The following is a 144,179-nucleotide window of genomic DNA, read 5'->3' as shown; positions in this document are numbered from 1 at the left end:
GTTCTGGCGGACTCACTAAACACAAATGCATATTTTGTAAATAATGTCTGAGTGTTGGAGTTTGCCCATGGCTAAAAACAAGAACATGGTGCCGACTTTTACTCAAGTAAAATTTTACAAGGTAACTTTCACTTTTACTTAATTAACTTTCTATACTTTTACTCAAGTATGATGATTGGGTACTTTTTCCAACACTGCTGATTGTCTGTAAACAGGGGTATTCAAATCTTACCCTGCAAGATCTGAAGTATTGCTGTTTTTCTGTTCTACCTGATAATTAGTTGGCCGCACCCGGTGTCCCAGGTCTAAATCAGTCCTGGATTAGAGGGGAACAATGAAGAAGAAGAACAAAACAGTGGAACTGGCTTCCAGGTCCAGATTTGAATTTAAGAATGATTTGTCAGACTCATGGCTAGCTTACCTCAGAAAACACCATGACGTAGGGAAACAGAAATCACAAGAACTAAAGGCAGAGTTTCTAGACAACCTCTTCACTCCTCAGGCCTCACAATAATTGCATGTCTGTGACCCATTTATAAATCTTTCTCAGTCAGTGGTGGCTGGTGCCACTTTAAATTGAAGGACGGGCTCATAGTAATGGCTGGAATGGAATGGTATTACACTTGTTTCTAATGGTTAAATACTGTTCCATCTATTCCATTCCAGCCATGACTTTGAACCATCCTCTCCTCACCAGCCTCCACTGTTCCCAGTGAATAGGCTAGGAAGCCCAGCGAGAAAAGGGTCCATTTCTACAGCTTGGGTTTTTCCAGTGGAGATGACGGACGCATCTTTCGTACTCTTTGTCGTCTTGCACGACCTCTTCTTTTCTGTTTCGTACTCTTGCCGGCCAGTCATAAGCAGTTATCAGGGATACATTTGTTCTCCTCTTCCAGTGAGGGGCAGACTACCCCATTGTTTGCTGGTTGTAGGTGGATGTAGCGAGTTCTGTGGCGCACGCCTGAGTCTCCGCATTTGCCTTTGCACAGGCCCCAGGGTGACCATGCAGACACCTCACAGTCTAGAGGGGTGGAATCTAGTGGGAAGGACACCAGATATATTCTGTTAGCAATATGCATTAAGACATTATTTTCGCAATCCATAGAACACTTGAAGCAGGTGTGTGTGTGTGTGTGTGTGTGTGTGTGTGTGTGTGTGTGTGTGTGTGTGTGTGTGTGTGTGTGTGTGTGTGTGTGTGTGTGTGTGTGTGTGTGTGTGTGTGTGTGTGTGTGTGTGTGTGTGTGTGTGTGTGTGTGTGTGTGTGTGTTTTGTGTGTGTGTGTGTGTGTGTGTGTGGTGGTCTGCTGGAGTTATAACATGCCACACAAGGATAAGCCTTCAGGCATAGATTAAAATGACTGATTTAGCTAATCCACCCAACACCATTTCATACGAAAGGGGAAGACTTGATTTATTAACTGATACTAAACTTTTAGTTACTTTGCTCAATCAGAAAAAAATGTTATAGAATATTTCCAAGTGCTATGTCAAATATAGATGTAATACTGTAGGAAACAGGACTTTTTTGATTGTATAGAATATACAGGGATACCAAATGTAGTTTGTATGTATGCCAAAGTAAATCCCAAAAAAAGGAAACTCTTTAAAATATATGCTTTTATATATCCTAACCTTGTAGCTGTACATCCCTGGCTATGGTTGCTAAACCTGGATGAACTTTAATTTAATAATTAAATTACAGTAACTTGACTTTGTATTTTTTATAAAATCATGTGGTTTGCCAAGCCCCCCCCCCCCTCACATGTTATGAGCCAGTAAAATGTTGATATCTATCACAGATTGAGGTTATTTTTTGGGAGCATTAGAGAAGCAGGAGGATGTAACGTGGAAATAAAAGCAAGGCTGGACTACTTGACATCAGTGCTGAGAGGCAGGAAATGTCCAATGCCTTTGACCTCCTTTATCCTGTGTGTTGCCTGGTTGCCATGGGCACAGAGGAACAGCTCTTGCTGACTCCAACTCAATGCTGGCGCACAACGGATCCGATTACCGCAAGGCTTTACTTTACTCTTTATGTTTTGCCAGATGGCCAGTGCCAATTCTTTGCTCTCTTCTTTCATTTTAATGGGGTGAAATTGAATACATCTTGGTTCATAAGATGATGATTAAGTTAAAAACCTAATTGATCAAGTTTTTTTCTATCAGAGAGGTAGGATTGCAGGATAGCAAGCGATAAATATTAATTCACTGTATTTGTTTCTTAAATGTTTCTTGCTTACTTGTGAGAGAGTCCTCAATCTCATTGCCAATCTCATTGCCAGTCTGGTTGAACTGGGTGGGCTCCATGGGTATGCTGAAGATCTGGTTGTTCTTGGTCTTTGTGAGGGTGACCTTGCCCATGGGTGGCAGATTCTTCAGACGGGGATAATAGAAAGAGTTGGCAGGATGGCTTGGAGATGATGACGTTATCTGGAAAGGACAAAATCAAGTTGTGTTGTCAACAGCACTTCTGGTATTGATTACCAAAGTTGATATAGCATCATCAGTTACCTACAGTATGGACATGATGATGAACCATGGGCTCTTTTAGATTTACCTGTGTGACTTTGTCCTGAGGAATGGTCTCAAAGTTGGGAGAAGAGAAGGTGAAGCCACTGTCAGTGCCTGCGTCGTAGGGGTACAGCTCCAGTGTGACGCTCTCCTTCCACTGGTCTCCCTCACACAGGTCAAAGCTGTCCACTCCCAGGAACCAGTCTGGGCTGGGAACTATCCGCACTATGAAGGATAGCTGTAGAGAGAGGGGGGGGGAGTAGGATGGGTTATGTGTGGATGTTTCTAGGTGTCCGTCTAACAGTAAACTCAAATTTAGTGCAGACACTCAAAGGATCAGTGGTCTTAATCTGCTCTTCATTATTCCGTACTCTCATCTTTCCAGAGCTTTCCTCAACTACAGTTCCAACAGTAAGAGTGATTTTTTGCTGACATCTTTTATTGGATACCCCGAGGCCAATAATAAGAAACTGATCCCAAATGCAGACTCTGAATATTGTGTAAAAACATATATGTACAATGCCGTTCAAAAGTTTGGGGTCACATAGAAATGTTCTTGTTTTGGGGGAAAAACTATTTTTTGGTCCATTAAAATAACATCAAATTTATTAGAAAAACAGTGTAGACATTGTTAATGTTGTAAATTACTATTGTAGCTGGAAACGGCAGATTTTAAAAAATTGAATATCTACATAGGTGTACAGAGGTCCATTATCAGCAACCATCACTCCTGTGTTCCAATGGCTTGTTGTGTTAGCTAATCCAAGAATAGACTGACGAGTTTCAGAAGAAAGTTATTTGTTTTTGGCCATTTTGAGCCTGTAATCGAACCCACAAATGCTGATGCTCCAGATACTCAACTCGTCTAAAGAAGGCCAGTTTTATTGCTTATTTAATCAGAACAACAGTTTTCAGCTGTGCTAACATAATTGCAACAGGGTTTTCTAATAATCAAGTAGCCTTTTAAAATGATAAACTTGGATTAGCTAACACAACTTGCCATTGGAATACAGGAGTGATGGTTTCTGATAATGGGCCTCTGTACACCAAGGTAGATATTCCATAAAAAATCTGCCGTTTCCAGCTACAATAGTCATTTACAACATGAACGATGTCTACACTGTATTTCTGATCAGGTTGATGTTATTTTAATGGACAAAAATGTAATTTTCTTTCAAAAACAAGGAAATTGCTAAGTGACCCCAAACTTTTGAACGGTGTTGTGTGTATATATACAGTGGGGCAAAAAAGTATTTAGTCAGCCACCAATTGTGCAAGTTCTCCCACTTAAAAGGATGAGAGAGGCCTGTAATTTTCATCACAGGTACACTTCAACTATGACAGACAAAATGAGAAAACAAATCCAGAAAATCACATTGTAGGATTTTTAATGAATTTATTTGCAAATTATGGTGGAAAATAAGTATTTGGTCAACTACAAACAAGCAAGATTTCTGGCTCTCACAGACCTGTAACTTCTTCTTTAAGAGGCTCCTCTGTCCTCCACTCGTTACCTGTTTTAATGGCACCTGTTTGAACTTGTTATCAGTATAAAAGACACCTGTCCACAACCTCAAACAGTCACACTCCAAACTCCACTATGGCCAAGACCAATAGCTGTCAAAGGACACCAGAAACAAAATTGTAGACCTGCACCAGGCTGGGAAGACTGAATCTGCAATAGGTAAGCAGCTTGGTTTGAAGAAATCAGCTGTGGGAGCAATTATTAGGAAATGGAAGACATACAAGACCACTGATAATCTCCCTCGATCTGGGGCTCCACGCAAGATCTCACCCTGTGGGGTCAAAATGATCACAAGAACGGTGAGCAAAAATCCTAGAACCACACGGGGGGACCTAGTGAATGACCTGCAGAGAGCTGGGACCAAAGTAACAAAGCCTACCATCAGTAACACATTACGCCGCCAGGGACTCAAATCCTGCAGTGCCAGACGTGTCCCCCTGCTTAAGCCAGGACATGTCCAGGCCCATCTGAAGTTTGCTAGAGAGCATTTGGATGATCCAGAAGAAGATTGGGAGAATGTCATATGGTCAGATGAAACCAAAATATAACTTTTTGGTAAAAACTCAACTCGTCGTGTTTGGAGGACAAAGAATGCTGAGTTGCATCCAAAGAACACCATACCTACTGTGAAGCATGGGGGTGGAAACGTCATGCTTTGGGGCTGTTTTTCTGCAATGGGACCAGGACGACTGATCCGTGTAAAGGAAAGAATGAATGGGGCCATGTATCGTGAGATTTTGAGTGAAAACTTCCTTCCATTAGCAAGGGCATTGAAGATGAAATGTGGCTGGGTCTTTCAGCATGACAATGATCCCAAACACACCGCCCGGGCAACGACGGGTGGCTTCGTAAGAAGCATTTCAAGGTCCTGGAGTGGCCTAGCCAGTCTCCAGATCTCAACCCCATAGAAAATCTTTGGAGGGAGTTGAGAGTCCGTGTTGCCCAGCAACAGCCCCAAAACATCACTGCTCTAGAGGAGATCTGCATGGAGGAATGGGCCAAAATACCAACAACAGTGTGTGAAAACCTTGTGAAGACTTACAGAAAACGTTTGACCTCTGTCATTGCCAACAAAGGGTATATAACAAAGTATTGAGATAAACTTTTGTTATTGACCAAATACTTATTTTCCACCATAATTTGCAAATAAATTCATAAAAAATCCTACAATGTGCTTTTCTGGATTTCTTTTCCTCATTTTGTCGGTCATAGTTGAAGTGTACCTATGATGAAAATTACAGGCCTCTCTCATCTTTTTAAGTGGGAGAACTTGCACAATTGGTGGCTGACTAAATACTTTTTTGCCCCACTGTATATATATATATATATATATATATATATTATTTTTTTACGGTTGTTAGGTTTGGGCCATATAAATGAGAGTTGGCAACTGAATAGCAAATATATGAATCTACTAATCTATACCTACTGGGATACTCATAAAAACCTTTTATGTTAAAAGTTGGTACAAGGTTTAGAATATGTGGTGTAGGTTTTACATAGTTATCTCTCCATGACAATATACTTGATTTCTGGCGTAGTCTCAAAAAGACATACCTTTTAGAAAGGCTCTTCAAGTAAATAGGTGCACATTCATAAGATAGATGGACATTCAGAGAGGTATATAAGATAGACATATATTGAGATATGTATTTTTGATATTGAATGCTCTGTGAAGATTGAGAAACTTACGAAAGAGTGCCTTGCAAAGACCTCAAACTCTGAGGTCATCTGACCCGTTCCCCCAACCAAGGCTGGAGCAGAGAACAGCCCGTAGACACTCTGGATACGTTCCCCAGCCGCCTCCACCTCCTTCATCAGAGTCCAGGCCTCGCCCTTCTCAGAGAACTCCCTCACCCCGTTGCTTGCAAACTCATTCCGCTGCCAGATATGATAGTCTGAACTGTGGGTCACCCCTGGAATGGAAGGATTACATGGATTGTTTCCCCCAGTTTGTGTAGCTCTTAACTAGCAGCTCAGAATGTATTTAAAATGTCTGCTTTTCAGGCACACCGTAAACTAATAGGAATGGATTGGATGCATATACCGCTTTTCCAGCTGCTCAAAGAGTTTTTAATTATAGGGAAAATGTGGAAATCTTCAATGCATGGCTACATATACATATACCAGATGTCTATAGTATTTACCTGATGTCTATGTTTTATTCATGAATATAGGAATCTACAGTATATGTTTACTATTACAGTATAAACAAAGGGAGTCAGATCACAGGCTAATAACAGTACATTTTATTTTATGTTTTTTTGTCATTCAGCAGACGCTTTTATCCAAAGTGACTTAAAATATCAATTAGGGTTAAATGCTTTACTCAAGGGCACATTGACAGATTTCTCACCTAGTCAGCTCGAGGATTTGAACCAGCGACCTTTCGGTTACTAGTCCAACGCTCTTAACTGCTAGGTTGCCTTCCGCCCAAAAAGTATTTCACTTACCAATGAGAGGGGACCACTGGGCAGGGGGGCGGTAGATTGGGTACTGCTTAGGGAAGGAGGTTTGGCTCCACATCCCTGTAAATGTCAGGCTGTACTTGGCAGTGGTGTCTGCCGTGCACACCGGGTCTATGGTCACAGGCATGGGGTGGACACTCCCAAGCAGGGTTAGGGTCAGGCTGGCTAGCCAGTGCACCACACTGCTAGTGCTGCTCACGTTCATGTCTCTTTCCATGCTTGTTACTGAGCTGGAAAAGAGATAGGGGAATGAGGGGCATTTCTGGTTCTGCGCCACTTGACTGAGCAACCAACCACATTCCTTCTGTGTTGGTTTAAAGTACATGGTCCATATGACTGAGGAGGAAAGAATTTTGGCCTTAAAACATTTCCACAGTTCCAAACTCGAACACTCGCTTAGCCTAAACACAGTGCAACAATGAGTGTGAAAGTGAAATGGGAAACAGAAGCAGGTCAGATGCAGGCTTAAAATCAACGTAGATGTTTATATTAATATCTGCACTGATAGAATTCCAAGGTGTTTACAGTCTATACACGACAATATGTCTTCATTCATTATTATTGCGTTTGAAATGTACCTGTAGGCATTAGGCTACATGAGTATGAAGATTCACAGCTAACCTACTGACAATGAAAGCCTAGGAATGTAACAGCAGCGACATTAAGTCTGACAATTCACGTGTACGCATTCATGAATATAAATAAGCTTATGCCATTAGGAACATCATGCATTCATAGAACACTTGTTCACAACATTTAGATGAGTGACAAATAGCTTTTGCTTTCCACACAAAACGACTACAGTACTCATTGCACTCATGCTTGTCAGATCCGCTCTACACAAAGGTCCACTTGACATTCATTAAGGCAGGGCTTGAGGTGACAGAGGAGTGGGTACTTACTGAGTTTGCAGATACAGATGTGGTTATCGTTGAAGTTGAGGAGTGAAACCTGTGCCTGGGCTGTCTTGAGGAGGGACTGCGAGACCTGAACGCTTCCCTCAGCTATTTATGCCTTCCAGAGGTCTCCTCAGTTAAGCAATATCAATAACCCCTGCCCTGACCCCTCCCAGCTTCACTGATGCATGCTCCACATTAACACTCTCTCCTTCCCTCCTTTTTTCCTTCCTTCCTTCCTTCCCTCCCTCTCTCCTAGTCCTCCCAGGGTGAGTTAATAGATCATCGTTGGAAACAAGGGCTTATAGTTTTTTCCTAAAAGGGTCTAGTCTACAGTGTGAGTGGAGCTGGAGGAGGGACCACGCCTGCCTGTGCAGGGCCTCTTGATTTTTAGGCCAGCAGAGTTGTGGGGAAGTGGCTTGGCCGGCGGACAACTTGGCGATGGGATAGGGATGGAGAGACAGCCTGAGCCGGCACCCCTTCTAGCCCACATTCAGGCTAACAGCTCCATCCAGCCTGCTGCTGTAATTGCTTTCACATGCTCATGTTTCACCTCCACTGCTCCTTCTGCCGCTGCTGCAGCCGCTGCTGGCCGCCCACTCCCACTCCTTGCTCTTTAACGCCGAGACTCGGGTTATTTGTGAGATTATGTTGATTAAGTTCCAGAAGTTCAATCAGTAGTGCACATGCAGTATACATTCTGTCGTAAAATCTTGCAAGCAAGCAATTTATTTCACATCAATGTGAGTGAGGTAAGTTAATTGATTATCAATTATCTAATGTAACTGATTATCAATATTCAATGTGTTGATATTTGATTGTACCATATGCACACTGTATTTAATGATGGTAAGGGCTCAAGGTAATGTGCATTGTCTGCTAAAACTCTGCAAAACTGATGAAACATATGTAACCTTATTAAGTTAGGACGTAATAAATACCAGTCAAAACATGGCATGACTGCAGGTGTAGGTCAGGAGTGGCCGAGGCACATGAAATGTCTACTGAAAGAAAGGAGAGGATACAAACAAAGTGCTGTTGCAGCCATAAACACGGTGCCATGGCCCTCTGACTGTGAGAGCGGTGGAGAAGCGTTTAGAGGGGTCTCCCCACAACCACACCTGGACAAAATATTGGCTGACTTCTCTGGCACTTTTCTCATTTTCTCTACGGCACCAAACATTGCCCTTAGCGCTTGTTAGGCAATAATCACCTCCAATTTCCGAGTGTAATTTCCTTGTTATGTCACTTCCATCAAAATATCAAACCATAGCTTGACGGTAATGGAAGCTGCAGACAGGCAGCAGGTGGGATATATGCCAATGTGGGGATATGCTCTCCATGTTGGACCCTTTTATCGGAGACATCTGCCAAAGTTGTAAAATCTTATACAACTTGCTTAATGAGACTCTCGACGTCTGTGAAAGCTCTACTGTGCCTACACATATTCTTTTCAATCTATGTTTGAATAAGCATCTGTTCCAGTGTTGCTCTGTGTATTTAGAACAGCAGTTATAAGATCAAGTTTGTCATTAAGTTTCTTCAAGCTTTTTGCATTAATTGAGCCAATGTCAAAGATTTATTAGGGTTAGGGATATAAAAGGGTTAGGGGAAGGGTTAGATAACATGCTAAGTAGTTGCAAAGTAGTAAGTAGTTGAAAATGTGCTAATTAGCTAATATACTAAAGTTGGTCCTGATGAGATTCGACCTATGGGTTGCTAGATGTTTGCATTATACACCTACCCTTCTACCCCGACCAACTACCCTCCTTGCAATTTGCCTTAAGTAAACCTTCTGTCTTATGTAACCATACCAAACCTAACATATCATACTAATTTGAGTGTACTGGATTGATGTTAACTATGTTATGTCTAGTCTACGAGACCAGGCTGGAGAGAGACATGCATCATGGGAGGACGAGAGGGAATTCTCACAGACGTACAAGTGGGAGAAGAATTGGAGATACATAGAGACAGGTCTGATATTCTGATTTTCATGCACCAACACATTTAATTTAGGAATAGAAATTAAGGTTATAATAATGTAGGATACTGAATACATAGCTAGATCAGTGCCAAAACTCAATTAACTATTTAACCCAACACCTAACCTTAATCCTAAACGCTAGCCTAGCTAACGTTAGCCAGCTAGCTAATCTTAGCATTAGTCACCTAGCTAACGTTAGCCACAACAAATTGGAATTCGTAACATATCGTACATTTTGCAAATTCGTAAAATATTGTACATTTTGAAAATCCGCACGAAATGGAGTGGAATTATGCAAAATGCTCTGAGACCAGGTTGCTCTCTCAGGCTCTGTTTCTCCCGTTGAACACAGGTTCTCCTCTATTGACCCACTAAGTGAGAGCCCGCTGGTATTTCAATCATCCACCTCTCCCACCGTGGGAGTCGTATGACTTCGGCCGGAGGTATAAAGAACATGATTTACAGGACCTCTCCAAAATAAGAGAGATTTGTTTTCCAGCATGGGTAGCGCTTTTTACAGGGAACTTCACCCTCTCAAATGTTAGTTTGATATATAGGCCTTTGGCACTGACACAATGCGGTTAAATTTCATTTTGTAAAAGTGCAAAATCCATTTCCTCAGCAGGATTTGAAAACAGTAAACCCTATTTGGCGTAGTCACCTGTGTTTTGTTTACAGGCCACTACCCAGATGGACCTGGACAATCTACAGAACCAGACATCAAGATGGTATGATCACATGTGGGAACCACATGCACCAAGCATGAAGTATGACTCAATGTAAAGGTACTGTAGTATTATAGACAGTAGTGAGATAGAATGTGATGCAGGCTAACATAGTCCTGTGGTGCTCAGATAACTCAGCTGATTACATTAGTGCTGTGACCTGGATTCAGTTAATAGATGCCTATCAGCTAGGGGGCCATGCAGAAAGAAGGTAACAGTGGTTCCTTGCCAGACACATCCCCATGTCTGTTATACATTCACTCAATTTGAGTGAGAGTTGCACTTACAGTGCATTCGGAAAATATTCAGACCCCTTGAATTATTCCAGAATTTGTTACGTTACAGCCTTATTCTAAAATTAATGAAATCATTTTGTTCCATCATCAATCTACACACAATACGTCACAATGACAAAGAAAAACAGATGTTTGCTAATTTATTTTAAAAATATATAAACTGAAATATTACATTTCCTTAAGTATTCAGACCCTTTACTCAGTACATTGTTGAAGCACGGACTCTGGCTGGGCCACTCAAGGACATTCAGAGACTTGTCTTGAAGCAACTGCTGCGTTGTCCTGTTGGGACGTGAACCTTCACCCCAGTCTGAGGTCCTGAGCACTCTGGAGCAGGTTTTCATCAAGGATCTCGCTGTACTTTGCTCCGTTTATCTTTCCCTTGATCCTGACTAGTCTCCCAGTCCCTGTCGCTGAAAAACATCCCCACAGCATGATGCTGTCACCGTCATGCTTTACCGTAGGGATGGTGCCAGGTTTCCTCCAGACGTGACACTTGGCAGTCAGGACAAAGAGTTCAATCTTTTTCCCCCCCTTTTTCTCCCCAATTTCGTGGTATCCAATTGGTAGTAGTTACTGTTTTGTCTCATCGCTGCAACTCCCTTACGGACAAGGGAGAGGCGAAGGTCGAGAGCCATGCGTCCCCCGAAACACAACCCGACTTCTTGAGACAACGCACATCCAGCCCGGAAGCCAGCCGCACGAATGTGTCGGAGGAAACACCGTACACCTAGCGACCTGGTCAGCGTGCACTGCGCCCGGCCCGCCACAGGAGTCGCTAGTGAACAATGAGACAAGGATATCCCTGCCAGCCTAACCCGGACGACGCTGGGCCAATTGTGCGCCTCCCCACGGGCCTCCCGGTCGCGGCCGGCTGCGACAGCCTGGGCTCGAATCCAGAATCTCTAGTGGCACAACTAGCACTGCGATGCAGTGCCTTAGACCACTGCACCACCCGGGAGGCCACTAAAGATTTCAATCTTGGTTCCATCAGACCAGAGAATCTGGTTTCTCATGGTCTGCGAGTCTTTAGGTGTCACACCCTGACCATAGTTTTCTTTGTATGTTTCTATGTTTTGTTTGGTCAGGGTGTGATCTGAGTGGACATTCTATGTTGGATGTCTTGTTTGTCTATTTCTATGTCTGGCCTGATATGGTTCTCAATCAGAGGCAGGTGTTAGTCATTGTCTCTGATTGGGAACCATATTTAGGTAGCCTGTTTGGTGTTGGGTTTTGTGGGTGATTGTTCCTGTCTCTGTGTTTGCACCAGATAGGGCTGTTTTGGTTTTTCACATTTCTTGTTTTGTTAGTTTATTCATGTATAGTGTCTTTATTAAAGTACCATGAATAACAACCACGCTGCGATTTGGTCCGCCTCTCCTTCACCGCAAGAAAACTGTTACATTAGGTGCCTTTTGGCAAACTCCAAGCGGGCTGTCATGTGCCTTTTACTGAGGAGTGGCTTCTGTCTGGCCAATCTACCATAAAGGCTTAATTGTTGGAATGCTGTGGAGATGGTTGTCCTTCTGGAAGGTTCTCCTATCTCCACAGAGGAACTGTAGAGCTCTGTCAGAGTGACCATCGGGTTCTTGGTCACCTCCCTGACCAAGGCCCTTCTCCCCGACTGATGGAATGATGGAGGCCACTGTGTTCTTGGGGACCTTCAATGCTGCAGAAATGTTTTGGTACCCTTCCCCAAATCTGTGCCTTGACACAATCCTGTCTCGGAGCTCTACGGGCAATTACTTTCGACCTCATGGCTTGGTTTTTGCTCTGTCGTGCACTGTCAACTGTGGGACCTTATATAGACAGGTGTGTGCCTTTCCAAATCATGTCCAATCAATTGAATTTACCACAGGTGGACGCCAATCAAGTTGTAGAAACATCTCAAGGATAATCAATGGAAACAGGATGCACCTGAGATCAATTTCGAGTCTCATAGCAAAGGGTCTTATGAACTTATGTAAAGGTATTTCTGTTTTTAATTTTTAATACGTTTGCAAAAATACATTGTAAAAACCTATTTTCGCTTTGTCATTATTTGGTATTGTGTGTAGATTGCTGCGTATTTAAAATTAAAATAAAAAAGAACAAGGCTGTAGCGTAACAAAATGTGGAAAAAGTAATGGGGTCTGAATACTTTCCGAATGCACTGTATGTGTTCTGATAGGTAATTGTGATTTTTGGCTGGCCCTCTAAGCCTGTTAGTTAAATCTCTGTCGACCGGCCTCCATAATGAAATACTCACATTGATACAGATGAGTTCATAGCCGTATGGAGAATGAGAGGTGGAAATTAAATGATGTAACAATATTTGGATAGTAAGATCTTCACGTGCCGCCGCGTTTCAGTCACATCCCACTTGGCTTATAATGGGAACCACTAAATTACATAGTGCCTGGTTAATGTGGGATTTACTTTCTACTGACTCTCCTCCCTGATTGGGTATAGTAATGGATGAGCCGATTTTCCAAGATATTAATGGTTTGTTGACTGTTGGTCCTCCAGCAACCTGATGTTTCCCCGAATGTGTTTCTACCTGTCCTTGCCTCCAGGTGTACAGATGTACACTGTCCTTAAGTCCAAAACTATTAGATAACAGGATACGGAGTCTATGGGATCTGTCTGTGTCGTTGTGTTCAGCATGATGGTGCTGGAGTTTGGTGTTGGGGTATTTCAGGAAGAAGGCTCTGGCACATTTCTCATCACACACCTTTAGAAGAATTACAGAGATGTATCTTTGTCCCCAAAAAATCTATTTTCCAATCTATAAAATTAAAACGTTCCCGTACATTTCGGAAATAATATTGGTTTTAAGAGAAAGGTTGACCTGGTTCACAAGCATACAGTATACCATTCACTAGCTAAACAAATACATTATACCATTCACTAGCTAAACAAATACATTATACCATTCACTAGCTAAACAAATACATTATACCATTCACTAGCTAAACACAAATTATACCATTCACTAGCTAAACAAATACATTATACCATTCACTAGCTAAACAAATACATTATACCATTCACTAGCTAAACACAAATTATACCATTCACTAGCTAAACAAATACATTATACCATTCACTAGCTAAACACATACATTATACCATTCATTAGCTAAACACAAATTATACCATTCACTAGCTAAACAAATACATTATACCATTCATTAGCTAAACACAAATTATACCATTCACTAGCTAAACACAAATTATACCATTCACTAGCTAAACAAATACATTATACCATTCACTAGCTAAACAAATACATTATACCATTCACTAGCTAAACACATACATTATACCATTCACTAGCTAAACAAATACATTATACCATTCACTAGCTAAACACATAAATTATACCATTCACTAGCTAAACACATAAATTATACCATTCACTAGCTAAACACAAATTATACCATTCACTAGCTAAACACATACATTATACCATTCACTAGCTAAACAAATACATTATACCATTCACTAGCTAAACACATACATTATATCATTCACTAGCTAAACACATACATTATACCATTCACTAGCTAAAGCTAAACACATACATTATACCATTCACTAGCTAAACAAAACATTATTCCTTTCATACATTATACCATTCACTAGCTAAACAAATACATTATACCATTCACTAGCTAAACACAAATTATACCATTCACTAGCTAAACACAAATTATACCATTCACTAGCTAAACAAAAATTATACCATTCACTAGCTAAACAAATACATTATACCATTCACTAGCTAAACAAATACATTACACCATTCACTAGCTAAACAAATACATTATACCATTCACTAGCTAAACAAATACATTATACCATTCACTAGCTAAACACAAATTATACCATTCACTAGCTAAACAAATACATTATACCATTCACTAGCTAAACAAATACATTACACCATTCACTAGCTAAACAAATACATTATACCATTCACTAGCTAAACAAATACATTATACCATTCACTAGCTAAACACAAATTATACCTTTCACTAGCTAAACAAATACATTATACCATTCACTAGCTAAACAAATACATTATACCATTCACTAGCTAAACACAAATTATACCTTTCACTAGCTAAACAAATACATTATACCATTCACTAGCTAAACACAAATTATACCATTCACTAGCTAAACAGATACATTATACCATTCACTAGCTAAACAAATACATTATACAATTCACTAGCTAAACACAAATTATACCTTTCACTAGCTAAACGAATACATTATACCATTCACTAGCTAAACACAAATTATACCATTCACTAGCTAAACACATAAATTATACCATTCACTAGCTAAACAAATACATTTGTTATGCAGGTGAATGAGGACCCAAAAGCGACTTGGCGAAAACAGAGTCTTTAATCCAGTCAAGGAAATATGCAATACTCCTAGACAAATCGGAGCGGTAAATAAAGCATAAAAAACAATTCCACTCGTAATGACGAGAACAGACTGGAGACTCGATCATAAACTGTAGGTTGCCTCGGGAAGGCACTTGACCGTAGCAGACTCAGACACCTGCTCACCACGCAGCATCTGAGGGAAACACGACACGACAGGGCGATACAAAGACACAGCACGGTGAACAATATACAAGGATCCGACAGGACAGAAACGGAAAACAAGGGGAGAAATAGGGACTCTAATCAGGGGAAAAGATAGGGAACAGGAGTGGAAAGACTAATGATTGATTAGGGGAATAGGAACAGCTGGGAGCAGGAACGGAACGATAGAGAGAAGAGAGAGAGGGAGGGAGAGAGAAAAAAGGGAACGAACCTAAAAAGACCAGCAGGGGGAAAACGAACAGAAGGAAAAGCAAAATGACAAGACAATATAAGACAAAACATGACAACATTATACCATTCACTAGCTAAACACAAATTATACCATTCACTAGCTAAACGAATACATTATACCATTCACTAGCTAAACACAAATTATACCATTCACTAGCTAAACAAATACATTATACCATTCACTAGCTAAACACAAATTATACCATTCACTAGCTAAACGAATACATTATACCATTCACTAGCTAAACACAAATTATACCATTCACTAGCTAAACAAATACATTATACCATTCACTAGCTAAACACATACATTATACCATTCACTAGCTAAACAAATACATTATACCATTCACTAGCTAAACAAATACATTATACCATTCACTAGCTAAACAAATACATTATACCATTCCCTAGCTAAACACATACATTATACCATTCACTAGCTAAACGAATACATTATACCATTCACTAGCTAAACAAATACATTATGCCATTCACTGGCTAAACACATACAGTATACCATTCACTAGGTAAACACATACAGTATACCATTCACTAGCTAAACACATACATTATACCATTCACTAGCTAAACAAATACATTATACCATTCACTAGCTAAACACAAACATCATACCATTCACTAGCTAAACACATACATTATACCATTCACTAGCTAAACAAATACATTATACCATTCACTAGCTAAACAAATACATTATACCATTCACTAGCTAAACGAATACATTATACCATTCACTAGCTAAACAAATACATTATGCCATTCACTGGCTAAACACATACATTATACCATTCACTAGCTAAACAAATACATTATGCCATTCACTAGCTAAACAAATACATTATACCATTCACTAGCTAAACACTTACATTATACCATTCACTAGCTAAACACATACAGTATACCATTCACTAGGTAAACACGTACATTTTACCATTCACTAGGTAAACACATACATTTTACCATTCACTAGGTAAACACATACATTATACCATTCACTAGGTAAACACATACATTATACCATTCACTAGGTAAACACATACATTATACTATTCACGAGGTAAACACATACATTATACCATTCACGAGGTAAACACAGACAGTATACCATTCACTCGGTAAACACATACAGTATACCATTCCTCTGTAAACACATACATTATACCATTCACTCGGTAAACACAGACAGTATACCATTCACTCGGTAAACACATACAGTATACTATTCCTCTGTAAACACATACATTATACCATTCACTTGGTAAACACAGACAGTATACCATTCACTCGGTAAACACAGACAGTATACCATTCCTCTGTAAACACATACATTATACCATTAACTCGGTAAACACAGACAGTATACCATTCACTCGGTAAACACAGACAGTATACCATTCACTCGGTAAACACAGACAGTATACCATTCCTCTGTAAACACATACATTATACCATTCACTCGGTAAACACAGACAGTATACCATTCCTCTGTAAACACATACATTATACCATTCACTCGGTAAACACAGACAGTATACCATTCACTCGGTAAACACAGACAGTATACCATTCCTCTGTAAACACATACATTATACCATTCACTCGGTAAACACAGACAGTATACCATTCCTCTGTAAACACATACATTATACCATTCACTCGGTAAACACATACATTATACCATTCCTCTGTAAACACATACAGTATACCATTCACTCGGTAAACACATACAGTATACCATTCCTCTGTAAACACATACAGTATACCATTCACTCGGTAAACACATACAGTATACCATTCCTCTGTAAACACATACATTATACCATTCACTCGGTAAACACATACATTATAACATTCACTCGGTAAACACATACATTATACCATTCACTCGGTAAACACATACATTATACCATTCACTCGGTAAACACATACATTATACCATTCCTCTGTAAACACATACATTATACCATTCACTCGGTAAACACATACATTATACCATTCACTAGCTAAACACATACAGTATACCATTCACTAGCTAAACACATACAGTATACCATTCACTAGGTAAACACGTACATTTTACCATTCACTAGGTAAACACATACATTATACCATTCACTAGGTAAACACATACATTATACCATTCACTAGGTAAACACATACAGTATACCATTCACTAGGTAAACACATACATTTTACCATTCACTAGGTAAACACATACATTTTACCATTCACTAGGTAAACACATACATTATACCATTCACTAGGTAAACACATACATTATACCATTCACTAGGTAAACACATACATTATACTATTCATGAGGTAAACACATACATTATACCATTCACTCGGTAAACACAGACAGTATACCATTCCTCTGTAAACACATACATTATACCATTCACTCGGTAAACACATACATTATACCATTCCTCTGTAAACACATACATTATACCATTCACTAGGTAAACACATACATTATACCATTCACTAGGTAAACACATACAGTATACTATTCCTCTGTAAACACATACATTATACCATTCACTCGGTAAACACAGACAGTATACCATTCACTCGGTAAACACAGACAGTATACCATTCCTCTGTAAACACATACATTATACCATTCACTCGGTAAACACATACATTATACCATTCACTCGGTAAACACAGACAGTATACCATTCACTCGGTAAACACATACATTATACTATTCACTCGGTAAACACAGACAGTATACCATTCCTCTGTAAACACATACAGTATACCATTCACTCGGTAAACACATACATTATACCATTCCTCTGTAAACACATACATTATACCATTCACTCGGTAAACACATACATTATACCATTCACTCTGTAAACACATACATTATACCATTCACTCGGTAAACACATACAGTATACAATTCACTCGGTAAACACATACAGTATACCATTCCTCTGTAAACACATACAGTATACCATTCACTCGGTAAACACATACAGTATACCATTCCTCTGTAAACACATACAGTATACCATTCACTCGGTAAACACATACAGTATACCATTCCTCTGTAAACACATACAGTATACCATTCCTCTGTAAACACATACAGTATACCATTCACTCGGTAAACACAGACAGTATACCATTCACTCGGTAAACACAGACAGTACACCATTCCTCTGTAAACACATACAGTATACCATTCACTCGGTAAACACATACAGTATACCATTCCTCGGTAAACACATACAGTATACCATTCACTCGGTAAACACATACAGTATACCATTCCTCTGTAAACACATACAGTATACCATTCCTCTGTAAACACATACAGTATACCATTCCTCGGTAAACACATACAGTATACCATTCCTCTGTAAACACATACAGTTTACCATTCACTCGGTAAACACATACAGTATACCATTCACTCGGTAAACACATACAGTATACCATTCCTCTGTAAACACAGACAGTATACCATTCCTCTGTAAACACATACAGTATACCATTCCTCTGTAAACACATACATTATATAAATTATACATTATACCATTATACCACTTTTGGTGTGGTCTTTCAATGTCAGGTCCTTAAAGTCATTGCTCAAAACCCAAAGCTAGCTCTCTTCAAGGATCTTTGAAGCACTCTGTTTTTAGAGGGTAACTCTAAACTCTAGTGGGTAACTCTAAAAGGGGTTCATTTTGTTTTGACAGGTGCCAGCGTTTTACGAAACACTCTCAATGGACTACAATGACTTGCTTTCTCACAGGTTATTACAATAGAGACAATTTCTCATTTGTTGACAGTGGAAGGGGCTTAGATGGTTGAGAAAGATGACTCTTGGTGGTTTCCGTGCTGTCAGTGCATTCGCTGGCATTCTCAGGACTAAATATTTATGAGAACAGATGGAAAGATTATCATAGAGACAGTTTCATTGCCTTCCCTCATCGAGGCCAATCAACTAACAGTCTACAAAAGATGTTGAAATACATCCTTATATAGGATGTTATTAAAGTATTGCAAATGATTTTAAACCTTAATTTGAAACTGTTTGCCCTGAGCTTTGTGTGTGTAAACAAATGCCAATGAAATTAACAAACAATTCAGTTTGAGTTATAGCAGAGACATATTTCATCCTCAGGTCACTAGAAAATAATGTTTTGTTTATGTTTAAAAAGTCTATCTACTGTAATATACGCAATAATAAAGGTAAGCCTGGTGTTTCCAATAGCATTACTGCATTTCCATTGGACTTACAGAGGATTTGAAGTCAATTTGACTGAAGTGTAAAGGTCAATGGACTGGGAAGGAACATGTTGGGAAGGAGAACAATCGACTGACCATTGGTTGATGCCAAAGATTTCCACTCCACTTTGGTCATTAATGTTCATTTGTAAATGATGAAAGCAGCCACGTTGGGAATGGACAGCGAAGGCCCTGGTGGACTAGGGGGAACCTAGCTGTCATATTGAATCAAGACAGGTCCAAGTATGGACGGGAAAACTTTACTTATGTCAGAGTGGCAATGCATTGCTTTAGCATGTTTTCTGAAAGGCAAGGAAGGATGTGGTTAAGCATCACTTCCCTTAGAGATCAAGCAGAATAATCTGAGGATGCCCAGATTGTGTCTTAAGAAATACACTTGATGTTGGTGTCAATGTGAGCCCAATTGCAGGATTCAAAAAATCTTCTTCTGGTCAGGGGAGTCACTGCAAACACAGCTGCCCTCCACTCTGGATGTCATATGCAGTCATGGAAGTGATGAAAGTCCTGGCCAAAATCCCCTTGGACCAAATAGTCGGAAAAATATCTGACATTAATATGTTTATGATGGATTAAAGCAAGTACCATCTGAATTTATTCTTTTGTTATTGCTTGAAACTACTTTGATTTTCTCAAACAACACTGCTCTCCAGATGTTTGAATAGGTTCTTGGAATCATGAGTCAATTTTAAGGGGAAATAATGGTGGTTTTGCTTTGGAAAAGCATGGGAATTGCATCTAGCCTACATGGGAATCAAAACAGTTAATTTAATACAAAAGGCATGATTCACATGTAGTCTAGGTGCAAGCCCATCGGTGCTGACAAGTCATCATTCAGATTATAGCAAAGAAAATAAATCTAAATTGAGTATTGTGAGGGCTAGAACTAAAAGAAAGGATGTTAGCAGGCATTTAAACTCTTCCGTCAATAAAAGACCCGTGTGTCTTTCTGAGGGAATCTCTCAAACCATTTCTGTCGATAAGCTCGTAAAGGTACCACCGAGGTCCTATTAGCCAAAATGTTGATGGAAACCACATGGCACACAAAAGCTCCCATTCAAATCACAGGTGGACAACAGAAAGTGGGTCAATCTCCTCTCACAGTCTCGTTTCTCAAAACGTGACCGTTAACGATGAAAAAGAAAACGGCCTAAATGTTTGCATAGCCAAACCGGACTGTTCTTAATCGACACATAAAAATCCTTCCTCTGTTTTAGTAGTCTTTTAAAATCACATTTTATTGGTCACATACACATATTTAGCAGATGTTATTGTGGGTGTAGCGAAATGCTTGTGTTCCTAGCTCTAACAGTACAGTAGTAACCAACCATTTTTAGGCCCCATTCCCCTCCTTTCCAATGTTCAAGTTGAACACTCTTTGACCAATTGTCTGTTTACCTTACATTCCAACGGTTGCTCAGTATTATATGGGTTTACAAAAACAATTGCACATAAAGTAATGATTGATGTAAGTGTTATAGAGCGAATTACCCAGTTATAGGCTTGTCTTGGTTAAAAAAATATCAAAGCACTCAACCTTTTTAAGTTTAATTTAGTTAAAATGTAGACAATTGACTTCTGTATACATTTTTGCTGTGTAGGTGTTGAAACTAGGTTTAAGACAGCACCCTTCCTTTCAACGTGGAGCACAGTGGTTTTATTGTGAGCTGAGAGGCGGCATCCAAGTTGCCAAGGGTGTAATGCACCCAAAATATCTGAGGGGGCACAAAGTAGGTTGGTAGGGTCTAAGTTCTAAGTATATTTAAAACCAGGTACTTTTACACTTTTACTCAAGTAGAATTTTACCCGGTGACTGTTACTTTAGTCATTTTCAAAGTTATCTTTACTTTTACTGGTACAGTGGTAGATAAAGTACTCAAATGTCATAATGTTATTTGAGTATAAGTAAAAATTAAATTCTATACATCAAATTCCTTATATTCCTTATATTACCAGATGGCACGATTGGGAAACCGGGAGCAGGCATAACAGTACCCCCCCCCCCCCCCCCCCCAGCGTCCCACCTGGGTGAGCCTGACGGGCCGGCCGAGGCATGGGAGCTGGTCAAGCTGGCTGGGGAGTAGAAGCACGACGAACCGGCAGAGACGTGGGAACCCGACAAACCAGCTGTGGCGTGGGAGCCTGATGGGCCAGCTGAAGCAGGACGTGGGGTGGGCACCTGCCGAACCCACTGAGGCAAGACGATCTCTCAAGCCAGCTAAGGCGTGGATGCCCGACAAGCTAGCTGAAGCACCCCCCTGTTCCCTCGGTGACGGCACCTGGACCCTACGTCACCAACCAAAACTCCCTGATGCTTCTTTTAGTGGTGTCAGCATTCTGTAAGGATCGACGCTGGTAGACGAGAAGCAGGTATAAGGAGTGAACATAGCAACGGACATGGAACAGGTCAGGACAGCATCTGGACATGAACACATAATGACATTAATGCTGACACAGGGAACAAACGGGAGCAGACAGTTATAGATGGGGCAATCAACAAAGGGAATGAATCCAGGTGAGTCCAATGAGTTCTGCTGCGTGTAATGATGGTGACAGGTGTGCGTAATGAAGGACAGGAAAAATGTAGGGATTAAAAAGTACATATTTTATTTAGGAATGTAGTAAAGTAAAATGTGTCAGTAAAATATAAATAGGAAAGTAAAGTACCCCCCAAAACTACTTAAATATTACTTTAAAGTATTTTTTACTTAAGTACTTTACACCACTGTCCATAAGTTGGATCATTTTTCATTTTTCAAACACCTGAAAGACTTTATTCCTGCAGCCTAAAAACATAGTCGTTGTGCTTAATTCTAAGTAAAAAAAAATGTTTATTTTTCTGCCTATCTAAGCATACCTCTGACCGATGTTTCTTCTTATTTTTTAAGAAACTAAATATGCTTCTCTGCAGCTCTGTTAAAATCTGGGTCAAAATTGAAAGGAATGTGAGTCTTACTCAGTACATTTAGATATTGCTTGCTTTTCAAAGCCTACCAACCTTACCATTAGCCATGCCAGCTAAGACAGTTAGACAAGCTAGCTACTCTAACTTTATTGATAGCCTGAAATGGCTTCTTGGTATATGTGTAAATATTTATATGAACATAACAAGATTCAACAACTGAGACATAAACTGAACAAGTTCCACAGACATGCGACTAACAGAAATGGAATAATGTGTCCCTGAACAAAGGGGGAGTCAAAATCAAAGTAGCAGTCAGTATCTCCTGTGGCCACCAAGTACTGCAGTGCATCTCCCCCTCATGGACTGCACCAGATTTGCCAGTTCTTGCTGTGAGATGTTACCCCACTCTTCTACCAAGGCACCTGCAAGTTCCCGGACATTACTGGGGGGGAATGACCCTTGCCCTCACCCTCCGATCCAACAGGTCCCAGACATGCTCAATGGGATCTTCGCTGGCCATGGCAGAACACTGACATGTACAGAACGAGCAATATGGCTGGTGGCATTATCATGCTGGAGTGTCATGTCAGAATGAGCCTGCAAGAAGTGTACCACATGAGGGATGAGCATGTCTTCCCTGTAATGCACAGCGTTGAGATTGCCTGCAATGACAACAAGCTCAGTTCTGATGATGCTGTGACACACCGCCCCAGACCATGACTTGATGCTGACTTGTTGCACCATCTACAACTACTGTGATTAATATTATTTGACCATGCTGGTCATTTATGAACATTTGAACATCTTGGCCATGTTCTGTTATAATCTCCACCTGGCACAGCCAGAAGAGGACTAGCCACCCCTCTAGCCTGGTTCCTCTCTAGGTTTCTTCCTAGGTTTTGGCCTTTCTAGGGAGTTTTTCCTAGCCACCGTGCTTCTACGCCTGTATTGCTTCCTGTTTGGGGTTTTAGGCTGGGTTTCTGTACAGCACTTTGATATATAAGCTGATGTAAGAAGGGCTATATAAATACATTTGATTTGATTTGATGACTGACCACCTCCCAATCGATCCCGCTCCAGAGTACAGGCCTCGGTGTAACACTCATTCCTTTGACGATAAACGTGAATCCGACCATCACCCCTGGTGAGACAAAACCGCAACTCGTCAGTGAATAGCACTTTTTGCCAGTCCTGTCTGGTCCAGCGACGATGGGTTAGTGCCATTTAACATTTAACATTTAAGTCATTTAGCAGACGCTCTTATCCAGAGCGACTTACAAATTGGTGCATTCACCTTATGACATCCAGTGGAACAGTCACTTTACAATAGTGCATCTAAATCTTAAAGCGGGGGGGGGGGGGTGAGAGGGATTACTTATCCTATCCTAGGTATTCCTTAAAGAGGTGGGGTTTCAGGTGTCTCCGGAAGGTGGTGATTGACTCCGCTGTCCTGGCGTCGTGAGGGAGTTTGTTCCACCATTGGGGGGGCCAGAGCAGCGAACAGTTTTGACTGGGCTGAGCGGGAGCTGGACTTCCTCAGTGGTAGGGAGGCGAGCAGGCCAGAGGTGGATGAACGCAGTGCCCTTGTTTGGGTGTAGGGCCTGATCAGAGCCTAGAGGTACTGAGGTGCCGTTCCCCTCACAGCTCCGTAGGCAAGCACCACATGGTCTTGTAGCGGATGCGAGCTTCAACTGGAAGCCAGTGGAGAGAACGGAGGAGCGGGGTGACGTGAGAGAACTTGGGAAGGTTGAACACCAGACGGGCTGCGGCGTTCTGGATGAGTTGAAGGGGTTTAATGGCACAGGCAGGGAGCCCAGCCAACAGCGAGTTGCAGTAATCCAGACGGGAGATGACAAGTGCCTGGATTAGGACCTGCGCCGCTTCCTGTGTGAGGCAGGGTCGTACTCTGCGAATGTTGCCGCCTTGATGTTGGTTGAGAACGACAGGGTGTTGTCCAGGATCACGCCAAGGTTCTTAGCGCTCTGGGAGGAGGACACAATGGAGTTGTCAACCGTGATGGCGAGATCATGGAACGGGCAGTCCTTCCCCGGGAGGAAGAGCAGCTCCGTCTTGCCGAGGTTCAGCTTGAGGTGGTGATCCGTCATCCACACTGATATGTCTGCCAGACATGCAGAGATGCGATTCGCCACCTGGTCATCAGAAGGGGGAAAGGAGAAGATTAATTGTGTGTCGTCTGCATAGCAATGATAGGAGAGACCATGTGAGGTTATGACAGAGCCAAGTGACTTGGTGTATAGCGAGAATAGGAGAGGGCCTAGAACAGAGCCCTGGGGGGACACCAGTGGTGAGAGCGCATGGTGAGGAGACAGATTCTCGCCACGCCACCTGGTAGGAGCGACCTGTCAGGTAGGACGCAATCCAAGCGTGGGCCGCGCCGGAGATGCCCAACTCGGAGTGTCATGTTTTGTCTTATATTGTCTTGTCATTTTGCTTTTCCTTCTGTTCGTTTTCCCCCTGCTGGTCTTTTTAGGTTCGTTCCCTTTTTTCTCTCTCCCTCTCTCTCTCTCTTCTCTCTATCGTTCCGTTCCTGCTCCCAGCTGTTCCTATTCCCCTAATCAATCATTTAGTCTTCCCACACCTGTTCCCTATCTTTTCCCCTGATTAGAGTCCCTATTTCTCCCCTTGTTTTCCGTTTCTGTCCTGTCGGATCCTTGTATACTGTTCACCGTGCTGTGTCTTTGTATCGCCCTGTCGTGTCGTGTTTCCCTCAGATGCTGCGTGGTGAGCAGGTGTCTGAGTCTGCTACGGTCAAGTGCCTTCCCGAGGCAACCTGCAGTTCATTATCGAGTCTCCAGTCAGTTCTCGTGATTACGAGTGAAATTGTTTCTTATGCTTTATTTACCGCTCCGATTTGTCTAGGACACATATGTCAGAGTCAAGGCCCGCGGGCCACATCCGGCCCGCGAGAAGGTTTTTTTACGGCCCCTGGGATGATCTTGATTTATTATTAGAACCGGCCCGCAGACCGCAGCAAGCCGGCAGCCCGCAGATCTTTTACACGCACCAATACTACATTTCCCACAATGCAACGGTGACGCACCGAGCAGTAGGCTGCTTCATTTCAATATTTATTGGCACAGCAGTTGTCAGCATCACAGTAAAATTAACTTTCAGATACCCATCAAAAATGGCAAAACGGAAGGTGGACACTGAGAACCGGGGTTTCAAACAAGGTGGGAGTCGGAGTATTTGTTCACGGAGGTAGCTGGAAAACCTGTGTGTCTTCTGTGTGGAGAAAGTGTGGCGGTACTGAAAGAGTATAATCTGAGACGACATTATGAAACGAAACACGCGGACAAAAACAAGAATATGGACATGGAACAAAGGCTACAAAAGGCAGAGGAATTAAAACGAGGCCTCAAATCTCGACAGGCTCTGTTCAAAAAAGCCAAATCACAAGGCCAGGCTGCTGTCAAGGCCAGTTTTATTTTGGCAGAAGAGATCGCTAAATCAGCCCGGCCATTTACGGAGGGGATTTCATCAAAAACTGCATGATTAAAGTTTGTGACGAAGTTTGCCCAGAAAAAAGGCAACTCTTTTTAAATGTGAGTCTGAGCAGAAACACCATTGCCGAGAGAGTAGACCAGTTGTCCATCAATCTAAAAGAGCAGCTTGTGAAAAAGGGAAAAGATTTCATTGCATATTCCTTGGCTGTGGATGAGAGCACCGACATTTCTGACATTGCCCAGTTGTCAATTTTCATCCGCGGAGTGGACTCCAGCCTAAGCGTGACAGAGGAGTTTTTGGCTTTACGTCCTATGCATGGCACAAATACGGGGCATGATTTGTATGAAGAGGTGTCAAGATGTGTAAATGAGATGGAGCTGCCTTGGGAAAAACTTGTGGGTTTGACAACCGACGGAGCACCTGCGATGTGTGGACACAGGAGCGGACTGGTTGAGATGATACGGGAAAAGATGCAAGAGGAAAACGCGACAGGTGAGCTGACAGCTTATCATTGTATCATACACCAGGAAGCGTTGTGCGGTAAAGCCTTGAAAATGGAGCATGTAATGAGCATCATCACGCGCACAGTTAACTTTATCAGAGCCAAAGGTTTGAATCACCGCCAGTTCAAGGCATTTCTGACGGAGTTAGAAACGGAGCATGGTGATTTGCCTTATCACACAGAGGTGCGATGGCTAAGCCAGGGAAAGGTGCTTCAAAGATGTTTCGAGCTTCGTGAGGAGATTTGTCTGTTCTTGGACAGCAAAGGGAAAGACACAACACAACTCCGAGACGAAATGTTTCTGTGTGAAATGGCTTTTCTGTGTGACATTACGAGTCATCTGAATGCAATGAACTTGCAGCTGCAGGGTCGGGATCGTGTCATCTCTGATATGTACAGTACAGTGAAGGCATTTAAAACCAAACTGACTCTGTGGGAGACGCAGATGCGGAAAGAAAATTTGAGCCACTTTCCCAGCTGCCAGACCATGAAAGAGAAGCTCTCTACCAGTGCGTTCCCGAGCGCACAGTTGGCTGATAAAATAGGTATGCTTGCCGCTGACTTTCGACGCCGATTTGCTGACTTTGAAGCACAAAAAAGCAGGTTGGAACTGCTCGGTAACCCATTTGCTGTTGACGTGGAAAGCTCACCACCAAACCTCCAAATGGAGTTGATTGACCTCCAATGCAATGATGCACTGAGGGCAAAATATGCGGCAGTGGGTGCTGCGGAGTTCGCCCGTTTCCTCCCCGACACAATGCCCCAGCTGCGCATCCAGGCTGCTCAAACGTTGTCTATGTTTGGCAGCACATACCTGTGTGAACAACTGTTTTCTTTGATGAACTTGAACAAAACATCACACAGAAGTCGACTTACTGCTGAACACCTCCACTCAATTCTGAGGATTTCCTCAGCTCAGAGCCTTACCCCGAACATTGATGAACTTGTGGAAAAGATGGGACACCACCAAGTATCACCCTCAACCTCAAACAAGTGAACATTACTGTGCAATCACATATTTAGAGTTTTTACTCAGTTCAAGTTTAAAAGTTAAAGTTTAATATTTGTTTTCACTGCATGTTACTTCTCCTTAAACAAAGTGTTGTTTTTGATTAATAGATTTTTGCACTTTATTTTATTGTATTTCAATCCAATTATATTTTAAAAATATTTCAGTTGAGTGGATGATAGAAAATTGCTATTATTGTTTTTTTCTTTGAAGTAAATTTAGCCCACTTTTGCTAAAATAGAAAATATAGGCTACTGATGGTGCCTTGAATACCGGTTTCTTTCATTTAATGTTCATGTTATGGGGATTTTTATATAAAGGAAATTTGTCTTTTGTGTCTGTTGAAAATTAAAGATTACTGACAGAGCCATAAGAAAATATTGCTTTATTTATCTGATCATATTGGAATATATTTGTTAGGTTTTCAGTAGGTTCAATTAGGTTCACTAGACTATATGCGTCATTTAAAAATTTTTCAATGAACATTCGAACAGTCCGGCCCTCGGCTTGTAGCTAAATTTTTTATTTGGCCCTCCGTCCATTTGACTTTGACACCCCTGGTCTAGGAGTATTGCTATTTCCTTAAACTGGATTAAAGACTCTGTTTTCGCCAAGTCGCTTTTGGGTCCTCATTCACCTGCATAACAGAAGGATCCGACCAAAGAATGGACCCAGCGACTACAGACGCTCGTAACACTGCCGTCGAGATCCAAGGAGCCATGCTCGGCAGACACGAGCAGGAATTGTCTGCTGCTCGTCATGCCATGGAGAACCTGGCCGCTCAGGTTTCCGACCTCTCTGGACAGTTCCAGAGTCTTCGTCTCGTGCCACCTGTTACTTCCTGGTCTGCCGAGCCTCCGGAACCTAGGGTTAATAACCCACCTTGCTACTCCGGGCAGCCCAAGGAGTGCCGCTCCTTTCTCACCCAGTGTGATATTGTGTTCTCTCTCCAACCCAACACATACTCTAGAGAGAGAGCTCGGGTTGCTTACGTCATTTCACTCCTTACTGGCCGGGCTCGAGAGTGGGGCACAGCTATCTGGGAGGCAAGGGCTGATTGTTCAAACAATTACCAGAACTTTAAAGAGGAGATGATTCGGGTTTTTGACCGTTCAGTTTTTGGTAGGGAGGCTTCTAGGGCCCTGGCTTCCCTATGCCAAGGTGATCGATCCATAACGGATTACTCTATAGAGTTTCGCACTCTTGCTGCCTCTAGTGACTGGAACGAGCCGGCGCTGCTCGCTCGTTTTCTGGAGGGACTCCACGCAGTGGTTAAAGATGAGATTCTCTCCCGGGAGGTTCCTTCCAGTGTGGACTCTTTGATTGCTCTCGCCATCCGCATAGAACGACGGGTAGATCTTCGTCACCAAGCTCGTGGTAGAGAGCTCGCGTCAACGGTGTTTCCCTGCTCCGCATCGCAACCATCTCCCTCCTCTGGCTCAGAGACTGAGCCCATGCAGCTGGGAGGTATTCGCATCTCGACTAAGGAGAGGGAACGGAGGATCACCAACCGCCTGTGCCTCTATTGCGGATTTGATGGACATTTTGTCAATTCATGTCCAGTAAAAGCCAGAGCTCATCAGTAAGCGGAGGGCTACTGGTGAGCGCTACTACTCAGGTCTCTCCATCTAGATCCTGTACTACTATGTCGGTCCATCTACGCTGGACCGGTTCGGGTGCTACATGCAGTGCCTTGATAGACTCTGGGGCTGAGGGTTGTTTCATGGACGAAGCATGGGCTCGGAAACATGACATTCCTTTCAGACAGTTAGACAAGCCTACGCCCATGTTCGCCTTAGATGGTAGTCATCTTCCCAGTATCAGATTTGAGACACTACCTTTAACCCTCACAGTATCTGGTAACCACAGTGAGACTATTTCTTTTTTGATTTTTCGTTCACCTTTTACACCTGTTGTTTTGGGTCATCCCTGGCTAGTATGTCATAATCCTTCTATTAATTGGTCTAGTAATTCTATCCTATCCTGGAACGTTTCTTGTCATGTGAAGTGTTTAATGTCTGCCATCCCTCCCATTTCTTCTGTCCCCACTTCTCAGGAGGAACCTGGCGATTTGACAGGAGTGCCGGAGGAATATCATGATCTGCGCACGGTCTTCAGTCGGTCCCGAGCCAACTCCCTTCCTCCTCACCGGTCGTATGATTGTAGTATTGATCTCCTTCCGGGGACCACTCCTCCTCGGGGTAGACTATACTCTCTGTCGGCTCCCGAACGTAAGGCTCTCGAGGATTATTTGTCTGTGTCTCTTGACGCCGGTACCATAGTGCCTTCTTCCTCTCCGGCCGGGGCGGGGTTTTTTTGTTAAGAAAAAGGACGGTACTCTACGCCCCTGCGTGGATTATCGAGGGCTGAATGACATAACGGTTAAGAATCGTTATCCGCTTCCCCTTATGTCATCAGCCTTCGAGATTCTGCAGGGAGCCAGGTGCTTTACTAAGTTGGACCTTCGTAACGCTTACCATCTCGTGCGCATCAGAGAGGGGGACGAGTGGAAAACGGCGTTTAACACTCCGTTAGGGCATTTTGAGTACCGGGTTCTGCCGTTTGGTCTCGCCAATGCGCCAGCTGTTTTTCAGGCATTAGTTAATGATGTTCTGAGAGACATGCTGAACATCTTTGTTTTTGTCTACCTTGACGATATCCTGATTTTTTCACAGTCACTCGAGATTCATGTTCAGCACGTTCAACGTGTTCTCCAGCGCCTTTTAGAGAATTGTCTCTACGTGAAGGCTGAGAAGTGCTCTTTTCATGTCTCCTCCGTTACTTTTCTCGGTTCCGTTATTTCCGCTGAAGGCATTCAGATGGATTCCGCTAAGGTCCAAGCTGTCAGTGAGTGGCCCGTTCCAAGGTCACGTGTCGAGTTGCAGCGCTTTCTAGGTTTCGCTAATTTCTATCGGCGTTTCATTCGTAATTTCGGTCAAGTTGCTGCCCCTCTCACAGCTCTTACTTCTGTCAAGACGTGTTTTAAGTGGTCCGGTTCCGCCCAGGGAGCTTTTGATCTTCTAAAAGAACGTTTTACGTCCGCTCCTATCCTCGTTACTCCTGACGTCACTAGACAATTCATTGTCGAGGTTGACGCTTCAGAGGTAGGCGTGGGAGCCATTCTATCCCAGCGCTTCCAGTCTGACGATAAGGTTCATCCTTGCGCTTATTTTTCTCATCGCCTGTCGCCATCTGAGCGCAACTATGATGTGGGTAACCGTGAACTGCTCGCCATCCGCTTAGCCCTAGGCGAATGGCGACAGTGGTTGGAGGGGCGACCGTTCCTTTTGTCGTTTGGACAGACCATAAGAACCTTGAGTACATCCGTTCTGCCAAACGACTTAATGCCCGTCAAGCTCGTTGGGCGTTGTTTTTCGCTCGTTTCGAGTTTGTGATTTCTTACCGTCCGGGTAGCAAGAACACCAAGCCTGATGCCTTATCCCGTCTGTTTAGTTCTTCTGTGGCTTCTACTGATCTCGAGGGGATTCTTCCTTATGGGCGTGTTGTCGGGTTGACAGTCTGGGGAATTGAAAGACAGGTTAAGCAAGCACTCACGCACACTGCGTCGCCGCCGCGCTTGTCCTAGTAACCTCCTTTTCGTTCCTGTTTCCACTCGTCTGGCTGTTCTTCAGTGGGCTCACTCTGCCAAGTTAGCTGGTCATCCCGGTGTTCGAGGCACTCTTGCGTCTATTCGCCAGCGCTTTTGGTGGCCGACTCAGGAGCGTGACACGCGCCGTTTCGTGGCTGCGTGTTCAGACTGCGCGCAGAAGAAGTCTGGTAATTTTTTTCTGCTTCTGCTCCTGGTCTTGCTGGGTCTCAGTCTGTTCCCTGCCATCGCATCTCTCCTGTTCTTGTCCCTGCCCTTGCTGTGTCTCAGTCTGTCCCTAGTTCTCATTTTTTTTTTAGAGTAGTACCCTAGTTTCCCTTTTTATCGTTTTTCGTTACGGTCCTGAGGAGAGGAGTTGGGTTCTTTCTCGGGACGTGCTGGACCGTTTGATCTATGATTTCCTCCGTTGCTGCCAGTGTTCCTCCTCGAGAGCGCCAGGAGGCGCTCGGTGAGTGGGGGGGTACTGTCATGTTTGTCATTTATTATCATGTCTTGTCCCTGTGCTCCCCATGCTATTCGTTTCCCTCTGCTGGTCTTATTTGGTTCTTTCCCTCCTATCCCTCTCTCTCCCCCTCCCTCTCTCACTCTCTCGCTCTCTCTTCTCTCTGTCGTTCCGTTCCTGCTCCCAGCTGTTCCTATTCCCCTAATCATCATTTAGTCTTCCCACACCTGTTCCCGATCCTTTCCCCTGATTAGATTCCCTATTTATTCCTTTGTGATCCGTTCCTGTTCCGTCGGTTCCTTGTTTTGTATTCCATGCTGTAATTGCGTTTCGCCCTGTCCTGTCGTGTTTTTGCCGTGATTGTGTATCACCCTGTCCTGTCGTGTTTTGTGCCTTCTTCAGACGCTGCGTGTGAGCAGGTGTCTCAGTTGACTACGGCCTGCGCCTACCCGAAGCGACCTGCAGTCTGTGGCCGCTTCTCCAGTTGTTTTCCCCTCTACTATCTAGAGGATTTCAGTTATTCGGTTTTGAGCATTAATAAACTCTGTTTCTGTTAAGTCGCGTTTGGGTCCTCCTTCACCTGCATAACAGTATCGAAGGCAGCCGATAGATCTAGAAGGATGAGAGCAGAGGAGAGAGAGTTAGCTTTAGCAGTGCGGAGCGCCTCCGTGATACAGAGGAGAGCAGTCTCAGTTGAATGACTAGTCTTGAAACCTGACTGATTTGGATCAAGAAGGTCATTCAGAGAGAGATAGCGGGAGAGCTGGCCAAGGACGGCACGTTCAAGAGTTTTGGAGAGAAAAGAAAGAAGGGATACTGGTCTGTAATTGTTTACATCGGAGGGATCGAGTGTAGGTTTTTTCAGAAGGGGTGCAACTCTCTCTCTCTTGAAGACGGAAGGGACGTAGCCAGCGGTCAGGGATGAGTTGATGAGCGAGGTGAGGTAAGGGAGAAGGTCTCCGGAAATGGTCTGGAGAAGAGGGGAGGGGATAGGGTCAAGCGGGCAGGTTGTTGGGCGGCCGGCCGTCACAAGACGCAAGATTTCATCTGGAGAGAGAGGGGAGAAAGAGGTCAGAGCACAGGGTAGGGCAGTGTGAGCAGAACCAGCGGTGTCGTTTGACTTAGCAAACGAGGATCGGATGTCGTCGACCTTCTTTTCAAAATGGTTGACGAAGTCGTCTGCAGAGAGGGATGAGGGGGGGGGGAGGAGGATTCAGGAGGGAGGAGAAGGTGGCAAAGAGCTTCCTAGGGTTGGAGGCAGATGCTTGGAATTTAGCGTGGTAGAAAGTGGCTTTAGCAGCAGAGACAGAGGAGGAAAATGTAGAGAGGAGGGAGTGAAAGGATGCCAGGTCCGCAGGGAGGCGATTTTCCTCCATTTCCGCTCGGCTGCCCGGAGCCCTGTTCTGTGAGCTCGCAATGAGTCATCGAGCCACGGAGCGGGAGGGGAGGACCGAGCCGGCCTGGAGGATAGGGGACATAGAGAGTCAAAGGATGCAGAGAGGGTGGAGAGGAGGGTTGAGGAGGCAGAATCAGGAGATAGGTTGGAGAAGGTTTGAGCGGAGGGAAGAGATGATAGGATGGAAGAGGAGAGAGTAGCGGGGGAGAGAGAGCGAAGGTTGGGACGGCGCGATACCATCCGAGTAGGGGCAGTGTGGGAGGTGTTGGATGAGAGCGAGAGGGAAAAGGATACAAGGTAGTGGTCAGAGACTTGGAGGGGAGTTGCAATGAGGTTAGTGGAAGAACAGCATCTAGTAAAGATGAGGTCGAGCGTATTGCCTGCCTTGTGAGTAGGGGGGGAAGGTGAGAGGGTGAGGTCAAAAGAGGAGAGGAGTGGAAAGAAGGAGGCAGAGAGGAATGAGTCAAAGGTAGACGTGGGGAGGTTAAAGTCGCCCAGAACTGTGAGAGGTGAGCCGTCCTCAGGAAAGGAGCTTATCAAGGCATCAAGCTCATTGATGAACTCTCCGAGGGAACCTGGAGGGCGATAAATGATAAGGATGTTAAGCTTGAAAGGGCTGGTAACTGTGACAGCATGGAATTCAAAGGAGGCGATAGACAGATGGGTAAGGGGAGAAAGAGAGAATGACCACTTGGGAGAGATGAGGATCCCGGTGCCACCACCCCGCTGACCAGAAGCTCTCGGGGTGTGCGAGAACACGTGGGCGGACGAAGAGAGAGCAGTAGGAGTAGCAGTGTTGTCTGTGGTGATCCATGTTTCCGTTAGTGCCAAGAAGTCGAGGGACTGGAGGGAGGCATAGGCTGAGATGAACTCTGCCTTGTTGACCGCAGATCGGCAGTTCCAGAGGCTACCGGAGACCTGGAACTCCACGTGGGTCGTGCGCGCTGGGACCACCAGATTAGGGTGGCCGCGGCCACGCGGTGTGGAGCGTTTGTATGGTCTGTGCAGAGAGGAGAGAACAGGGATAAACAGACACATAGTTGACAGGCTACAGAAGAGGCTACGCTAATGCAAAGGAGATTGGAATGACAAGTGGACTACACGTCTCGAATGTTCAGAAAGTTAAGCTACGTAGCAAGAATCTTATTGACTAAAATGATTAAAAATGATACAGTACTGCTGAAGTAGGCTAGCTGGCAGTGGGTGCGTTGTTGACACTACACTAATCAAGTCGTTCCGTTGAGTGTAATAGTTTCTGCAGTGCTGCTATTCGGGGGCTAGCTGGCTAGCTAGTAGTGTTGTTTACGTTACGTTGCGTTAAAAGAACGACAATAGCTGGCTAGCTAACCTAGAAAATCGCTCTAGACTACACAATTATCTTTGATACAAAGACGGCTATGTAGCTAGCTATGTAGCTAGCTACGATCAAACAAATCAAACCATTGTACTGTAATGAAATGAAAATGTGATACTACCTGTGAATGCGACCGGGTTGTTGAGTTCTATTCAGTAGACGTTGGCTAGCGTTGGCTAGCTGTTGGCTAGCTAGCAGAGTCCCCTACGTTAAGGACGACAAATAGCTGGCTAGCTAACCTCGGTAAATTAAGATAGTCACTCTAAGACTACACACTCTAAACCTAAACAACACAATTATCTTGGATACGAAGGTACGAAGACAGCAAAGACAGCAAAGACAGCTATGTAGCTAGCTAACACTACACTAATCAAGTCGTTCAGTTGAGTGTAATAGTTTTTCCAGTGCAGCTAATCAGTGGACGTTAGCTAGCTGGCTAGTGAAGACTACGTTAGTACGGCGAAATACGATAATTACGCAATTATCTTTGATACAAAGACGGCTATGTAGCTAGCTGAGAAGAAATTGCTAAGATTAGACAAATCAAACCGTTGTGCTATAATGAAATATAAAGAAATGTAATGAAAAAGTTATACTACCTGCGGGAGCGAAGTGGGATGCGACCACTCGCTCCAAACCGGAAGCTGTACAAGTGCCCATAGGCGATGTTGTTGCCAGTGATGTCTGGTGAAGACCTGCCTTACAACAGGCCTACAAGCCCTCAGTCTAGCCTCTCTCAGCCTATTCCGGACAGTCTAAGCACTGATGGAGGGATTGTGCGTTCCTGGTGTAACTCGGGCAGTTGTTGTTGCCATCCTGTACCTGTCCCGCAGGTGTGATGTTTGTATGTACCGATCCTGCGCAGGTGTTACACGTGGTCTGCCACTGCGATGACGATCAGCTGTCCGTCCTGTCTCCCTGTAGCGTGTCTTAGGCGTCTCACAGTACGGACATTGTAATTTATTGCCCTAGCCACATCTGCAGTCCTCATGCCTCCTTGCAGCATGTCAAAGGCATGTTCACACAGATGAGCAGGGACCCTGGGCATCTTTCTTTTGGTGTCTTTCAGAGTCAGTAGAAAGGCCTCTTTAGTGTCCTAAGTTTTCATAACTGTGATCTTAATTTCCTTCCGTCTGTAAACTGTTAGTGTCTTAACGACCGTTCCACAGGTGCATGTTCATTAATTGTTTATGGTTCATTGAACAAGCATGAGAAACCGTGTTTAAACCCTTTAGAATGAAGATCTGTTAAGTTATTTGGAGTTTTACGAATTATCTTTGAAAGACAGGGTCCAGAAATAGGGACGTTTTGTTGAGTTTAGTTGTGAGATTGGGAACCTATCTGGGCTGCTAAGGCCAACTTCATCAATTTGATAAGTGGACAACAAAAAAACCAAAGACATTTCTTTGGAAAAATGTTTACTGGACCAGTCTGAGGAGGCACGTGCCTCTGTTCCCCCTATGGGCTTGACGCCTCTGCAAGTGAGCATATTCTCCTGCTCCTGTACAATGTGCCGGCTAAACTAAACCACTTCTCACAATACTTTTGGTTATACTTGTAGTAATGCCAAACCCACTTTGGCATACGAAAACCAACACTGCATATGGATCTATAACCCAGTGTGGAGAGAACACTTTCCATTTAATGTCTTGTATATTTCTCTTTCTCTCTGCCCCAACTAAACCAATTGCAGCTCTGCCCCAACTCAACCAACTGCAGCTCTGTTCAGAGAGAGCTGGGAGGAATGTTGGGAATCCTGTCAGGCAGCGTCTCAGTCACTGCTGAATCCATCTGTGAAGGCTGGGCCTGTCACGGTTTTCATGTGGTGAAGGAGAGTCGGACCAAACTGCAGCGTGTATATTGCGATCCATGTTTAATCAAACAACGTAAACACGAATAAACACAAACACTACAAAACAATAAACAAAACGAAAACAGCCTATACATGTGTCAACTAACACAGCACAAGGACATCAAGACACTCAGGACAATCACCCACAATACAACCAAAGAATATGGATGCCTAAATATGGTTCCCAATCAGAGACAACGATAAACACCTGTCTCTGATTGAGAACCACTTCAGACAGCCATAGACTCTCCTAAAACACCCCACTAAGCTACAATCCCACTAAGCTACACACCACATACAAAAACCCATGTCACACCCTGGCCTGACCAAATACATGAAGAAAAACACAAAATACTTCGACCAGGGCGTGACAGAACCCCCCTAAGGTGCGGACTCCCGAACGCACCTCAAATCAATAGGGAGGGTCCGGGTGGGCGTCCGACCATGGTGGCGGCTCCGGCGCGGGACGTGGACCCCACTCAGTAAATGTCTTAGTCCCCTCTCCTTGCGTCCCTAGATAGTCCACACTCGCCGCCAACCGTGGCCTAGTATTCCTCACCCAGAACTCCACTCGACTGAGGAGCAGATCGGGACTGAGGTGAAGCTCGGGACTGAGGTGAAGCTCGGGACTGAGGGGAAGCTCGGGACTGAGGGGAAGCTCAAGAGTGAAAGGAAGCTCAGGAGTGAAAGGAAGCTCAGGAGTGAAAAGAAGCTCAGGAGTGAAAAGAAGCTCAGGAGTGAAAAGAAGCTCAGGAGTGAAAAGAAGTTCAGGAGTGAAAAGAAGCTCAGGAGTGAGGGGCTCTGGCGCCTCTGGGCTGAGGAGCAGCAGCGCCGGACAAGCGGGAGACTCCGGCAGCAGCGTCGGACAGGCGGGAGACTCCGGCAGCAGCGCCGGACAGGCGGGACCACCTGCAGGGAGGAGACGGAGAGACAGCCTGGTGCGTGGGGCTGCCACAGAAACCACCAGGCTGGGGAGACCTTCAGGAGGCTTGGTGTTAGGAGGGGCCTGAAGGACCGGACTAGTCTTCTGTATAGCCAGCTAACAGGTTGTATCACATTTTCCATTTTCATTACAGTGGGGGAGCACTGGAGCTCTGGTGTGCTACCTTGGCACCACTTCCCCAGGCTGGACAACTACTCTAGCCCGGACCCTCCAGAGCGCAGGCACAGGTTGAACCGGGCTGTGGGTAAGCACGGGAGATCTAGTGCTTACTACACGCACCTCTCCCTTAGGCTCCACTCTCACATTTGCCCGGCACGAGCGGAGCGCAGGCAGAGGGCGCACTGCACCCTCCCAGCGCCCCCGGAGACACAGCACGCAGAGCCGGCGCAGGATAACCTGGACCAAAACTGCGTACCGGCGACCAGACCCGCTGAGCAGGCACCATACACCCTGGCTCAATGCCCACACTCGCATGGCACTTTCGGGGGGCTGCCCTATAGCACACTGGGCTATGGGCACGCACTGGCGACACTGTGCGCTTAACCGCATAACACGGTGCCTGACCAGTAATGCGCTTGCTTATAATAAGCACGAGGCGTGAGCTCAGGTCTGCTACCTGGCTTAGTACCACACCTCGTCTGCCTCCCCCCAAAAAATTTTGGGGGCTGCCTCTCGTACCTGTCGCACTGCCGTGCTGGCTTCGCCAACATCATTCTCCTGTAGCCCTCCTTGCACTGCTCCATCGAATCCCAGGCGGGATCCGGCACTCTCCCTGGGTCGACCGCCCACCTGTCTATCTCCTCCCAAGTTGTGTAGTCCAGATTCTGCTCCCATGTCCATTCCTCCTGTGATGCTGGCCGCTGTTGTTGCTGCTGCTGCTGTCGTCGCTGCTGTTTACCACGCCGCTTGGTCCGAGTTGGGTGGGTGATTCTGTCACGGTTTTCATGTGGTGAAGGAGAGTCGGACCAAACTGCAGCGTGTATATTGCGATCCATGTTTAATCAAACAACGTAAACACGAATAAACACTACAAAACAATAAACAAACCGAAAACAGCCTATACATGTGTCACCTAACACAGCACAAGGACATCAAGACACTCAGGACAATCACCCACAATACAACCAAAGAATATGGCTGCCTAAATATGGTTCCCAATCAGAGACAACGATAAACACCTGCCTCTGATTGAGAACCACTTCAGAGAGCCATAGACTCTCCTAGAACACCCCACTAAGCTACAATCCCACTAAGCTACACACCACATACAAAAACCCATGTCACACCCTGGCCTGACCAAATACATGAAGAAAAACACAAAATACTTCGACCAGGGCGTGACAGGGCCTACCACGCAGGCAGCTTCTCAGTCACTGCTGAATCCATCTCTGAAGGCTGGGCCTACCACGCAGGCAGCGTCTCAGTCACCGCTGAACTCATCTGTGAAGGCTGGACCTACCACGCAGGCAGCTTCTGAGTCACTGCTGAATCCATCTGTGAAGGCTGGGCCTACCACGCAGGCAGCGTCTCAGTCACCGCTGAACTCATCTGTGAAGGCTGGACCTACCACGCAGGCAGCTTCTCAGTCACTGCTGAATCCATCTGTGAAGGCTGGACCTACCACGCAGGCAGCTTCTCAGTCACCGCTGAACTCATCTGTGAAGGCTGGGCCTACCACGCAGGCAGCGTCTCAGTCACCGCTGAACTCATCTGTGAAGGCTGGGCCTACCACGCAGGCAGCGAACACATCCATATGTTACAAGCACCATATAAATAACAAATTGTGATTTAAGTGTTGAGAGGAGCCAAATGTTTGTTGGACGGCTTGACATTAAAGAGGAAGAACGTCAAGGTAGGAAACCAATCAAGCCTGGACTCCATCTGCTTTTAATGCTCTGAGTGAAACATCTTCCAGCTGCTCTTCAGCCTTTTCCAGGGATTGTAATTTAGAGTGAAAAAAACACACAGCTCTTTCCGTTGTCCATGCCAGCAGCCCAACCCAAGTCTGTTGGGGGAGGGGGGGAATAATATAACTGGCATAATATAACTGGGGATAATATAACTAGATAATATAACTGGCAACTGTTGCCATGTCTTACAGAATATACCATCATTGTTAGTAGTGTAAATTGTTAGACATAAGTGAGAAATTTGTCAAATTTCTTTGTAATTTATATTGACATTCACATAGATTTTCTTTGAGGCAACACTAATTATAACAACTGAGTTGATTGAGTATGCTACTCAACATGCCTCTTATACACTGAACAAAAATCTAACAACTGAGTTGATTGAGTATGCTACTCAACATGCCTCTTATACACTGAACAAAAATCGAACAACTGAATTGATTGAGTATGCTACTCAACATGCCTCTTATACACTGAACAAAAATCTAACAACTGAGTTGATTGAGTATGCTACTCAACATGCCTCTTATACACTGAACAAAAATCTAACAACTGAATTGATTGAGTATGCTGCTCAACATGCCTCTTATACACTGAACAAAAATCTAACAACTGAATTGATTGAGTATGCTGCTCAACATGCCTCTTATACACTGAACAAATATCTAACAACATGTAAACTGTTGGTGCCATGTTTCATGAGCTAAAATAAAAGATCCCAGAATGTTTACACACAAAAATATGATTTCTCTAAAAGGTTGTGCACAAATGTGTTTCCATCCCTGCTAGTGATCACTTATCTTTTGCTAAGATGATCCATCCACATGACAGGTGTGGCATATCAAGAAGCTGAATAAACAGCATAATCATTACACAAGTGCAACTTGTGCTGCGGAGCAATAAAAGGCCACTCTAAAATGTTCAGTTTTGTCAAAACACAATGCCACAGATGTCTTAAGTTTTGAGGGAGTGTGCAATTGGCATGCTGACTGCAGGAATGTCCATCAGAACTTAATTTGAATTTCTCTACCATAAACTGTCTTCGTCATTTTAGAAAAATGTGCAGTCTGTCTAAACCAGCCTCACAACTGCAGACCATGTATATGGCGTTGTGTGGGCTAGAAGTTTGCTAATGTCAATGTTGTGAGCAGAGTGCCCCATGGTGGGGGTGTGGTTATGGTATGGGCTGTCATAAGCTACGGACAACGAAACTTAATTGCATTTTATTGATTGCATTTTGAATGAACAGAGATCCTGAGTCCCATTGTCGTGCCATTCACCCGCCGCCATCATGTTTCAGCATGATAATGCACAGCCCCAAGTCGCCAGTGGTGGAAAAAGTATGCAATTGTCATACTTCAGTAAAAATAAAGATACCTTCACATAAAATGACTCAAGGAGAAGTGAGTCCCACAGTAGTCCAGTAAAATACTACTGTGGTAAAGGCCTAAAATAATTTAGTTTTAAATATACTTAATTAAGTATCAAAAGTAAATGTAATTCCTAAAATATATTTAATTATCAAAAGTAAAAGTATAAATCATTTCAAATTCCTTATATTAAGCAAAGCAGACAGCACCATTTTCTTGTTTTTGTTCATTTACAGATAGCCAGGGGCACTCCAACATTTAGACATCATTTACAGATAGCCAGGGGCACTCCAGCATTTAGACATCATTTACAGATAGCCAGGGGCACTCCAACATTTAGACATCATTTACAGATAGCCAGGGGCACTCCAACATTTAGACATCATTTACAGATAGCCAGGGGCACTCCAACATTTAGACATCATTTACAGATAGCCAGGGGCACTCCAGCATTTAGACATCATTTACAGATAGACATCCAGGGGCACTCCAACATTTAGACATCATTTACAGATAGCCAGGGGCACTCCAACATTTAGACATCATTTACAGATAGCCAGGGGCACTCCAACATTTAGACATCATTTACAGATAGCCAGGGGCACTCCAACATTTAGACATCATTTACAGATAGCCAGGGGCACTCCAACATTTAGACATCATTTACAGATAGCCAGGGGCACTCCAACATTTAGACATCATTTACAGATAGCCAGGGACACTCCAACATTTAGACATCATTTACAGATAGCCAGGGGCACTCCAACATTTAGACATCATTTACAGATAGCCAGGGGCACTCCAACATTTAGACATCATTTACAGATAGCCAGGGGCACTCCAGCATTTAGACATCATTTACAGATAGACAGGGGCACTCCAACATTTAGACATCATTTACAGATAGCCAGGGGCACTCCAACATTTAGACATCATTTACAGATAGCCAGGGGCACTCCAACATTTAGACATCATTTACAGATAGCCAGGGGCACTCCAGCATTTAGACATCATTTACAGATAGCCAGGGGCACTCCAACATTTAGACATCATTTACAGATAGCCAGGGGCACTCCAGCATTTAGACATCATTTACAGATAGCCAGGGGCACTCCAACATTTAGACATCATTTACAGATAGCCAGGGCACTCCAGCATTTAGACATCATTTACAGATAGCCAGGGGCACTCCAACATTTAGACATCATTTACAGATAGCCAGGGGCACTCCAGCATTTAGACATCATTTACAGATAGCCAGGGGCACTCCAACATTTAGACATCATTTACAGATAGCCAGGGGCACTCCAACATTTAGACATCATTTACAGATAGCCAGGGGCACTCCAACATTTAGACATCATTTACAGATAGCCAGGGGCACTCCAACATTTAGACATCATTTACAGATAGCCAGGGGCACTCCAACATTTAGACATCATTTACAGATAGCCAGGGGCACTCCAGCATTTAGACATCATTTACAGATAGCCAGGGGCACTCCAACATTTAGACATCATTTACAGATAGCCAGGGGCACTCCAACATTTAGACATCATTTACAGATAGCCAGGGGCACTCCAGCATTTAGACATCATTTACAGATAGCCAGGGGCACTCCAACATTTAGACATCATTTACAGATAGCCAGGGGCACTCCAACATTTAGACATCATTTACAGATAGCCAGGGGCACTCCAACATTTAGACATCATTTACAGATAGCCAGGGGCACTCCAACATTTAGACATCATTTACAGATAGCCAGGGGCACTCCAACATTTAGACATCATTTACAGATAGCCAGGGGCACTCCAACATTTAGACATCATTTACAGATAGCCAGGGGCACTCCAGCATTTAGACATCATTTACAGATAGCCAGGGGCACTCCAACATTTAGACATCATTTACAGATAGCCAGGGGCACTCCAACATTTAGACATCATTTACAGATAGCCAGGGGCACTCCAACATTTAGACATCATTTACAGATAGCCAGGGGCACTCCAGCATTTAGACATCATTTACAGATAGCCAGGGGCACTCCAACATTTAGACATCATTTACAGATAGCCAGGGGCACTCCAACATTTAGACATCATTTACAGATAGCCAGGGGCACTCCAGCATTTAGACATCATTTACAGATAGCCAGGGGCACTCCAGCATTTAGACATCATTTACGGATAGCCAGGGGCACTCCAACATTTAGACATCATTTACAGATAGCCAGGGGCACTCCAACATTTAGACATCATTTACAGATAGCCAGGGGCACTCCAACATTTAGACATCATTTACAGATAGCCAGGGGCACTCCAACATTTAGACATCATTTACAGATAGCCAGGGGCACTCCAACATTTAGACATCATTTACAGATAGCCAGGGGCACTCCAACATTTAGACATCATTTACAAATGAGGCATTTATGTTTAGTGAGTCCGCTAGATCAGAGGCAGAAGGGATGACCAGAGATGCTCTCTTGATTAGTGTGTGAATTGGACCCTTTTCCTATCCTGCTAAGCATTCAAAATGTAGCGAGTACTTTTGAGTGTCACAGAAATGTATGAAGTAAAAAAGTACATTATTTTCCTTAGGAATGTAGTGAAGTAAAAGTAAAAGTTGTCAAAAATATTAATAGTAAAGTATAGATTACAAAAAAACTACTTAAGTAACAATACTTTAAAGTACTACTTAAGTACTTTACACCACTGCAAGTCGCAAGAATCTGTACACAATTCCTGGAAGCTGAAAATGTCTCAGTTCTTCCATGGCCTGCATACTGCATACCAGACATGTCACCCATTGAGCAAGTTTGGGATGCTCTGGATCAACTTGTACAACAGCTTGTTCCAGTTCCGGTCAATATCCAGCAACTTCGCACAGCCATTGAAGAGGAGTGGGACAACATTCCACAGACCACAATCAACAGCCTGATCAACTCTATGCCAAGGAGCTGTGGCGTGCCGCAACGAGGCAAATGGTGGTCACACCCCTACCTTTTTTTATGGTGTCTGTGACCAACAGATGCATATCTGTATTCCCAGTCATGTGAAATCAATAGATTAGCACCTAATGAATGTATTTAAATTGACTGATTTCCAGATATGAACTATAACTCAGTAAAGTCTTTGAAATTGTTGCGTTTCTATTTTTGTTCAATATAATTCAGTGCATATCTTTCTACGATCCAACAGATACACATGGAATTAATCAAGATCAGAGGTGTTCATGCAACATGGCTTTTTAAACAAGATGAATATGATTTTATTTCTCTATCCTTGAGACCAAATATGTTTTTTGAAAATCATAAGAATAAATCCAGTGGAAATTCAGACAGTTACAATGACCTTGAACCTTGCATCTATTGTCCCATCTAGTGGAGGTATTTGGTAATGCATCCATTTTCCTCCTATTTGAAAAAGCCTGTCATATCTCATTTTAGTAATCTAATCACACTGTATAGGAGAGCCTAGAAGCCTGGCACACAAGACTAATCATATCAGAACTTGGACAGGATGCCAACGGACAAAGACATCAAATTTGACCTTTCAACAGGGACTTTTATTTATTTTTAAAATAATTCATACAAATGCATACAGTCACAAACATCTCTTTTTGGATATTGATTAACCAAAAATAATGATATTTTGTAATATATAGTATGTATACTGTATATTGCTAACCTACTACTTCACCAGAAGAGAGGCAATGTATGTCTGCTACTAATTGTGCAGCTGGGAGCTGCTTCTCTTCTCAGACACGTTACAATCAAGTCACACTGACACAGGCAAGCAGTACGTCAGGTATGCACAAGACAGGGGGGTCTTCTCTCCCAAAATGCACAGTTTTAACATTTATACAGAGGCTGAAGACTACAGAACAACATGCCCCTTAAACTGAAAGAACAAATGGAACTTAAAGTAATTTTGCTAATATAGAGCAGAGGCAGGCGGGTAGAAAAACAAAGCACTATGTGGTGTAGAAGAAAAAGAACTAGGGAAACTCCATTTCCTGAGAACCTGTGCAAAAGCTGCCTCTTTTGGGGCTTGTTGGGAAACATATAAAACAAATATTCTATTGTCTTTTTAAAACCGGTTGGTTAGTTTTCACCCTTGTTTTTCTTTTAGACTGCACTACAAATATTTTTTTTCATATTTCTAAAAACTGTACACAAACAGTTACAATCATGTTATGATCAACTACTTCTGCTTTAACAAGAACCCATAGGACACAAACAGACATTCGCCCACGTTACTTGGACAAACTATAGTCTAAACAGTAGGATTGGCTTTAAAGGATATTTTTCTCTTTTCGAATCCACAATATTATTCTGTTTTTTTTTCTACACAAAAAAAAGTTTCAAAAAGACGACCGACTCCACTATGGTTGAACCAGATGAACTGTAATGGACCTCTGTGAGTCTGTCTGTTTCATGGCAGCTGTTTAGAACCCATGATGCATCAGTTCCATTCCTCTTTGGGGTGATGAAGACCAGGAGAGTTCTATGGTTGGACAGAGAGCTCTGTGGGGCGGGGCTACAACTGGTCATTGGGGTGCTGATCCCTGTCCAACTCTGATTTGCCTGGCTGGCCCGGCGAGGGGGCGCGAGGGGGGTGGGCGGCGCTGGACAGGCTGTGTGTGATGGGCACGGCACTGGGAACGATCCCCTCTACAGGCGGAGGGAGCCCCCCAGAGGCCAAACTCACAACACCAGGAGGGTATCTGGGAGGAGAGGATGCCCAGAAAATGAGTCACCAGCATCAACAAATAACACCCAACATTTTATTTTGGCCTGTGGCAAAATATGCATACAGTGCCTGTATCTACATGCTATTCTGTATCAACAGTGGATGTATCACCTGTATGCCCCATTGACCTCAGGGTGACTGACAGCAGGGGTCATACTGGCCCAATGACTAGTCTGGCTTAGGAACTCTTTATTCACACAGTTCTTCAGGCTGTCTGGAATACGACCTGGAAGCAGGAAACAGTCACTGATGAAGCACAATGTGCTTATTGGGGAGTTGCTATTGTGGCTTTGCTGTTGTTTATTAGTGAGAGGGGAGCCTGACAAGAATCCACCCGAGAATACCCATGCTTAGTGTAATGGTGTTACCTGAAATGGCTCGGCGGATCTCCCTGGCTGCCTCCTCTCTCATCTCAATAGAAGCCTGTTCACTGTACCAGGCAGCGTGGGGAGTACAGATGAGGTTCGGAGCATCTTTCAGAGGGCCCTGGTTGAAACTGAGACAGAAGGAACATGGGAATTTATTGTTAACATCACTTCAACACAGTATCATATAAATATCAGTAGAATGAAGACAGTAGAAGAATTTAAAGTTAGCTCACCCGAAGGGCTCTGTCTCGTGGACGTCCAGGGCCGCTCCTCGGATCCTCCCCTCTTTCAGGGCCTGTGCCAGGGCTTTCTCCTCCACCAGCCCCCCTCGGGCCGTGTTAACCAGGAACGCACCCTGGCGCATCTACAACACACCATATAAAATATGTAGACCGTGCAGAACACAACTGCAAAGGGCATGCTACATTGGTCTTCTTAGTAGATTTAAATCCCCCAGTGCAGTGACATGGATCTAGTAGGCTTCTGTGCGTGAGTGTCTATATATTTCTGTCTGTGTACGTGCATGTGCGTGTCACGGCCCCGACCTGTTTGATGGTAAAGTCGTTGATGAGGTGGTGGTTGTGCTCGTTGAGGCTGCAGTGGAGGGTGACACAGTCGCTGTGGAAGAGCAGGTCCTGGAGGGTGTTGACGCGCTGCAGGCCCAGGGCTCGCTCCACCCCGTCAGACAGGTACGGGTCGTAGAATATCACATTAAACCCAAAGGCTTTGGCTCTCAGTGCTACAGCCTGGCCAACACGACCTGAGAACAGACAACAACATGGACATTTGAGTAATACCCAGACAAGTAAATAGTTACAGCAAAGAGATACAATAAAGATGAATTCCTTACACATTCACTATGCCTGTTTTGTAACACATCACAGCTCAAAATGGTATACAGAAAAGCCATCGAACTCTACTAAACAAGCCCATATTTAAAGAACCAATTTCCTATTCATTATACCGACCATGTTATCTTCAGCTAACAGCCAGTTGGGCAGTGTAATACAATGTACAGGTGCAGGATCTTAATTTGAGCCAGTTTAATACAGCAGGAAAATAATCCTGCAGCAACAAGAAATGTGAATTATTATGTGGATTATAATTAATGGAAATGTTTGTAGGGGTTGATACATTTTTTGTAAGGGAAAATCAAGTCTGAAATGTCAACATGGAAAGCCTTTTTAAACCTCAAATACACCTCAAGTTTTAAATGTCCTGCATTGGAAGAAAAATATTCTGCAACAGGGTGATCAAATGAAGATCCTACATCTATAATATAACATTGTACTGTAATATCTCACACTAACCGAGGCCAATGATGCCAAGTGTCTCCCCACGGATCCGCGCCGCCCCAGACGCCACCTCCCTGATCTGCTCCACGCTCTGGACCCGGGTGCCTTCGCGCAGCGCCTGATGGAGCCACGTGGTCCGTCTGTACAGGTTAAGGATGTGACACAGTGTAGAGTCCGCTGTCTCCTCCACCGATGCTGCTGGCATGTTACACACTGCTATCCCTATTGGAGGACAGGACGAATGTAAATAGCTACAGTACCAGTCAAAAGTTACAACACACCTACTCATTCAAGTGTTTTTCTTTATTTTTACTAGTTTCTACACAGTATAATAATAGTGAAGATATCAAAACTATGTAATAGCACATATGGAATCATGTAGTAACCCAAAAAGTTTTTAAACAAATCAAAATATATTTATTTTATAAAGGGATTATAAAGAGCCACCCTTTGCCTTGATGACAGCTTTGCACTCTTGGCATTCTCTCAACCAGCAACACCTGGAATGCTTTTTCAACAGTCTTAAAGGAGTTCCCACATATGCTGAAAACTTGTTGGCTGCTTTTCCTTCACTCTGTGGTCCAACTCCTCCCAAACCATCTCAATTGGGTTGAGGTCGGGTGATTGGGGAAGCCAAGTCATCTGATGCAGCACTCCATCACGGTAAATAGCCCTTACACAGCCTGAAGAGCAAACCAGCCGGGATGGCGTATCGCTGCAGAATGCTGTTGTAGCCATGCTGGTTAAGTGTGCCTTGAATTAATTCTAAACAAATCAGACAGTGTCACCAGCAAAGCACCATCACACCTCCTCCTCCATGCTTCACGGTGGGAACCACACATGCAGAGATCATCCGTTCACCTACTCTGCGTCTCACAAAAACACGGGGGTTGGAACCAAAAACTATAATTTGGACTCATCAGACCAAAAGGACACATTTCCACCGGTTTAATGTCCATTGCTCGTGTTTCTTGGTCCAAGCAAGTCTTCTTCTTATTGATGTCCTTTAGTAGTTGTTTATTTTCAGTAATTCAACCATGAAGGCCTGATTCACACAGTCTCCTCTGAGCAGTTAATGTTGAGATGTGTCTGTTACTTGAACTCTGTGAAGCATTTATTTGGGCTGCAATTTCTGAGGCTGGTAGCTAATGAACTTATTACATAACTCTGGGTCTTCCTGTCCTGTGGCGGTCCTCATGAGAGCCAGTTTCATCATAGCGCTTGATGGTTTTTGCAACTGAACTTGAAGCAACTTTCAAAGTACTCGAAATTTTCCGGATTTACTGATCTTCATGCTGTTTCTCATTGCTTATTTGAGCTGTTCTTGCCATAATCTTCTGTATACCACCACTACCTTGTCACAACACAACTGATTGGCTCAAACGCATTAAGAAGGATAGAAATGACACAAATACACTTTTAAAAAGGCACACCTGTTAACTGAAATCCATTCCAGGTGACTACCTCATGAAGCTGGTTGAGAGAATGCCAAGCATTTGCAAAGCTGTCATCAAGGCAGCTTCAATCTTTTTTGGTTACTACATGATTTCATGTGTTATTTCATAGTTTTGATGTCTTCACTATTATTCTACAATGTAGAAACTACTAAAAATAAAGAAAAACCCTTGAATGAGTATGTGTGTCCAAACTTTTGACTGGTACTGTATCAACAAAAAATGTATTATGCAGATCTGAGCAATTGCACTTTGTTTAAATGCATCCATGACTGGAAAGCCATTTAAAATATCATAGGTCATCTTCATGGATGTTTTTGAAAAGCCGCCAGGAGCAGACGATCGCCTTTCATAGAAAATTAGTCGTGTTATTTCATAGTTTTGATGTCTTCACTATTATTCTACAATGTAGAAACTAATAAAAATGAAGAAAAACCCTTGAATGAGTATGTGTCCAAACTTTTGACTGGTACTTTTTATTATGCAGATCTGAGCAATTGCACTTGATTTAAATGGAATATCATAACTTGAAGAAAATAATAGAAGATTTCACCTAGTGATCAGTTCACAGCCTGTAAGTCTTTAGGTGGACATCCATAGTTGAGAGAGAGCACAGCAGGATCTCACCTAAATCTCCAGCCGACTTGATATCGATGTTGTCGAAGCCGCTGCCTATGCGGACAATGATCCGCAGTGCCTTGAATTTGTCAAGGTCCTCCCTCATTAGTGTGATGGTGTGGTACACCAGAGCTCCTACAGCCTCGTTCAGTACCTGCCAACACAACGCTCTCAGGTTTAGTACATCAGAGCTCCTACAGCCTCGTTCAGTACCTGCCAACACAACGCTATGAGGTTTAGTACATCAGAGCTCCTACAGCCTCGTTCAGTACCTGCCAACACAACGCTCTCAGGTTTAGTACATCAGAGCTCCTACAGCCTCGTTCAGTACCTGCCAACACAACGCTATGAGGTTTAGTACGTCAGAGCTCCTACAGCCTCGTTCAGTACCTGCCAACACAACGCTCTCAGGTTTAGTACGTCAGAGCTCCTACAGCCTCGTTCAGTACCTGCCAACACAACGCTATGAGGTTTAGTACGTCAGAGCTCCTACAGCCTCGTTCAGTACCTGCCAACACAACGCTCTCAGGTTTAGTACGTCAGAGCTCCTACAGCCTCGTTCAGTACCTGCCAACACAACGCTATGAGGTTTAGTACGTCAGAGCTCCTACAGCCTCGTTCAGTACCTGCCAACACAACGCTATGAGGTTTAGTACGTCAGAGCTCCTACAGCCTCGTTCAGTACCTGCCAACACAACGCTATGAGGTTTAGTACGTCAGGGCTCCTACAGCCTCGTTCAGTACCTGCCAACACAACGCTATGAGGTTTAGTACGTCAGAGCTCCTACAGCCTCGTTCAGTACCTGCCAACACAACGCTATGAGGTTTAGTACGTCAGAGCTCCTACAGCCTCGTTCAGTACCTGCCAACACAACGCTATGAGGTTTAGTACGTCAGGGCTCCTACAGCCTCGTTCAGTACCTGCCAACACAACGCTATGAGGTTTAGTACGTCAGAGCTCCTACAGCCTCGTTCAGTACCTGCCAATACAACGCTCTCAGGTTTAGTACGTCAGAGCTCCTACAGCCTCGTTCAGTACCTGCCAACACAACGCTCTCAGGTTTAGTACATCAGAGCTCCTACAGCCTCGTTCAGTACCTGCCAACACAACGCTCTCAGGTTTAGTACGTCAGAGCTCCTACAGCCTCGTTCAGTACCTGCCAACACAACGCTCTCAGGTTTAGTACATCAGAGCTCCTACAGCCTCGTTCAGTACCTGCCAACACAACGCTATGAGGTTTAGTACATCAGAGCTCCTACAGCCTCGTTCAGTACCTGCCAACACAACGCTATGAGGTTTAGTACATCAGAGCTCCTACAGCCTCGTTCAGTACCTGCCAACACAACGCTATGAGGTTTAGTACGTCAGAGCTCCTACAGCCTCGTTCAGTACCTGCCAACACAACGCTCTCAGGTTTAGTACATCAGAGCTCCTACAGCCTCGTTCAGTACCTGCCAACACAACGCTATGAGGTTTAGTACGTCAGAGCTCCTACAGCCTCGTTCACTACCTGCCAACACAACGCTCTCAGGTTTAGTACGTCAGAGCTCCTACAGCCTCGTTCAGTACCTGCCAACACAACGCTCTCAGGTTTAGTACGTCAGAGCTCCTACAGCCTCGTTCAGTACCTGCCAACACAACGCTCTCAGGTTTAGTACGTCAGAGCTCCTACAGCCTCGTTCAGTACCTGCCAACACAACGCTATGAGGTTTAGTACGTCAGAGCTCCTACAGCCTCGTTCAGTACCTGCCAACACAACGCTATGAGGTTTAGTACGTCAGGGCTCCTACAGCCTCGTTCAGTACCTGCCAACACAACGCTATGAGGTTTAGTACGTCAGAGCTCCTACAGCCTCGTTCAGTACCTGCCAATACAACGCTCTCAGGTTTAGTACGTCAGAGCTCCTACAGCCTCGTTCAGTACCTGCCAACACAACGCTCTCAGGTTTAGTACATCAGAGCTCCTACAGCCTCGTTCAGTACCTGCCAACACAACGCTATGAGGTTTAGTACATCAGAGCTCCTACAGCCTCGTTCAGTACCTGCCAACACAACGCTATGAGGTTTAGTACATCAGAGCTCCTACAGCCTCGTTCAGTACCTGCCAACACAACGCTATGAGGTTTAGTACGTCAGAGCTCCTACAGCCTCGTTCAGTACCTGCCAACACAACGCTCTCAGGTTTAGTACATCAGAGCTCCTACAGCCTCGTTCAGTACCTGCCAACACAACGCTATGAGGTTTAGTACGTCAGAGCTCCTACAGCCTCGTTCAGTACCTGCCAACACAACGCTATGAGGTTTAGTACATCAGAGCTCCTACAGCCTCGTTCAGTACCTGCCAACACAACGCTATGAGGTTTAGTACATCAGAGCTCCTACAGCCTCGTTCAGTACCTGCCAACACAACGCTCTGAGGTTTAGTACGTCAGAGCTCCTACAGCCTCGTTCAGTACCTGCCAACACAACGCTCTCAGGTTTAGTACATCAGAGCTCCTACAGCCTCGTTCAGTACCTGCCAACACAACGCTATGAGGTTTAGTACGTCAGAGCTCCTACAGCCTCGTTCACTACCTGCCAACACAACGCTCTCAGGTTTAGTACGTCAGAGCTCCTACAGCCTCGTTCAGTACCTGCCAACACAACGCTCTCAGGTTTAGTACATCAGAGGACTGTTATACAGCACCCTTCAATAAGAGAAATAAAACTAAAGTAATGTGTCATCCGAATGCATAGCAATTCATTAACCATAGCGGTGTTGTTCCATAGGCCCTGACAGGCCCTACTATTATTTGACCATGCTGGTCATTTATGAACATCTTGTCCATGTTCTGTTATAATATCCACCCGGAACAGCCAGAAGAAGACTGGCCATCCCTCATAGCCTGGTTCCTCTCTAGGTTTCTTCCTAGGTTTTGGCCTTCCTAGGGAGTTTCCAGGCCACCGTGCTTGTACACCTGCATTGCTTGCCGTTTAGGGGTTTAGGCTGGTTTTCTGTACAGCACTTTGATATATCAGCTGATGTAAGAAGGGCTATATAAATACATTTGACTTGATTTGACATGGGCTCTCCATTGGGCTCTTGTAGTGGTAGCCCATCTATTCTCACCACGTTTGATGTTCCATTTCATGATCAGCCCAACTGCAGCTAGCACCATACGCTCTGCCACTTCTCCCTTTATACGCTGTGTAAAGCCACCATGTAGCTCAATTAAACTGAAAGGGGATATTTTAATTAGGCAAGGAGCTGGGTGGTTATGGGCCTGTGAAAGGGAATGAGGAGAGAATGTGGGTGCCATCTGTTTCTGCAGGGCCAGGGAGAGCTCAAAGATTCAGCCTGCCATACATTCAGAACCAGAGCAGGAGAAAACACACACTGGGAATCAGTACTACAGGAAGTATAGAGGGCCAGTTTTCCTCTGATGTTTAATTTAGCTTTGTTGCACTGTGGGAAAAACACTGGATATAATCAAGTCTTATTATATTACTATTATGTTTCACCTTTATTTCTCTAGGCAAGTCAATTAAGAACAAATTCTTATTTACAAATGGCTGCCTACCAAAAGGCAACATAAATTCAAATAAAAAATATAAAGTATATTGTACTGTTCTGTTAATTAGGAAGATTCAATTTATTTTAACTGAAAATGTATACATGTCAGGCTTATTCCTGTCATTGTAAATGAGTTGTTTATGTCATTGTTTTTAGGACATTGTTGATTACGGTGTTTGAACAAACTTGTTTAACAGCACAGGGTCTTGCATATAATATGGTAAACAAATACTGTTTTTAGGCCAGGGTGTCTTTTTTAAATTAAGTCCAATTAACTTGAAACTGGTAGCATGTAAATGAGGCTGAGCAGACAGACAACATGTAGAGCATGGCAGGACCTTCTCATGGATCTCCTGGGTGGACTGGGCATCACAGAAGGCCACAGTGGCCACGTCTTTCAGGATGGGCATCTCTATGGTGCAGTCACGCCCATCCAGCAGGGCCACCAGGGGCCGGGGGTGCATGGGCCCATTCATAATTGGGGGCCGGATGCCTGTAGACAGAGAGGATGGGTAAACAAACTATATTTGACATCATAGTCTACTGTAAAGGACCACTCACAGACAGTATGTCTGGAAAGAGGTATGTCTACAGTATGGGTTGTGATATGACATGGCAGTGTGGGAAAATTGCAGCTGTGTTTATGATCTTGCTTACTATTTTCCACCTAAAACCACAACAAATCCAGTAGTCAGTTGGTATGTTAATGATTCACATGCGAGTAAACAAAAATCCCAAAAGGGGTCTCATACTTTGTGTTTCAGAATTATTTGCGGTTTTTAATAAGTCAATATTGCATTCATGACTGGAAAGCCATTTAAAATGTCATAGGTCATCTTCATGCATGTTTTTGAAAAGCAGCTAGGAGCAGACGATCGCCTTTCATAGAAAATTAGTCACTAAATGAGAAACACCCCCTGATGGTGCAATTCATCAAATTAGCCATTCAAACTATGGTGAGAGTGGTAACTAAACTTTACATGACATTTAACCAACTGCCATGCTCGTATCAACTATAAAATTACTAAACCACTTCAGTGTGAAACCAATATAAAAGAGCAACTGTGTGGGTCAATTGCACTACGGTTCACGCACAGAATAATGCAACAGGAAATCCTCTGTGCATCAAATTGTTAGAATGTCACATTTTCTACACTGATGCTACTCATTGTCCCAAATAATCAGTGTTTTAACTGTACATCCACTTGTTTTGGAAGATAACAGTAACAAGGGGACTTGTTACTCTCCTACACAATTCATTCTTCTGGATTAACACGGGTGTTAGTCCCAATATGAGCACCAGTTCTACATGTTATTCCACCTGCTCTAATGAGGGATTCATGTGAACACATCAACGGGGAGAAATAGATCCCCATCATCACTTCACTGACACATTTACAGACTCCGTTCTAACTGGAAGGAAATATCTTTCATTCCACTGGAGGATATGACCTTGTGAGAATCAGGAGGAACGACCCTTGGGTCCAATATTCTAAACAGTGTCTCTCGTGGACCTAAGGGTTATCCCTCCTTCGTCTGCTACAGTGAACTGTCATCTATGCTCATACAGTCAAAGCTACTTCCTGAAAATAAGGCCAGCACCTCAGAAAGCCCCAGTTGTGTTCCACAAGGATATCAGAGCTGTCCTCTAACATGCACATGTGAAATGTTTCAAACATAGCTCGATTTTATTTGACAATTTTTTTAGTGAGCATGCCAGGAATCAACCCATTCGATTTCAATACAGCATAATAAAATCTATATTTGCATTCATATTAAATGTAGCATTGTAACTGTAACCATCATAGGGAGAGGGAAAATAGTGCACCTGTGAGCAGCTCGAGCTGTGTGATTTATGATCAGAGCCAATCTGGCACAAACATGGCGTGACCGTCTCTACCCACTGTTGTTCCCACAGGAGATCTCCCTCCCAGATGAGCCAGGGGAGTGTAGACACACCCCTCTCCTTCAGCTCACTCCCTCATCAGCTACCACACACACACACACACACACACACACACACACACACACCACCCACGCACACCTGCTCATACACCGATGCGCACGTGTGCGTACACACACACAGGCAAACTCTATCACACAAGCACTCTCTCACGTACACAGATCACTAAGCCCCGTCTGGTTGGTCTACAACACATTTTTCAGTCATGTTCTTCAAAGATGACAAAAATACCCCCCCACCCCCACCCCAAAATGCATGTTTTATCACCACTATCATGATGACAATCCATGGCCACAATGATATGTGAGCTTTGTATTGTGGTAATTCGGCCAATTTGAGCACCCCAGGGGTGAATTGGTGTGTCAATTTTAATGAGATAAGACACGATCCTTTGATCACAGAATCAGAGACCCCTACGAGCTCGGACATGAATAATCATACAAAGATCAATCATGAAGATCAAACAATACCTCCAATGTAGACAATATGCTGCTGTTGTGAATACAAGTAAACAAAATGTCCAAGTAACAGACACCAGTATGAAAACATGGAAGTATTCACAATAGCAGCATCAGTACTAAGCACCTACAAAGCTGTTTTCTGTACTTCCTGAACCTGAAGTATTCCCCTAGTAGACTGTTCTAGAATCAAAGTTTCTTTCTCCCCTGAAAGGAGAATGAGGAAGCAAGTCAAGGCCGGAACTGGAAATACCGTTCCCCACTGCACAATGAACAGGAAATATGTGCTGTGTGTGTCCTTGCCTCACATTTTTAGAGGGAAATAGTACTGTCCTTCATCCCACAGGAGGCTAATCGTTCCCTGGATCAACACAGAAAGGCTCTAACCCCTCACACACATCTCCTCTGACCAGGTCCAAAACAGCTAAACAGAAACATATTCGGGAGTGGAAAGCAAGTTATTACAGCATTGTAAGTGGCCGAATGGGAGAGATGAAAGATAATGGAGAGAGAAAGAGAGAGAGAGGGGAGGAGGGAAAGAAGAGGGGGAGGGGAAGGTAGAATACTGTACAGCACACTGAACACACAGATCTGTGTCCACACCACACAACGCAATCACAGTTAACATTTGGTCCCATGCACAAAAGGAAAGGTAAATGTTTACCTAAAGGCAAGCCTTTGTTCAGCAAATGCGAGCTTCCCATCTTTTTCCCCAAAAAAGGACATTCACTTCAGCAAGACATCATAAATCCACAGCATATGGCGGATACTTGAATGTTCTTCTTCCTTTTCCCCCTCAGTGACAAACATACATATGCTCCCCCTTTTTTTAAACTTCCCTTATGCTCCCTCACTCTCCCTTCCTTCCTCACTTTCTATTTCGACTACCACTCTCTGTCACACGCCCGTGCACACAGAATGCAAGTGTCACTGCATTTATGGGAGTGGGAGATCGAGAGAGAGAGAGAGAGAAAGCAGCCGCGTGAGTGAGGTGGCTGAAAGAAAATGAGAAAAGAAATGGGGTGGAGCTAAGGCCACACGAAATGTATCTTTTGTTTTCCGAAAGAAGGCCAAATGTAAAGTGTTATGCAATAACAGAAGATAGGCTATAGGCAACAGAAGAAAAACAAACACCATCAAATAAAACGTATCACATTTTAAGTTACACATGATAACTTTGCTGAGTTTCAGTTTACAGTGATTGGTGTACATTTGCTGCCTATCAACACAAAAATGTGTAATAACATGATTGACTTGTTTGTCTTTCAGATTTAAAACAAGTATTATAAAACCTACACATCTTTAATTATCAATTGTGATTACATATTTGAAATATGTTACCATATGGTTTCTTAGTAAATATGATTAAAACCATATAAATCTTGACTCACTGTTAATGACTCTACTGTGTGTACAGTACATGGTGTACCTAAGGTGTCATTGTAATTCATGCTCCTGAGATGGTCAGTAACTACATGTGATAAACACAAAAAACTCTTATTTAAATGACAGCTCGTGTGTCACCGGTTAATATCCAGAGCCACAAAAGTCTGAGTCTTTATGGTAAAAATAATGAGGTAAATACTTTTGGATTTTTGAAAAAAAAAACACAAGGTTAATTTGATAGCACATTCTATTATCAAACTAATCCCAAGGCTCTCTATGCTGGTTCACACCCTGGCCAGTGATAGTTCTTATGTTGCCATTTTTAAAGAACTATTCACCTGGCCACTGCAAAGCAAGTGTTTTTTTCTGCACAACTTCTTACAAGCGAATGCTGGAAGGTAAACAGATCTCCACTTGTGCTTGAGTGGAAAATACTTAAGTGGGGGACTTTTGTTTTGCGACTTCATTCCAGCAGATCTAGCACAGCATGTACTCTAACATGTGTCCCATCCTGGCTACATCGCTGTATCATAGGGATAGATAACTCATATGAGCTGAATTCAAATATGCCAGAAATGCTTCATACGCACAAATAGCTTATTTCTCTCAAAAGGTTGTGCACAGATTTGTTTACATCCCTGTCAGTAAGCAGTTCTCATTTGCCAAGATAATCCATCCACCTGACAGGTGTGGCATATCAAAAAGCTGAATAAACAGGTTGATCATTACACAGTTGCAACTTGTGCTCGGGACAATAAAAAGGCCACTCTAAAATGGGCAGTTGTGTTTCACAACACAATGCCACAGATGTCTCAAGTTTAGAGGGACTGCAGGAATGTCCACCAGAGCTGCTGCCAGTAATTGAATGTTAATTTCTCTACCATATGCCGCCTCCAACGTTGTTTTAGAGAATTTGGCAGTAGGTCCTATGGGCCTCACAAACGCAGAGCCCATGTAACCATGCCAGCCCAGGACCTCCACTTCCGGCTACTTCAGTTGCAGGATCGTCTGATACCAGCCACCCTGATGAAACTGATGGGTTTGCTGATGAAACTATAGGTTTGCACAACCAGTCTCTGGGAAGTTCTTCTTCGTGCTCGCCGTATGGTATCTGGGACCAACAGATGCATATCTGTATTCCCAGTCATGTGAAAAATGTACTAATTTCCTCATATGAACTGTAACTCAGTAAAGTCTTTGTAATTGTTGTGTTTCTATTTTAGTTCAGTGTACGGGCATGTTGGCACATTGCATCTGCCAATTAAAAAGCCCCAGATACAAATATTCCTTTGTGGATCATTTAGCAAAGTAACATCTAAACACGAGCAGAGCTGGGAGAGAATGGAACAACAACTGACTATAAACACAGAGTGTGATACAATCTGGAACCGCCACATAACACATGAAACAGTGATTCATTGAACACGGAACACAGGAAACACAAATATCTTGAATGACAATATGGCATCCACTGTTATATCACAGAACTGTACATGAAATAAGACATGCAGTAGAGGGGAGAGAAGAAGATGTGAAGGGTAAAGAGAGAAGGACAGAGGAAAGGAGGGGAGAGGAAGATGCCCCAGAGAAAGATTACGCTGTCTGAGCCAATGGACTGAGCACAGACTGCAGCCATCTCCTCAGCACTCACTGCAGCGTAGCTAATGGTTTTGCTCCTTCACATCGGATTCCACCAACAACCAGAGAGATGCACAGGCCAAACAAAGCACTGGCCACATTTAGTGTGATGACTGACAGCAAGTCTAATGTCGTCTTTTAAGTTGCAACGGACGTATGTGAATGTTATACTGTAAATAGCAGATGCTGGTTATATTTGTGGAACTAGCCAAATGTATAATTGGATTGGTTATGCTTTTCTGAGAGAGAGAGTCAATAAAGCCCTTTGAATTGGGGGGGAGGTCCAACAGACCTTTCTTTTCGATTAGGAGAATTTAAAGGTGTGTGGAAAATCAGAAACCTGTGGTGTAGGACTCAGTGTTGATTGCTTCAAAATTATTTGCTCCTTGTTCTTGAAAAAGCACAGGCGTCTCACTGTAAAATGCACTACTGACTCCTAGTAATAACACAGATAAATTTCCCACACACACACACATTATCTCTCAGTAAAGAGGGCTGGGAATGGCACCACAATACAGTTCACGGTATTAGACCACTGATAAACACACAAAAACACCATACTACAGTATCTACAACTTCTCATCTCCATACTTCCCCCCTATGCCCCTCCCCTCTCCGTGCCACTCAGCATACTCCCCCTCGCTGAGTGAACACAACGCTGCCCTGTATCCTGACCTAGTGACCTACACACGGCACAAAGGAACCACAACATGGGGGTGGACGATCACAAACCTTGCATCACCCTCTTCTGTGTCTCAAATCCAGACTGTGCTTGAGCTTGCTAAAACATGCGGCAGAGCATTGGCCAATCATAGGCGCTATGTGACAGCCAATCAAGGTTGACTGCCTCTGGATAGTAGCCAATCACAATATGGCTCATTACTCAAATAGACAGGCTTGGGGAGGGCTCCTACAGGAAAATAAATCTGAGCATGCAGTGGAGAGAGGGGGAGGGGGAAAGAGAAAAGGGAGAGGGTGTATGGGGAACAAGAGTCAGTAATGGCTGAGTGAAATATTTTTCAAATGGCACGTTGGATCAGACAATAGAATCTTCTGCAGAAAGGAATTCTTCATGTTTTATGCATATTCAAAATATAGATCATATACATAAAGAGGTGGTCTACTGTTAATTCTTATATCTTTAGACATTGACAGTGCACTGCTTAAAGTAATGTGTATCTCTGTAGATTTGCCATTGAAACCAATTACATATACTTACATGTTCAGGTAGATTTTGTCTTCTTTTTAGCTCTGGAAAATAAATAATTTCTGATCATCAGCATCTGTTGCCATTGTCATGTGATTGTATCACTGTGAAAGAATGGCATAGTAAAAACAAACTGAGTCTGAGTGGATTGTGATCATCATTGATAATAGGTTCTGAGAAGGACAGCTTGGAAAAATTGTCAAAAACTTCAGCCACCCAAGCCATAGACTGTTCCCTCTGCTCCCGCATGGCAAGCGGTACCAGTGCACCAAGTCTGCAACCAACAGGACCCTATTCAGTTTCTACCCCCAAGCCATAAGACTAAATAGCTAATCAAATGGCCACTCTGGCCTACCTGCATTGACCCTTTTTAACACTAACTTTCATGCACATACACTACATTGGACTCTACCCACACATACTTACAGTGCATTCAGAAAGTATTCAGACCGCTTGACTTTTTCCACATTTTGTTATGTTACAGCCTTATTCTAAAATTGGTTGTTTCTTCCCCCTTCATCAATCTACACACAAGACCCCATAATGACAAAGAAAAAATAGTTTTGGGGGGCAAATGTATAAAAAAAAGAAAAAGAACTGAAATATTGCATTTACATACATTTTCAGACCCTTTACTCAGTACTTTGTTGAAGCACCTTCGGCAGCGATTACAGCCTCGAGTCTTCCTGGGTATGACGCTACAATCTTGGCACACCTGTATTTGGGGAGATTCTCCCATTCTTCTCTGCAGATCCTCTCAAACTCTGTCAGGTTGGATAGGAAGCGGCGCTGCACAGCTATTTTCAGGTCTCTCCAGATATGTTCAATCGGGTTCAAGTCCGGGCTCTGTCTGGGCCACTCAAGGACATTCAGACACTTCTCCCCAAAGCCACTTCTGCATTGTCTTGGCTGTGTGCTTAAGGTCGTTGTCCTGTTGGAAAGTGAACCTTCACCCCAGCCGGAGGTCCTGAAGGCACTGGAGCAGGTTTTCATCAAGGATCTTGCTCTACTTTGCTCCATTCATCTTTCCCTCAAACCTGACTAGTCTCTCAGTTCCTGCCACTGAAAAACATTCCCACAGCATGATGCTGCCACCACCATGCTTCACCATAGGGATGGTGCCAGGTTTCCTCCAGACATGACGCTTGGCATTCAGGCCAAAGAGTTCAGTCTTGATTTCATCAAACCAGAGAATCTTGCTTCTTGTGGTCTGAAAGTCCTCTAGGTGCCTTTTGGCAAACTCCAAGCAAGCCTTTTACTGAGGAGTGGCTTTCATCTGGCCACTCTACCATAAAGGCCTGATTGGTGGTGCTGCAGAGATAGTTGTCCTTCTGGAATGTTCTCCCATCTCCACAGAGGAACTCTGGAGCTCTGTCAGAGTGACCATTGGTTATTTTGTGTGTTTTTTTAACCTTTTTTTTTTTACCTTTATTTAACTAGGCAAGTCAGTTAATTAAGAACAAATTCTTATTTTCAATGACGGCCTTGGAACAGTGGGTTAACTGCCTGTTCAGGGTCACCTCCCTGACCAAGGCCTTTCTCCCCCGATTGCTCGGTTTGGCTGTGTGGCCAGCTCTAGGAAGAGTCTTGGTGGTTCCAAACTTAATCTGTTTTGTACTCTTCCCCTGATCTGTGGCTCCACACAATCCTGTCTCGGTGCTCTACGGACATGGCTTGTTTTTTTCTCTGACATGCACTGTCAACTGTGGGACCTTATATAGACAGGTGTGAGACTTTCCAAATCATGTCCAAACAATTGAATTTACCACAGATGGACTACAATCAAGTTGTAGAAACATCTCAAGGATGATCAACGGAAACAGGATGCACCTGAGCTCAATTTCGAGTCTCATAGCAAAGAGTCTGAATACTTATGTAAATAAGGTATTTCTGTTTTTTATTTTTAACTCTGCATTGTTGGAAAAGGACCTGTAAGTAAACATTTCACTGTTAGTCTACACCTGTTGTTTACAAAGAATTTAAACTTTAGACAAATAACATTTGAGCTTCAGGTCATGACTTACAGGTCATGTAAAGTCCATTATTCAATAAAAAGATGACTTCACTTACTTAATACATCTTGAGCAACTTTAAAGGCATTTTTAAATGACCATTTAACATCAAGATATCTTACAGATTGTACCTACTAAGGCTTGTGTTTTGTCAACAGTGTCATTCCTGTATGCCGCCAACAGCTAGCTCTCTCACCTCTCGCTGACCTCTGGTTGTTCGTAAAACCCCTGCCGCATGTACAACCACGTATTCGAAAATACGTTTTAAAAAAGAAGCTTGCTTGGGCCCAATTTCATTAAACAGACTTTTTTGGATAGTATCACCCTCTATCAAACATTTTTCTACATACTATCCCCCCCAAAAAATATGATTACTGACGACACCAGCACACTAGATGGCTGTAGTGAGCATACGTATTTTTTGCACCGCAAGTAAAATCCTAGAAATTCACAAATGAAGATGGCGGTGCAAGAGACAGCTGCCCAACTATCCATGGCGCTGAAGGTTCAAGAGTATCCCACTTTGAAGGTTTGAAATTGTTTATTTGAATGAAAATCAAGACTAACCGATCGTGATGGAGGCATGAGTTTAAGATTTGACAAACTAGGCGCTAATTCCTATCATTTGGCTGGCCATTAGCTATAAAGCTAACTAACGTTAACGACGTCAGGCAGGGGCACGTTGGTTCAAAACAACGGGGCAAATGTTAGATTGAGGTTATGAAAAGCCTTGGTCAGATACAACATCCCAATCAAGTAGTTGATTGTAAATTATCGAGAAGATTGGTGGTTATTCGCAAACGTGATCAGTTAAAAATATACACATTTGCCACGTATCTTATGCTAGCTAGCCAGCTGATACTTGTCGTGTCGGCTAGTTTTAGCTGGTTCTCTGTCCATATTCCGTGGCGTGTGAAGTCATCAATTCATCACACTGCACGTGATAACGTTATCATTACTTGGAATTGGATGGCCAGCTCGTGTCTGAATACGTTTCCTCTGTCACTGACGCAGATTTGAAAGCTAACACATTTCTAGCTTAGATCAATTTAACTAGTTATTCACGTTTGTTTCTAAATTCACCATAGCTAGCTGTTAGCTAGTATTGTTTCCCTATGAAATCAACATGCCATGACAAGGATGGTTCCTCACCAGCTGTGTGAAGTACAGCGTCACAAAAATATTAGTTAGTCGCAAATCCAAAGCTGCATGAATGCTAGTCAGTTGATCGTTTAGAAAACGGTAGAATTGTGGTATTTACGGTCAGTTGACTAGTTCGTAGCTATTGCTAATGTTTTTTTTAAAGCTAGCTAACAAGCGCAGTGTCCTCAAATTACTACCTCGACAATATGGCTGAGAAGATTCGAGTTTGCGGCAATATCACACTGCGACACTTATTATGTGGCTGCTGCTAGACGGCTGTATGTTTGCTTTCTTAGTCGCCATTTTATCTGAATAGTCGTTTAATTACATTGGGATTGTACGAGTACTTGTACACCATTTGAGTGGTTGTTACGTTAATTCGCATAATAGGAATGTGATGATTGATATTATCAGAGCTGAGGCCTTAGTAGCTTTGGGACACACTGTCGGGAGTCTGTGTACTGGTTGGATCCCCTGAGTTGTGAATCATTCTGGTGGGTGGCAACGGAAAATAACCCTACCACAATATAACCGGTTTAACCAAATAAACATTTCCTTTCAACAAAAGTATTTGTATAATCTCTTGGAACTCTACTTACCAGGTGAAATTTGACCTTTGCTATGAAATAAACGTCTGAATCCAACTTTTGTCCGACCCACGCCAGATTTAGCTTTAGGAAGTCTCGCGTGAAGTGCGTGGTCTAATGGCAGCCTTCTAACTCAACGGGAATATGGTGCTGTAAGGACAAAAGTTGGATTCAGACTTTTATTTAATAGCGAGGGACATATTTCACTTTACATTGGGTAAATAGAGGTCCTAGAGATTATACAAATGCTTTTGTTGAAAGGAAATGCTTCTTTGGTGAAGCCGGCTATATTGTGGTCGGGTTATTTTCCATTGCCAGCCACCAGAACAATGCACAACTCAGGGAGTCCAACCAATATAGACTCCAGATGTCCCAAAGCTAAGGCTGGTTGGAATCTGTTATACATTAAGAACACCTTCCTAATATTGCATATCAGAACACCCTCAATTCGTCGGCGCATGGACTCTACAAGGTGTCAAGTGTTCCACAGGGATGCTGGTCCATGTTGACTTGGCTGGATGTCCTTTGGTTGATGAACCATTCTTGATAAACACAGGAAACAGTTGAGTGGATTTAACAAGTTGCATCAATAAGGGATCATACACTATATTAGCAGAAGTATGTGGACACCTGCTTGTCGAACATCATTCTAAAACCACCATGGGCATTAATATGGAATTGGTCCCCCCTTTTCGGCTATAACAGCCTCCACTCTTCTGGGAAGGCTGTCCACTAGATGTTGGAACATTGCTGCAGGGACTTGCTTCCATTCAGCTACAAAGTATTAGTGAGATCGGGCACTGATGTTGGGCGATTAGGCCTGGCTCGCTGTCGGTGTACCAATTCATCCCAAAGGTGTTTGATGGGTATTCGACTGATCTTGACAAACCATTTCTGTATGGACCTCGCTTTGTGCACAGGGGCATTGTCATGCTGAAAAAGGAAAGGGCCTTCCCCAAACTGTTGCTACAAAGTTGGAATCACAGAATTGTCTCAAATGTAAATGTATGCTGTAGCATTAAGATTTCCCTTCACTGAAACTAAGGGGCCTGACCCGAACCATGAAAAACAGTTGGCACTATTAGGGCTGTGGAGGTCACACAACTTCATCAGCCGGTGATTGTCAAGCAAATAACTGTCGGGCTCACGGTAATTGACCGTTAATTAACATAAACACATTTAGCATCTCCTGGCTTCCACACACGGCCTACAAGCCATTTTTAAAAGTCTAATAAATCCATGTAATATAGCCTACACCTTCATAATAAATCCATTATTTATTTTAGACAGGTCTAAAGACACATGATATGAAGAAAATTTAGTCTAATTCAGAAGAAACGGATAGCATACTCTGCAGGCTGGATTGCTGCGTTGTGCCCTTCTCCCTGAGTGTGCTGCACAATCCGACGCGTCTCTCACTGGCATGGCTTTCAGTCATGTGATCAGGTCTTTATCACAGGCTACAAGTGAAGACCGAAACATCAGGGGCGCAACTGCGTGTGTCCTTATCCAATTCAGAGATGCACATTGATGAACTGTCCACATTTACTTTATCAGCCAACAAGATGAGTAGGCCTAACAAACAGCAAAAGCACTAGCTTATGTCAATCTACTATCCTACATAGTACTAAAGTCGACCTATTCTGCGCAATAAATAAATATTCCGAACATAGTGTTAGGCTATTTCTTCACATGGTAGTAAGCACGAATATTCCATTAGCGGAAAACACCATTATCAAAAGTGACCGCAAATACATTTATGCATGTAATGCTTTTATTATAAAGGTGCATTTTTAATGGTGAAAATTATATTTCCCAAATTTGAAACTCACGCGCTGCTTATATATGCCAGTTAGGCAATACGCCCCTTGTAAAGCAGGTTAATGTGCTTAATTTTAAGAAGTTATTTGGCCACTTTAGTTGTGATACAAACCTTATTAAAACATGAGATGTGCGATTATGATTCGAACAAGTTGCAAAAAAAGGCATTGTTCCTTGTGCTGGGCATCATTCACAAGTGATAATATATCATTCACAAGTGATAGGCTAATATTGTCACCCATTAGACTATTCTTGATTTAATCTTGTCTTTACATATACTAAATAATATATGTGTGACATTTGTTATGATTTAGAATGAACCCTTAATATTCACCTGTATCGAAACGGGCAGCGGGGAACAAAATACATGTCATCTATGCACTTAAATAGAGACTGGAGGATGCTTTTCCCCGTGGTTTATTCTCATGCCAGCGAGGTAGGCTATACTCCTGTTGTAAATATAAGCAATGTTCTTAATATAAGGAAAGTTGAGAAATAATATTAGCGGCCATCACTCTGTTTTCTCCCGCAATTGCATAGCTTATAGAAATGTTGCGCAAAAGCGTTTTGATTCTATTTTCGAATACATTTGCATTGATGACGGGGTGATTAGAGGGACAATAGAGTGCTGAGTAAGTACCAGGCTGTTAGCAAGTTTGGTAGGCTACTAATGACCAGCAGCATCAGAGCTTGGAGAAGCCTAATTACCGTGACTAAATGGTCATGTGGAATTTGACTGCCATTATGACTCGTGACCGCCAGTGTGGCTGTAATACGGTCAACGCAACAGCCCTAGGCACTATGCATTTGGGCAGGTAGCTTTCTCCTGGCATCCGCCAAACTCAGATTTGTGTGTCGGACTGCCAGATGGTGAAGTGTTATTCATCACTCCAGAGAACACGTTTCCACTGCTCCAGAGTCCAATGGCGGCAAGCTTTACACCACTCCAGCTGATTCTTGGCATTGCGCATGGTGATCTTAAGCTTGTGTGTGGCTGCTCGGCCATGGAACCCCATTTATAACAGCACTTACAGTTGACCGGGGCAGCTGTAGCAGGGCAGGAATTTGATGAACTGACTTGTTTGAAAGGTGGTATCATATGACTGCCAAGTTGAATGTATGTCTGAAGATTGCATGGCTGTGTGCTCAACATTATACACCTGTCAGTAACGGGTGTGGCTGAGATAGCCGAATCCACTAATTTGAAGGGATGTACACATACTTCTGTATATATATATATAGTGTAGTTCTCATCTGGTCAGTCTGTCAAGGAAAAAGCAGATGTTCAAAATGTTTTGTACACTCAACTAGAGGTTATGATCTCAGCAAGTTATGAATCAAATATTTGGAAACTTCTGCCAACTAATGAACCCTAAATGGTCAGAATGGATGACTGAAACCACCTCATGTAGCTTTTGCATTGATCATATGTACAGGTACCATATGAAACTCTGAACAAGCGCTTCAGAGCTGCACAGAAGAACATTGACCGGGAGACGAGTCACGTAACCATGGTGGTGGCAGAGCTGGAGAAGACTCTCAGCAGTTTCCCAGTGGTGGATTCTGTGGTGTCCCTTCTGGATGGGGTGGTGGAGAAGCTCAGTGCCCTGAAGAGGAAGGTAGGTTCAAACAGTTGTCCTCTGAACAGTTAGCATTGAAATGTTGCTGTGCAGAGATTTTTTTTAAATTTATTTACAGTATTCCTCGATCAACCACAGATAGCTTAGCTACCAATATTTCAGCCAGCTTCACGTTTGCAAATTTCTTAAGCACTTGTTAAATCTTGAACATGTTAATTGAGCGATTTCAAAAACAACGATTTCTCAACATAAGTTAATCAAAGCAGTAAAATGAAGAGGATCCAGCAGAGCTCAAGTACTACATGCAGTAAGTATAGAACATGTGAATATTGGATAGGCTGCTGAGTCCATCCAGGCGGAGGATGAGAGTGCTAAGCTGTGTAAGCGGAGGATTGAACACCTGAAGGAACACAGCAGCGACCAGCCAGTGGGCGTCAATGTCTGGAAGAAGAAACGAATGGACCGCATGATGGTAGAACACTTGCTGCGGTGTGGCTATTACAACACAGCGGTCAAACTGGCACGGCAAAGTGGCATTGAGGTGCGTCCCACTTCTCTTCGTCAATATGCATACAAGATTACGTGGATACTACTTATAGTTTCTTATTCTTTACAGTAAAATACTTTGGTAGTATCTCCAATGGCTGCTAGTATTGTAATTGTTTAGAGAACTACATTTTCTGTGCTGTCTCTATTTCACATGACCCCTCTTTCTCCCTGTCCTTCAGGACCTGGTCAACATTGAGATGTTCCTCACAGCCAAAGAGGTGGAGGAGTCGCTAGAGCGACAGGAAACCGCCACCTGTTTGGCCTGGTGTCATGACAACAAATCACGCCTCCGCAAGATGAAGGTAAGGCAGGAGATTATGCCATGTCTTTTAGTAGATCATGATGTCTCGTACATTATATGTACATATTAACTCATTGATGCTTCTCCTTCCAGAGTTGTTTGGAGTTTAGTCTGCGAATCCAGGAATTTATCGAGCTCATCCGACAGAACAAGCGCATGGACGCCGTCAGGTAGGAAACCGTTTCTGCTGACATTGCATATCCTGTAATAAAATATTTGGGTTAACATTGAGACATATTTAAAGTTCAAATGAGAACAATCGTGATACATGTTTTTCACAGACATGCGCGGAAGCACTTCAGCCAAGCAGAGGGGGGTCAGCTGGACGAGGTGCGGCAGGTGATGGGTATGCTGGCGTTCCCCTCAGACACCCATATCTCCCCTTATAAGGTAATACCATAGTAATGCCCTAGCCTGTAGTGTGCATATTCCTGTGTGTATGTCAAATAGTGTAGGTCTGTCATCAAGTCTGATCGTCTCTTTGTCCGTCAACCCTCGCAGGATCTCCTGGACCCTGCCCGCTGGAAAATGCTGATCCAACAGTTCAGATATGACAACTACAGATTACACCAACTGGGCAACAACTCTGTGTTTACCATCACACTCCAGGCTGGCCTGTCTGCTATCAAAACTCCGTATCTTTTCTGGTCACCGCTCTGTGCTCCTTAGTTTAGCTGTTTCAACCAGTAACATGTGGTGCTCTGTCATCTGCTTGTTTTGGCGATGCACATTGTCTCCTTTTGGTTGTGATGGCCAGGTCTCTCTATAATTACTTATCTAAAACTGCACATCAAATTCAAGGTCTTCAACATATTTGTCTCAATGTGTTCTGCCAAAGACCTCCAGCTGTTTAGTACTGGAATGTAAAGTGAAAGATCATGTTTAAGCCCTTAACCTTTCTGCTTCCAGTCAGTGTTATAAGGAGGATGGCACCTCTAAAAACCCGGACTGCCCCGTGTGCAGCAAGTCCCTGAACAAACTGGCCCAGCCCCTGCCCATGGCACACTGTGCTAACTCCCGTCTGGTGTGCAAAATCTCTGGGGAGGTGATGAATGAGAACAACCCACCCATGATGCTGCCCAACGGCTATGTTTACGGATACAACGTGAGTCTCTACATCCCACACAGTTCATCTTTACAATGGCAATGGAGTAATTGTTATTATTCATGTTAATCATTTCTCCTTCCTCTAGTCTCTTCTATCCATTCGTCAAGATGACAAGGTGATCTGCCCCAGAACCAAAGAAGTCTTCAGTTTCTCCCAAGCTGAGAAGGTGTACATCATGTGATGTGATGGATACACCTTGACTATGGCCAGCGGGTCCAGTCTGAGTGCAGAGGATCCCCCAGCAGAATCTCTAGCCCCTGCCCCAATGGCAATGCTCCACCATGTGACTGAGCCGAAATCATCAAAGCCCACCTACCGACCTCTCGACCTGCCCAAACTGCCTCTCACTATGGAGAATAGTCCCAAATCACCTTGGGCAGATTTGTGAAATTAGACTAATTAACAAACTTTTTTTAAAGTGTTAATGTTTTGACTTTTATTTTAACCTCGAGTCCAATCGGTATTGTGGCACGTTAAAACTCTGTATTGCTCCAATATCATAACAGGAGCTTCTGCCCTTTACCTTAGTTAAACCAGACTTACTTCAGATTTACAGGCTGACCACATTGGTGTTTGCGTCATAATGGCACTAATTTCATGATGCGCACAAGTTACATCATTTCTATGTAGCCATGTTGGGGGGGATAAATAGAAATACTTTGAAATTGGTCATCTTGTGTTTGTCCCCCTGTGAAATCTGTGATTGCAGATCTGGGACGATACACTCCATCTTGTAAATACTAGAGAATTGATCATTTGTGTATAGATTCAGGTCTCTCAAAATGTTAATGAGAAACATTTTAAGAACTCCATGGACCTTCCACTGATCAGGTGTGAACAAGCACACTGTTGTTGCTTCAGGTACTTCATGGCAACCTTGTACACTGACCTAAAGTATACTCTGTACACTTTTGAGGGGCATAGTGGATTTGTGTCTTGCAAGGGAACATGCCAGGTCTTCTCACCACCTGAAGAAGACTTGACAAGTGGTCCAACATAGAGCTTACAAAATACTTATCTTTTCCAGTGTTTTGTAATAACCAGTGGTCTTCCTAGTTTGTGTGTGAAGATGGGAGATGCATAATCATTTCCGCACCCACAAATGGATGGGTTAACTCATCACTTTTTATATTGATTTAGTTATACAACTCTGATATAGTCAATCCAAAATACTCAATTATTCTATCTTTAGTTTCATATTTTTCAATGATGAACATTGTGCATTGTAATTAAAGAGGATAATTATTTTTTTTTGCTCTTCATTTTTTATGATCTAGTGCTGATTTTTAAGACATTTTGTATGACACACAAATTGCTGCAGATTTCACAAGGGGCTACAGTTGGTCCAAATTGTTCCTTGAGATTACAGAGGGTAATCTTACCATATGTTTCAGTACCTACCATCTATCCCACCTTTTTTTCATCTTGGCTGGTTGCTTCTGAACTGTTTAGTATTGTTATTGTGGAGAGACCGTTTAGAAACTGAGCATGCATGTTTATATTGGTAGGATAGATTGATTGTTCAAAAACGATTGCTGATAAAAGAACTCAAATTGGTTCCGGTCTTTCTTTCCACCAAACACATCTCCATAAACATTGGTGTGCTACTTTATCAGACTGAATATGATAGTGAGTGATGAATACGTTGTTTGATCCATGGAATATATGTAGTCTGAGAATGGAACACGGACATTGATTGTCCTTATAGTATTAATATTCCTATTAAAGAATGGTCATTTATGACAATTGGGTTGACAGTTTATGTTTAAGGAACCACATGGAAACGTAATGTCAACGGGTTGAACCATTGAAAGTCATAGACTATGGAATGAACACATTAAGTTGCCAAAACGTTCTCGAACGTTACAGATAGTAATGCCATAATTAGAGACTACAGAATTTCTTATATAGAGGCATGTTTGCTCTACATAATACATTTCTATCTGAACGTTCCAAAACGTGTTACAGAGCTTCTAAACCCAGAGGCGCAACATCCGTGAACGCTTGCTAAACACACCCAGGCCAGAGTTTGAGAAAGTAGAACATTCTTCCTTATTTGTCAATTTTCTCTCAATCTGAAGCCAAAGTCGTAAGTAGTTGAACATTGTATTACTCCAACCACGTGAAAGTGACAAACTGACACGTTTTCATTTTCGTCAAATCAAGTGTATCAAAGGAAGCCAACGTCGCCATCACATCGCATACAAGTGTGATCGGGGATATCTATTGGAAAAACAGTTTCTGCCTGCCTATCTTCATACCAAATCCTTTGTATAACTAAACCAATGGTAACAAATTAGTCACAGAACAAGCAAGGTTGCCATAGCCAAGCACGAGATCCTATTGGCGCGTTTTAGCCTATATCTGCATATTTCCGTTAGGGAACGCCTCCTTTGTCAAGGGCGTGTAATTCGCCTTTGTACTCCTAAACTTCTGCAAAGAGTAGAGTCAACAAAACTTACTACCACATGTGGTAGTGAGTGTAAACGCGAAGCCGATGCTTCACATTTATACTTCCGGTCAAATATCTGTCTCATTGTTCAATCTGTGTTCATACGTACTGTATTTGGGTGTGTCCTTCTTTTCTTCAATGCTATTTTGTGGCGGATGGCATCCAATATGTTGCATTTTACCGCCACCAGCTGGACTGGTGTATAAATCCATTATACTTTGTGACACAAAATGAAGAAGAAACCTACCCTACCCTTATTAAAAATCCTCCATCCTCCACGGGAGAGACAGGAAGGCTGCTAAGGAGGATAATTTGTTCCATTATGGTCCTACACCAGGCAAACGGACACCACCACTCAACACACCCTGTAACTTCTGAAGTCAAAACTCCAGTCATTCCAATAAAAGTTATGAGATGATCCTCAAGAATAGGATTTGAGAATATGGAAGTATAGATTAGCCAAATTGTTTTACCTGAGCATGACCCCAAAACTACGGACTTATTAGCCAGCCCTACTCTGTTGTTTATGATTTTGTTGTCATGGACGACTGATTGGGCTCATTGATTCATGTTGAAAAATCAATGCTGCGCTCATGGAATGGCATGTTTTGAGCACTACTGAAAAGTGCTATTTACATGTGTAAAATGAATGCCATATGCTGCATTTGCTATAGGCCTATTGTTTACCTTTTAGTTGGCGACACTTTGATACCTTGAAAAATATGCAGCTGTTTAAAAGGCAAATCCACAGGTATAATAATAACAAAAACGCCAACCCGCGTCTGTTTTGGTAAAAAGCTGATCGGCCTGGAGAAATGTAACCACTCAGATTAATAGACAGAGCTATGGATGCAGGGACTGACCATCCATGATATGTCCATAACGCTCCCTAGTGCCATTTCCAGCTCCAGCAGCCTAACCAACGTAGCACTGTCTAAACCTGGGCAGGAGGAACCCAACGAAGACCTGGGAGAGGATGATGTTTCTAGGAACAATAAGTACATAAAGAAGCTCCACCATCCATGATATCAGCATGATCATTTTAACCATGTTATGAGGCTATACAGTGTTTGTTACACTGTATAGTGTACATGCTTATATTTTGAGTTCTGGGAGTGTGACAGTGAACTCAACTCATGAGGCATTCATAAGTTACATTCTTCAAGAATCAATGGATATATATATATATAATGTATACGTCCAAATATGGATGTAGCAACTACAGATTGCCCCTTTAAGTAAATCAAAAGTGTGCAAGTTTGAGCATGTGTCCATTTTTTTTATCAGCATCAATTAGATTGAGCAAAAAAGCCCCACATTTATTCAATAGGCTTGGGTCCACACTATTCAGCTGATGAAGAGGGCTTTAAAAAAAAAGATTGATAGACAGCTTAAACTTCTTGAAATGAACCATTTGTGGGTTCAAATACACATTTAGATTTGTGAACAGCCATCCACAACAACCACAATCTGTAAGGCGCAAATTGCTAAATGAGAGAGCTGCAGTGTGATTCGTATAAATTCGCAGTAGATATCAATAACAAGCAGCGGTGTAATGTACTTAAAAATACTTTAAAATACTACTTAAGTAGTTTAGGAGGATATCTGTATTTTACTATTTATATTTTTGGAAACTTTTACTTCACTACATTCCTAAAGAAAACAATGTACTTTCCACTCCATACATTTCCCTGACACCCAAAAGTACTCGTTATATTTTGACAGGAAAATGGTCCAATTCACACACTTATCAAGAGAACATCCCTGGTCATCCCTACTGATCTGGCGAACTCACTAAACACAAATGCTTTGTTTGTAAATTATGTTGGAATGTGCCCCTGGCTATCCGTAAATAAAATAAAAACAAGAAATTGTGCCATCTGGCTTGTTTAATATAAGGAAGTTTAAATTATTTATACTTTTACCTTTGATAAAAACCAAATACTTTTAGACTTTTACAAAAGTAGTATTTTACTGGGTGCACTTTTACTTGAGTCATTTTCTATTACGGTATCTTTACTTTTACTCAAGTATGACAATTGAGTACTTTTCACACCACTAATCATTTGTGATATCCGTATCGCCGAAGACTACACCACTGCTGTCATCCTTACCTCCAAGCGTTTTTTCAAATTTGATCGTCTTTGGAAGCCGACAGAAGTCGCAACATTGGAAGACCTAGCTAGGACTGTAGCCTACAAAAGCCTATTGCTGCTCTTTTCCCGAGATCCATCAAATACATTTGGTGTGTCATCATAGTGGTCAATGACTTGTGGTCAGACTCGCTCAGGTGGAACAAACTTAAATTTTCGGCCTTTTTCAATGCTGATTTGAATGTAATTGAGAAAACAAAGAAGTTTCAACGATTGTTTTTCGCCAACATCCTCTCTGAATTTAAAAGTAATCCTCGAAGTAATGATCTAGTCTTTCAAAAGCATCTAATCTGATAACAATGTTTTTGCTCCACGTTCCATTACGTTCCAGTCCTGCAGTACAGTTGATAACAATAGCTATGAACGCTAAAACAACCTGAAGCATCTATCATAGGGATCCTCTCGGGATATTGTGTCCTACTGAAGGCGCAGAAAATTCCTGACCGGAAGTCACTGTGTTTTGTTTGAAGCAGCTGATTGGCTAGGGCTGGGCGACGCATGCTCAGCATGACAGGCATTCAGGGGGAGCTAGCTAGCTGTCTTTGCTACAGGCTTTGCTACAGTAGCTCGGAGACCAGATACTGTAGCAGCCAGCAATGTCTTTCATAAGCTCACAATTATGAATTATGATTATATACGACTGTCGTGAATTCGTCATAAAATATTTTGAAAGGAAATCTATGACGTACTGTACTGGAGTTAGTATGTGTCTCGCTCGTGAAGTAGTCTTTGTCTACGTATTTGCCAGCTAGCATATAGCTAGTTAGTTTTGTCTAGTCTCTTTAAATGCCATTAACTACCACTTTAATTTAAGTATACACAGGAGTGTCACCGTTGGCTTTGTTAGCTACATTGCTTTTTACATTTGTGCTAATTTGCATACAACCGATAAAAGGATGGACCACGCACAACGAGATAAGTTGTCAGAGCTCGTGGAAGAGTTGACCACATCTGGGGAACCACAACTAAATCCAAATAAACTGAAGGAAGTGAAAAAGATATGCAAGTAGGACGTTCTTTCCTATAGCTAATTTACTTATTCTGCTTCAGCTTTACATAAAAATGAGTACAATTTTAATTCTGTCAAACACAACTGCTCCTCTTAACAGAGTTTCCAACGACTACATTGAACACTTCTACCACCTGACCATGACGCAGCTGGCCCAGGAGCATGCCGAGATCCGCCTGTCAGCCTTCCAGATGGTCAGTGAACTCTTCACCCGCTCACACCACTTCAGGGTCCTGCTGGTGGATAACTTCCAGGAGTTTCTGGACCTGACAGTGGAGACGGACTCAGATGAGCCTCTTCCACCACCCAAAGAGGTGGCCCGAAAGCTGAAGACCATTGCCATCAAAACTGTGCAAGAATGGCAGGCCACTTATGGAGAAGCCTATAAGAAACTGGCCTTGGGCTACCACTTTCTCAAGCAGGTTAAAAAGGTAAGAAGGATGATTACCTGTATTATATCATTTTAAAGGTCACAGTAAAACAAGTAAATTAAGTGCTGTTTGGCAATAATCTTGTTTGTTTGTGTTCCTTTCAGGTGGACTTTCATGATGTTCAGGCCAGAACACTAGCTGAGAGGAAACGAGAGGAGGAGAGACAGAAAAGACTGGAGAGGATTTATAAAGACAAAGTTGAAAAGGCCACCAAGGAAATGGAAGGTGCACACCGTACATATTATTACTATTGTTTTTATTATCATTATAATAATTATATTGTATCACTTCCTTTATACACCAGGTTCAGGGTTTTCATGCATTGAGTGTAGTTAATGTATAACTTTTCTATGTGTTGTTGTTGCTTCTTCTCAGATGCCTCAGAAGAGATTGAAGAGTGTCTTACAGAGATAAACAACTGCATAAAGTTGCTTCTGCCTGCAGAGTTTGACCTCAGTGACCTAGATACCTCAACTCCAGCCAATAATTCAACCGTTTCTGTCTCTTCTGTGCCTAATGAGAAGGCTAGTACCTCCAGTGACCTAGAAGAACAGCCCTGTTGTAGTAAAGACCTGGAGCTCCAGAGGGAACCCAAGAATCCAGAGACAAGTACAGCAACGAAAACCAATGAGGAGAAGGAGGAAGAGGATCCTAGTGATGAAGACAGCAATATAGAGGATGTTCTGGTAGAAGATGCATTCATACGCAACACAGGACTCATATCTCACAAATACAGCCTGGACCTGAACCTCTCCACAGGTGAGTAGTCACTCACACCGGACAGTTACATCTATAGGAACCCACGTAACCTTTAACCTCTCCACAGGTGATTAGTCACTCACACAGGACAGTTACATCTATAGGAACCCACGTAACCTTTAACCTCTTCACAGGTGAGTAGTCACTCACACAGGACAGTTACATCTATAGGAACCCACGTAACCTTTAACCTCTACACGTGATTAGTCACTCACACAGGACAGTTAGACCTATAGGAACCCACATAACCTTTAACCTCTCCACAGGTGAGTAGTCACTCACACAGGACAGTTACATCTATAGGAACCCACGTAACCTTTAACCTCTCCACAGGTGAGTAGTCACTCACACAGGACAGTTAGACCTATAGGAACCCACGTAACCTTTAACCTCTCCACAGGTGAGTAGTCACTCACACAGGACAGTTAGACCTATAGGAACCCACGTAACCTTTAACATAATTCTCGAAAGAGTTATTATAATCAACACTTCCAAAAGACCACGCTGAATAAGAAGTGCTGTTTTTTTAAATGTGCCAGACAGGGAAGGAAGGTAACCTTTCAGTAGTTTTCCTCAATCCCCACAGATTTAAAGCTAAAGGAGACAGAGGAAAATGAAGCAGTGGTGAACACCATGAAGGACCTGCACAAACTGCTCAGCACGAAACACCTGCCTGTCGTCCAGTACTGGGTTCAGGTAGGGCTTCAAATTCAACTGATTTTCAAAAACAGTTGCCTGTGCCCATCATTCAAATCAAATTGTATTTGTCATATGCTTAGTAAACAACAGGTGTAGACTAACAGTGAAATGCTTACTTAAGAATCCGGATTCGATCCCAGGCAGTTTCTCAGCCGGCCGCGACTAGGAGACCCATGAGGTGGCGCACATTTGGCCCAGCGTCATCCAGGTTAGGGGAGGGTTTGGCTACCCCGGGATATCCTTGTCCTATCGCGGTCTAGCGGCTCCTTGTTGCGGGCCGGGCACATGCACGCTGACACAGTCGCCAGGTGTACGGTGTTTCCTCCGACACATTGGTGCGGCTGGCTTCCGGGTTAAGTGAGCAGTGTGTCAAGAAACATTGCGGATTGGCAGGGTCGTGTTTCGGAAGATGCATGGTTTTCGACCTTCGTCTCTCCTGAGTCCGTACGGGAGTTGCAGCGATGGGACAAGACTATCACGAAATTGGGTAAAAAAGGGGCGAAAAAAATAATCATAGTCAAACGAGGAATAAATACCCAGTGAATAACAATACAGAGTAAAACTAACATGGCTATATACAGGGAGTACCAGGTAGTAGCATGGCTATATACAAGGAGTGCCAGGTAGTAACATGGCTATATACAGGGAGTACCAGGTAGTAGCATGGCTATATACAAGGAGTGCCAGGTAGTAACATGGCTATATACAGGGAGTACCAGGTAGTAGCATGGCTATATACAAGGAGTGCCAGGTAGTAACATGGCTATATACAGGGAGTACCAGGTAGTAACGTGGCTATATACAGGAAGTACCAGGTAGTAACATGGCTATATACAGGGAGTACCAGGTAGTAACGTGGCTATATACAGGGAGTACCAGGTAGTAACGTGGCTATATACAGGGAGTACCAGGTAGTAACATGGCTATATACAGGGAGTACCAGGTAGTAACATGGCTATATACAGGGAGTACCAGGTACTAACGTGGCTATATACAGGAAGTACCAGGTAGTAACATGGCTATATACAGGAAGTACCAGGTAGTAACATGGCTATATACAGGGAGTACCAGGTAGTAACATGGCTATATACAGGGAGTGCCAGGTAGTAACATGGCTATATACAGGGAGTGCCAGGTAGTAACATGGCTATATACAAGGAGTGCCAGGTAGTAACGTGGCTATATACAGGAAGTACCAGGTAGTAACATGGCTATATACAGGGAGTACCAGGTAGTAACATGGCTATATACAGGGAGTGCCAGGTAGTAACATGGCTATATACAGGGAGTGCCAGGTAGTAACATGGCTATATACAGGGAGTGCCAGGTAGTAACATGGCTATATACAAGGAGTGCCAGGTAGTAACGTGGCTATATACAAGGAGTGCCAGGTAGTAACGTGGCTATATACAGGGAGTACCAGGTAGTAACGTGGCTATATACAGGAAGTACCAGGTAGTAACGTGGCTATATACAGGGAGTACCAGGTAGTAACGTGGCTATATACAGGGAGTACCAGGTAGTAACGTGGCTATATACAGGGAGTACCAGGTAGTAACATGGCTATATACAGGGAGTACCAGGTAGTAACATGGCTATATACAAGAAGTACCAGGTAGTAACATGGCTATATACAAGAAGTACCAGGTAGTAACATGGCTATATACAAGGAGTACCAGGTAGTAACATGGCTATATACAGGGAGTATCAGGTAGTAACATGGCTATATACAGGGTGTACTAGGTAGTAACATGGCTATATACAAGGAGTACCAGGTAGTAACATGGCTATATACAAGGAGTACCAGGTAGTAACATGGCTATATACAAGGAGTACCAGGTAGTAACATGGCTATATACAGGGAGTACCAGGTAGTAACATGGCTATATACAGGGAGTACCAGGTAGTAACATGGCTATATACAGGTAGTAACATGGCTATATACAGGGAGTACCAGGTAGTAACATGGCTATATACAGGGAGTACCAGGTAGTAACATGGCTATATACAGGGAGTACCAGGGAGTAACATGGCTATATACAGGGAGTACCAGGTAGTAACATGGCTATATACGGGGAGTACCAGGTAGTAACATGGCTATATACAAGGAGTGCCAGGTAGTAACGTGGCTATATACAGGGAGTACCAGGTAGTAACGTGGCTATATACAGGGAGTACCAGGTAGTAACGTGGCTATATACAGGGAGTACCAGGTAGTAACGTGGCTATATACAGGGAGTACCAGGTAGTAACATGGCTATATACAGGGAGTACCAGGTAGTAACATGGCTATATACAAGAAGTACCAGGTAGTAACATGGCTATATACAGGGAGTACCAGGTAGTAACATGGCTATATACAGGGAGTACCAGGTAGTAACATGGCTATATACAGGGAGTACCAGGTAATAACATGGCTATATACAGGGAGTACCAGGTAATAACATGGCTATTTAGGACCTGTGTACATGTTGCAGGACAGGCTCCAGGTCTGCTTGATAGTAATGTTGATACTATTTAGGACCTGTATACATGGTCCAGGACAGGCAAAAAGTTGATTACTATCTCCCAAGGTTTTCACCAAAGCGGGTGTGCCAGAACCGCTCCTCCGACGTGCCATAGACTTGAAGTCGTCGCTGGAGAGAGCTCTGCAGAAACATGAAGACTTGCACATTGACTACAAGGCCAGGCATCGCAGAGTGGTGAGTACAATGAAAACATTATTTAGCAAGAAGGGCAGGTGTCGAGAAATATAATAATTTGCAAGAAATCCAGATCATATTTTTCTTTGCATGCATTCCTCCTTTTTATTGTCCAGTTGTTCATGTGACTTCTCAGCCTGGTTGCAAGTATATATTTTTACCAGCAGAGGGCACTATTTCACAACGTATTACCCACGGAGAGGAAGAGGTTTACCACTTGCCATACTTTTATTTTATTTAACTAAGCAAGTCAGTAAAGAACAAATTCCTATATTCAATGACAGCCTAGGAACAGTGAGTTAACTGGCTTGTTCAGGGGCAGAATGACAAAAAAATTACCCTGTCAGCTCGGGGATTCGATCTTGCAACGCTCTAACCACTAGACTACCTGCCGCCCCATATGAGTAGGGAAAGGGGGATACCTAGTCAGTTGTACAACTGAATGCCTTCAACTGAAATGTGTCTTCTGCATTTAACCCAACCCCTCTGAATCAGAGAGGTGGCTTAATCGCCACCCACGTCTCGGCTCCCGGGGAACAGTGGGTTAACGGCCTGGCTCGAGGGTTTGACAACTATCAGTACGGTATTGAGGATCATTTAACAAACGTCAGTGTGCAGATATCTGTGTGTGGTCTGTATTATCCATAGGTAAAATCCTTTTTTAAATACAAGTAAATAGATTTCACTAATGCAGTATGCATCAATTGCTGTGTTTTTAATACAGACATATTTATCCTCTTCACTTTTACATATTTATGTTCAGATCTTCTCTGAAAACTGTGAAATCCCACATGTTATTGTTATTGATTTTCTCATTGGAAAAAGTGAGCGGCATCATTGACATGTTGTCCATGGCCTCAATACCATTAATACCTGAAGGCAAAAGTCCCTCAAATCTAATTCCATGTTCAGCACTTCTGTAATGTCTTTTATTTTAAATTGTTTCAGGGCCTGGAAATGGAAGAACCACAGTAGTTGTATTTAAAAAATGAATAGCTGGACATTTGTGCGAGGTATGATAGCGGTGTTGAAATGAAACGCATCAGGCTGAGATTAGCACAGCGAGAAAGAATGGAGAGGCAGGGCTTCAGGTATTAATAGACAGAACCATTTCTCCCCCTCTGTGGAATACTACGCATACCTAGCAGTTATGAGACTCATCATTATGACACCTGATGTCCCTTTTTAACTGGGCAGGGAGAGCAAGAGAGCGTTGCGTTTGAGGGAACGCGGGGAAGTGACAGTGACAGAGCGCCATACTGCTACCTGTAAAGGTTTATCACTGTCAGACAACATTTCCAATGCCGTGTGATAAAGCAACAACTTAAAGTCCTTTATCATAATTAGTTTTTCCTTTTTACCCTTAAAAGCATTTCATTACTGTATTCGCTTTATCGGGGCTCTGACAAGGATGTGATTGCTTTTTCGACTCAATAAACCCGTGCTGATTGGGAGTAAAATTGAGAAATCCAAAAAGGTAAAGATGGTAGTTTAGCTGCTTCTCACTCCACTGACATAAAAACATAGACGTGAAGTCAAGGAACAAAGTAATTACCAAAACAACTCAACCCTTAATAGCCTTGTAGTTAGTATATTTGTATGCCTTCGGCCTGCAGGACTACACTACATTGTACCTCCTCACAGTTGCATAACATTCACAGAAACATTTGAGATCCAATCATGGATTTGGATCATTTATGTTACGTTTTAATTCTATGTTGCATTAATTCTCTATCAGGCTTCAGTGAGTACAACAGAAAGCAAAGTATGCTTGCTTTAAACGGATCCATGAAAACTGTTTTAATTCAAATGTACTCTTGACATCAATTTGATATTTGATTGAGCAATCCATACTCCATGTAGGACCCACTTCTCCGTCCTAGTCCTATTGTAAATGAAAGGGCCAAACCTTAACCCACATCCAGACTGAGTGCCTGCTGTACTGCAGTATACATCTTCCTCCAGCAGTATCCCTCTTTCTCTAGCAGTCAGTACCCATCCTCTCTCTCTCTCTGTCTGCTGGCAGTGGCACCCATTTGATAAATGGAAGAGGTGGATGTGTCTGACACCAGCACTCTGCAGCTGGCTGGATCTCATTTAAGCACCTTTAATTATTGGTCACTGAGGTTTATGGTAAAGAAGGGAGTATTTGTAAAGCAGGCACCTTTTCAACCCCCTCCCCACACATTGAACATGCAGCATGGGATGAATATTGCGTTGTTTACCCAGATAAGGCATCTTATCAGGACCAGGAGGAAGAGCAGTAATTGATGTCTCTCTGTTTTTCACATTGGGAAACTGGAGATAAACAGAGAGAGTCTTTCCCCCTGCCTGTTCTGTGCTTCATCCTCACCTGATCAGGCCGTGTGTACAATATCTACAGACTGACTGGTATTAATGTTAGCACCACTCCACACTCTGTCTGGGAGCTAACGTAGAGGCTTGGCAGGCCTAGTCTGTCTTCACCCTCTGGACTCCTGATCCACACTGACCACTGATCTGTACAGGGTTCAGTCAAGCACATGATCACTCATTTGAGATCAGTAAGCAGGATAACTGTTGTTATATCCCCGAATGTCATTATCTTTATGATGTTCAGAGACTGGGCCTATTTAATGTGAACCACTTTCAGCATGCATTTATCTAGACATAGTTCAAATATATTCATCAGATGGGCTAAGTAATAGTCTCATCATCCTATGATTGCGCCCGTGTCACGTCGCTGGTTGGCCCACTCTGCCTGTTCCAGACTTCAGGATAAAGACATTGGGGAAGCTGACAGTGTCGTTTGGAGGATGTAGACATATATAACTTCATCTGTCAGGTGACCTGGCGATCCCCTCCAGGATGAGGTCCCAGGGGAGGCCCCTAAGGGGCCCTCATTAGTGTATCCCCCAGATACCCAGTCCGGTAGTAGGTCTGGAATATGGACCATTACTATTGGCTGGTACCTATCTCCACCTCCCCAAAGCATCCCTCAGTCCCCCTTCTGTTTGTCTTCATGTCAGATCCTCTCCCTCCCATTGAATCTTATTTACCCAATAGGCCTTTTCTCACTTCATTACTTTATGACAGAAACTCTTTTTATCAAATGCTGCTACAAAGTACCACACAGTATTTGGACATGGCTCTTGACCACAGAACCAATCGAATAGTAGCTAGGCTATATATGCATGGTGGAAATACTCATTAACATCAATCACTATGTGACTGGAAATGCTTTCCAAGACCAAAGCACATTTTGCGTTAGGCTACATTTTCTTATGTAAAGAAAGTAAATGCATTTAAATGATTCTTGCATTAAAGCCTTTACAATCTTCACAGAACACATTCTCCCTCCACAGTAATGCATAATGTAATATACTCCTGTATGCTGAGGAGATGGTGTCTGTCTGTCTGTGGACTTGTGTGTTTCTGAGACTGAATGCTGTCTTACAGCCACAAGGGACAGCCTGGCAGTGAGGGGCATTACATTGTCTGCAGAGACAATGGAGGACAACTTAAAAGAGTTTTTCACCTCCAGCATTCTTGAGTGTGTCCTCCGACCGACCGACTCGCAGCGCTTAATTCCATTCCCCTGGCCGGGCATTCCCCTGGCCCAGACGCCTTGCTCCAGCAGCCCATACACCTGAGTTATTGGTTTGCTGTAATAATTACCTTCCAGTGAGAGTGGATATTAGCATATAAATAGCAGATGAACGAAGGACCATCACAGCTGAGTACATAACATTTTTGGTTTATAAGATTGAATGGGTTTTTAAATGCATAGCCATCAAACTTGCCAAAAGACAAATGAAGTTGAGTTGAGTTGTCTGACGTTGCCTCCTAAGATATTTTTTTAAAGGATAACAGACTTAAGGAGTACACTGGAGCGGGATCTTCCCAGGGCACAAAGTCATTGAGATTGCTTACACAATTAATTAGACCATAGAATATATATTGGAGGGCACAGGGAGCACTTTAGCCCCCTGAAGGGTGTTTTTCCCAGTAAGTGGTGGATATATAACCAGAACCTCACCTACACCTTTCACTGGGGGAAGGGACAGAGGTTTGGACATGGCCAATCCATAGTTCACCCTGGATGTTTCAAAGCCAAGTAGTACTGGGAAGGAATGACACTGCAAATAGCACTGGGAAGGATGGCACGCCAAGTAGCACTGGGAAGGAATGATACGCCAATTAGAACTGGGAAGGAATGATACGCTAAGTCGCACTGGGAAGGAATGATACGCTAAGTCGCACTGGCAAGGAATGGCACCCCAAGTAGCACTGGGAAGTAATGGCACGCCAAGTAGCACTGGGAAGGAATGGCACGCCAAGTAGCACTGGGAAGGAATGGCACCCCAAGTAGCACTGGGAGGGAATGATACGCTAAGTCGCACTGGGAAGGAATGGCACGCCAAGTAGAACTGGGAAGGAATGATACGCCAAGTAGCACTGGGAAGGAATGGCACGCCAAGTAGCACTGGGAAGGAATGATACGCTAAGTCGCACTGGGAAGGAATGGCACCCCAAGTAGCACTGGGAAGGAATGGCACGCCAAGTAGCACTGGGAAGGAATGGCACGCCAAGTAGAACTGGGAAGGAATGGCACGCCAAGTAGAACTGGGAAGGAATGGATCCTATTCTTATTTATTGCGCCTGCTTCTGTCTCTAAAATGTATCATGGACACCTTTGCAGAATTTTAATTAGTCTAATTAGGGAAATGTGTATAATTAGATGTATTTTTAATGAAAAAAGAACACACATTTTCCTGATTGAATGACATACAATTATTGTCTCTGAAATACAAAGGAATAAATAGTAACAAATAACACCGCAGATGTAGCCTAAAGCTGCTGTATTTGCTATGTAGACCATTCATGGGGAAGATATCCGTATAGTTAACTTAAAATTCAAATAAATATCCTGGAACTGTCCTGGAGTATTTTGTAAGAGAGAGAAAATTTGATTTTCTTTATACGTTGTACAGGATAGGAAAAATGTCTGTTTTTAAATGCTACGGTGGGGATAAGGGATAGAGCCCATGTTTTAGATAGGCTTGTGTCAGCAAAATGTTTCTCCTCCCCATGCACACCCCTTTATAAGAGTTACAACGCTGTCATCTCAAGATTGCAGTCCTGATTTTATCACTGCAGAATTAAAACTAAAAGAATGTCTGTCGACCAGGAATTTCTAGTGGGCTGGTAATATTATTCCATGGGGTTTTAATCTATCAACGGAGAAATAACTGCTTTGGATTAAAGAAGACAACTGGTATAAACAAAATAGCAATCTCCTTTTCCACAATTGCTAGCTACTGGGAATGAAAGACTGTACCTGGGCCTGGAGTAATGTAGAACGTTTGTGTTGCGTTGTGGATTGCACTTTGTCTCTTTTTCCCTGAGTTTGAGGGTGGAATCCGCTAAATTAGAATAGAGTTGTTGAAGCGACCATTTCTATGGTAAACATTAAGTTTGGGGATTTGGCTATCTCGTACCTTACCATTGTGGTAACACTTGACACTGTGTCATGACACATTATAACACGGTCATAACCATGTCATAACAGCTGAGATAACTTGTCATAACCTGTAATATGGTATTACCACGGTCATGACCCATATATTTACACCTTTTGTGACATATATTGCATATTATGGCTAGTTATGACACCTACATAAGTGTCAAACCCACATTTATTCAAATGAGTTTTTTTCCTGTCAAGAAGTTTCCTTTTGTTTGAAAGTGTGTTTCTTAAATCCTTTGTTGTCATATTTTAAATAACTTGTAGATAATACACTTCATGACACTGTCATGTTTTTTTTTACACACACTCTGGTTTTTACACTCTTCCGTAGGTGTCATAACCAGCCATAAAATAACGCAATATATGTCAACAGGTTTCAATATGTGTCATGAACATATTATGAGAAGTTGTTAGCTGTTATGGCATATTATGACATGGTTATGACCGTGTTATAACGAGTGTCAAGTGTTACCACAATGGTAAGGTACTAGATAGCCAAATCCCCCAACCTACTGTTTACCATAGAAATGATCGCTTTAACAACTCTCTTCTAACTTAGCAGATTCTGCCCCCCAAACAGGGAAAGGGAGAGAGTGCAATCCACAACGCAACACAAACTAAAGTGTTACCAAAACCATTATTATATTAGAAACCATTATTATATTCTATGAAATAGAGAAAAATATCCTTCATTTCTTCAAGTATCATACTGCTCTTTTGCTTTCTTTCTTTCTCTCTCTCTCGAATATCAATAATTATGAGTTAATTACTATTTAATCTGATATTGTTGTAATATTGTGGGACAATTAAATTGGTCTTCGTGTCTCATAAGTGCAGGTGCCTGTTTTATTAAGTGCAGGGCGAAGGATGAGCCACTTATTCACCACCATCTAGTTGGCCTCTCTGAGCAGCATGTACATTACTGTGGCTCCTCTCTGAGCAGCATGTACATTACTGTGGCTCCTCTCTGAGCAGCATGTACATTACTTTGGCTCCTCTCTGAGCAGCATGTACATTACTGTGGCTCCTCTCTGAGCAACATGTACATTACTGTGGCTCCTCTCTGAGCAGCATGTACATTACTGTGGCTCCTCTCTGAGCAACATGTACATTACTTTGGCTCCTCTCTGAGCAGCAGGTACATTACTTTGGCTCCTCTCTGAGCAGCATGTACATTACTGTGGCTCCTCTCTGAGCAGCATGTACATTACTGTGGCTCCTCTCTGAGCAGCAGGTACATTACTGTGGCTCCTCTCTGAGCAACATGTACATTACTGTGGCTCCTCTCTGAGCAACATGTACATTACTGTGGCTCCTCTCTGAGCAGCAGGTACATTACTGTGGCTCCTCTCTGAGCAGCATGTACATTACTGTGGCTCCTCTCTGAGCAGCAGGTACATTACTGTGGCTCCTCTCTGAGCAGCAGGTACATTACTGTGGCTGCTCTCTGAGCAGCAGGTACATTACAGTGGCTCCTCTGAGCAGCAGGTACATTACTGTGGCTGCTCTCTGAGCAGCAGGTACATTACCGTGGCTGCTCTCTGAGCAGCAGGTACATTACCGTGGCTGCTCTCTGAGCAGCAGGTACATTACCGTGGCTGCTCTCTGAGCAGCAGGTACATTACTGTGGCTGCTCTCTGAGCAGCAGGTACATTACTGTGGCTCCTCTCTGAGCAGCAGGTACATTACTGTGGCTCCTCTCTGAGCAACATGTACATTACTTTGGCTCCTCTCTGAGCAGCATGTACATTACTTTGGCTCCTCTCTGAGCAGCATGTACATTACTTTGGCTCCTCTCTGAGCAGCATTTACATTACTGTGGCTCCTCTCTGAGCAGCATGTACATTACTGTGGCTCCTCTCTGAGCAGCAGGTACATTACTGTGGCTGCTCTCTGAGCAGCAGGTACATTACTGTGGCTCCTCTCTGAGCAACATGTACATTACTGTGCCACTGTGGCTCGTCTCCCTGTTGAAAGCGATAACAGGGAGTAATTTAGACCTCATCCAAAGACAGTTTAGACCCTAATCTGCCATATTCAACACCGCTCACATGCGGTAATGAAAAATAAAATGAGGGGCAATAAGAGAAATAAAAAGCAAGCTTTGATCTACCTGTACTACTTGACATAAAGGTAATCATGAAAGCAATTAAGCTGAATAAATGGAAAGACGTGCATGAAACAGTGGCTCATACGTGGCGTGCCCTAGACAAACCAAGGACATGAGAATTATGGGTAATATTTTATGAAAATGACCCCTATATTTAAATGGCATTCTGTTATGCGTTGTAGCGCAGGGAATGGTTAACTACCTTTTTGAGTAAATTAAAAGGCATAAATTCTGTTTAGCGGCGATGCTGGCTTCGCTTCATCCCCCAGGCAGAGCAGAACAGACCAGCCTCCCTTAGAGAGGGGAGGAGGAGGAGAGAAAAAAGCCTTGGGTTGCTTTTCACTTTTCATAAATTCCCCTGCTCGGATTCTATACCCCAAAAATAATTTGCGGCCAAGGCAGCTCATTGTTATTCCGCCATGATTGATGGTGGTCATTTACTCTCCTGGGGAGTTAAGTGCCCCTGTCATTCCTGAAGAGCGTAATTGGGAGGTTCCACAGGTCAGCGCCGGTGACAGTTTTCTCTTTTGATTAGTGTTAGAGTGATAGCAAAACGTACAGGCTGGGTGATAGATGAGCATGTGCAGGTAGAGGCTCCAGGCAGAGGAGAGGAGGAGACCATCACCTCCCCTCCTGTCTTGAACCATGCACACCACCTTCTTTGTTCTCAGCAGCATCTTCTAACAGACAGGCAGGTAGACAGGGGCCATGGACACGGTGGCCAGCATCAGTTTAGTTTTATCCAACTCATGCTCTGTTGTCTGAGAAGTGGGACGTAATAAATAGTCAAGTGCACAGCCTGAGTAATCAGACTTGGAGGGTTTATTTGGTAGTGATTATGGCTGGAAGCCTAATACCTAGGCCGGTGGTTACCACCTAGTCCTCTCTGCTCTTGTTGAGTAGATCTCCCGAAAGCGATTGTGTTGAGGAAATACAGCTGGCTGGCTCAGAGGTGAGAGCCCTCCATATCGCTTGGTGACCCGGACTCTCTCTGACTAGCCTGTCTCGGGTTCCTTATCAGCTCCGCACACAGACACCTCTCCCACACCTGTGAATCAGGGCCACAGTACACTTATCTCTCCATCTGTTGGACAGCCTATTGCTTCCAACAGTTTTATTTCCTCTTATTTCAGGAATAAAGGATAGGCTAAGATTTGGGTATTAGGTGAGTGGATTGGCCAGAACAGAGAGGTGCTTATGTGTAAACTGGGGAAGGGGGGGTAGTTGAGCAAATGTATCTAAAGGTTAACAACAGCCTTTAGATACCTTTTACAACTAATACATGTTGTCTTTTCAGATCATTTGTAAACTTTTAAGTTGTCTGTTTGAAAAACACTACCTTAGTCAATCATATTGTATCAATTACAGTTACTGGTGAAAAATAACTAAATTGCCTCCTTGAGAAACTCTTATGTAAATCTCCCTCTCTGTCTCCCTTAACCTCAATGACAAAATTAACTAAACAAGTGCTGTTATACGCACTGACAATTAGATGGCACAGTGGTCAAATAAACCACTTCGTCAAAAGGAAGCAGAAAAAAATTGGATGTGGTCAAGTGGAAATTCCATTAAGGCTTTGAATTAAAATGTGAAGACGTCCCACGTTACTGCCGAGTTAGCCGTTCGGGGCGCTGTAAATCTTGTGAACACCCTGAGGGCCCGTGGGGGATACCATTTGAGTGATAATCAGCAACCGGGGAACTGCTGATGAGGTCCTAATTCCTCTGTAACCTGTCTGCAAACAAACACAGAGACAGCAGGGAGGAGAGGGGGTAGGGGACTTGAGGAAGACTGGGAGAGAAGAGTGTCTCGGTTTATTTCTAGTGATGTAGGGGCATGGAGAATACGGACGGTGCTGTTTGATTATTGTGGTCCTAGGAAGAGGCCTAGTTTTATGTTTCGGCAAGTAAGGATAGTCCTCATGTATTGTTAGTTTATAATAACATGTCTAACTAGCTACATTGCTAATGCATTACCATTTAGTAGTTTATTTTATTTTTAACCTTTATTTAACGAGGCAAGTCAGTTAAGAACAAATTCTTATTTACAATGACGGCCTACACCGGCCAAACCTGGGCGATGCTGGGCCAATTGTATGCCGCCCTATGGGACTCCCAATCACGGCCGGTTGTGATACAGCCTGGATTCGAACCAAGGTGTCTGTAGTGACGCACTAGATGCATTGCCTTAGACCTCTGCGCCACTCGTGAGCCCAAATGGTGAAGTGGTCCTTTCCATAGTCAGTCAACCATGTTAAGCTGACCCTGTACTTACAAAGATACCCTCTTCCCATCCACTAGATGAAAGCGCCGGAGGGCAGCGATGACGACGATGATGACTTCGAGGAGGTTCCGGAGAAGGAGGGTTTTGAACCCCACATTCCAGACCATCTACGGGAGGAGTACGGTGAGTTTGCTCAGCTGCAGAGGACCAGGGGCAGGTGCATACACAACAGGGTCACAGCCATACAAACAGCATCTGAGAAGAGCATAATGAAGAGTAATCCCAGTAAGCTCTCGCCCTCGCCTCAGGATATCACCACACACACATCACATACTATTGATTGGATTGGTTCAGATAAACATGAGGAAGGTGCCAAAGAATGCCTCTAAAAGCTGGTTTGTTTGTAGAGTGATTGTTTAAAGCCCAACGTGTGCAGCGTTGGTAAAGGTCATAGGTTAGGCCTCAGGCACGTTCCAGACTGGTTTTAACTTCAGATGTTCAAAAGTACTTCAGCATTGGACTCAATTATCCAAACTGCTCACCAATGGTAAGTAACATAATTGCTCATTTACCTGTGCTAAATCCCCTTATATGATTTATGACCAATGTTTTATAAAAGGTCTTCCATCAATGACAGCAAACCAGTTTGTTCCAGTTCTATAGCCAGAAGTTCATTTTCCCAGTCTATGTAATTGCTAATGGCCTCAATATTGATACATGGTTGCAAGGTTGTAACAAAACGTGCCATGCACAGAGATCAGAGGTTGTCTGTAATGCAAGTGGATTATAACAGCCTTGTGTCCAACTGACACCGTCATAATAGTTGACAAAGTTGACAAAATCTCTAATAGTTGACAAATCTGCAATTACCGTACTACATCCATTTTTTAACTTTCAAATTAGCGATATACACCAATTGATTCTTGAAGAATATAACTTAAAAATGCCTCATGCTTAGTTCAATTGTCATACTCCATCAGAACCCAAAATATAAACTTGTTGTCTTTTTTTGTAAGCAATGCAAACACTGTATAGCCTCAAAACATGTTTAAAACTGTCATTTTGTTCTATAGGATGGTCAGTCCTCGCATCCGAAGCTCTGTCTATGAATTTGAGTGGTTACGTTTTTCCAGCTCCATCCCTCAGCTGTTTACCAAAACAGAGGCGGGGCTGACCGCTTTGTTGTTGATTGAACTGAAGATTTCTCCTTTTATACCTGCTGGCTAAAGAAGTTCAAATTAAATCCTTTCTGGACATGTGATCAAAGACATCTTGTTTCAATATACAATGTGTGCTCAGATTCAGCCTTAAGGGAGCCAAGTGGTTGGAGCGTTGGGCCAGTAACCGAATGTTGCTAGATCGAATCCCCGAGCTGACAAGGTAAAAAATCTGTCATTCTGCCCTGAACAAGGCAGTTAACCCACTGTTCCTAGGTTGCCATTGTAAATAAGAAACTGATAATAACTGACTTGCCTAGTTAAATAAAAATAAATTAATGTTTTAGGTTCACATTACATTTTCCACCTAATTCCTTGTCATCACATTTTCAAACGAAACTGACCATGTCACTTAAATTAGATGTGTTATCTGATTATCCCTAAAACCGTCCTCCTTGTGTGTTGTCCAGTGACTTGATTGGTTTATTTAATGTTCTTAAAGTGAATAGGAACCAGCCTACAAAGTCTGTAGCATGGCCGGGCAGGCTACTTTGATGAGTGATCTATGAAGTGATCTGTGGAAGCCATGGAAAATTAACAATGCAATGCTGTTAATGAGCTCCTATTAGCCCAGTGCTGTAATTTACAACATCCATCTAGCCTCAGTCTCTCTGTAGGGGGGTTAGACCACAGGGAGTGGGAAGGGAGAGAGAATGCTCCCTAGTCTCAGTAGGGGGGTAGACCACAGGGAGTGGGAAGGGAGAGAGAATGCTCCCTAGTCTCTGTAGGGGGGTTAGACCACAGGGAGTGGGAAGGGAGAGAGAATGCTCCCTAGTCTCTGTAGGGGGGTAGACCACAGGGAGTGGGAAGGGAGAGAGCATGCTCCCTAGTCTCTGTAGGGGGGTAGACCACAGGGAGTGGGAAGGGAGAGAGAATGCTCCCTAGTCTCTGTAGGGGGTAGACCACAGGGAGTGGGGAGGGAGAGAGCATGCTCCCTAGTCTCTGTAGGGGGGTTAGACCACAGGGAGTGGGGAGGGAGAGAGCATGCTCCCTAGTCTCTGTAGGGGGGGTAGACCACAGGGAGTGGGGAGGGAGAGAGAATGCTCCCTAGTCTCTGTAGGGGGGTAGACCACAGGGAGTGGGGAGGGAGAGAGAATGCTCCCTAGTCTCTGTAGGGGGGTAGACCACAGGGAGTGGGGAGGGAGAGAGAATGCTCCCTAGTCTCTGTAGGGGGTTAGACCACAGGGAGTGGGGAGGGAGTGAAAATCCTCCCTAGTCTCTGTAGGGGGTTAGACCACAGGGAGTGGGGAGGGAGTGAAAATCCTCCCTAGTCTCTGTAGGGGGGTAGACCACAGGGAGTGGGGAGAGAGCATGCTCCCTAGTCTCTGTAGGGGGGTTAGACCACAGGGAGTGGGAAGGAGAGAGAATGCTCCCTAGTCTCTGTAGGGGGTTAGACCTGTAGGGGGTTAGACCACAGGAAGTGGGAAGGGAGAGAGCATGCTCCCTAGTCTCAGTAGGGGGGTTAGACCACAGGGAGTGGGAAGGGAGAGAGCATGCTCCCTAGTCTCTGTAGGGGGGTAGACCACAGGGAGTGGGGAGGGAGAGAGCATGCTCCCTAGTCTCAGTAGGGGGGTAGACCACAGGGAGTGGGGAGGGAGAGAGCATGCTCCCTAGTCTCAGTAGGGGGGTTAGACCACAGGGAGTGGGGAGGGAGAGAGCATGCTTCCTACCACAGCCAGGCTGAGGTGATCTCTCTCACACACATACACACTCACAAGATTCTTTGTGACTTACATAAGGGATATTTCCTCATTAAATTGGAAGCAGTCCTCCTGTGGGTAAATAATTATGATTTGGTCCCAGAATGAATCTGGCAAAGTAGTGTTTTTAGTGGTACTAAATGTGATGTATTTAGTACCCGTGTTTTGACTGGATCTCTATTGATTTTGGCTTGAGGACTTTAACGGCACGTTGTAGATGTTTCTCCTGGCTGCTTTAGATGTTTTCTCAGATACCTCAGGGATTTGGTACACATGAAGCCAATCCAATGGAACAAATCAAAATACAAGATTCAGTTTTAGGACAAAAATAATCATATCTGTAGCCTTGGTGCAATCAACAATAAAAAATACAAATAAATAAAAGGTAGCCTCCTTTTTTAGAAAAAAAAGAACATATTTGTGAATATGCACTGTTTTTTTATTTTAACTTATCAGACCAATCTATTAAATGCGTCAACCCGTTTCTCAGAAAACAACTCTTATTTTCCTCTAGAAACCAAGCTTTGATCCAAAGAGAGAGGGATGAGCTTGGCCTTTCCCTTTCTTTCTCTCTCCATTCTCTCCACTGCTCTTTTATCTATCCCTTTATCCCAGCAGTCCTGTCAGGACGTTATCTCTTTCTCAAATTTACATTTTAATTACAAGGCCTGCTGAACTCAGGAAAATCAATATACCCACCATTGGCAGCCCAGCGCCGTGTCTCCCTGCTGCTAGACCTCTCTATGTACTATTATTGATTTATCTCTTTAACACCTGCAACTTTATTGCTTCAGACAAATAGCTACCATTTTGGTCAATTTGAACAGAAAAATAAAGGATTTGGTAGTATTTCACAATTCCTCAGATGGGGTCTTTGCACAGAACGATGCCATAAGTCAGAGCGATGGAGGACTCTTGGATTAACCCAGGGATAGGCCTACGTCATGCAGTGAATGGGCTCTGATGAGGAAGAAGACTTGTGCCTCTGACCAACATTACATTCTCTTTTATTGTCCTTTTCCCCCTTTTTCTTGTTGGCGGGAATTGTTTATGTGTATTATTTTCACAAATACATTTGTGTCATTAATAATGTTTATTCATTTCCAAAGGATTTTCTAATGTATCTGGTCTGTTACTAGGAGAGGAGATGAAGATGAGGTTAGATGCTTACATGCGTAGCTGTAAGGTAACTCCCACTTTGTCCTCTGCGAGGTAACAACTGCTCTTTAAACATGTTTTATTTATTTGTTTTAATAAGTTTAAGTTGTCCTGGTATGGGGTTGGGGCAGGTGCGGCTTAGAGCAGAGCTGTGATCTCTCTTCTAGCTTTAAGCTCAGTCTGACCCTCATAGAGCCCCTCTACAGCCCCTCTCTGCCCACCCAGGAGGTAACGCACAGCGGTAGAGCATCTCCTCCACCTCTCCCTGCCCTGGCCTTCACTTCATAACTGGGTTAACATTACCTACAGCAGGGTGGGCAACATCTCCAGGCTTCAGGGCCAGATGGAGATTTAGACATTCAGCGGAGGGCCAGTGTGTTTAAGAGGAGAGTCGTATGTTTTCCAAGAGGCTAGGAAAATAAATAGCTGTCCCACAACAATCTATCTGAGCTGAGCAGTGAGCACACAGCACTAAAGCAGTAGAATGTGCTTGATAAATCCGTACATATAAAAAGTATTTGGAAGTTCTTGATGTAATATGTAACGTATGGACACACTACTCTGCTGGTCATTCCAGGTTTAGAGCCGTCCCCCTCTACCTCTGTGGCCTGTAAGAAGCCGGTGCAGCCTCCAGTGAAGTGTCCTGCAAAAGGAGCCTCTCACACCCTCTCCAGACCCAGGAAGAGAGCCACTGACGAGGAGCAGGACCCCACCTGTGCAGCCGCCACACTCCGCCTCTTCAAGCAGCGCCTCCTACCCCAGCCACCTAGCACCAGGTGACCCCTCCCTGCTTCACTTCATAGCTCTGGATGTTTATTCCACATGAATTGGGATTTGGGATGGCTACTTTGGAAATATGTCTGTCTCGACCAAAGAGAAGAACCACAGCCTCAACGACTTGTGACTACTGTTTTCCATCTCTCTAGCTCTGCAGCAGAAGGTCATGTGGACCCCACATACCAGACTAGTGAGGACAGGGACAAAGCTCCAGTCATCCCCTTCGGTTTGGACCTCTACTACTGGGGAGAGGAGCAACCCACTGCAGGCAAAATCATCAAGTACATACAGACTCCCAACTTCCTCCATGACTAGCATGTTTTATTGAGTATACATTGAAATGGAACTACTGCACAGAGCTGAACTTTTCACTAAGTTTTCATTGGTTTTGATATGGCCACTAGAGAGCACTATTGTATGTTCAGAGTCACTGTAAAGCTGTTATTAGAGATAAACAGTGTTATGAGTTCTGAAAAGAGACTCTCCCATAATACTTCTGACTAAATTCTCAGCTAATAGCTATACCATTGCTACAGATTGATATTAGTAAAGAGCATGGACAGTTCTTCACACCCCTCCCTCTATCCTGGTGTCCAGGAATAGCTCCCAGCACCAGTTCTGGGTTCCCAACGAGGTAGAGGAAGAGGTGGAGAATAAGGAGCTGGCTGCCCAGATGAAGTCCAGGTACATCACGTTCGCTGGCCGCTTCCAGCCCGTCAAGCACAGGTGCAAAACCCCCATGCCCAACGGAGGCCTCTGTGAACGCCAGGACCGAGTCAAGGTGAGCGTTTAAGTTTTTGGTGAAAGTATTACAACTGTCATTGTCATTTCTATTTTTGTATATATTCTACTGGTAATCGGTTTAGAGACCAGTAAGTGAGGCTTTGCAGTTAGGCAGAATTAGAGTGAAAGTGACATGTTGAGGATCGTTGTTGATGAGGCCAGGAATGTCTGATTCCCATAGTGTCCTTTCCATGGGCCGATCATCCCACGAGACGAGCTGGGAAAACCCACCAACCCTGAGGACGCTGTGCGGCTGGAGAAAGAGGAATGGAAACGTAGAGAGGACCAGCCTGGTGAGGGACATAAGAGGGCTCATATTAGACACTTCAATTCCAAAACACTACAACTGAAAAAAAACTTTGTATAATTATCGAGCTCACAGCAGACACAGTAATGGAAGTAATATTCTAAAGGAAATCTGATGGCGTTGATAGGTTCCCTTTCATAAAGGTCTTACCAATATATGCCCTGTGCAGTGGCAGCTCTCTCTGGTCTAGTCTGTGGTAAAGAAGGAGAGATAATGGAAACACTTCCTGCTTCTGACTCCTCCCCCAGAACTCTCCATCACTCCCAGTCCCAGGCTCCCTCAAAACTATCCATCACTCCCAGGCTCCCTCAAAACTGTCCATCACTCCCAGGCTCCCTCAAAACTGTCCATCAGTCCCAGCCTCCCTCAGAAATGTCCATCAGTCCCAGTCTCCCTCAGAACTATCCATCACTCCCAGCCTCCCTCAGAACTGTTTATCACTCCCATCCCATCACACAAAGGGCAGGAGCAAGACGGCACCAGAGTCAGGGAGCCAGGGGTTCTTCCACAGCACGGGGATGAGGGCCTTTTTAGTTCAGGAAAAGATGAACTGATGGAATCACAGTCATCAATACCCCTGATAATGGACTGCTGTTTCTGGCTCTGGGCTCTCTCTTTCTCTATCCTGGAGGCCGCACTAAAAGCCAATTAAGGGTCTGTTGGCTGCTGCCAGCGGGGCGTCGGATGTGCTTTCTCTGCCTGCAGTCACTTGTTAACAAACAGGTATCGGGGCCAGCTGACTCGGGCGGCCGCTGGCCACTGGCTTGTGAAATAGCATCTTTTGTAACTAACTACACTATTGATCCCCCACTCCATCAGCGCTGTAGACTCATCCAGACGCTGCCACACAGTGTGTCTCTGGCTCTATGGCCACAGTGGCTCAGCACAGCAGCATGCCGGCCCACCAGGCCACCCGCCAGGCCACCCACACCAGCCCTATAAGGACCTGCAGAGATCCATCAATCCTCTCTGCCTGCCTGGTCACTCCACTCACTCTCATAGGGCACTATTGATTTTTACTCTTAACGCCCTCACATAGTTTCTTAGTGTGACCCCACACACTCATAGGTTGTATTTTAGATTCTATATGAACTAACCGATGTCAGGGTCTCTGACTGTTGTCAGGCAGAAAGAGAGATAGACCATGACTTGTAGACATTGCAGCACTTTTATCTTTCGATGCCAATTCTATCCTAAATATTAACTCCATTGTCAAACCATTCTCCATACTCTCAAAATAGGTTTGGTCAGGCTGTGATAGATGATCAAGTTAACGCTGTTAAAATTGCATGTCTTCAATGTCTGAGAGAAACAGTTACGGTTCATGATCAGTCTTTGGCACATTAAGGTATAAGTAGGTTTTAATTAGAGTTCCCAATTATAGTCATGACAATTAGTTAATTTGCTATTTGGCTCACGATGGCTAAAACTGAATTTAGTAATAAAGTTAGACAGAATATTTTATTAATGATACTCCAGGCTTGTATTGAGGAGTTATTTCAACACAGTTATTATAGCAGCTATTTTCCACACTCCAAAACCCCTAGGTTGTTCCCCTGAAATTACATTTACATCAGAGAAATTGTTCAAAAATCAGTCTCAACAAGTGTATGTTTATTTTTGGATAACAGCAGAGTCAATAGGCACAGGCCAGGACTGGACTGCTCCCGAAGCTCCGTCTGTGTGGAGTGTCAGTCCAGGCTCCCGAGGCTCTGTCTGGGTGGAGTGTCAGTCCAGGCTTCCGAGGCTTTGTCTGTGTGGAGTGTCAGTCCAGGCTCCCAGCTGTCTGTGTGGAGTGTCAGTCCAGGCTCCCGAGGCTCTGTCTGGGTGGAGTGTCAGTCCAGGCTTCCGAGGCTTTGTCTGTGTGGAGTGTCAGTCCATGCTCCCAGCTGTCTGTGTGGAGTGTCAGTCCAGGCTTCCGAGGCTCTGTCTGTGTGTAGTGTCAGTCCAGGCTCCCAGCTGTCTGTGTGGAGTGTCAGTCCAGGCTTCCGAGGCTCTGTCTGTGTGGAGTGTCAGTCCAGGCTTCCGAGGCTCTGTCTGTGTGGAGTGTCAGTCCAAGCTCCCAGCTGCCTGTGTGGTGTGTGTATGGAGTGTCTGTGGTGGGTGGACGGACACAGCTGGAGTGGACGCGAGGCTGTTGACAGAGAAAAGGCCCCTGCTGCAGGGGCTTCAGACAGCTTAACTTAATAAGGGCTCTCTCTCTCTCCTTCTCTCATCCTGGGGATAGGAATGAAAGCACACAAAAGGCAGGACTTAACCACAGAGGGATCACAGGGCTCATGTAATAGGGGGCTTTCACCATCCCCACCCGACCCTGCCTGCCACCCCAGGGGAGACGAACACCCCCCATTCCAAATTAATTTGTAACTAAAATTGGTGCCCCTTTTTTACAGGCTCTCACATGTCGCTCTCAGGGGTGATTGAGGAGAGCCCTAACGCTGGACCCAAAATACCAAACATTTTTTCAATTATTTTCTCGTTTGTTGTCGTTATGAGGCTGAGTTGATGGTGCAGTTAACCTATTCCATCAAGGTCAGGCGTAGCTTTGGAGCGGGCCATCACAGCCATGATTAATCCTCCATACCATCAACATCCTCCTGTAGGACCTTGGAACACATACTGTTTGTCTGGGCCCTGGGCTGGCAGTATGTCTCTGACTCGGTCTTTTACAGCCTCATCAGGTCTTCAACACTGTTTTGTCTGTAAGAGTCATTTTAACTTTGTCCTTTATTTAAAACCATAATCCAGTGTTTGGTTGTCTTTTCAATTTGTCCTGTGTTTGAATGTTTGGACATGCTCGTCTTCTGGTCCATCCAAGTGTTGGGAGTAAATGGATGTTCATGTTTAGGTCATCCGTGTGTGATTGGATGTCTGCTGATACACACCATGTTTAGGTCGGAGTGTCTACCGTGTGTGATTGGGGAAAGGGGGATACCTAGTCAGTTGTACAACTGAATGTATTCAACTGAAATGTGTCTTCTGCATTTAATCCAACCCCTCTGAATCTGAGTGTCTACCATGTGTGATTGGATGTCTATAGACTACACGCCATATTTAGGTCTGGTAATCTAAGTTTATTTGATTGTTTAGACTGGCGGGACCCTGAGCTGATGAGGGACATAGAGCTTGCCACTGGGGAGGACCTGGGGTCCTCCAAAACCTTTGGGAAGGGCAAGAAAGGCAAGGGGAAGGGCAAGAAGAAGAAGTACCCCAACCTCAGTGATCTGAAGAAGGGTGTTAACACTTCACGCTCCAGACTAGAGAAGAAGGTTTTCAACCCGTAAGTACTGCAACAAGTGGCTGTCTCTTGTGTTTAACTTAAAGGAAGTATTACCCCAACACAATGGATACATGACCTTGCACTCATAAAGGAAGTATTACCCCAACACAATGTATACATGACCTTGCACTCACTAGACGTTGGGTGTTTAATAGATGTATTATTTAAATATATATACTGTAACCTTGTTGCACTTGGCTTAAACGTCCCATGTGTAACTATTTACTTGTCTATTTACTACTGTATAGTTTCAAATTCCCAATGTGTATTTGAGAGGATTAATGATTATTCAAACCTCACCTTAACACTTACTGTAGGATAACCGGTGTTCGTGATAGGATGTAACCATTTTTAAACACCAGGAATTCTAAACCTTTCCTACTTTATTTTTCAGGAGCTCCATGAGGCGAGTGACAGACGTCATGAATAAAATGGACAAATTGAAACACGCAAAGTTTGCAAACCAATTTAATTATGCACTGAATTAACAGGAAATTGAGGAGGCCAGTGGATTTATAATCCTCATGTACTGTACTGGTAGAAATTACTTCTAAATGGAGACTTCTAATACATTCACATCTCATATCCATGTAACAACATGTTGAATTGCGTCACATTTATGCTTTCTATTATGTAAAAAAAAAAAAAGTTTAGGAAATCATTTGTCAAGTAATGTTATTTATTGATTTATGTGTATCATAAGGGAAAATGTAGTGCCAATCTTTGTCACCAGTTAGCTATTTACACTTAATGTAGTCCCCCCCCTTGGGATTTTCAATGGCAGAACTATTTTTACAATTATCACAACCATTGAATGCTTAATGTATCAATACTATTATTTGGAAATGGTAACCTAACTGTTGTGACAGGCAGCTTTTAACAAGTGTTGCTCTTGTCTCCCATACAGTTCTGTGTCTGAGTTTGAAAGCACTGTAAGGGCTTATAGAAAACCCTATAGGTTGCCAATAACTGCCCTGCATCAGACCTCTCTGGACTGTTAGAGAAAGACAGCCTGCGAATCAATATGAATAATTTAATATTCACCTGACAAAAATATCTTCCCTTTTTTTTTGTATATGTTTTCTCTGTTGTGTAGTAGTAGTATGATGATAGTGAATGTGCTTGTGTTGGATTAGTAAATGTTGATTGCAAGGAGGGATATCTTCAGGCCCGGTTGTTGGCTGTTTTGGTTTGGGCAGGTCTGGTTGGAGGCATTAAAACTGTACTGTCTACTAGTCATTGGGAGCACATTAAACTAATTGTTTGCACATAAGCTGTCGTTCTTTAATACTGAAATGTATTTAATATTCCTGGGATAAAAGTTTACCTCATTCAGTCCACTGTGCCAGCTGCTCAAATATTATTTGATGAGCCCCAATTTGTGCCTTTGTTTCTATTTGGGCATGTCCGACAAATTTGCTTGCATTATTGTTTACATAACATCTGAAAATCTACTTTATAAAAATGTTTAAAAATAAGAATCACCTTCTAGCTCCCTACATCACTGGAAAGTTGCCCAGGGATTCAACATGCGTTTGGAATGTCATATTTTTAATGACCGAGCAAGTGTCTGCTTGAGTCATGCATTTAAAAACAAGAATTTCCTGGTAAAAAAAATCATAATAATAACCTACAAATTCATAAATATTGTTTTACTATTTTAGATGTTTTGTTTAGCTTATGTCTACGTTCACTAATATATCTATGCTAATTGTCATATTATTAAATTAAATAACTGATATCTATCCTCTCGTTAATATTATTTAGATGATAATTACACTTGCATATGAAACAATTCAAACGAAAGTAATATAATTTTTTTCAGCACAAACGTCGCGCAGTGCGCTGTCCACTGCAATTGGAAATACAAATGAATTGAATGATTTGACTGCAAAACATGTCGAATATAATATTTACATAATTAACCTTTTAAAAATGACATTTTGTCCAACATAATGCTTCAAGACTCGGACTTAATGAAAACAGCTGGCAGATAACAAGAAATACCCTTCATTTGGCTATGCTACTTTCTGCAACGGTCGGGTATGTGCGTCCCAATTGCAATGCACCCCATGCACTAAATAATTCCGCAATCTGTACATTTGTTTAGACTTTCTACAAAGGCTATATTATGCTAAGTCGTTTCATGCTTTTGCGTTTGGTCATACCTGCATGTGAAATTCTAGAACGATTCCAGGATCGCGTTCCATCATGGCTGACGTGCCATTTCATCACCATTTTGGAGAGCTGGTTAGGGACAGAGGACAGACTATTCCTATTGGAAGCGAAGTAGTCATCCAGTCTAAAATAATATAAATAAATGCTGTATCCATGTCACTTTCGTCCTCACAAATTCGACAAAACTATACTTTCAAAAATTGTAGAATAGACCTAACTTGCACCGATAGCTCAAAAGTTGCGCCATTGCGGCTGGCATGTCATATTTTTTTATGACGGAGCGAGTGTCTGCTTGAGTCATGCATTTCAAAACAAGGGCTTGTAAGTAAGCATTTCACCGTAAGGTCTACTGCACCTGTTGTATTCGGCGGATGTGACAAATACAATTTGATTGACTGGATAGTTTTTGCACTTTTAAAGTAGCCCTAGGCCTATTCAAATGCACCTCCTTATCCCAGACGGCAAAAACATCTGAAAAAGTTGCTGAAATACATTGTATTTTGTTAGGCATCTAATAATTAATTCGTTCAAATATTCCATAGCCTAAATTGTGTTTTACGCGCAAGCACATTAGGTTATCGGGGAATTTGGCATGATTTCCTTACACAATGTTTTAAAGTCAAAACCCTTATTAGAAAGCGTATATGTCCGAGAAGACAGTCTAGCCTATAATGTTGTGAAACAAGTTTGCGTTTAAATTACCAGTGATTGTTTTTCCTCATCAATAATCGAGTCAGGGAGCCGTTGTCAAATTTCTTATAAATAAATCGAAGTAGAGACATGCTGAATAAAATGGTAGACCTAAACACCATAGGCATATGCAACGGGTACAATAGCCAATAACCCACAATTTATAGGTAATTTAATTCAATGAATAAAAGTTATGCTACAGATATTAGCCAAGGCTGATTTATCAATAGGCCAAAGGCTATGTATTTTTCAAAAACTCATATTTTTTCCGCGCAAGAGTGTTATAGATAAAGTTGGAGCTTTTTTTCCCGAGGAAAATGCAACTTAGGTCCTAATAACATCCGTTGTCCCCCAAAAATATAAGTGGAGTTAACCATTTAATTTAAAAAAGATACTGTCTTCAGTTCCAAAATGTCCTTTAATTTGGTGGAAAGGGGAGAGAGAAGAAAATCGACTAAGAAAGATTTAATCTATTTAATATTCGTATTAAAGTAGCTTATTCGTTAGTAAATGATATCCTATTGTTTTATTTTACTTTGTCTTATACTATAAAAGACGAGTCCAGATGAAATGAGCATTCATTGGAGCCAAATATTCTCAGGTAGATTAACTATAGGCCTATATAATAAATGAATAGGGAAAACCTATGAAAATAATCATATTAAACTTTCACAGTTTAGTTACACAGTAATTACAATATGTCAAGCCATTCCAGATGTAAATGAACTATATTTATATACATCATGTAGGCCTATTTTTTCACCTCTAATATGTATGAACTGTATTCGAAATTAAAAGCTAGACATATATTTGTCAACATCTGTATGTACATTTTGACCCCGAGTAATTCACATACTATCAAAATGAAATCAAAAGTCGAATACAACAAAATCTTCTTTCCTTGGTAAAGGTTGATTTTCTTCGAGCACTTGTCCTTGACGAAACAACAACATGAAATGTTCAGAGTTCTTCCCATCTACAGCATCAAGTGCATTTATGAAGTCTTGAGTTAAGGGCATGTCTTTAGTTCTCTAAAACCATACGTTTAATATGGTTATTAAATTCATATCTCATTTGAGTCAATTATTTTGATAATATCGGTGAATTTTAGACGCCTCCGAAAACATAATGTTTGGGCGCAAAACTCTAAACGTATCTCCATATCTTTACAGGTGAGAAGTGTAAAACGCAGGCGCTCCGTAAGTCTGAGATCCTAACATGAAAGGTGACAGTACCGCATGACTTGGCAGAAAGGGTAATTGGGTGGTGCAGACTAGCCCGCCTGGTCCGTGACCTGGGTAGCCCGTGTGCATTGACAGATGGCTCATGGGAGGAGACGAGCTGAGTGGACTCAGGCTTCCTAGTCCATTGCTCTGGCCGTTCTGGCCACCGCCCGTCGGGGCGCTGGTATCTGCGCCAGGGTTTTGTTTCTTCCACTTGGTCCGTCGGTTCTGGAACCAGATTTTGACTTGAGTTTCAGTCAAACTGAGTGACAGTGCCAAATTGAGCCTCTCACACACAGAGAGGTATCGGGTGGACTTGAATTTGTTCTCCAGTGCAACAAGTTGTTCGTAAGTGAATGCTGTCCGGGCCCTTCGGGGCTTACCCGACTTTGAATCGGAGCCAGAGCGCTTTCTCTTCGGCTTTCCTTGATTACTTTGTCCATTCGACCCTGACTGTTGAGTTTGCTGTCCACCAGGACTTCTTGGGCTCTTGCTCGCCTGGTCGTCGTCATCATGGTGTCCCAGTTCCCCCTCCGCGTTTCCAGTTAGTGCGCTGCTGCTCTCCTCACTACACACGTCATCCTGCATCTCGCTGTCAGAGTGGGAGCCTCTTTTGAAATCATTCTCGCATTCTTCGGATCTGTAGGCACACATGAACCCCTCCTCTAGAAAGAAAAAAAGACACGCCATTGAGTCATTTCAAAATTAGAACCACACCAAGTTAATTAGACTGACAATATTCAATAACTTGACTAGCCTAATTAACATAGGATTTGCTCAAGAAAATATGAAGTGATGAAAAACAATGCCAGCTAATGGATAACCTTTATCCTTTCACCATCCTACAAAGTGATTGATGGAGGTGTAATGTTGTTTTTATGTCCATGTTGTGTATTTATGTAGACGAGCCTAATACCGTGTCAATAGTGTAAGTATTTATTACAGTTAACCTAAATAATATGCTGGGTAAAAAATGGAAAAGGACACAAACAACGTAATTCATGTTAACAATTTTATGTTAGGCTAACAATGAAATCGTGAAAACTGCGTTTGATATGGTCTACTTTCAGACACCTTTAAGAAAAATACTTGAGGAAGCTTAATTATTTTGGAAAATATGTCATACTTTAGAAGGCCATATATGCTAAATATTCTAACATTAAATAGATATTCAAAATCCATTTATGTTATTGTGGAGTGGGTAACAGGTGCGCTATCTCGCTTTAATAGCTGGGTGCTGTGCCATATGTAAAGCTATACAAATATAGAGAGTCGCACACTCTCTATATATATATATATACTCCCAGTAATTTATTTGGTAAAAACATGAGACAATGACATCCAATGAAATCCCAAATTCAAGAACATTGGTAAAAGGTGGAATTACACTTTTTTTTGTTGGGACACAAACGTCACCTCAGGCTAATGCGTGCAGTTATGCCTTGGTCGTAGCATCACGAGACGTGCCAAAGCCATTGTTTTTATGCAAGTGCCTAGGGGATAATTAGCCTATAATTGCTCCACGCCTGTGTGAGGGCGGTTTGCATAGTGGTATTCAAAACATTAGTCAACAAACAATTGTTACACTATATAGGCCTTTACAAATACAAATATTCAAATGCGCAGATCAGCAGAATTAATTCGACAAATAGCTTCTTAGGATCATGATGACATGTAGGAACAATTTGAGATATTTTGGCCTTACTTCCCACAGCACAATAAAGCCTGCAAAAATAGATGCTTTGGGGTGTAACAAATAGACATCTGGATAGAACGATTGTGATTGAATGTAGGAAAATATAGCCTACATACCAATGACAGCGCAGCCATATAGTCTACAAGTTTGGCCTGAATGATAAAGGATCGTTTAGACCTCGAGGATGCATGGTATTTCATCTATCGAGACATGTACATTAGGCCGAAATTGTTCAATAAGGATATTGTTTGTCAAACCTTCAAGGTTTGTTTGATTTTAAGAGATACAAGTTAAATAAACAAAGTCAATTATTTTCAGGAGTACCCCACGAAATTCAAATGCGGGCCACTTTTACCCACAAGCACCGTCTTATGACAAAACAGTGCAATACCAACATAAAATAAAACGAATGTTTGCATCAGCCTACTTACTTTTGAATTATTGAATCAAAACTCACATTTTCCCATCAAGGTTTGCGCGTCTTCAGCATTGTTTGTTGACACAATTTTGTACATTTGCTAAAGCCTGTTTGTGTGATCGTCTACGGTTGGCTTTTACGTTTAAGCTATAGCCCATGTCCCTGTTGGAAAGGGCTTTAATGTTTATATTGGCAACATAAACAATATCTCACTAATCCACATCATGTCTTCATATTCAATTATTTTTATATAATATTAAGAACAATTATTTTTTTGTCAGTTGGTTTGCTAAGTATGTCTGTTTTTTTTAACCAGGTAGTTAGTACATAACAAATCACCCGGACAACATGATAACCGCAGTGTCCTCTCCTCTGACTAGGTTGGGTTATATTTAAATGCATAGCCATTAATGCGGTTACGGAGATCAATGTAGACCTATCTAATTCATGAAATAATTGTTCCCTTTTTTTAGTTGAAAAATGACAGTGGGGGTGATGTGTTTATCTTATAGCAGCAGAGACAATCTTAATCGTGTGTCTTCTTTCTGGGATCAATATCTACCCTAATAAGTATAATAGGTTTTAATCGTGTAATTATCCGAATTTTGACCCTATAATTTAGTTGTTGAAGGAGTCAGGCAAGCTGCCTGAAAGAGATATACTCAATTCGATAATAGGATATCGACCTAGCCTCGTTCTGCATGCCACTCTGGGGCGATTTTCGCCATTATCCTGCTGCATCTTTAACCTCGCAAAGCACCTTAAATTAAACGTAATCGAAGGGTTTTAATTGTTTTTTCTTTAGTTATTACAAACCGTTTTTTATCTGGGTAGCCTAAGGGACTAGGTGCATGGATGGAATATTACATATCCATTACATATAACCTTTACCTCAGATATGATCATATTTATTTCTGAGTTAAAATTTCTGAGCGAAAAAAGCGTTCCAGAATATAGAATACAAAGTTAGATGTGAAAAATACAAACTGAGGAACTCATAGATCTGAAACAACTCGCAGGTCCCTCTAGCTTCAAATACATAGGCTAACCCAGTGTTTCCCAAACTCCAAGTGGTGCAGGTTTTGTTTTTTTGCCCTTACATTACACAGCTGATTCGATTATCAAGGCTTGGTGATTAGTTGATTATTTGAATCATCTGTGTAGTGCTAGAGCAAAAAAATACACTTTACTCCCTGGGGTCCCGAGAACAGAGTTCGGGAAACCATGGGCTAGCCTATAAAGCAAACACTCATCAAGTTCTGTCTCGTTATGATCGACACAAATAGGCTTGACGTGGTTTTACAAGAATGCCACATATGTCAGTAGGCCAACTGAGCAACTTTCGAAGACATCTGTGTAGCCAACAAGAGCCAAATGTAGGCTACCTAAGATGTCTATTTCAAATCGGATTTTTCAGAGATATGCACAGGCCTACAGCATAACAACAACACTGTTAGAAAATACAATACAAATATACAAAAAACTAAAGCTACAAAAATAAACTTACTTAGTCCTGTAGATTTTTGACATGTGTCATAGTCGTCTGCATAAGACTTCTGCTCTACATCATGATTCGAGTCATCACCTCCACGGTTCTCTGTCCCGAAGGCGAATTCGCTGCCTGTCCGGTTAGGATTTGGCTTTTTGCTCGTAAATTTATTTGGGTCCAAAATGTCCAAAACCGAAAATGAAGTGGTCCGGTGAAGCATTGGCATTGCTACCGGAGCCGGCTCTTGACGTGGAGAGTTGTTTCGACTGTCCGCTTGCAGTATGTCTCTACCCCCGGGGCAGGAAAACACCGACAGTGCGTTGGCAGAGAGCCGCTTCTCGCCGTGATTGTCCATGCTTTCCGGAGCGGCCACGACGATCACAGCTGTTTGGGCAGTCACACCGGACGCTGGCGGAGCAGCAACTGAGACGTCTCCCACCTGAACCTTTTCCCTGTTCATGACTTCCTTATCAGAGCTTTAGCACCAAGACAATAAACTTAAGCTTCTCTTACAACCGAAGAAGACATACTAGCGCATGCAATTTGAGAAAAGTAGGCTATAATGTCTGGTGCAATATTCCTTCACAGCTTGCGTTGCCAAACCCCCTTTTACAGCTGCACTACTCTGGTCTTTGTTACTCACGGCTGACAGCCAGGAGGTGATGGTTCACTGTTGGATGTTGGTCTCCCTTGCTCAACTACTTTTGGGGGTTTGAACCATCCCCTCAGGACCCTCCAACGTTTATGTCATGCACGCACACCTCGCTCTCGCGCCACCTCCCACCCTCGTTCAGTCGTAGCCAAAACTTAGACACAAGCTACGCCTTATTTATGCATTCATATTCAACTGTGGGTTGTAATTGGCTACAAATGAATCCCATGGTTCTAATAGCCTATTATCTCCGTCTGCGCGCGTGAGGGGTAACAGTGGCGCACTGAGAGTGAGGGGTGATATGGTTCCTGATATACTCAATTTCATCTGAACTCCTGAACTGCATGGAAAGGCTCTAAAAAGGTTTATTTTTATTTCCTCCCTCGCTTATATGGGCCACTTTGAGGTTGTGAGAATTATTGTTTTAATAAATATTTCCAAGATCATAATGCCATGATCTAACTTTTCCTCAGTATTGAGGGATCCAATGCAAGGTTTACAATGTCAAATCGGTAAAAAAATCAACGTCTAGGGAAGGCTATTATTATTATTATTAGGCTTATTGTTATTAGGGGATTATTGTTAGATGAGAAAGTTCAGATGAGAAAGATTCGTTATCTTTAATGCAAATTAAAGGGCACTTTCCAAAACTCAATTATGCATTGAATAAACACAGTAATAGCCCTTTCAGTGAAATATTGATTTCTAATCTGAGATGTCATTATTATGCCAGAACAATAATGGGCCTAGACCAAAGAATTGGATTTTGATTTAAAACACTACGTGTTTATTCTAATCTTGAACTTAATATTCCATTTACTTTTATTTTATGCACTCCTTTAACTGTAGTCTATATTATGACAGACTTTATCGTAAAGAGAAAAAAGAAAAAGAATTGTGCCAAGCCTAACAAAATTGGATTTCCTTCGTCTGGGGGCTGATGACACATACAAGGTCAGTTTCTTTGCAATTACCGCGGGCAATGATCCTTTGGAAAGTAGAAATTAAAAGTTGGGGAAAATAATGGGTAAAACAATCAGCTGTAATTTTGGTAGGGATGAACATGATTATGCTATCAAAAGGGCAAGCCCAGGGGAGTTGGCTGGGACCCAGCCCTGCCCTCCACTCCGGTGCTATAGGAGACTGCTGCTGCTGCAGACTCCAGTGCAGGGTATTGCGGCCAAGCTGTAATTGAACAGCTGTTAGATAGTCTTTCATCTGATCTATGCTGTGTCCTAACAGTGGTTTGAATAGTCTTTCTTTGACGTGTCTTTATGTTTTAGAAGTTTATATGGCAAAATATGCTCACAGTTGCCGTATATAGGACTTTATTGGATAAATATAGGACAAGTGATATCTTACAGTTATTGTATTTTTGATGATTTGATGATAGTCTGATGATAGTCTGATGATAGTCTGATGATAGTCTGATGATAGTCTGATGATAGTCTGATGATAGTCTGATGATAGGCCTGTTTAACCTAAACACGTAGTATACAACAACAAAAAACGTTTCTCGCTGATATCTCTTTGAACAGATTTTCTAATAATGAGGTTGATGATAAACAGAATAACAAACGATAGCTTAATAATGATTAAGCAGAATCATCATCATCATATAGGCCTATTTGACAGTGCTTATTCGCTGTTTCATCTTAACTGCTGGCCGCAATGCTGTCACCTCGAGTTAACCCAGAATATCTTCATCAGTGGCACGCCAGCCACCACTGATATCTAACAATTTATAAAACATTTGTTTTTACTTTACTATTTTGTTGTTTATTTTATCCTATAACAGAAAACATAGGCTATTTTCATAGTCCCATGTAGGCCTGTGACACGCATTAATATTTCCCTGTGGTCCAACCTCTTGAACCTACACAATTAATTAGATTGCAGCATCCGCGGGTCCTGTTGTCCCCGTCAAACAGATTGAGGGGAGGTAGTGCCATAATTACAATTTCCACGTTGCCTCAGTGTCCATTCTCCAAATTTAGACGTATAACGCTCGATAATTTGCATGTAAATAGTGTCTTTCAAGAGCTCTCTTTTGCAACACCCCGCGAGTTTATATAGCCTACCCATTCAGCCACGGAACTTTCGAAGATGGAAGGGCCATGACGTTGCGTGAATTACAGACAGTTACCTGTCAATTATCCGCGCGTTAATCACCCAAATTCAATCTCACGAAAACAGACTCTTTCTTCAACAGCAAAATTAGTAATCTGTCAACATGAAAAACCAGTCTGACCCTTCCACTGACACCCCCAACCGCTGCAATGTTACAATAACAGCTGAATTAATAATAGGGTCACGCAACGCACCAGGCTCGGGCTGGGCTCTTCCATCTATGGAAGTCCCTGGCAAAATGTTCAGGTCCAGGTCAGGATCTGATTTTTGTGTAAGAAACATCCATTTACATTTGATTGTAAAATTAGGGGAGACTGGGGCTGGTTGTAACATGGGATAGTAACACTCTCAATATCTCCAATCAGGAACAAGCTAGAATGATGTGACTCACTCTGCACATGCTCAGTTTATTCCTCAACCTTCATGATGAAGCAAGACCCCGTGATAGACTGCAGAATTTATTGACAACAGTCTGATTTTGAGGTAAGAAAGTTTTTTATAAACCAAATTAGTTTTTGTGATGGCATCACCTGCTTTGTAGTTATATTCACCAAACTTATATCAGGTTTATAACCAGTGTGAGAGACTGGCATGGATCCCTGTGGGAGTTGGCATGGAACAGAAAAAGACTGGCATGGCTCCCCGTGGGAGTTGGCATGATATATAGAGAGACTGGCATGTAAGACAGAGAGACTGGCATAAAAGAGAGAGAGACTGGCATGAACGAGAGAGAGACTGGCAAGATAGAGAGAAAGACTGGTATGGAAGAGAGCAAGACTGGCATTAAAGAGAGATAGATTTTACTCCATGATACAGAGAGAGACTGGCATGGAAGAGAGAGACTGGCATAAAAGAGAGAGACTGGCATGATGGAGAGAGAGAGACTGGCATGGTCGAGAGAAAGACTGGCATGATACAGAGAGAGACTGGCATGGAAGAGAGAGACTGGCATGAAAGAGAGAGACTGGCATGACAGAGAGAGAGACTGGCAAGACAGAGACAGAGACTGGCATGACAGAGAGAAAGACTGGCATGATAGAGCGAAATACTGGCATAAAAGAGAGAGAGACTGGCATGATGGAGAGAGACTGGGATAATAGAGAGAGAGACTGGCATAGAAGAAAGAGAGTCTGGCTTGGAAGAGAGAGAGGCTGGCATGGAAGAGAGAGAGGCTGGCATGGAGGAGAGAGAGGCTGGTATGGAGGAGAGAGAGACTGGCATGGAAGAGAGAGAGACTGGCTGGGAAGAGAGAGAGACTGGCTTGATGGAGAGAGAGACAAAACAGAGATGCTTGTTCTAGGTCCCAAGAAACAAAGAGATCTTCTGTTGAATCTGACAATTAATCTTAATGGTTGTACAGTCGTCTCAAATAAAACTGTGAAGGACCTCGGCGTTACTCTGGACCCTGATCTCTCTTTTGAAGAACATATCAAGACCATTTCGAGGACAGCTTTTTTCCATCTACGTAACATTGCAAAAATCAGAAACTTTCTGTCCAAAAATGATGGAAAAATTAATCCATGCTTTTGTCACTTCTAGGTTAGACTACTGCAATGCTCTATTTTCTGGCATGGATAAAGCACTAAATAAACTTCAGTTAGTGCTAAATGGCTGCTAGAATCCTGACTAGAACCAAAAAATTTGATCATATTACTCCAGTGCTAGCCTCTCTACACTGGCTTCCTGTCAAAGCAAGGGCTGATTTCAAGGTTTTACTGCTAACCTACAAAGCATTACATGGGCTTGCTCCTACCTACCTCTCTGATTTGGTCCTGTACATACCTATGGACGGTCACAAGAGAGGCCTCCTAATTGTCCCTAGAATTTCTGCAAACAGCTGGAGGCAGGGCTTTCTCCTATAGAGCTCCATTTTTATGGAACGGTCTGCCTACCCATGTCAGAGACGCAAACTCGGTCTCAACCTTTAAGTCTTTACTGAAGACTCATCTCTTCAGTGGGTCATATGATTGAGTGTAGTCTGGCCCAGGAGTGGGAAGGTGAACGGAAAGGCTCTGAGCAATGGACCGCCCTTGCTGTCTCTGCCTGGCCGGTTCCCCGTTTTCCACTGGGATTCTCTGCCTCTAACCCTGACGGGGCTGAGTCACTGGCTTGCTGGGGCTCTCTTGCGTCCCTGGGGGGATGCGTCACCTGGGTGGGTTGATTCACTGTTGTGGTCGGCCTGGCATGGGTTGACCGTGTCGGAGATCTTTGTGGGCTATACTCGGCCTTGTCTCAGGATGGTAAGTTGGTGGTTGAAGATTTCCCTCTAGTGGTGTGGGGGCTGTGCTTTGGCAAAGTGGGTGGGGTTATATCCTTCCTGTTTGGCCCTGTCCGGGGTGCTCGGATGGGGACAGTGCTCCTGACCCCTCCTGTCTCAGCCTCCAGTATTTATGCTGCAGTAGTTTATGTGTCGGGGGCTAGGGTCAGTTTGTTTATCTGGAGTACTTCTCCTGTCCTATTCGGTGTCCTGGTAAAGTTCTCTAATTCTCTCCTTCTCTCTTTCTTTCTCTCTCTCGGAGGACCTGAGCCCTAGAACCATGCCCCAGGACTACCTGACATGATGACTCCTTGCTGTCCCCAGTCCACCTGGCCATGCTGCTGCTCCAGTTTCAACTGGCCTGGGCCCTAGGACCATGTCCCAGGACTACCTGACATGAGGACTCCTTGCTGTCCCCAGTCCACCTGGCCATGCTCCTGCTCCAGTTTCAACTGTTCTGCCTTACTATTATTCAACCATGCTGGTCATTTATGAACATTTGAACATCTTGGCCACGTTCTGTTATAATCTCCACCTGGCACAGCCAGAAGAGGCTGGCATCGGAGGACCTGAGCCCTAGGACCGTGCCCCAGGACTACCTGACATGATGGCTCCTTGCTGTCCCCAGTCCATCTGACTGTGCTGCTGCTCCAGTTTCAACTGTTCTGGCATATTTGACCATGCTGGCATTTATGAACATTTGAACATCTTGGTCATGTTCTGTTATAATCTCTACCCGGCACAGCCAGAAGAGGACTGGCCACCCCACATAGCCCGGTTCCTCTCTAGGTTTCTTCCTAGGTTTTGGCCTTTCTAGGGAGTTTTTCCTAGCCACCGTGCTTTTACACCTGCATTGTTTGCTGTTTGGGGTTTTAGGCTGGGTTTCTGTACAGCACTTTGAGATATCAGCTGATGTACGAAGGGCTATATAAATAAATTTGATTTGATTTGATTTGATAAAGAGATAGACTGACATGATAGAGAGAGACGGGCATGATAGAGAGAGACTGGCATGGAAGAGAGAGAGACTGGCATGGAGTAGAGAGAGGCTGGTATTGAGGAGAGAGAGACTGGCATGGAAGAGAGAGAGACTGGCATGGAAGAGAGAGAGGCTGGCATGGAAGAGGGAGAGGCTGGCAGTAACGAGAGACCGTAGCATGATAGACTGAGAGACTGGCATGATAGAGAGATAGACTGGCATGATAGAGATAGACTGGCATGATAGAGAGACTGGCATGATAGAGATAGACTGGCATGAGAGAGATAGACTGGCATGATAGAGAGATAGACTGGCATGATAGAGAGAGACTGGCATGATAGAGAGAGACTGGCATGATAAAGAGATAGACTGGCATGATAGAGAGAGACTGGCATGACTGAGAGAGACTGGCATGATAAAGAGATAGACTGGCATGATAGAGAGAGACGGGCATGATAGAGAGAGACTGGCATGGAAGAGAGAGAGGCTGGCATGGAGGAGAGAGAGGCTGGCATGGAGGAGAGAGAGACTGGCATGGAAGAGAGAGAGACTGGCTTGGAGGAGAGAGAGGCTGGCATGGAAGAGAGAGAGGCTGGCATGGAGGAGAGAGAGGCTGGCATGGAGGGAGAAAGAGGCTGGCATGGAAGAGAGAGATGCTGGCATGGAGGAGAGAGAGGCTGGCATGGAGGAGAGAGAGACTGGCATGATGGAGAGAGCGAGACTGGCATAAAAGAGAGAGACTGACATGGAAGAGAGAGAGACTGGCTTGGAAGGGAGAGAGGCTGGCTTGGAAGAAAGAGAGGCTGGCATGGAGGAGAGAGAGGCTGGCATGGAGGAGAGAGAGGCTGGTATGGAGGAGAGAGAGACTGGCATGGAGGAGAGAGAGACTGGCTTGGAGGAGAGAGAGGCTGTCATGGAGGAGAGAGAGGCTGGCATGGAAGAGAATGAGGCTGGTATGGAGGAGAGAGAGGCTGGCATGGAGGAGAGAGAGACTGGCATGATGGAGAGAGTGAGACTGGCATAAAAGAGAGAGACTGACATGGAAGAAAGAGAGGCTGGCATGGAGGAGAGAGAGGCTGGCATGGAGGAGAGAGAGGCTGGTATGGAGGAGAGAGAGACTGGCATGGAGGAGAGAGAGACTGGCTTGGAGGAGAGAGAGGCTGTCATGGAGGAGAGAGAGGCTGGCATGGAAGAGAATGAGGCTGGTATGGAGGAGAGAGAGGCTGGCATGGAGGAGAGAGAGACTGGCATGATGGAGAGAGTGAGACTGGCATAAAAGAGAGAGACTGACATGGAAGAAAGAGAGGCTGGCATGGAGGAGAGAGAGGCTGGCATGATAGAGAGAGAGACTGGCATGATGGAGAGAGACTTGCTTGGAAGAGACAGAGGCTGGCATGATAGAGAGAGAGACTTGCATGATAGAGAGAGAGACTGGCATGGAAGAGAGAGAGACTGGCTTGGAAGGGAGAGAGGCTGGCATGGAAGAAAGAGAGGCTGGCATGGAGGAGAGAGAGGCTGGCATGGAGGAGAGGCTGGTATGGAAGAGAGAGAGACTGGCATGGAAGAGAGAGAGACTGGCTTGGAGGAGAGAGAGGCTGGCATGGAGGAGAGAGAGGCTGGCATGGAAGAGAGAGAGGCTGGCATGGAGGGAGAGAGAGGCTGGCATGGAAGAGAGAGAGGCTGGCATGGAGGAGAGAGAGGCTGGCATGGAGGAGAGAGAGACTGGCATGATGGAGAGAGCGAGACTGGCATAAAAGAGAGAGACTGACATGGAAGAGAGAGAGACTGGCTTGGATGGGAGAGAGGCTGGCTTGGAAGAAATTGAGGCTGGCATGGAGGAGAGAGAGGCTGGCATGGAGTAGAGAGAGGCTGGTATTGAGGAGAGAGAGACTGGCATGGAAGAGAGAGAGACTGGCATGGAAGAGAGAGAGGCTGGCATGGAAGAGGGAGAGGCTGGCATTAACGAGAGACCGTAGCATAATAGACTGAGAGACTGGCATGATAGAGAGATAGACTGGCATGATAGAGAGATAGAATTGGCATGATAGAGAGACTGGCATGATAGAGATAGACTGGCATGAGAGAGAGATAGACTGGCATGATAGAGAGATAGACTGGCATGATAGAGAGATAGACTGGCATGATAGAGAGATAGACTGGCATGATAGAGAGAGACTGGCATGATAAAGAGATAGACTGGCATGATAGAGAGAGACTGGCATGACTGAGAGAGACTGGCATGATAAAGAGATAGACTGACATGATAGAGAGAGACGGGCATGATAGAGAGAGACTGGCATGGAAGAGAGAGAGACTGGCATGGAGTAGAGAGAGGCTGGTATTGAGGAGAGAGAGACTGGCATGGAAGAGAGAGAGACTGGCATGGAAGAAAGAGGCTGGATGGAAGAGGGAGAGGCTGGCATTAACGAGAGATAGCATAATAGACTGAGAGACTGGCATGATAGAGAGATAGACTGGCATGATAGAGAGATAGACTGGCATGATAGAGAGACTGGCATGATAGAGATAGACTGGCATGAGAGAGAGATAGACTGGCATGATAGAGAGATAGACTGGCATGATAGAGAGATAGACTGGCATGATAGAGAGATAGACTGGCATGATAGCGAGAGACTGGCATGATAGAGAGAGACTGGCATGATAAAGAGATAGACTGGCATGATAGAGAGAGACTGGCATGACTGAGAGAGACTGGCATGATAAAGAGATAGACTGGCATGATAGAGAGAGACTGGCATGACTGAGAGAGACTGGCATGATAAAGAGATAGACTGACATGATAGAGAGAGACGGGCATGATAGAGAGAGACTGGCATGGAAGGGAGAGAGGCTGGCATGGAGTAGAGAGAGGCTGGTATTGAGGAGAGAGAGACTGGCATGGAAGAGAGAGAGACTGGCATGGAAGAGAGAGAGGCTGGCATGGAAGAGGGAGAGGCTGGCATTAACGAGAGACCGTAGCATGATAGACTGAGAGACTGGCATGATAGAGAGATAGACTGGCATGATAGAGAGATAGACTGGCATGATAGAGAGACTGGCATGATAGAGATAGACTGGCATGAGAGAGAGATAGACTGGCATGATAGAGAGATAGACTGGCATGATAGAGAGAGACTGGCATGATAGAGAGAGACTGGCATGATAAAGAGATAGACTGGCATGATAGAGAGAGAGACTGGCATGACTGAGAGAGACTGGCATGATAAAGAGATAGACTGGCATGATAGAGAGAGACGGGCATGATAGAGAGAGACTGGCATGGAAGAGAGAGAGGCTGGCATGGAGGAGAGAGAGGCTGGCATGGAGGAGAGAGAGACTGGCATGGAAGAGAGAGAGACTGGCTTGGAGGAGAGAGAGGCTGGCATGGAAGAGAGAGAGGCTGGCATGGAGGAGAGAGAGGCTGGCATGGAGGGAGAAAGAGGCTGGCATGGAAGAGAGAGATGCTGGCATGGAGGAGAGAGAGGCTGGCATGGAGGAGAGAGAGACTGGCATGATGGAGAGAGCGAGACTGGCATAAAAGAGAGAGACTGACATGGAAGAGAGAGAGACTGGCTTGGAAGGGAGAGAGGCTGGCTTGGAAGAAAGAGAGGCTGGCATGGAGGAGAGAGAGGCTGGCATGGAGGAGAGAGAGGCTGGTATGGAGGAGAGAGAGACTGGCATGGAGGAGAGAGAGACTGGCTTGGAGGAGAGAGAGGCTGGCATGGAAGAGAGACGCTGGCATGGAGGAGAGAGAGGCTGGCATGGAGGAGAGAGAGGCTGGCATGGAAGAGAATGAGGCTGGTATGGAGGAGAGAGAGGCTGGCACGGAGGAGAGAGAGACACTGGCATGATGGAGAGAGTGAGACTGGCATAAAAGAGAGAGACTGACATGGAAGAAAGAGAGGCTGGCATGGAGGAGAGAGAGGCTGGCATGATAGAGAGAGAGACTGGCATGATGGAGAGAGCGAGACTGGCATAAAATAGAGAGACTGACATGATAGAGAGAAAGACTGGCATGATAGAAAGCCTGTATCTGAGATAACGAGACTGGAATTAAAGAGAGAGAGACTGGCATGATACAGAGAGAGACTGGCATGATAGAGAGAGACTGGCATGATACAGAGAGAGACTGACATGATAGAGAGATAGACTGGCAAGGAAAATAGCGAGACTGGCATAAAAGAGAGAGACTGGCATGATGGAGAGATAGAGACTGGCATGATCAAAATAGAGACTGTCATGGGAGAGAGCGAGACTGGCATAAAAGAGAGAGACTGGCATGATGGAAGAGGGACTGGCATGGAAGAGAGAGAGGCTGGCATGGAAGAGGGAGAGGCTGGCATTAACGAGAGAGCGTAGCATGATAGATTGAGAGACTGGCATGATAGAGAGATAGACTGGCATGATAGAGAGAGAGACTGGCATGATAGAGAGAGACTGGCATGATGAAGAGAGACTGGCATGATAGAGAGAGACTGGCATGATAGAGAGAGAGAGAGAGACTGGCATGATAGAGAGAAACTGCCATGATAGAGAGAGACTGGCATGATAGAGAGAGAGACTGGCATGATAGAGAGAGAGACTGGCATGATAGAGAGAAACTGCCATGATAGAGAGGGACTGGCATGATAGAGAGAGAGAGACTGGCATGATAGAGAGAAACTGCCATGATAGAGAGAGACTGGCATGATAGAGAGAGAGACTGGCATGATAGAGAGAGAGACTGGCATGATAGAGAGAGACTGGCATGATAGAGAGAGAGACTAGCATGATAGAGAGAAACTGCCATGATAGAGAGAGACTGGCATGATAGAGAGAGAGACTGGCATGATAGAGAGAAACTGCCATGATAGAGAGAAACTGCCATGATAGAGAGATAGCGCTGCAACAAAGATTTAAATCACCATGGAGTGGGAAAGAATCTCACTCAGTAATGATCTTAATTAAGGTTAATGAGCTCTGCTCTGCTTCTAGATTATTAAATTAATCTGATCATATGAATTAATCATAATTAGTACAATTATAAACTGAAACATTTTTTACAGATGAAACAGTTTTATGGTACATAGGAGCCAGAATAATTATAGTGGGTATATATACAGTTCCAGTCAAGTTTGGACACACCTACCCATCCAAGGGTTTTTCTTTATTTTATTAGGGCTGAAATCTGAGGTGTAGTTAACTCTATAATGAACTTTTACTCTGCAGCAGAGGTAGCTCTGGGTCTTCCTTTCCTGTGGTGGTCCTCATGAGAGACAGTTTAATCATGCTCTTGATGGATTTTGAGGCTGCACTTGAAGAAACAGATTGACTGACTTTCAGGTCTTAAAGTAATGATGGACTGTCATTTCTCTTTGCTTATTTGAGCTGTTATTGCCATAATATGGACTTGGTCATTTACCAAATAGGGCTATTTGCTGTATACCACCCCTACCTTGTCACAACACAACTGATTGGCTCAAATGTATTAAGAAGGAAAGAAAGAAATTCCACAAATTAACTTTTAACGAGGCACACCTGTTAATTGAATTGCATTCCAGGTGACTACCTCATGAAGCTGGTTGAGGGTGTGCAACGTTGTCATCAAGGCAAAGGGTGGCTACTTTGAAGAATCTTAAATATAAAATATATTTATATTTGTTTAACACTTTTTTGGTTACTACATGATTCAATGTGTTATTTCATAGTTTTGATGTCTTCACTATTATTCTACAATGTAGACAATAGTAAAAAAATAAAGAGGGGGAGGGGGGTATTCAGAAGATAGCCCTATTTAGTCAAATACCATGTCCATACTTTGGCAAGAACAGCTCAAATAAGCAAAGAGAAACAACAATCCATCATTACTTTAAGACATGAATGTCAGTCAATCCAGAAGTTTATTCAAGTGCAGTCGCAAAAACCTTCAAGCGCTATCATGAGGACCGCCACAGGAATGGAAGACCCTGAGTTACCACTGCTGCAGAGGATAAGTTCATTACCTGCCTCAGAAATTGCAGCCCAAATAAATGTTTCACAGAGTTCAATGACATCAATAAGAAGAAGAAACTTGCTTGGGCCAAGAAACACGAGCCTTGGACATTAGACCGTGGAAATCTGACCTTTGGTCTGGAGTCCAAATTTGAGATTTTTGGTTCCAACCCTGTGTCGTTGTGAGACGTGATGTTGGAGAACGGATGATCTTTGCATGTGTGGTTCCCATCGTAAAGCATGGAGGAGGAGGTGTGATGGTGTGGGGGTGCTTTGCTGGTGACACTGTCAGTGATTTATTTAGAATTCAAAGCGCACTTAACCAGCATGGCTCCCACAGCATTCTGCTGCGATACGCCCCCGCCCCATCTGTTTTGCAATTAGTCGGACTATTATTTGTTTTTCAACAGGACAATGACCCATCACACCTCCAGGCTGTGTAAGTCTAGTTTACCAAAAAGGAGAGGGATGGAGTACTGCATCAGATGACCTGGCCTCCACAATCCCCCGACCTCAACCAAATTGAGATGGTTTGGGAAGAGTCGGACCGCAGAGTGAAGGAAAAGCAGCCAAAAACTGCTCAGCATATGTGGGAACTCCTTCAAGACTGTTGGAAAAGCATTCCAGGTGAAGCTGGTTGAGAGAATGCCAAGAGTGTGCAAAGCTGTCATCAAGGCAAAGGGTGGCAATTTGAAGAATCTCAAATATAACAGAGGTAAAAAAGAGATCCACAGATGCTGACCAATTGGATCCCGGTCTGCTTAAGTGTACAGTGCCTATCATTGTTGGCTCAATAATCCACATTTTTTATTTAACATTGTTATCAGGAAATATTCCAAAAGTATGGAAATCAGCTCTTGTGCAGCCACTCCATAAGGACAGGGATAGTAATGATTTTCATCATTATCACCCCATTTCAAGGATTCCTTTTCTAGCTAAGATTCTTGAAACCTTGGTAAATGTACAACTTTGCTCTTTTTTATCTGAGGAATTTATTTTGAATGCAAATTAATCAGGGTTTAGGCCAGCAACCACTTCAGTTGTTAATGATCTTGTCAATTGCTTTAAACACTCAAATGAAATGTGCTGCTTTGTTTGTGGACCTGTCAAAAGCTTTTGATACTGTTGATCATGCTATTTTATTGAATAAGTTGCCCTCGATAGGCCTGAGCTCTGACGCCTGTTCACGGTTTCGTGATTATCTTAGTGATAGAATTCAGGCCATTGTGATTGATGGAGTTTCTTGAAGTACATCAAGGTGTACCACAGGGGTCAATTCTGGGACCTGTTCTCTTCACTATTATATTAACACCATTGGTCAATCTGTTAAAAATGTTCAACTTCATCTATATGCGGATTATATTGTTATGTATGCAATTGCCCAGACTGTTGATCTGGCAGTGTCAAATCTACAGTCAGATTTTATAGCTATGCTGATTTAAAATGTGTGCTTAATACCAGTAAAACGAAATACATGTTGTTTTTAAACTTTTTGCAATTTTGTTTCAGATGAACATCATGTTCACTCATTAGATGGTTCTCCAATAGCATTCTGCAGTGATACGCCCTCCCATCTTATTTGCGCTTAGTGGGACTATCATTTATTTTTCAAAAGGACAATGACCCATCACACCTCCAGGCTGTGTGAGGCCTATTAGACCAAGAAGGAGAGGGATGGAGTGCTGCATCAGATGACCTGGCCTCCACAATGGATTCTTTTCAAATAAAATAGAAAAGTAGAAATGTTGCACCACCTCACAACAGTCCCAATATGTCACCAGGGTTGGTGCGTCTAGCAGCCAGAGGAACAATACGTTACAGTAGAAAGGTTCCGCCCACAAGTGCAAACATTGTTTTATCCTGGAGCCCTGGGTTCAGGGTTTGACTGAATAGGACTTTGGGTCCCTTATCGTGTAAAAACACTGCATAAGAAAGCAACTCAAAACACTGTCTGATTTTTGGTCAATTTCTCTAGAGACATGCAGTTCCAGGGATAGGGTTTGGGGGGGAGGAGGCTTGGGGGGGGGGTCAGCCATGACTGTGAACAGGACGGCAGCAGTTTAACGATTTCAAATGAGCTCTGAGTGGTAAAAACCAGACAATTCCCCATCGCGATGTGACACATGACAGTTAAAATGACCACAAATCAATATTCTGACCGGGTGTCTCACAATGATAAGACCGACCAAGACAATGTTGACTATTAAACTGGACAGCTTGAGATATTACACTATTAGTTATGCTATTTTTAATAATATATAATATTTGGGCTATAATTAATTAATTATACGGGTCAGATAATATCTGAGGCTGGGATGAGATCGGAGGGGTCTATTAAGGCTGGTAATGAGAAAGGAGAAATCTAATCTAAGCACGGGGAGCTGTGAAGGAACAAATATACAACCACCTCCCTCCTTCAGTTAGAGAGGAGAGAGGGAGAGGAGAGAGGGAGAGGAGGTAAGGGGAGAAAGGAGGGGGAAAGAGGTGTATGGGCAGAAAGTGGGAGAGTAAACAATAAAGGGAAGTTACCAGTAAGACCAGTAAAATGAGGGAAAGAATGCACATGTACCTAATACACAACATGTTTCCATAAACTGAGCTAAAACCTCTTTAAGATATCAGGAGGAACAAAGAGAGCATCAGAAAACACTGCTTTATATTTTACAACTAAACCAATCATGGATAACAGACAGTAGATAATGCTATATGCTATTGAAACACTGCTTCATATTTAATATACTACTAAACCAATCATGAATAACAGACAGTAGATAATGCTATGTGCTATTGAAACACTGTTTCATATTTAATATACTATTAAACCAATCATGGATAACAGACAGTAGATAATGCTATATGCTATTGAAACACTGCTTCATATTTAATATACCACTAAACCAATAATGGATAACAGACAGTAGATAATGCTATGTGCTATTGAAACACTGTTTCATATTTAATATACTACTAAACCAATCATGAATAACAGACAGTAGATAATGCTATATGCTATTGAAACACTGTTTCATATTTAATATACTACTAAACCAATCATGAATAACAGACAGTAGATAATGCTATATGCTATTGAAACACTGATTCATATTTAATATACTACTAAACCAATCATGAATAACAGACAGTAGATAATGCTATATGCTATTGAAACACTGTTTCATATTTAATATACTATTAAACCAATCATGAATAACAGACAGTAGATAATGCTATATGCTATTGAAACACTGATTCATATTTAATATACTACTAAACCAATCATGAATAACAGACAGTAGATAATGCTATATGCTATTGAAACACTGATTCATATTTAATATACTACTAAACCAATCATGAATAACAGACAGTAGATAATGCTATATGCTATTGAAACACTGTTTCATATTTAATATACTACTAAACCAATCATGAATAACAGACAGTAGATAATGCTATATGCTATTGAAACACTGATTCATATTTAATATACTACTAAACCAATCATGAATAACAGACAGTAGATAATGCTATATGCTATTGAAACACTGATTCATATTTAATATACTACTAAACCAATCATGAATAACAGACAGTAGATAATGCTATATGCTATTGAAACACTGCTTCATATTTAATATACTACTAAACCAATCATGAATAACAGACAGTAGATAATGCTATATGCTATTGAAACACTGCTTCATATTTAATATACTACTAAACCAATCATGAATAACAGACAGTAGATAATGCTATATGCTATTGAAACACTGATTCATATTTAATATACCACTAAACCAATAATGGATAACAGAGAGTACAGAAGCTATATTCTTTAGAAACACTGCTTTTCTCACAGACAGACAGTGAAAAGTTAAACGTTGAAGTCATCTTCTTAAATCCTTGCTCCCCAGCTAGACAGACAATACTAGCTTATGGTGCACCACCCCTGTTACTGGGAGAGCTCTCCACATATTGGCCGTGATGGATTGCAGTGTGTAGGTCAGTATTGTGATGTTCTGGGTGAAGGAGAGGGTGACTCCACGGTTCCCTGCAGGCTGATTGGGGGTTACTACGGCCGTCCCATGGCTGCCGCGAAGTGAGACACTCCGCCAGGAGCCAGATCATGTCTGATTTGCAGGGGTTACACACCAGCAGTCAGACTGTTTGCTCTATTTCAGCAACAGTTTAGTCCTCCTTAATAACTGTAGCCACTACAAACACTTAAAAGTAATACTGTCAAGCCTACTGCTTAACTTTTCCAGTTTGAACAGTAGAACTGACTGCTGAATAGCTACTACTGATGAAGTTTACAACAGTAGGACTGACTGCTGAATAGCTACAACTGATGAAGTTTACAACAGTAGAACTGACTGCTGAATAGCTACTACTGATGAAGTGTACAACAGTAGGACTGACTGCTGAATAGCTACTACTGATGAAGTGTACAACAGTAGAACTGACTGCTGAATAGCTACAACTGATGAAGTTTACAACAGTAGAACTGACTGCTGAATAGCTACTACTGATGAAGTGTACAACAGTAGGACTGACTGCTGAGTAGCTACTACTGATGAAGTGTACAACAGTAGAACTGACTGCTGAATAGCTACTACTGATGAAGTGTACAACAGTAGGACTGACTGCTGAATAGCTACTACTGATGAAGTGTACAACAGTAGGACTGACTGCTGAATAGCTACTACTGATGAAGTGTACAACAGTAGAACTGACTGCTGAATAGCTACTACTGATGAAGTGTACAACAGTAGGACTGACTGCTGAATAGCTACTACTGATGAAGTGTACAACAGTAGGACTGACTGCTGAATAGCTACTACTGATGAAGTGTACAACAGTAGGACTGACTGCTGAATAGCTACTACTGATGAAGTGTACAACAGTAGGACTGACTGCTGAATAGCTACTACTGATGAAGTGTACAACAGTAGGACTGACTGCTGAATAGCTACTACTGATGAAGTTTACAACAGTAGGACTGACTGACTGCTGAATAGCTACTACTGATGAAGTTTACAACAGTAGGACTGACTGCTGAATAGTTACTACTGATGAAGTTTACAACAGCATAATTAACTGTTGAATAACTACTACTGATGAAGTTTACAACAGCATAACTAACTGTTGAATAGCTACTACTGATGAAGTGTACAACAGTAGAACTGACTGCTGAATAGTTACTACTGATGAAGTTTACAACAGCATAATTAACTGTTGAATAGCTACTACTGATGAAGTTTACAACAGCATAACTAACTTTCTAATAGCTACTACTGATGAAGTGTACAACAGTAGAACTGACTACTACTGATGAAGTTTACAACAGTATAACTGACTACTGAATAGCTACTACTGATGAAGTTTACAACAGCATAACTAACAGTTTCTGAATAGCTACTACTGATGAAGTTTACAACAGTAGGACTGACTGAATAGCTACTACTGATGAAGTTTAGCTAACTACTGATGAACTGATGAAGTTTACAACAGTAGGACTGACTGCTGAATAGCTACTACTGATGAAGTGTACAACAGTAGGACTGACTGCTGAATAGCTACTACTGATGAAGTTTACAACAGTAGAACTGACTGCTGAATAGCTACTACTGATGAAGTTTACAACAGTAGAACTGACTGCTGAATAGCTACTACTGATGAAGTTACAACAGTAGGACTGACTGACTGATGAAGTTTACAACAGCTAACTAACTGATGAATAGCTACTACTGATGAAGTTTACAACAGTATAACTGACTGCTGAATAGCTACTACTGATGAAGTTTACAACAGTAACTGACTGCTGAATAGCTACTACTGATGAAGTTTACAACAGTATAACTGACTGCTGAATAGCTACTACTGATGAAGTTTACAACAGTAGGACTGACTTTGAATAGCTACTACTGATGAAGTTTACAACAGTAGGACTGACTGCTGAATAGCTACTACTGATGAAGTTTACAACAGTAACTGACTGCTGAATAGCTACTACTGATGAAGTTTACAACAGCATAACTGACTGCTGAATAGCTACTACTGATGAAGTTTACAACAGTAGGACTGACTGCTGAATAGCTACTACTGATGAAGTTTACAACAGTATAACTGACTGTTGAATAGCTACTACTGATGAAGTTTACAACAGTAGAACTGACTGCTGAATAGCTACTACTGATGAAGTTTACAACAGTAGGACTGACTGCTGAATAGCTACTACTGATGAAGTGTACAACAGTACAACAGCTACTACTAGGACTGACTGCTGAATAGCTACTACTGATGAAGTTTACAACAGTAGGACTGACTGCTGAATAGCTACTACTGATGAAGTGTACAACAGTAGGACTGACTGCTGAATAGCTACTACTGATGAAGTGTACAACAGTAGGACTGACTACTGAATAGCTACTACTGATGAAGTTTACAACAGTAGGACTGACTGCTGAATAGCTACTACTGATGAAGTGTACAACAGTAGGACTGACTGCTGAATAGCTACTACTGATGAAGTTTACAACAGTAGGACTGACTACTGAATAGCTACTACTGATGAAGTTTACAACAGTAGGACTGACTACTGAATAGCTACTACTGATGAAGTTTACAACAGCATAACTAACTGTTGAATAGCTACTACCGATGAAGTTTACAACAGTAGGACTGACTGCTGAATAGCTACTACTGATGAAGTTTACAACAGTAGGACTGACTACTGAATAGCTACTACTGATGAAGTGTACAACAGTAGAACTGACTGCTGAATAGCTACTACTGATGAAGTGTACAACAGTAGGACTGACTGTTGAATAGCTACTACTGATGAAGTTCACAACTGTAGGACTGACTGCTGAATAGCTACTACTGATGAAGTGTACAACAGTAGGACTGACTGTTGAATAGCTACTACTGATGAAGTTTACAACAGCATAATTAACTGTTGAATAGCTACTACTGATGAAGTGTACAACAGTAGAACTGACTGCTGAATAGCTACTACTGATGAAGTTTACAACAGCATAACTAACTGTTGAATAACTACTACTGATGAAGTTTACAACAGTAGAACATAATAGCTAACTGTTGAATAGCTACTACTGATGAAGTTTACAACAGTAGAACTGACTGCTGAATAGCTACTACTGATGAAGTGAATACAACAGTAGGACTGACTGACTGTTGAATAGCTACTACTGATGAAGTGTACAACAGTAGGACTGACTGCTGAATAGCTACTACTGATGAAGTTTACAACAGTAGAACTGACTGCTGAATAGCTACTACTGATGAAGTGTACAACAGTAGAACTGACTGCTGAATAGCTACTACTGATGAAATGTACAACAGTAGAACTGACTGCTGAATAGCTACTACTGATGAAGTGTACAACAGTAGGACTGACTGCTGAACAGCTACTACTGATGAAGTTTACAACAGCATAACTAACTGTTGAATAGCTACTACTGATGAAGTTTACAACAGTAGGACTGACTGCTGAATAGCTACTACTGATGAAGTGTACAACAGTAGGACTGACTGCTGAATAGCTACTACTGATGAAGTTTACAACAGTAGGACTGACTGCTGAATAGCTACTACTGATGAAGTTTACAACAGTAGGACTGACTGCTGAATAGCTACTACTGATGAAGTTTACAACAGTAGGACTGACTACTGAATAGCTACTACTGATGAAGTTTACAACAGTAGGACTGACTAGCTACTACTGATGAATACAACTAGTAGGACTGACTGCTGAATAGCTACTACTGATGAAGTTTACAACAGCATAACTAACTGTTGAATAGCTACTACTGATGAAGTTTACAACAGTAGGACTGACTGCTGAATAGCTACTACTGATGAAGTGTACAACAGTAGAACTGACTGCTGAATAGCTACTACTGATGAAGTGTACAACAGTAGGACTGACTGCTGAATAGCTACTACTGATGAAGTGTACAACAGTAGGACTGACTGTTGAATAGCTACTACTGATGAAGTGTACAACAGTAGAACTGACTGCTGAATAGCTACTACTGATGAAGTGTACAACAGTAGGACTGACTGCTGAATAGCTACTACTGATGAAGTTTACAACAGTAGAACTGACTGCTGAATAGCTACAACTGATGAAGTTTACAACAGTAGAACTGACTGCTGAATAGCTACTACTGATGAAGTGTACAACAGTAGGACTGACTGCTGAATAGCTACTACTGATGAAGTGTACAACAGTAGGACTGACTGCTGAATAGCTACTACTGATGAAGTGTACAACAGTAGAACTGACTGCTGAATAGCTACTACTGATGAAGTGTACAACAGTAGGACTGACTGTTGAATAGCTACTACTGATGAAGTGTACAACAGTAGGACTGACTGTTGAATAGCTACTACTGATGAAGTTTACAACAGTAGGACTGACTGCTGAATAGCTACTACTGATGAAGTTTACAACAGCATAATTAACTGTTGAATAACTACTACTGATGAAGTTTACAACAGCATAACTAACTGTTGAATAGCTACTACTGATGAAGTGTACAACAGTAGAACTGACTGCTGAATAGCTACTACTGATGAAGTTTACAACAGCATAACTAACTTTGAATAGCTACTACTGATGAAGTTTACAACAGTAGGACTGACTGCTGAATAGCTACTACTGATGAAGTGTACAACAGTAGGACTGACTGTTGAATAGCTACTACTGATGAAGTTTACAACAGTAGAACTGACTGTTGAATAGCTACTACTGATGAAGTGTACAACAGTAACTTAACTGTTGAATAGCTACTACTGATGAAGTTTACAACAGCATAACTAACTGTTGAATAGCTACTACTGATGAAGTGTACAACAGTAGAACTGACTGCTGAATAGCTACTACTGATGAAGTTTACAACAGCATAACTAACAGAATAGCTACTACTGATGAAGTTTACAACAGTAGAACTGACTGCTGAATAGCTACTACTGATGAAGTTTACAACAGCATAACTAACTGCTGAATAGCTACTACTGATGAAGTGTACAACAGTAGAACTGACTGCTGAATAGCTACTACTGATGAAGTTTACAATAGCATAACTAACTTTCTAATAGCTACTACTGATGAAGTTTACAACAGTATAACTGACTGCTGAATAGCTACTACTGATGAAGTTTACAATAGCATAACTAACTTTCTAATAGCTACTACTGATGAAGTGTACAACAGTAGAACTGACTGCTGAATAGCTACTACTGATGAAGTTTACAATAGCATAACTAACTTTCTAATAGCTACTACTGATGAAGTGTACAACAGTATAACTGACTGCTGAATAGCTACTACTGATGAAGTGTACAACAGTAGAACTGACTGCTGAATAGCTACTACTGATGAAGTGTACAACAGTAGAACTGACTGCTGAATAGCTACTACTGATGAAGTGTACAACAGTAGGACTGACTGCTGAATAGCTACTACTGATGAAGTTTACAACAGCATAACTAACTGTATAATAGCTACTACTGATGAAGTTTACAACAGTAGGACTGACTGCTGAATAGCTACTACTGATGAAGTTTACAACAGCATAACTAACTTTCTAATAGCTACTACTGATGAAGTTTACAACAGTAGGACTGACTACTGAATAGCTACTACTGATGAAGTGAATAACTACTGCTGAATAGCTACTACTGATGAAGTTTACAACAGCATAACTAACTGTTGAATAACTACTACTGATGAAGTTTACAACAGTAGCATAACTGACTGCTGAATAGCTACTACTGATGAAGTGTACAACAGTAGGACTGACTGCTGAATAGCTACTACTGATGAAGTTTACAACAGTAGAACTGACTGCTGAATAGCTACTACTGATGAAGTTTACAACAGTAGAACTGACTGCTGAATAGCTACTACTGATGAAGTTTACAACAGTAGGACTGACTGCTGAATAGCTACTACTGATGAAGTTTACAACAGCATAACTAACTGTTGAATAGCTACTACTGATGAAGTTTACAACAGTAGGACTGACTGCTGAATAGCTACTACTGATGAAGTTTACAACAGTAGGACTGACTGCTGAATAGCTACTACTGATGAAGTTTACAACAGTAGGACTGACTGCTGAATAGCTACTACTGATGAAGTGTACAACAGTAGGACTGACTGCTGAATAGCTACTACTGATGAAGTGTACAACAGTAGGACTGACTGCTGAATAGCTACTACTGATGAAGTTTACAACAGTAGGACTGAACTGAATAGCTACTACTGATGAAGTTTACAACAGCATAACTAACTGTTGAATAGCTACTACTGATGAAGTTTACAACAGTAGGACTGACTGCTGAATAGCTACTACTGATGAAGTTTACAACAGTAGGACTGACTACTGAATAGCTACTACTGATGAAGTGTACAACAGTAGAACTGACTGCTGAATAGCTACTACTGATGAAGTGTACAACAGTAGGACTGACTGTTGAATAGCTACTACTGATGAAGTTCACAACTGTAGGACTGACTGCTGAATAGCTACTACTGATGAAGTGTACAACAGTAGGACTGACTGCTGAATAGCTACTACTGATGAAGTTTACAACAGCATAACTAACTGTTGAATGCTACTACTGATGTTTACAACAGTAGAACTGACTGCTGAATAGCTACTACTGATGAAGTTTACAACAGCATAACTAACTGTTGAATAACTACTACTGATGAAGTTTACAACAGCATAATTAACTGTTGAATAACTACTACTGATGAAGTGTACAACAGTAGAACTGACTGCTGAATAGCTACTACTGATGAAGTTTACAACAGTAGGACTGACTGTTGAATAGCTACTACTGATGAAGTGTACAACAGTAGGACTGACTGCTGAATAGCTACTACTGATGAAGTTTACAACAGTACTGACTGAATAGCTACTACTGATGAAGTGTACAACAGTAGAACTGACTGCTGAATAGCTACTACTGATGAAGTGTACAACATAACTGACTACTGAATAGCTACTACTGATGAAGTGTACAACAGTAGTAGGACTGACTGCTGAACTGTTGAAGCTACTACTGATGAAGTTTACAACAGCATAACTAACTGTTGAAAGCTACTACTACAACTACTGATGAATAGCTACTACTGATGAAGTGTACAACAGTAGGACTGACTGTTGAATAGCTACTACTGATGAAGTTTACAACAGTAGGACTGACTGCTGAATAGCTACTACTGATGAAGTTTACAACAGTAGGACTGACTGCTGAATAGCTACTACTGATGAAGTTTACAACAGTAGGACTGACTGCTGAATAGCTACTACTGATGAAGTTTACAACAGTAGGACTGACTACTGAATAGCTACTACTGATGAAGTGTACAACAGTAGGACTGACTGCTGAATAGCTACTACTGATGAAGTTTACAACAGCATAACTAACTGTTGAATAGCTACTACTGATGAAGTTTACAACAGTAACTGACTGCTGAATAGCTACTACTGATGAAGTTTACAACAGTAGAACTGACTGCTGAATAGCTACTACTGATGAAGTTTACAACAGTAGGACTGACTGCTGAATAGCTACTACTGATGAAGTGTACAACAGTAGGACTGACTGCTGAATAGCTACTACTGATGAAGTGTACAACAGTAGGACTGACTGCTGAATAGCTACTACTGATGAAGTTTACAACAGTAGGACTGACTGCTGAATAGCTACTACTGATGAAGTTTACAACAGTAGGACTGACTGCTGAATAGCTACTACTGATGAAGTGTACAACAGTAGGACTGACTGCTGAATAGCTACTACTGATGAAGTGTACAACAGTAGGACTGACTGCTGAATAGCTACTACTGATGAAGTGTACAACAGTAGAACTGACTGCTGAATAGCTACTACTGATGAAGTGTACAACAGTAGGACTGACTGCTGAATAGCTACTACTGATGAAGTGTACAACAGTAGGACTGACTGCTGAATAGCTACTACTGATGAAGTTTACAACAGTAGGACTGACTGCTGAATAGCTACTACTGATGAAGTTTACAACAGTAATTAACTGTTGAATAACTACTACTGATGAAGTTTACAACAGCATAACTGACTGCTGAATAGCTACTACTGATGAAGTGTACAACAGTAGGACTGACTGCTGAATAGCTACTACTGATGAAGTTTACAACAGCATAACTAACTTTCGAATAGCTACTACTGATGAAGTTTACAACAGTAGGACTGACTACTGAATAGCTACTACTGATGAAGTTTACAACAGTAGAACTGACTGCTGAATAGCTACTACTGATGAAGTTTACAACAGTAGAACTGACTGCTGAATAGCTACTACTGATGAAGTGTACAACAGTAGGACTGACTGTTGAATAGCTACTACTGATGAAGTTACAACAGAATGAACTGTTGCTACTACTGATGAAGTGTACAACAGCATAATTAACTGTTGAATAACTACTACTGAGGAAGTTTACAACAGCATAACTAACTGTTGAATAGCTACTACTGATGAAGTGTACAACAGTAGAACTGACTGCTGAATAGCTACTACTGATGAAGTTTACAACAGCATAACTAACTTTCTAATAGCTACTACTGATGAAGTTTACAACAGTAGGACTGACTGCTGAATAGCTACTACTGATGAAGTGTACAACAGTAGAACTGACTGCTGAATAGCTACTACTGATGAAGTGTACAACAGTAGAACTGACTGCTGAATAGCTACTACTGATGAAGTTTACAATAGCATAACTAACTTTCTAATAGCTACTACTGATGAAGTTTACAACAGTATAACTGACTGCTGAATAGCTACTACTGATGAAGTGTACAACAGTAGAACTGACTGCTGAATAGCTACTACTGATGAAGTGTACAACAGTAGAACTGACTGCTGAATAGCTACTACTGATGAAGTGTACAACAGTAGAACTGACTGCTGAATAGCTACTACTGATGAAGTTTACAACTAACTACTGAATAGCTACTACTGATGAAGTTTACAACAGTAGGACTGACTGCTGAATAGCTACTACTGATGAAGTTTACAACAGCATAACTAACTGTCTGAATAGCTACTACTGATGAAGTTTACAACAGTATAACTGACTGCTGAATAGCTACTACTGATGAAGTTTACAACAGTATAACTGACTGTTGAATAGCTACTACTGATGAAGTTTACAACAGTAGAACTGACTGCTGAATAGCTACTACTGATGAAGTGTACAACAGTAGAACTGACTGCTGAATAGCTACTACTGATGAAGTTTACAAGAACTGACTGCTGAATAGCTACTACTGATGAAGTGTACAACAGTATAACTGACTGCTGAATAGCTACTACTGATGAAGTTTACAACAGCATAACTAACTGCTGAATAGCTACTACTGATGAAGTTTACAACAGTAGGACTGACTGCTGAATAGCTACTACTGATGAAGTTTACAACAGTAGGACTGACTGAATAGCTACTACTGATGAAGTTTACAACAGCATAATAACTGTTGAATAGCTACTACTGATGAAGTTTACAACAGTAGAACTGACTGCTGAATAGCTACTACTGATGAAGTTTACAACAGCATAACTAACTGTTGAATAGCTACTACTGATGAAGTTTACAACAGTAGGACTGACTGCTGAATAGCTACTACTGATGAAGTACAACAGTGACTGACTGCTGAATAGCTACTACTGATGAAGTTTACAACAGTATAACTGACTGCTGAATAGCTACTACTGATGAAGTTTACAACAGTAACTGACTGCTGAATAGCTACTACTGATGAAGTTTACAACAGTAGAACTGACTGCTGAATAGCTACTACTGATGAAGTTTACAACAGTAGGACTGACTACTGAATAGCTACTACTGATGAAGTTTACAACAGTATAACTGACTGCTGAATAGCTACTACTGATGAAGTTTACAACTGACTGACTGCTGAATAGCTACTACTGATGAAGTGTACAACAGTAGGACTGACTGCTGAATAGCTACTACTGATGAAGTTTACAACAGCATAACTAACTGTTGAATAGCTACTACTGATGAAGTTTACAACAGTAGCATAACTGACTGCTGAATAGCTACTACTGATGAAGTGTACAACAGTAGAACTGACTGCTGAATAGCTACTACTGATGAAGCTACTGACTGAATGACTGATGAAGTGTACAACAGTAGGACTGACTGCTGAATAGCTACTACTGATGAAGTGTACAACAGTAGGACTGACTGCTGAATAGCTACTACTGATGAAGTTTACAACAGTAGGACTGACTGCTGAATAGCTACTACTGATGAAGTTTACAACAGCATAACTAACTGTTGAATAGCTACTACTGATGAAGTTTACAACAGTAGGACTGACTGAATAGCTACTACTGATGAAGTTTGAACTAACTGTTGAATAGCTACTACTGATGAAGTTTACAACAGTAGGACTGACTGCTGAATAGCTACTACTGATGAAGTTTACAACAGTAGGACTGACTGAATAGCTACTACTGATGAAGTTTACAACAGAACTAACTGTTGAATAGCTACTACTGATGAAGTTTACAACAGTAGGACTGACTGCTGAATAGCTACTACTGATGAAGTGTACAACAGTAGAACTGACTGCTGAATAGCTACTACTGATGAAGTGTACAACAGTAGGACTGACTGCTGAATAGCTACTACTGATGAAGTTACAACAGTAGAACTGACTGCTGAATAGCTACTACTGATGAAGTTTACAACTGACTGCTGAATAGCTACTACTGATGAAGTGTACAACAGTAGGACTGACTGCTGAATAGCTACTACTGATGAAGTTTACAACAGCATAACTAACTGTTGAATAGCTACTACTGATGAAGTTTACAACAGTTGGACTGACTGCTGAATAGCTACTACTGATGAAGTTTACAACAGTAGGAACTGACTGTTGAATAGCTACTACTGAAGTTTACAACAGCATAACTAACTGTTGAATAGCTACTACTGATGAAGTGTACAACAGTAGAACTGACTGCTGAATAGCTACTACTGATGAAGTTTACAACAGCATAACTGACTGTTGAATAGCTACTACTGATGAAGTTTACAACAGTAACTGACTGCTGAATAGCTACTACTGATGAAGTGTACAACAGTAGAACTGACTGCTGAATAGCTACTACTGATGAAGTGTACAACAGTAGAACTGACTGCTGAATAGCTACTACTGATGAAGTTTACAACAGTAGAACTGACTGCTGAATAGCTACTACTGATGAAGTGTACAACAGTAGACTGCTGAATAGCTACTACTGATGAAGTTTACAACTAGAAACTGACTGCTGAATAGCTACTACTGATGAAGTTTACAACAGTAGAACTGACTGCTGAATAGCTACTACTGATGAAGTTTACAACAGTAGGACTGACTGCTGAATAGCTACTACTGATGAAGTTTACAACAGTAGAACTGACTGCTGAATAGCTACTACTGATGAAGTTTACAACAGTAGAACTGACTGCTGAATAGCTACTACTGATGAAGTGTACAACAGTAGACTGACTGAATAGCTACTACTGAATAGCAACAGTACTGACTGCTGAATAGCTACTACTGATGAAGTTTACAACAGTAGGACTGACTGCTGAATAGCTACTACTGATGAAGTTTACAACAGCATAACTAACTGTTGAATAGCTACTACTGATGAAGTTTACAACAGCATAACTAACTGTTGAATAGCTACTACTGATGAAGTGTACAACAGTAGGACTGACTGCTGAATAGCTACTACTGATGAAGTTTACAACAGCATAACTAACTGTTGAATAGCTACTACTGATGAAGTTTACAACAGTAGGACTGAATAGCTACTACTGATGAAGTGTACAACAGTAGAACTGACTGCTGAATAGCTACTACTGATGAAGTGTACAACAGTAGAACTGACTGCTGAATAGCTACTACTGATGAAGTGTACAACAGTAGGACTGACTGTTGAATAGCTACTACTGATGAAGTGTACAACAGTAGGACTGACTGCTGAATAGCTACTACTGATGAAGTTTACAACAGTAGAACTGACTGCTGAATAGCTACTACTGATGAAGTTTACAACAGTAGAACTGACTGCTGAATAGCTACAACTGATGAAGTTTACAACAGTAGAACTGACTGCTGAATAGCTACTACTGATGAAGTGTACAACAGTAGGACTGACTGCTGAATAGCTACTACTGATGAAGTGTACAACAGTAGGACTGACTGCTGAATAGCTACTACTGATGAAGTTTACAACAGTAGGACTGACTGCTGAATAGCTACTACTGATGAAGTGTACAACAGTATAACTGACTGTTGAATAGCTACTACTGATGAAGTGTACAACAGTAGGACTGACTGCTGAATAGCTACTACTGATGAAGTGTACAACAGTAGACTGCTGAATAGCTGACTGATGAAGTGAATAGGACTACTACTGATGAAGTTTACAACAGTAGGACTGACTGCTGAATAGCTACTACTGATGAAGTTTACAACAGCATAACTAACTGTTGAATAGCTACTACTGATGAAGTTTACAACAGTAACTGACTGCTGAATAGCTACTACTGATGAAGTTTACAACAGCTGATGAAACTAACTTTCTAATAGCTACTACTGATGAAGTTTACAACAGTAGGACTGACTGCTGAATAGCTACTACTGATGAAGTTTACAACAGTAGAACTGACTGCTGAATAGCTACTACTGATGAAGATTACAACAGTAGGACTGACTGAATAGCTACTACTGATGAAGTTTACAACTAACTAACTGACTTGAATAGCTACTACTGATGAAGTTTACAACAGTAGACTGACTGTTGAATAGCTACTACTGATGAAGTGTACAACAGTATAACTGACTGTTGAATAGCTACTACTGATGAAGTGTACAACAGTAGAACTGACTGCTGAATAGCTACTACTGATGATGAAGTTGAATAGCTACTACTGATGAAGTTTACAACAGTAGGACTGACTGCTGAATAGCTACTACTGATGAAGTTTACAACAGTATAACTGACTGTTGAATAGCTACTACTGATGAAGTTTACAACAGTAGAACTGACTCTGAATAGCTACTACTGATGAAGTTTACAACAGCATGAATAGCTACTACTGTACAACAGTAGAATGAATAGCTACTACTGATGAAGTTTACAACAGCTGAATAGCTACTACTGATGAAGTTTACAACTAACTAACTGAATAGCTACTAATAGCTACTACTGATGAAGTTTACAACAGTATAACTGACTGCTGAATAGCTACTACTGATGAAGTTTACAACAGTAGCTAACTGACTGCTGAATAGCTACTACTGATGAAGTGTACAACAGTAGAACTGACTGCTGAATAGCTACTACTGATGAAGTTTACAACAGTAGAACTGACTGCTGAATAGCTACTACTGATGAAGTTTACAACAGTATAACTGACTGCTGAATAGCTACTACTGATGAAGTTTACAACAGCATAACTAACTGTTGAATAGCTACTACTGATGAAGTTTACAACAGTAACTGACTGCTGAATAGCTACTACTGATGAAGTTTACAACAGTATAACTGACTGCTGAATAGCTACTACTGATGAAGTTTACAACAGTAACTGACTGCTGAATAGCTACTACTGATGAAGTTTACAACAGTATAACTGACTGCTGAATAGCTACTACTGATGAAGTTTACAACAGTATAACTGACTGCTGAATAGCTACTACTGATGAAGTGTACAACAGTAGAACTGACTACTGATAGCTACTACTGTTTACAACAGTAGAACTGACTGCTGAATAGCTACTACTGATGAAGTACAACAGTTGACTGAATAGCTACTACTGATGAAGTGTACAACAGTAGGACTGACTGCTGAATAGCTACTACTGATGAAGTTTACAACAGCATAACTAACTGTTGAATAGCTACTACTGATGAAGTTTACAACAGTAGGACTGACTGCTGAATAGCTACTACTGATGAAGTTTACAACAGCATAACTAACTTTCTAATAGCTACTACTGATGAAGTTTACAACAGTAGGACTGACTACTGAATAGCTACTACTGATGAAGTGTACAACAGTAGGACTGACTGCTGAATAGCTACTACTGATGAAGTTTACAACAGCATAACTAACTGTTGAATAACTACTACTGATGAAGTTTACAACAGCATAATTAACTGTTGAATAACTACTACTGATGAAGTGTACAACAGTAGAACTGACTGCTGAATAGCTACTACTGATGAAGTTTACAACAGTAGGACTGACTACTGAATAGCTACTACTGATGAAGTTTACAACAGTAGAACTGACTGCTGAATAGCTACTACTGATGAAGTTTACAACAGTAGAACTGACTGCTGAATAGCTACTACTGATGAAGTGTACAACAGTAGGACTGACTGCTGAATAGCTACTTCTGATGAAGTTTACAACAGCATAACTAACTGTTGAATAGCTACTACTGATGAAGTTTACAACAGTAGGACTGACTGCTGAATAGCTACTACTGATGAAGTGTACAACAGTAGGACTGACTACTGAATAGCTACTACTGATGAAGTGTACAACAGTAGGACTGACTGCTGAATAGCTACTACTGATGAAGTGTACAACAATAGGACTGACTGCTGAATAGCTACTACTGATGAAGTGTACAACAGTAGGACTGACTGCTGAATAGCTACTACTGATGAAGTTTACAACAGTAGGACTGACTACTGAATAGCTACTACTGATGAAGTTTACAACAGCATAACTAACTGTTGAATAGCTACTACCGATGAAGTTTACAACAGTAGGACTGACTGCTGAATAGCTACTACTGATGAAGTTTACAACAGTAGGACTGACTACTGAATAGCTACTACTGATGAAGTGTACAACAGTAGAACTGACTGCTGAATAGCTACTACTGATGAAGTGTACAACAGTAGGACTGACTGTTGAATAGCTACTACTGATGAAGTTCACAACTGTAGGACTGACTGCTGAATAGCTACTACTGATGAAGTGTACAACAGTAGGACTGACTGTTGAATAGCTACTACTGATGAAGTTTACAACAGCATAATTAACTGTTGAATAACTACTACTGATGAAGTGTACAACAGTAGAACTGACTGCTGAATAGCTACTACTGATGAAGTTTACAACAGCATAACTAACTGTTGAATAACTACTACTGATGAAGTTTACAACAGCATAATTAACTGTTGAATAACTACTACTGATGAAGTGTACAACAGTAGAACTGACTGCTGAATAGCTACTACTGATGAAGTTTACAACAGTAGGACTGACTGTTGAATAGCTACTACTGATGAAGTGTACAACAGTAGGACTGACTGCTGAATAGCTACTACTGATGAACTAGAACTGAATAGCTACTACTGATGAAGTGTACAACAGTAGAACTGACTGCTGAATAGCTACTACTGATGAAGTGTACAACAGTAGAACTGACTGCTGAATAGCTACTACTGATGAAGTGTACAACAGTAGGACTGACTGCTGAATAGCTACTACTGATGAAGTTTACAACAGCATAACTAACTGTTGAATAGCTACTACTGATGAAGTTTACAACAGTAGTACAACTGACTGCTGAATAGCTACTACTGATGAAGTTTACAACAGTAGGACTGACTGCTGAATAGCTACTACTGATGAAGTTTACAACAGTAGGACTGACTGCTGAATAGCTACTACTGATGAAGTTTACAACAGTAGGACTGACTGCTGAATAGCTACTACTGATGAAGTTTACAACAGTAGGACTGACTACTGAATAGCTACTACTGATGAAGTTTACAACAGTAGGACTGACTACTGAATAGCTACTACTGATGAAGTGTACAACAGTAGGACTGACTGCTGAATAGCTACTACTGATGAAGTTTACAACAGCATAACTAACTGTTGAATAGCTACTACTGATGAAGTTTACAACAGTAGGACTGACTGCTGAATAGCTACTACTGATGAAGTGTACAACAGTAGAACTGACTGCTGAATAGCTACTACTGATGAAGTGTACAACAGTAGGACTGACTGCTGAATAGCTACTACTGATGAAGTGTACAACAGTAGGACTGACTGCTGAATAGCTACTACTGATGAAGTGTACAACAGTAGAACTGACTGCTGAATAGCTACTACTGATGAAGTGTACAACAGTAGGACTGACTGCTGAATAGCTACTACTGATGAAGTTTACAACAGTAGAACTGACTGCTGAATAGCTACAACTGATGAAGTTTACAACAGTAGAACTGACTGCTGAATAGCTACTACTGATGAAGTGTACAACAGTAGAACTGACTGCTGAATAGCTACTACTGATGAAGTGTACAACAGTAGGAACTGACTGCTGAATAGCTACTACTGATGAAGTGTACAACAGTAGGACTGACTGCTGAATAGCTACTACTGATGAAGTGTACAACAGTAGGACTGACTGTTGAATAGCTACTACTGATGAAGTGACATAACTGACTGCTGAATAGCTACTACTGATGAAGTGTACAACAGTAGGACTGAATGCTGAATAGCTACTACTGATGAAGTTTACAACAGTAGGACTGACTGTTGAATAGCTACTACTGATGAAGTTTACAACAGCATAACTAACTGTTGAATAGCTACTACTGATGAAGTTTACAACAGTAGGACTGACTGCTGAATAGCTACTACTGATGAAGTTTACAACAGCATAACTAACTGTTGAATAGCTACTACTGATGAAGTTTACAACAGTAGGACTGACTGCTGAATAGCTACTACTGATGAAGTGTACAACAGTAGAACTGACTGCTGAATAGCTACTACTGATGAAGTTTACAACAGTAGGACTGACTGTTGAATAGCTACTACTGATGAAGTGTACAACAGTAGGACTGACTGCTGAATAGCTACTACTGATGAAGTTTACAACAGTAGAACTGACTGCTGAATAGCTACTACTGATGAAGTGTACAACAGTAGGACTGACTGCTGAATAGCTACTACTGATGAAGTGTACAACACTACTGGAACTGACTGCTGAATAGCTACTACTGATGAAGTACAACAGTAGGACTGACTGCTGAATAGCTACTACTGATGAAGTTACAACAGTAGAACTGACTGCTGAATAGCTACTACTGATGAAGTGTACAACAGTATAACTGACTGCTGAATAGCTACTACTGATGAAGTTTACAACAGCATAACTAACTGTTGAATAGCTACTACTGATGAAGTTTACAACAGCATAACTAACTGTTGAATAGCTACTACTGATGAAGTTTACAACAGCATAACTAACTGTTGAATAGCTACTACTGATGAAGTTTACAACAGTAGGACTGACTGCTGAATAGCTACTACTGATGATGCATAACTAACTTTCTAATAGCTACTTTACAACAGTATAACTGACTTCTGAATAGCTACTACTGATGAAGTTTACAACAGTAGAACTGACTGCTGAATAGCTACTACTGATGAAGTGTACAACAGTAGGAACTGACTGCTGAATAGCTACTACTGATGAAGTGTACAACAGTAGGACTGACTGCTGAATAGCTACTACTGATGAAGTTTACAACAGTAGAACTGACTGCTGAATAGCTACTACTGATGAAGTTTACAACAGTAGAACTGACTGCTGAATAGCTACTACTGATGAAGTGTACAACAGTAGAACTGACTGCTGAATAGCTACTACTGATGAAGTTTACAACAGCATAACTAACTGTTGAATAGCTACTACTGATGAAGTTTACAACAGTAGAACTGACTGCTGAATAGCTACTACTGATGAAGTGTACAACAGTAGGACTGACTGTTGAATAGCTACTACTGATGAAGTGTACAACAGTAGGACTGACTGCTGAATAGCTACTACTGATGAAGTTTACAACAGCATAACTAACTGTTGAATAGCTACTACTGATGAAGTTTACAACAGCATAACTAACTGTTGAATAGCTACTACTGATGAAGTGTACAACAGTAGAACTGACTGCTGAATAGCTACTACTGATGAAGTTTACAACAGCATAACTAACTTTCTAATAGCTACTACTGATGAAGTTTACAACAGTAGGACTGACTACTGAATAGCTACTACTGATGAAGTTTACAACAGTAGAACTGACTGCTGAATAGCTACTACTGATGAAGTTTACAACAGTAGAACTGACTGCTGAATAGCTACTACTGATGAAGTGTACAACAGTAGGACTGACTGTTGAATAGCTACTACTGATGAAGTGTACAACAGCATAATTAACTGTTGAATAACTACTACTGATGAAGTGTACAACAGCATAATTAACTGTTGAATAACTACTACTGAGGAAGTTTACAACAGCATAACTAACTGTTGAATAGCTACTACTGATGAAGTGTACAACAGTAGAACTGACTGCTGAATAGCTACTACTGATGAAGTTTACAACAGTACTAACTGACTGCTGAATAGCTACTACTGATGAAGTTTACAACAGTATAACTGACTGCTGAATAGCTACTACTGATGAAGTTACAACAGTAGAACTGACTGCTGAATAGCTACTACTGATGAAGTTTACAACAGTAGAACTGACTGCTGAATAGCTACTACTGATGAAGTTTACAACAGCATAACTGACTGCTGAATAGCTACTACTGATGAAGTTTACAACAGTATAACTGACTGCTGAATAGCTACTACTGATGAAGTGTACAACAGTAGAACTGACTGCTGAATAGCTACTACTGATGAAGTGTACAACAGTAGAACTGACTGCTGAATAGCTACTACTGATGAAGTGTACAACAGTAGGACTGACTGCTGAATAGCTACTACTGATGAAGTTTACAACAGCATAACTAACTGTATAATAGCTACTACTGATGAAGTTTACAACAGTAGGACTGACTGCTGAATAGCTACTACTGATGAAGTTTACAACAGCATAACTAACTTTCTAATAGCTACTACTGATGAAGTTTACAACAGTAGGACTGACTACTGAATAGCTACTACTGATGAAGTGTACAACAGTAGGACTGACTGCTGAATAGCTACTACTGATGAAGTTTACAACAGCATAACTAACTGTTGAATAACTACTACTGATGAAGTTTACAACAGTATAACTGACTGCTGAATAGCTACTACTGATGAAGTGTACAACAGTAGGACTGACTGCTGAATAGCTACTACTGATGAAGTTTACAACAGCACTAACTACTACTGTTGAATAGCTACTACTGATGAAGTGTACAACAGTAGGACTGACTGCTGAATAGCTACTACTGATGAAGTTTACAACACATAATTAACTGTTGAATAGCTACTACTGATGAAGTTTACAACAGCATAATTAACTGTTGAATAGCTACTACTGATGAAGTGTACAACAGTAGTAACTGACTGCTGAATAGCTACTACTGATGAAGTTTACAACAGTAACTAACTGTTGAATAGCTACTACTGATGAAGTGTACAACAGTAGAACTGACTGCTGAATAGCTACTACTGATGAAGTACAACTAGAACTGATGCTGAATAGCTACTACTGATGAAGTGTACAACAGTAGAACTGACTGCTGAATAGCTACTACTGATGAAGTGTACAACAGTAGAACTGACTGCTGAATAGCTACTACTGATGAAGTGTACAACAGTAGGACTGACTGTTGAATAGCTACTACTGATGAAGTGTACAACAGTAGGACTGACTGCTGAATAGCTACTACTGATGAAGTTTACAACAGCATAACTAACTGTTGAATAGCTACTACTGATGAAGTGTACAACAGTAGAACTGACTGCTGAATAGCTACTACTGATGAAGTGTACAACAGTAGGACTGACTGCTGAATAGTTACTACTGAATAACTACTACTGATGAAGTTTACAACAGCATAACTAACTGAATAGCTACTACTGATGAAGTTTACAACAGTAGGACTGACTGCTGAATAGCTACTACTGATGAAGTTTACAACAGTAACTGACTGTTGAATAGCTACTACTGATGAAGTTTACAACAGTAGGACTGACTGCTGAATAGCTACTACTGATGAAGTTTACAACAGTATAACTGACTGATTGAATAGCTACTACTGATGAAGTTTACAACAGTATAACTGACTGCTGAATAGCTACTACTGATGAAGTGTACAACAGTAGAACTGACTGCTGAATAGCTACTACTGATGAAGTTTACAACAGTATAACTGACTGCTGAATAGCTACTACTGATGAAGTGTACAACAGTAGGACTGACTGCTGAATAGCTACTACTGATGAAGTTTACTGACTGCTGAATAGCTACTACTGATGAAGTGTACAACTAGGACTGACTGCTGAATAGCTACTACTGATGAAGTTTACAACAGTATAACTGACTGCTGAATAGCTACTACTGATGAAGTTTACAACAGCATAACTAACTGAATAGCTACTACTGATGAAGTTTACAACAGTAGAACTGACTGCTGAATAGCTACTACTGATGAAGTGTACAACAGTAGGACTGACTGCTGAATAGCTACTACTGATGAAGTTTACAACAGCATAACAGTAACTGTTGAATAACTACTACTGATGAAGTTTACAACAGCATAACTAACTGTTGAATAGCTACTACTGATGAAGTGTACAACAGTAGAACTGACTGCTGAATAGCTACTACTGATGAAGTTTACAACAGCATAACTAACTTTCTAATAGCTACTACTGATGAAGTTTACAACAGTAGGACTGACTGCTGAATAGCTACTACTGATGAAGTTTACAACAGTAGAACTGACTGCTGAATAGCTACTACTGATGAAGTTTACAACAGTAGAACTGACTGCTGAATAGCTACTACTGATGAAGTTTACAACAGTAGAACTGACTGCTGAATAGCTACTACTGATGAAGTTTACAACAGTAGGACTGACTGCTGAATAGCTACTACTGATGAAGTTACAACAGTATAACTGACTGTTGAATAGCTACTACTGATGAAGTTTACAACAGTAACTGACTGCTGAATAGCTACTACTGATGAAGTTTACAACAGTAGAACTGACTGCTGAATAGCTACTACTGATGAAGTTTACAACAGTAGTTTACAACTGACTGCTGAATAGCTACTACTGATGAAGTTTACAACAGTAGGACTACAACAGATGAAGTTTACAACAGTAGAACTGACTGCTGAATAGCTACTGAATAGCTACTACTGATGAATAGCTACTACTGATGAAGTTTACAACAGTAGGACTGACTGCTGAATAGCTACTACTGATGAAGTTTACAACTGAATAGCTACTACTGATGAAGTTTACAACTGACTGCTGAATAGCTACTACTGATGAAGTTTACAACAGTATAACTGACTGCTGAATAGCTACTACTGATGAAGACTGCTTAGCTACTACAACAACATAATTAACTGTTGAATAGCTACTACTGATGAAGTTTACAACAGCATAACTAACTGACTGACTGATGAAGTGTACAACAGTAGAATAGCTACTACTACTGATGAAGTTTACAACAGCATAACTAACTGCTGAATAGCTACTACTGATGAAGTTTACAACAGTAGGACTGACTGCTGAATAGCTACTACTGATGAAGTTTACAACAGTAGAACTGACTGCTGAATAGCTACTACTGATGAAGTGCTTACAGTGTACAACAGTAGAACTGACTGCTGAATAGCTACTACTGATGAAGTGTACAACAGTAGGACTGACTGCTGAATAGCTACTACTGATGAAGTTTACAACAGTATAACTGACTGCTGAATAGCTACTACTGATGAAGTTTACAACAGTAGGACTGACTGCTGAATAGCTACTACTGATGAAGTGTACAACAGATAGTGTACAACTGACTGCTGAATAGCTACTACTGATGAAGTTTACAACAGTATAACTAACTGCTGAATAGCTACTACTGATGAAGTTTACAACAGTAGGACTGACTGCTGAATAGCTACTACTGATGAAGTGTACAACAGTAGAACTGACTGAATAGCTACTACTGATGAAGTTTACAACAGTAGAACTGACTGCTGAATAGCTACTACTGATGAAGTTTACAACAGATAGAACTACAACTGATGAAGTGTACAACATAACTGACTGCTGAATAGCTACTACTGATGAAGTTTACAACAGCATAACTAACTGTTGAATAGCTACTACTGATGAAGTTTACAACAGTAGAACTGACTGCTGAATAGCTACTACTGATGAAGTTTACAACAGCATGAAACTAACTACAACAGTCTGAATAGCTACTACTGATGAAGTTTACAACAGTAGAACTGACTGCTGAATAGCTACTACTGATGAAGTTTACAACAGTAGAACTGACTGCTGAATAGCTACTACTGATGAAGTTTACAACAGTATAACTGACTGCTGAATAGCTACTACTGATGAAGTTTACAACAGCATAACTAACTGTTGAATAGCTACTACTGATGAAGTTTACAACAGTAGAACTGACTGCTGAATAGCTACTACTGATGAAGTTTACAACAGTAGGACTGACTGCTGAATAGCTACTACTGATGAAGTTTACAACAGCATAACTAACTGTTGAATAGCTACTACTGATGAAGTTTACAACAGCATAACTAACTGTTGAATAGCTACTACTACTGATGAAGTGCTGAATAGCACTGATGAAGTTTACAGTAGCATAACTAACTGAATAGCTACTACTGAATAGCTACTACTGATGAAGTTTACAACAGTAGGACTGACTACTGAATAGCTACTACTGACTACAACAGTAGGACTGACTGCTGAATAGCTACTACTGATGAAGTGTACAACAGTAGGACTGACTGCTGAATAGCTACTACTGATGAAGTGTACAACAGTAGAACTGACTGCTGAATAGCTACTACTGATGAAGTTTACAACAGTAGGACTGACTGCTGAATAGCTACTACTGATGAAGTTTACAACAGCATAACTAACTGTTGAATAGCTACTACTACTGATGAAGTTTACAACAGTAGAACTGACTGCTGAATAGCTACTACTGATGAAGTAC

The 144,179-nt window shown here is 42.4% G+C and overlaps 5 protein-coding genes and 1 long non-coding RNA gene across 9 annotated transcripts in view; 3 read left to right on the top strand and 3 right to left on the bottom strand.

Moving 5' to 3' along the window:
• Positions 1 to 7,625, bottom strand: part of spon2b (spondin 2b, extracellular matrix protein) — an 8,232-nt gene extending 607 nt beyond the window's left edge. Inside the window, exons 1-6 of the mRNA XM_046324018.1 lie at positions 7,406 to 7,625; positions 6,489 to 6,733; positions 5,728 to 5,951; positions 2,557 to 2,748; positions 2,240 to 2,429; positions 1 to 1,036 (exon numbers count right to left, since the gene is read on the bottom strand). The exon at positions 1 to 1,036 is cut by the window's left edge and continues 607 nt beyond it. Of these exons, the coding sequence (XP_046179974.1) occupies positions 855 to 1,036; positions 2,240 to 2,429; positions 2,557 to 2,748; positions 5,728 to 5,951; positions 6,489 to 6,720 (1,020 nt within the window). The 5' untranslated portion in view covers positions 6,721 to 6,733; positions 7,406 to 7,625 and the 3' untranslated portion in view covers positions 1 to 854. The remainder of the gene's footprint in view (positions 1,037 to 2,239; positions 2,430 to 2,556; positions 2,749 to 5,727; positions 5,952 to 6,488; positions 6,734 to 7,405) is intronic.
• Positions 7,626 to 9,130: 1,505 nt separating this feature from the next.
• LOC124010612 lies at positions 9,131 to 10,160 on the top strand. The gene is made up of 3 exons (XR_006834482.1): positions 9,131 to 9,376; positions 9,739 to 9,829; positions 10,065 to 10,160. It is a non-coding gene; the product is annotated as an uncharacterized LOC124010612 (long non-coding RNA).
• Positions 10,161 to 43,844: 33,684 nt separating this feature from the next.
• Positions 43,845 to 62,815, bottom strand: LOC124011657 (C-terminal-binding protein 1). Of its 4 annotated transcripts, XM_046325115.1 has the most exons (11): positions 61,201 to 61,341; positions 59,005 to 59,036; positions 58,518 to 58,711; positions 52,679 to 52,833; positions 48,798 to 48,942; positions 46,732 to 46,938; positions 45,967 to 46,181; positions 45,655 to 45,785; positions 45,422 to 45,549; positions 45,165 to 45,279; positions 43,845 to 45,027 (listed from the first exon to the last, which is right to left on the bottom strand). In XM_046325115.1, exons 3-11 carry the CDS (start codon positions 58,522 to 58,524, stop codon positions 44,841 to 44,843), a joined length of 1,290 nt encoding a protein of 429 aa, XP_046181071.1. In that variant the 5' UTR covers positions 58,525 to 58,711; positions 59,005 to 59,036; positions 61,201 to 61,341; the 3' UTR covers positions 43,845 to 44,840. The 4 variants fall into 4 exon arrangements, with proteins under 4 accessions (XP_046181071.1, XP_046181073.1, XP_046181074.1 ...); XM_046325117.1 differs by lacking the exons at positions 58,518 to 58,711; positions 61,201 to 61,341 and adding an exon at positions 62,747 to 62,815; XM_046325118.1 differs by lacking the exon at positions 58,518 to 58,711 and having other exon boundaries at positions 61,201 to 61,340.
• LOC124011658 (E3 ubiquitin-protein transferase MAEA) lies at positions 61,378 to 69,650 on the top strand. The gene is made up of 9 exons (XM_046325119.1): positions 61,378 to 61,533; positions 65,992 to 66,174; positions 66,473 to 66,676; positions 66,864 to 66,986; positions 67,079 to 67,155; positions 67,267 to 67,375; positions 67,487 to 67,620; positions 67,895 to 68,090; positions 68,179 to 69,650. The coding sequence occupies exons 1-9, from the start codon at positions 61,459 to 61,461 to the stop codon at positions 68,272 to 68,274; spliced, it is 1,197 nt and encodes a 398-aa protein (XP_046181075.1). The 5' UTR covers positions 61,378 to 61,458; the 3' UTR covers positions 68,275 to 69,650.
• Positions 69,651 to 73,210: 3,560 nt separating this feature from the next.
• On the top strand, positions 73,211 to 98,630 carry uvssa (UV-stimulated scaffold protein A). The gene is made up of 13 exons (XM_046323765.1): positions 73,211 to 73,704; positions 73,808 to 74,138; positions 74,243 to 74,363; positions 74,514 to 74,897; positions 75,484 to 75,593; positions 78,170 to 78,298; positions 88,218 to 88,323; positions 92,793 to 92,991; positions 93,142 to 93,273; positions 93,590 to 93,773; positions 93,957 to 94,068; positions 97,173 to 97,362; positions 97,757 to 98,630. The coding sequence occupies exons 1-13, from the start codon at positions 73,595 to 73,597 to the stop codon at positions 97,848 to 97,850; spliced, it is 2,202 nt and encodes a 733-aa protein (XP_046179721.1). The 5' UTR covers positions 73,211 to 73,594; the 3' UTR covers positions 97,851 to 98,630.
• Positions 98,631 to 101,396: 2,766 nt separating this feature from the next.
• nkx1.2lb (NK1 transcription factor related 2-like,b) lies at positions 101,397 to 105,797 on the bottom strand. Its single transcript, XM_046322970.1, has 2 exons — positions 105,075 to 105,797; positions 101,397 to 102,118 (listed from the first exon to the last, which is right to left on the bottom strand). The coding sequence occupies exons 1-2, from the start codon at positions 105,514 to 105,516 to the stop codon at positions 101,397 to 101,399; spliced, it is 1,164 nt and encodes a 387-aa protein (XP_046178926.1). The 5' UTR covers positions 105,517 to 105,797.
• Positions 105,798 to 144,179: the final 38,382 nt, after the last annotated feature.

This window comes from Oncorhynchus gorbuscha, linkage group LG23 (genome assembly GCF_021184085.1).
Source record: "Oncorhynchus gorbuscha isolate QuinsamMale2020 ecotype Even-year linkage group LG23, OgorEven_v1.0, whole genome shotgun sequence".
Classification (NCBI taxonomy): domain Eukaryota; kingdom Metazoa; phylum Chordata; class Actinopteri; order Salmoniformes; family Salmonidae; genus Oncorhynchus; species Oncorhynchus gorbuscha.
Note: the sequence above shows the minus strand (reverse complement) of the source record. Positions and strands in the feature narration are given on the sequence as shown.

Excerpts from the sequence above, each read along its gene's own strand:
- LOC124011657 (XM_046325114.1), bottom strand. The coding sequence starts at position 55,465 with ATGGGAAGCTCGCATTTGCTGAACAAAGGCTTGCCTTTAG. Across the intron at positions 52,834-55,425 it reads GAACAAAGGCTTGCCTTTAG|GCATCCGGCCCCCAATTATG; the intron begins GTAAACATTTAC and ends CTCTGTCTACAG. Across the intron at positions 45,786-45,966 it reads ACGACTTTACCATCAAACAG|ATGCGCCAGGGTGCGTTCCT; the intron begins GTCGGGGCCGTG and ends GGTGTGTTGTAG.
- LOC124011658 (XM_046325119.1), top strand. The coding sequence starts at position 61,459 with ATGAAGATGGCGGTGCAAGAGACAGCTGCCCAACTATCCATGGCGCTG. Across the intron at positions 66,175-66,472 it reads TCAGTGCCCTGAAGAGGAAG|GCTGCTGAGTCCATCCAGGC; the intron begins GTAGGTTCAAAC and ends AATATTGGATAG. Across the intron at positions 67,376-67,486 it reads CCCATATCTCCCCTTATAAG|GATCTCCTGGACCCTGCCCG; the intron begins GTAATACCATAG and ends CAACCCTCGCAG.
- uvssa (XM_046323765.1), top strand. The coding sequence starts at position 73,595 with ATGGACCACGCACAACGAGATAAGTTGTCAGAGCTCGTGGAAGAGTTG. Across the intron at positions 74,898-75,483 it reads GGACCTGAACCTCTCCACAG|ATTTAAAGCTAAAGGAGACA; the intron begins GTGAGTAGTCAC and ends CAATCCCCACAG. Across the intron at positions 93,774-93,956 it reads AACGCCAGGACCGAGTCAAG|TGTCCTTTCCATGGGCCGAT; the intron begins GTGAGCGTTTAA and ends TGATTCCCATAG.
- nkx1.2lb (XM_046322970.1), bottom strand. The coding sequence starts at position 105,516 with ATGAACAGGGAAAAGGTTCAGGTGGGAGACGTCTCAGTTGCTGCTCCG. Across the intron at positions 102,119-105,074 it reads TCAAAAATCTACAGGACTAA|AGGAGGGGTTCATGTGTGCC; the intron begins GTAAGTTTATTT and ends TTTTCTTTCTAG.